Here is a 113,886-nt window from a genome sequence, read left to right as displayed (position 1 = left end):
ACTCTTTTGAGTGGCTAAATTCAAAGACTGACTATGCCAAGTCAGTGAAGTTATGAAACAGAACTTCCATTAGTTGCTGGTGGGAATGCAAAATGTTAAAACTCACTTTGGAAAACACCGGTAATTTCTATAAAACTAAACGTGCATTTATCATGTGACACAGCCATCTCATTTGTAGGTATATCCTTAAGAGGAATAAAGATGTGTGTCCACAGAAATATTTGTACTTGAATGTTCACAGCAACAGCAGCTTTATTGATAAAAGTCAATACTGTAACTAGGAACAAAATTTTTAAAATTCTACAAATGTGCACCCATGGGTGCATGGGTAATTGTATTCATTTGCTAGAGCTATCGACAAATTACCTAAGACTGGGTGGCTTAAACAACAGACATTTATTTTCTCATGCTTCTGGAGGCTGGAAGTCCCAGATGAAGATGCTGGCAGGGTTGCTTTCCCCTCAGCCTCTTTCCTCTGTTTGCAGATGGCGGTCCTCTTGCCGCCTCTTCACTTGGTCATCCCTCTGTGCACATGTGCCCCTAGTGTCTGTGTGCGTCCTAATTGCTTCTTGTAAGGCACCCATTAGATTGGGTTAGTGCCCATCCTAATAGCCTCCTTTTAACTTAATTACCTCTTCAAATGCCCTATTTCCCAGTACACTCACTTTCTGACTGGGGCCGGGGTCTCTGTGTGCTACCTTGTACCAAAGAGCTCTCAGGTTTGGAAAGAATAACACTGCTTTGAACCAAGCAGTGTTTCCTGAGAGTGGATTCTCTGACTCTCGTGGACCCCAGGGCTCAGCTACCAGAGTGGGCTTCAACGTGTGAATTTCGGGGGAACACAACTCAGCCCTGTGATGAGAAATACAACCATTTTGAGTTGCTGCCAAGGCATTTTATGGTATGACAACTGGACAACTCTGCTCACACCGAGTCTGGACACTGAGATAAGGATCTAAGCTCAGGACACCCACCTCAGTTCCCCTTTGCTTATCCCAGGCACTGTTTAAAATGACCACTCAGAGTTGAGCCTGAGAAAAGTCAGTGACCTCCACCCCACCACCTTATGAGTAACAGGTGCCTGCCACCCTGCTCTCTGTCTCCTGCTCGCTTGTGACCTGGGATAGAGGCCTGCCCTTCCCCTGGCTCATTACATCCGCGTTCTGGGATCTGTAATTAATAAACCAGGCTCTGTGACGAGTAGCAGTCACCCTCCTCCTGAGGTGGTTGACTGTTGTTGTTTGAGAAAAGTGTTGGCAAAATTGAAATACTTTCCTTCAGTTGTGTCTTTGCTGTGCCCCGTGGGGCTTCTTGGTACCCATTGGTGTGGTGATGGTGCCTTCCTGGGATGGGGCTAAACTGCACCAAGTGAAAAACAGAGATTCATGGCAAATGGGATCGCTCTTCTTGCTCTGCCCTTGGGCCCTGAATGTCTCCTGCCCATGGATGGTCTGTGGAAGGCAGAAGTATGGTCTTCAGCCCAACCTGGCTTTCCCACCCTCTATCTCCTGGTGTCCACAGGGCTGGGATCCCTGATGCAGCAGACAGTCGCCTGCCTCCTGTGTCTCAAGCAGCTCTCCCCACGGCGGGGAGGCTGTCCTGCTGCAAGCTGTGCACCCCTTGGCCCTCTGTGGGGCCACCGGAGTGCTCCATGTTCTCCCCTAGGTGCCTGAGACTGAGCAGTGGTGTAATTCCAGTTCCCAGAGCCCCCATTCAGCCAGTGCTGTGGTGTCTGAGGTAAAGGAACATGCGTTCTCTTGTGGGGGACCACCTCCTAGTCCCACTGTGTGCCAGGGGTGCTGACTGGTGGGTGCACGCTGTTTCCTTTGTCAGGCTGCTCGTGGGCATGAGGAAGCCGAGTGGGCCAAGCCAGGGACACACAGGTAAAATCATTGGCATGCTGTTTGGTAGGCATAAACAGTTTAATTTTGATTATTTGATGAAAATGTGAACTTGTATACAAATAACATGCTGAAACTGAGGATGAAGGAGTTAAAATTTCCTTGGATTAGGATGAATCTGTGCCTTATATCCACAAGGTTAGGTCAGCATCTTGGTGGAGTGAGCTCTTCCCTTAGACTCTCCCCACTAGGATACAATGAAAAGGACATTCATAAACCAACAGAGGACATTCGTACAACACAAAAGACGTCTGAAGAGCCACATAGCCATACGTCTGAAGGTGGAGGTGCTGGACACCCTGGAGGAAGTGGAAGGAGGTAAGGAGATCTCCTTTCCCTCCCCCAAGAGCAGTGACCCAGGGTGCAGGATGTGGGTGGCTCTGAGAGGAGAGGGGGGAGCAGTGGCCCTCTGCAGAATTACCTTTGTTCTCCAAGTTCCCTTACAGTCCATGGAAAAGCCCTGCACAGAGGTGGCTAAGCTATTGCGGTGGTGTCTTCATCAAGCCAGCACCCCAGGAGAGCAGAAAGCAAGCTCAGAGCAAGAAGCCCCTGAGGTCCTGCAGGAGAAAGAAAGTGCCCCTGCCCTCTGCCTGGCGCTCCAGCTCAGCCGGTTAGGCAGAGCACCCAGGCATATGTTATAAAAGCAGCAGCTGTGAGACAGTGAGCCAGGGTCATGCTGGGCTCAGAATACACAGCTCTTGACCCCCACCCAGTGGCAGCAGGTGGAAGCTGCGACCAAATACTATCATGCAGAGGCACAAATCCACACCATCAGAAAATATGAAAAAATACTTTAATAGTCCAGACCAGAAGGAAAATGACAAGCACCCAGAACTCAATCCTGAAGTCACAGGAATTTATAATCTAAATGACAGAGAATTCAAAATGGCTATCATAAAAAAATCTCAACAAGTTACGAGAAAATCTAAATAGTTCAATGAAATCAGGAAATTCTTTACAAAAGAGATTGGAATTATAAAGAAAAAAAACAATCAGAAATGTTGGAGATGAAAAACACAATAGATGATAAGATAAAGAAACATCTGGACTCTCTGAATAACAGAGCTGATATGATGGAGGAGAGAATTAGCATTCTGAAGGACAGAAATATAGAAATGCTTCAGATGGAGGAGGGGAGAGAACTAAGACTAAAAAGAAATGAAGAAATTCTCTGAGAAATATCCAACTCAATTAGGAAATGCAATATAAGGATTATAGGTATTCAAGAGGGAGAAGAGAAGGAGAATGGAGCAGAAAGCTTGTTCAAAGAAGTAAGAGCTGAGAACTTCCCGAACCTGGGGAAGGAGATGGAAATACAAGTGAAAGAAGTCAATAGAGCTCCTAATTATATCAATGTAAAAAGACTTTCTCCAGGGCATATAGTAGTAAAGTTGACAAAAGTAAATGACAAAGAAAAAATATTAAGGGCAGCAAGGCAGAAGAAAATAACTTACAAAGGAACCCCTATCAGACTTTCCACAGATTTCTCAGCAGAAACCTTACAGGCTAGGAATGCTATATTCCAGATTCTGAAAGACAAAAACTTTCAGCCAAGAATAATATCCAGGGAAATTATCTTTCAGATATGATGGAGAAATAAAAACTTTCCCAGATAAACAAAAGCTAAGGGTGTTCATCGCCACAAGAACCCCCTACAAAAAATGCTCTAGAAGGCCCGCATGCCTGAAAAAAAAAGAAAGGGTTTACAAAGCCTTGAGCAAGGACATAAATAGGTAGACAAAAATCAGAAAATTGCAGCTCTCTATCAGAACAGGTTAGCAAACAATTAAAACATTAAAGGCAAAGGGAAGGAAAACATCAAAAATAAATCTCGTCATTTTAACTACAAACTCAATACAAGGTGGAGTAAGTTGTGACAATAATAACTTAGAAGGGGAAGAGGAAAGGGATGGAATCAGCTTAGACTAAGGACATAAAAGGCTATCAGAAAATGGGCTGTGTCATCTCTGAGATTTTTTATACAAACCTCACAGTAACCACTAAATAAAAAATCAGAACAGAGACACAAATGATAAAGAGAAAACTAAGAAAAGCATCATAGAGAACTACCAAACTGAATTGCTAGTCTGAAAGACAGGAGGAAAAACAAGGGAAAAGAGAAGAACCAGAAAATGAGCAATAAAATGGCAGCATTAACCCCTCATATATCAATAATCACTCTAAATGCAAATAGATTGAACTCTCCAATCAAAAGACACGGAGTGGGAGGTGGATTAAAAAACAAGACCCAGCAATACACTGCTTACAGGAAACCCACCTCACCTCTAAAGACAAACACAGGCTCAAAGTGAAGGGATGGAAGATGATACTCCAAAAAGCAAATGGCAAGCAAAAGAAAACAGGTATTGCAATACTTATATCACACAAAGTAGACCTGGATACAAAACAGGCAAAGAGAGACAAAGAGGGGCATTATATAATGATCAAAGGGACACTCCACCAAGAAGATATAACACTTACATATGCACCTAACACAGGAGCACGAACGTACATAAAGCAACTACTAACAAACCTAAAAGGAGATATTAAAAACAACACAATAATACTGGGGGAACCTACCCCACTTATATCAATGGATAGATCATCCAGACAGAAAGTCAACAAGGAAATAGTGGATTTATACAAGGTTAACGCCGGAAACAAAATAACCAAAGTTTCTGAGCTCGCCTTGCAGATCAGCAGGAGGACCACTGATAAGAGAGGACCTTGCTGACAGCCCCGCCTGACTAAACATCTTGCAGCACGACTGAGAAGTGAAAATGACTGATTGTAAACTTCAGATGTCAAAGACTAAAAATCCACCGCACCCAACACATAGAACAGACAATCACACCTGTGCGAAAGACCCAGAATTTCAGTCCCCATGGCCTCATGCTCCCCCTCCCCCACCTAAAACCCCAAATAAAACCCTTGCTTGTAGCTTTTCCGGAGTTTGGGATTATAGCGTGAGCTGCCCATTCTCCTAGCTCAGCACCTTGCAAAAAATTCCTACTGTCTTCCACTACAGCCGGTGTCAGAGATTGGCTGGCTGCTCGACAAGTGACAGAACTCACTTCAGGTTGCTCTCAACGCTCGTGCTCCGTAAGCCAGACGAGCCCGCGAGGCAAGCAGGGGAGCCAGAGGCAGTGCAGGCTCCCGGCGACCGAGCGCTCAGGTCAGCGTGCTGCACCGCAGAGCCCACAGCCCTGGCTCTGAACTTTTGCGGCCAAAGGGGACGGTGGGCAGGCTGGCAAGTAGGCCTTTTCTAGCATATCTTGCCCGTACCTTGGAGGCCCGAATTCTCCACCCACCGTCCCCTTTACGGAGTCATTGACATGACTCCCACTGGGGGTGAGCAGTTTCTCTCCTTTGCCCGAGGGTCGGGCAGCCTCGGTGGGGCTGATCGCTGCCCCTTGCCCACCTCCTCTGAGTCCGGGGAGGGTCCTGCGGGACCGGCGTTTGGCGCGCGTTGCAGTGCACTCAGATCCCTCCCGCCTCCGCCCGGAGCAGCTGTTGCCCGCTCCCGTGCGAGCCTTAGCCGGCAGCGCGCGGACACCGGTCTGGGCGCCTGGCTTGGGGGAGTTCCTGAGACGTGATCCTGGAGGGTCTGACGAACAGATGGATGGAAAGTGGGCCCCGCCCGAGGTGTGGGGGGAGGTCCCGGGAGGGGCGGCCTGGGAGGCTCAAGCGTGCTGAGAGCGCCGGCGTTCCAGGCGTCAGGGGACCGCCCCCGCGTTAGTGGCGGCGACGGCCCGTAGGTTCATCCTCGGGGCTCCACCGCGTTCAGACGCGTTCTTCCACTTTTCGTCGTGCGCCAGCGCCGGTCGTTCCGTGTGCGCTCCCTTCCCGTCACCGCCCGTTCGGGCCCCGCCCGAACACTGACCGTGCGCCCCGCCTGGGAACAGCGCCGTCCTCGCCGCTCAGGTGGCCCTGGCCACCACAGGCAAAGAGCTCTCGGACCCGATGGGCCCCGCGCGGCGGGCGAGCTCGCGGATGCGGGCGTGTGCGCGTGAGAACGTTCTGGGCGTGGGCTGTGACCGCAGTGGTGCAGGACCCAGCCCGTGAGGTGCGGGGGTCACCGAGGCCGATCAGCGTCCTGGGCGCCGTGGCGCCGCTCTTGCGCTGGTGAAGATCTCTCCGTGAGACCCCATGTGGGTCCCGGCGACCCACTTGCGTCTCAGGTTTTCTGTGCCCTCTCCGCCCGCCGCCTGGCACCCTCCCGTCCAGCTGTCGAATGGGGCCGCGCCCCGTGCGTGTCGCTTCCTGTGGCCCCTTCTTGTCCGCAAACGCCCAACAGTGACGTTGCTCGTGGAGTGGAACTGTCCCCCGCCACGCTGCACTCGGGCGCACGCGCTCGGGCGCGAGTCAGGTCCTGACCAGCCATCGCGACTGCTGTGGCCGCGCCACCCCCAGGGACGTGTGTTTGTCTGACCAAAGCCGACCTGGCCAGCCTTCCCCAGCTACAGCTTTGGTGACCAGATAACCTCAGGCTGATCGCACGCCCCTCACCCCCCGCCCCGTGTGGCAGCGACGACCTAGTCGAATGTCTACCTCATCAACTCTCAGCGGAAGTCACCGTGCCTACCCAGTGACCACGGGTGATTGGAAATCAGGATTCAATTCTGGAGAGGAAGGCTGAGAACGTTACCACATCCAAGGATGGCAGCGGTATGAAAATTACCCACTCTTGATCTAGAGAGAGAGTCACAAACAATGCAAGCCTGTCGAAGCCCGCCCTCGAAAGGAGTGCGCTTTAGGTCTTTAAACGAGGATCCTTTGGAGAGCAAGTCTGCATCCGGCGGCCGCAGTAACGCAAACTTCAATAACTTTTATACTAAATTGCTGCCGGACCTTCAAGAATGGGTGGGCCGTCCCGCCCATTTCCTCTGGTCGGTGCCTTGGTGCTCTTAGTTGAGTGTCTGGTGGGGGCCTGAGCATTACTGTGAAAATAGTGTTCAAAACACGCCCGCGTCGCCTGGGTACCACAGCTTGGAGTAAGGGAAAGGGGACCGACCACCGTTCTGTCAGGTGGTTTTGGGGACTGAGGACATCATTCAGAGGGACAGCTGAGGGCATTCGAATTGCTGGAGATAAAACTTGGGTGAGCGTGAGATGGACCAGAGCGAAAGCATTTGCCAGGGGTGACTTGTGTCTTCATTAATCAAGAACCAAAGTCAGAGGATGGAAGACGATCAAATACCGTCATAGTTCCGGCCAGAACGGTCTGGACGTGGACAGGGTTGATAGCTCTTTCTCATTGCGTGGGTGGGTGGGGTATGGCCAGTTTTAGTTGGTGAAGCGATTTTGTCTGGTGAATTGTGATAAACGAGACTCCGGCATGCTAACTAGTTAGGTGACTCCCAAGCAGTCTGCATCCCCCAACTTCTTAGGGGGACAGTGGTGGTCAGCCACCTGCGACTGAGCTATAACAGGTCTGAGATGTTCTCAGAGGTGGGGGCTGCGTGTTCGGTACACTGAGTGGCTCAGTGGGTGCCTACTCAATGCCAGCGGTGTAGGAAACCCATTGGTGATGGGAATCGGGGCGTGCAGTTATGCCCTGTGACTGAGGAATTCCCAGTAAGTGAGGGTCATAAGTCCCTGCCCTTTGTCCACACTGCCGTTGCTACTGCGGAGGGAACAGCTTAGTGAGACCGGAGGATGGGCCCATGACCCTCGCGGAGCGCTGAGAAGACAGCAGAACTTCAGAGGGGAGGGAAAAGTCATACAAAGCTTTCCCCTTGGGTGAACCCGCGGGGAAGGGTCATTAGGGAGAGTGACGGCGGCGCCCAGCGAGGACCGCTCCCGGGCGCTCACCCGGCGCAGGCGGGAGAGCAGTGCGGGCCAGCTGCGCAGTCCGGAGGCGGGAACCCGCCGTGACCTCGGCGGTTGGCTGGAGGTGGTGGCGCAGCTGGGGCTCCGTGCTCTCCTCTGCCTGTCACCTGCTACCCGCCTTGGTCCGGTGTCTCTTGTCCAGGCTGGCGTGTCCCAACCTCCTGGGGGGCAGGTCGAGGCTCAGGGGTCCTTGGCGCATCTGCGGCGGCCCCCGCGGAGTCCCCGGGTCAAGCTCACATGGGGCACCCGATGCCCGCCCTGGACGGTTCCCAGGTCGTCGGCTAACCCCCGGATCTCGTCCCGCAAGGCTCTCCCCTCCCTCCCCGCCTCGGGCCCGTTTAACTCTTCACCCCCGTGCCCCCCCGCTTCCCGCCATCGCCCCGCCCTCGGTGCCGAGGGGCCTGGGCTGCGCGTGCCGGGAGGGCCCGCCCGTGGGGTGGCGCGGAAGGCAGCGGGTCTAGGTGGCGGCGGCGCCTGGTAGGCTGGCCCCGTCACTGCTGGCAGCGCCAAGGTTTGTGTCCTTCGGACGGGTTGGCGTTCAGACTATGCCTGTGTGGCCCTTCTAGCCGGTGGCCCCGTGCAGGTACCTGGCATGACACAGTGCAGAGGTTTAAAGACCTTTGGGGGTTGCCCATTCGCCTTGGGTCGGGGCGGTTGGGCCCGCGGAGAATCTGGAGGCCTGACCCTTCTCCCCATCCTCTGTCACCCCAGGCCATGCGCCACGGCCCCCATGGCCGTCGGGAGGGCGTTACCCAGCGGTGCCAGACGCCCCGTCGACAAACGTTCGTGGCTTGGTTTCTCTCTTCCTGGAAGGCCACAGGCATCATCCCCCCCCCCCCCCCCACACACACACACACACTCCGCCCCCCGCCCTGGGGACGTGCTGTGCCAGGGAGCTCCCCCTCTGGGGGGACCCGCCAATAAACGCAAACGACTCAGCGGTGCGTTCCTTGGCTGGTTCATCGATGAAGACTGCAAATAGCTACGAGAATCAGTGTGAGTTGCAGGACACACGGGTCATGGACACTTCGCACTTTCGGGCCCGGGTTCATCCCGGGGCTACGTCTGTCTGAGTGCTGCTGGACGATCGATGGCCCCCCTGGGTGTGCTGCCCCCCTGCGGCGAGGGCCGGGGTTCCCTCGCTGGGCCCCGTCCTCCCACCACGGCAGGTGGCAGGCGGCCATCCTGGAGGGGGACTGGCTGCTGGGCCCTCCGGCTTATAAACGCAAACCCGTGTCTCCGCCCCAGCCCAAGCCCCCACCCCTCCCGGACGCCTGCTCCACGGAAGCGGACTTGTAGGAGAGAAGTTACTAACTTTGGTCGGTAGTCTGGTCCCGGGAGTCAGGAGACTTACGGAAAGGTTAGGAGTAAGATGCCAAGTAGCCAGTACATATTCTGAGCACACGTAGTATAACCAAGGAATGTTTTTCTACAGGCCTGGAGCCAGGTCTTGGAAAAGTAGTCACCAAGGAAGATAGCGCCCCGTCTCCCGGCCCTAGGGAGTTTAACTTAGGCGCCCGGGTCTACATACACAGGGTACCTAGCTACCTATGTGTCAGATAGGAGAAATTATTTCTTTGGATAAAGGCAAATAGCTACCACAGAGGACCACTCAAATTGCCAGGCACGTTTAGGATAAACTGTAACAAACGGTGCTGTCAAGTCCTCTCACTTGCAGTTATCATTTATTTTGAGAACTTGTATGTAACGGGCTGTATCTGCTTGGCTATATAAAAAGGTGAGATTCCTATTTTTACAGTCTCTTTACTGGATTGTCTGTGATGTGCATCAGATTCTAGTTTTGTGCTAAATTCAATAATAAAGCTGTTTTTTTCCTCTTCTGTGGAGACTTTCTGGTTTGGCAGTGTTTGTTAATTTCCCCAACAGTCAGCAGGTTAACCCTTATCAGATCCAATAAGCGAAATCTAGAATGTGGCAAATCCTAACAGGTAAACGACCTAGTAATTTTAACAAATTATAATAAAAACGAATAGTCATACCTATAGGTTACAGGCTTATTAGACACACCTACTGCAAGTTTATAAGGATACATTTTGCATGCTGACTGCAATGAATATACCTTAAAAACACATTTAAGACAGTTGCATTAAACCTGTGGCAGCTTGGTTAATGTCCTCAGATGTCTACGTCCTCATCCCTGGACTTCGTGAATGTTCTTATATGGCAAGAGAACCTTGCAATGAGATTAAGGATTTTGAGACGAGGTTAGCTTCCATTATCTATGTTTACTGCCCCACAATGTAATCTCAAGTGTCCTTACAAAGAGGCAGGTAGAGGGGGACACAACTACATCAAACTAAGTCAATCTGAGGACTGAAACAAGATGCTGGTTTTGAAGATGGGGCAGCAGTCATGAGGCGAGGGATGCAGCTCTGGACTGGGGAAAAGGCAAGGACAAGGCCTCAACTCTCGAGCCTCTGAAAGACTGTGCCTCTACTGCCACCCTGACATTCTTGTGAGTGACTTTGGATTCCTGACTTCCAGAACAATAAGGGAATAAAATGTGTTCTAAACCACCAAGTTTGTGACAATTTGTCACAGCAGCTATAGAAAATGAATACAACAGATTATTTTGTGTTGATCGATGAAGTTTATGAAAAAGTGCTCACATTCTTAAAACGTATTCTGACTTAAGAATTTAGTGACATCTGGGGAGTCTATGTAAAAAAGCTCAGTAATGTGGGTGGGCAATAGATGAAAGACGACCAACCAAGAAATGAGCAATAATGATGAACAATTGGAGATAGGTTCCATGGGCTTCGAGCACAGGCTTTTCGGTTTTTGTATCTCTTTGAAAATGTCCATTACAAAAGAAAGAATATTTCTAGGATTTAGCACCTTATTTTATAGATTAAAAGGGGATGGATTACAAATCGCATGAAGAAAACTTCTGGTTTCAGAAGTGTAAGTGTGTCTCAAAACTTGTCAAACTGTACTTTAAGTGCCGTTTAAGTCAATTATAGTTGAACAAAGCTTTTTAAAAAGGTAACTATGTTCTGAAATCCCCAAGACTACCCTCAGGTTCATTGAGTCACCAGGAAGACTCACAGAACTTAGGAAAGCTGTTCTTTTATAGCAATGGTGGCAGTTCATTATAGTGAAGGGACACAAATATAGAAATCAAATCAGCAAAGAAAGCACATAGAGACCAGGCGCCAGCTTCCGGTTGTCTCCTCCCAGTGCAGTTACCTAGACAGCGCTTAAGTCTCCCAGCAATGATGTGTGACAACACACACAAAGTACCGCTAACGAGGGAAATGCAGCCAAGCCTCAGTGTCCAGGTTTTTTGAGTGTCTGTCACGTAAACAAGGAGCACCTGTGTGTCTGACCTTCGTTTTCCCTCTGAAGAAGGTAGAGACTAAGTCACATCATTAAGCATAAACTGTCTGGCATGGGCCAAGGCCCCAGAAGTAAACAAAGACACTTATCAGGCAGAATGTTTCAAGGGCTTAAAGGTTGTCTCCCAGGGGCCAGGCAAATGCTCAACCTTTCTTTGGAGAGGTTAGACATGTGCAGAGGTTAGACATGTCAAGTCTGCTGACTTAATCTTTTACTGCACAGTAATGCTCAAAACTTGTCTCTTCCTAAGTATTTTACTCTTATCTGTCTTCTCCAGTTTATTTATGGCTATCTACCTGCATGATGGAAAGAGAATACAACGGCGCGCTGCTCCACATCTCTTCCCAAATCCACGTTCGGCGACCTCAGGTTCGCAGCTTGAAATTGGCCACAGCTGGAGCATTTACAGGAGGGAAATTGGCAAACACTACAAACAAGGGTTGATTAGTTGTCTTACTAAATCATCTTATTAACTGTCTAGACTAAACTTTAAAGTGTATGTAGCCATTACATTGTAACTAGCACAAATAATTGAGGGAATACTCTTCTGGTATTCAAAAACGTTTATTCCACTCAGCAAAGTCACTGAAGAATGAAGTTTCAACATATTTTTTCCGTTGTCTTCATTATCAATAAAAAGGAAAGTATCAGTCAACACTCATTACAAAAAAAGTCAGCAAATAGTCTGGATATTTTATCAAGGAATATACAGGTGGCAAAAGTAAACATTAAAAACGTTCAACATCATGAATCATTAGGGAAATGCAGTTACAGGAGATACCACTACACATTCTCTAAATAGCTAATATTAAAAAGACCGAGCATACCAAGCACTGGTGAGGCTATGGGGGAACTGAGACTTTCCTCTAGTGTTGGTAGAATGTCAAAGGGTACAACCATTTTAGAAAGTTTGGCCTATTTCTTTAAAAAGCTAAACATTCATCTACCTTTTGACTCGGGCATTACACTCCTAGGTTTTAAAACAAAAAATATGAAGCCACATATTCATATAAGGAATTGTATGTATGTATTCATGGTAAGCCTTTTTGTGAAAGCCAAACTGGAAACGGATCCAAAAACCCCATTTGTCCATTACTAGATGAATGGATAAACAAATAGTGGTATATCCAATCAGAATATTTTTCAAGAATAAAAAAATTCACATTTGCAACTTGGATGATTCTCAAAATAATTATGCACCATAACAGAATGAGCAAAACACATTAAGATTCCAATTATTCTAACTGTATAAGTAAATCAATGGTTTCCTCAGAGTGCAGGGAGAGAGTGGTCACAAGATAAACATGGGAGTGATGGACACATTCACTGACGATTATGATGATAGTTTCATGCGTTTATATATGTTAAGACCTACCAAGCTGTACACTTTAAATATGTTCAGTTTACTGCATGCCAATTTATAAATCAATAAAGTTTGAACAGAAATGATTTCACATAAAAATCTGAAACTCCTCATTTTTGGAGAAGTAGAAATTTGGCAGCCCTAAGTGTTACTCCACACTCTCCCTCCACCTCATGGGAGGGGAGTTCTGCTGCAGTATCAACAAAGACTGGCAAGCAATGAAAGATGTTTCTACTTAAGTTACCCAGGAACTCTGTCTGGGTCATAAAAATCACATACCTGGACTACAGAATTTCCACTCAGTCCTTTTTATTTTTAACTTTGCAGCAATGGCCTTGAGATGAACAATTTGGAGATGCAATGGGAATCCTAAAAGTCTTTTTACATTTATTTGGTCTGGCAGCAATTGTGGCCATAGGATAGAAATAGCCCTGTAGCTCCTGAGAATTTCTGCAAAAAGTTTATCCTCAACAGCCATAAGGAACATTTGTAGCTGCAACTTTGGAACAGGCACATCTCCTCTAGTCTGCTAGTCTCTCTCACTCCCTATTGACTCACCCAGTGTTTCTATACCAAATGCAGTTCCCACCTGATGCCTGGAATCTAAGAATCAGTGACACCACCCTGCCAAATTCTGGACAATATGGCACATGGCTCTTTTGCAGGCCCTAGAGAGCAACTGTTCAACAGTGCTGGGGACATTATGTGACATCCCACATGAAAAAGAGAATCAATTTACACTGCTCAAAAAAGTCCTAGTAGTTCACATTACTGCCCTCTCAGGACCCACAAAAAATTCTGACATCTGGGTCACATGGATGCCTTAGACAACAATGCAAATTAGGCCAAAACTGGAGTGAAAATCATTCTCTGCCATAATACTATCCCCAGTGGGGCATACAGTTTGGAACACCCACAAAATCTGCTCACCTCTTCATCCTGGTAGAGTCCAATTCTGTTCTCCACCAGTGAATGGAAACTCCAAGAAAGTTGGCTTAAACAAAGCCTTTATTACTGCACAAACCAGAGCAAACTGAGGCAGATAGTCCCCAGACAGGGTGACTTGGAGACCAATAAAATTATGAGCATCACATGAACCCAAACCTTCATAAGCCACCAGCAGAACCCAAATTAGGTCTTCAAAGCTTGTTAGGTCCATGTCCTAGCCAGTTGGAAGAGAATGACGACACCCAAGGGCTCATGTTATTCATGCTTTCCTCCAGGGGATGGGAGAGCGGAGCTCTACCTATCCTGATCACACTGAGGTGACTGACACACAAAGTGTGAATCTGCCACTTGGGAGAGGTAAGATGGCTTCTATCACAGAAACGGCAGCGACATAAATCTGGCAAGGATCCTGGGGAGGTTAGAAAGGGCAACATGGCTCCTTAAAAGCTTCCTACAAACTTGGCAGTCACAGGCCATCTCCACACTATGGCTGTTCAGATGTATCGCATTCAACTTTCAGTTGATGGCTCCCTCATAAAGGCTCTCCAGCATGTTGTATTAAAATAGGGAGACAGCTCATTCCCTGCCATCCCCATCTCATTCTAAGGCCTATTCTCCAGTGTGAACTTTCTGGTGTCGAATGAGGTTAGACCTTCGGCTGAAGACTTTCCCACATTCGCTGCACTCATAAGGTCTATCTGGGTTGTGAAGTTTCTGGTGCTCAATCAGAGCAGACCTTTGACTGAAGACTTTTCCACGTTTGCTGCGCTCATGAGGTCTTTCTCTGGTGTGACTTTTTCGGTGCTGAGTAAGTTGGGTGCTTTGGCTAAAGAATTCTCCACATTCTCTGCACTCATATGGTCTATCTCCAGTGTGAACTCTCCGGTGTTGAGTGAGGCCAAAGCTTTGGCTAAAAAGTTTCCCACATTCAATGCACTTATAAGGCCTTGCTCCAGTGTGAACTCTCTGGTGCTTAATGAGAGTAGAGCTTTGGCTGAAAAGTTTCCCACATTCACTACACTCATATGGCCTCTCGCCAGTGTGAATTCTCTGATGTTTAATGAGACTGGGACTTTGGTTAAAGAATTTCCCACATTCACTGCATTCATAAGGCCTTGTTCCTGTGTGAACCCTCCGGTGTTTAATTAGATTGGAGTTGGAGGTAAAGAATTTTCCACATTCACTGCATTTATAAGGCCGTGACCCAGTGTGAAGTCTCTGATGTTCACTAAGGCTGGAACTTTGGCTAAAGAACTTTCCACATTCACTGCATTCATAAGGCCTTTCTCCAGTGTGAATTCGCTGGTGCCGAACAAGAGTAGGTTTGTTGCTGAAGGCTTTCCCACATTCGCTGCACTCATAAGGCCTTTCTCCAGTATGAACTCTCCGGTGCTGAACAAGTATGTGTTTGTAGCTAAAGGTTTTCCCACATTCACTACACTCATAAGGCCTTTCTCCAGTGTGGATTCTCAGGTGCTGAGCAAGTCTGTATTTGCGGCAGAAGGCTTTCCCACATTCACTGCACTTATAGTGCCTCTGCCCAATGTGAAAGGCCTCTGCACACTCAGTGTCCTTTTGTGGCTTCCCCTGGCTATGAACAACCTGGTGCTGGAGAAGGTTCAAGTTATCAGGGAAGTCCTTCCCAGCCTCCCAGTATATGAGGGGCTTCTTTGACACATGGACGACACAGCTCTTCATACAAGAGGCCCTGACCATGTTCCTCCTGAAGAGTTTCTCTCCACCGAGCCAGTTTCTGTGCCGGTGAAATTTCCCACATGCCCCACACAGTTTCTGCTCAGGGTTTGTTCCCAGGTCCTCAGCTGGATGCAAATCACCGTTCAAGTCCAGGTGACACATCTCCAAGGGAAAGGACCTTTGGGTGGATAGATCTGCCTTTGGAATATTTGTTTGTGACACTTCTATAGAAACACGCTGCTCAGAAGGTACCTCCTCATCCTCCGCTCCATGCCAACAACCTTAAAGCAGAGAAATGCTGCTGAACTTCGTGGAGATTGTGGCAGGAGGAGGCAGCCCCATCACAAATGTATATTTGACATAACGAGGAATAAATCCATGGGACTGTTTTCAGGACAAGGGAGCTGAGGGCAGGTTGAGGAAAGGGCTGCTGTGCAGTACTGGGCCTCTACACAACACAGAACAGGGAGGACTCACCAGGCAAAAGACACAAGGATGGGAGGTAGCGCAGGGAGGAGAGAGACTCTTCTGGGAATGGTTTTCACCAGGGCCTTGACTGCTGGTGACATATGTGTGCTATGTGGAAAGGTATGTCCAGGCCCAGGAAAATCTGTCACTGAGTTGCTGGTGTTCAACGACTATTTTAAGGATACGTATAGACCCTATGACACATTAAGTGTAGGCCAATATTGGAGAACACAGCAGAGGAAGCAGTGGAGAGGACTAATGAGTGGTGGAAAGCAGAGAGGTGAGGGATAATCCTGGGTCACTCCCAAGAGTAGAAATGACAAGCGGGCAAACTGTCAAGAATGGGGAAGAAAGACAGAAATGAGGGATATAGCCAGTGGCCTCAGCACAGGACATGTTCCTGAAGTGACCTGAACCTAGCCGTAATAACACACCCTCCCCCTGATGCCAACCACCAAGGCCAGGCCCACTCTGAGGCCCTCTTGCTGTGCCTGGAGTCATGCCCACTCTGTCACTGACCCAGGGTTCTCCTCCCAGCTCCAGCAGGACAACAACATGGGACCTAGAAGATGCAAGTCCTAAGGGAAAGATAGGACACGAGTGGTCAGCACCAGCCCAAGGCAATCAACCCCATAATAACCTCAGGAATGAAAAACAATATCACACAAGGAATATCTGAGGAGGGTCTTGCAGAAAGAGCTGGGTGGTGACACAAAGAGTGACCATGTTGGGTCCCTGTAACTCCTGGTACAGTCAGGCCTAGGAAATGGCAGCTAGAAGGGGCAGAACCTGGAGCACAGAGGTGTCTTCCTAGCAGGGAGTGGCCAAGACAAATGGGATCCACTGGACAAACTCCAAGTCTCTTTACCCACAAAAGCTGCAGGACAGCTGGTGCTGGAGCTACTTGTGAAAGGAGGGCACACAACAAAAAGGAGAAAGGCAGAGACCAGCCCAGGACACTGACATAAGGGTCAGGGCCTTACCCAGTGATGCAACAAGTGCGAAGACCTCCAGCATCACATCACGGTACAGACGTCTCTGAGCCTCATCAAGAAGCCTCCATTCCTCCTGGGAAAAGTACACAGCCACATCCTCAAAGGTCACAGAGCCCTGTGAAGGTAGGGACAGTTGTGTCCATAAGCAGCCTCTCTCTCCAGGACTGCATAACTACCCCTAACCCCAACCCACATTTACTCCCTACTCATCATCTTCCCTAGCTCCCCAACTTAGAGGGCAGTAGTACCCAGTATCTCCCCATGCTCCCTTGATCACTGGTTCCAACCATCAGCAACAAGAGGCAGGTAGGCAGATAGATGCCATCTAAGCTCTCAACCTGGTATGCAGGGCCCCATTCCTCTTGCAGGACCATAGCCTATGAGTCCCCAGGATCATGCCTCCCAGACACAACCAAACTTGGGCCTATCCTTCTTAAACTCCTAGTACCAATGTCCTAGGGCAATTAATTCACACTCCTTCCCCACATGCACATCACTCATTGGAACACATCTCCACCACTACCACCACCTGGCCTACAAAACTGGCATTTCTCTGGCCTCCTCACATACCCTTCTGCACACGGCATCCAGAAAGTGCTTGGCACATCCAAAAGGACCCCATTATAGCCTAAACCTCCAATGGCAGTCTCCAGTCCTGCTTGGAAGGCTTATCCACCTGGCCTTGCTCCTGGCTTCAACCTTAGTCACCCAGAACCACATGCAGATCAAAATACTCCTGGTCACAGTCCACTTCTATATCACACATTATATCTCTTCACCTACATCTCAATCTTTGTCCTGTAACATATTCAAAACCCATACTCACTGATACACTCTAGGTAAGCTAATCTGACATTGTGACAGAAACTCCCCAAGTCGCACAAGACCCACCACAAAAACCTGGTGAGCGCATAGAAGGGTGAATAAGCACCAGCCTGACTTCACTACCACCTCACCTCCATTACTGCTTTGCCTCTGCATCCATCTCATGCTCATTCCCCCACAAAAACCTGGCCACCTGCTGGACTTTCCCCTCCCATACCTTCCCACTGATAACCACTACTCTTCCTTGTCCACCACCCTCACTAGTTGCCCAAGCAAGAGACTGTCTACAGCCCCCAGCCTCTCCTCCTTTGTCCCCTAATGGCAATGCCACCAGGACCTGAACATGCCCCTTCCTATTATCAGACCCAGTGTTCCACCCTGGTCCACACACTAGATGCCACACTTTGGATGTCTCCATCCTGAAGCTCTCCCTAGCACTCCAGACCCTCATGTCCAGCAGTCCACTCGTCACCTATACTTGGGAGTCTCTGGAACATCTCAGACTCAACATGGCCAAAACCTAATTCCTAATATTCTCATTAAAAAGCACTCCTACCACTGACTTTCCCATCTCAGCTGATGGCACCTCCATCCTTTCAGATGCTAAGGGAAAAAACCTTGTAGTTACCTGTGACTCCTCCTCCACTTCTCTGTCACTCTCCACATTCAAAAATCTGGTCAGCCCTACTTTAAAAACAAATCTAGAAGCCAAATATTTCTTCCACCTCCACATTTACCACTCTAGTCCAGCCACAACTAATACTCATCTGGATGACTGATGACTGCAGTAGCCTCCTGGATGGTCTCCCTCTCCCCCAGTCTGTTCTGTACTCTGCAGCCAGGAGTAGCCTGTTAACACCCGAGTCGGATGACTTTTCTCCTCTGCTCCAAAAATTCCAGGGCTGCCATCATTCTCAGAACAGAAACTCAACTTCTCAGGCTACCATTCCAAGCCTGACTCCACCATCTCAGTCTCACCAAGCATTTGTACGTACTAATCCCTGTACCTAAGACAATCTTTCACACCTCACTCCAATGGTTGCCAAAAATGGGAATCTCCCCATTTAACCTCTGGCTTGGACCAAGGAACCTGGGCTGAAGGTTTCTCTAGGTTCTCCAGACACCAGAGGAGAGGCGGGAAGAGTGGCAGCAAGAGTTCTAGGACACCTGCACTCACCAGTGCAGGGTCCATAAGTGCTTCTGCTGAAAGCGGAACCTGTGGCAAGAGCAGGGCAACGTTACTTTAATCCCATCAGGTATGCAGACAAAAAAGAAAATCCATGAGTGAAACATTTAATATTTTAGGTGAAGAAAAACGCTGAAAGGAAAAACAAACCATATTAAAAGAAGTTTCAGAGTTATGGAGTTGTACCATAAAGTCATGTGGGTATTTCAAAGAAAGGCTTTCCAGAAGAGGGAAAAACAAGTGCAAAGTCCTGCAAGGTCATGTTTGGTATGTTTGAGTAGCATCTATGAACTTGTGTAGCTGGAGTGCATCAGGCCAGAAGGATAAGGCATGGTGTTGGGGAGGAAATGGTTGTAGAAGGTCATATAACACTATCATAGTCTTAGGCCACATGTATCAAAATTCTCTTCCTGTAGCTTGTTGGTCAGGCATGTGACTCCTTTTCATACTTGCTTTTCAAATTTTACTGTGGTTTTTTAAATAAACTATTGCTTTGTAAAAAATTTTGAATAATTTATGAAAATCTTCAACATTCCAGCTTACTTAATTCATAAGTTAAATCATAAATTTGACCTAAATTCTGACAGATTTGAAATTATTATAACACATTAAATGACAGAATTCAAGAATATGTACTTTCTATACTTATTCATACTTTCTGATGTTCGAATTTTTCCATAAATGTTATTTATACTCTTTTCTGTTTGTTTTGCTACTGTGAATGCTATTTCATACCTTTAATTTTCTATATGTTTTGCTCTCCTGTGGTAGAGAAGTGAACCACCATATACCAACCACACATTCAAAATAAATCTCCAATAAAGGGGTTGTTGCTGGAATCACAGTAAAGATACTTGGCTTCTAGCAGTTTGGGGTAACCAGACTTCATTTCTGTTTCACCTTAAAGAAACAAGCTAGGACCTAACTTCTGTTACAACCTCATTACATAAAAATGGAAATATCTTCTTTAGTTCTAAACATCCTGTTAGGGTTCTGAGGCATTATTACTTTTTATTCTTACAATGCTTATTTTACCAAAATATTTTAATCACCTTCTCTGGCAATACTACCAGAGGAAAGTGATTTAACAGTAAAATAAATGTTACTAGATGAGGATAACCACTTAAAAAAAAAACCTTTGGGGGCCATGCTGCTCATCAAGCCATGCTGTGGTGGTGCTCCATATACTAAGTAGAGGAAGACCGGCACAAATGTTAGCTCAGGGACAATCTTCCTCAAGCAAAAAGAGGAAGATTGGCAACAGATGTTAGCTCAGGGACAATCTTCCTTAGCAAAAAAAGAATGAGAGACAAACAAATAAATTTGTCAAACTGGAGTCAGAAAACCCCTATCATCTGCAAAGATAAAACTCAGACTTTTCAAAATAAAAAGTGCAGGATTAGAGACAACACATTGAAAGTGCTAAAAGACTTAGACTAAAGTAAAAACCTGGGGCTGACCCCATGGTCAAGTAGGTAAGTTCATGCACTCTGCTTCAGCAGCCTGGGGTTCACCAGTTCAGATCATGGGCGTGGACCTGGCACCACTCATCAGGCCATGCTGTGGAGGTGTCCCACACAGAAGAACTAGAAGGACCTACAACTAGATATACAACTACATACTAGGGAGCTTTGGGGAGGGAAAAAAAAAAAAAAAAAACAGAAGTCTGTCAATGGATGTTAGCTCAGGGCCAATCTCCTCACTGAATAAAGAAAAAAAAAAGCAAGTCTTGGTAAATGCTTTAAAAATTTTTTAAAGTTAATGACAAAAAAAAATCAACTCAGAGTACAAAGCTCTTGTGTGTACACAAGAATTCCAGATGGCAAACAACACTTTTTTGAAAATGCAAATTTAATCTTAATGGTAATCAAAAAAATGCAAATTACAACAAAACTGATCAGATTGACAAAACTCAGTAAGGCTAACATCGCCAACTGTAGAATTTAGTAAATATCGTGAACTACTAGTGGGTGCACAGATTGGTAAGATTTTGGAAAACAGTTTGGCATTATAAAGTAAATTTACACCTTTGACTACCTGTGGGGAAAAAATTTCTATCTTTAATATACATGGTCAACAAATGTGTGCTTCTATAAACGAGAAGGCACAGCAGCGACGGCTGCAGCAGCAATGTTTATACATGCGGAAAATACAGGGAAAAACATAAAGGCCTTCATCAGGAGAATAAAGACATTTTATTCCTGTATTCATACAATAGAATACTGCGCAAAAAGTAACTGCATGGACGTGGAAAACATGGGTAAGATCACGATGCACTGTGTAAGTGAAGTAAAACACACCACACTCTGCACCACAAGACTCCGTTCAAGGTTTAAAGAGGCGAAACTACGTGCGTCGAGCATCCCCCACACAGGCGGCGAAAGCACCACGCACAGCGAGGCTCACCTGCGACACCGGCGACGCCGGCGCCGCGGCCCCGCCCGCCCGCCCGCGGGGTCACACGCTCCTCCAGCTCTCAGCCCGGCCGTCGGGGCCGCGCGCTCAGACTCCAGGCTCCGAAGACCAAACGACTAGGGCCAATACAGACAACGTTAAGAGGCGCTCACAGGAGCGAAAGCACGAAACCGTAACCGCCGACGCAGCACAGGAAGCGCGGGCCGGAGGGCGCGGCAGTCACCGGAGCCCGCGCGGCCGCCACCGCCGGCGTCCCTGGGGAGCGCGGCCCGGAGACGCGGGCGAGAGGGCGGGGGCCCAGGCGCCGCCGCTCCCAGCCGGGCCCCGCGACCGGGTCAGCCCGGGGCCGCGCCGCGCCGCGCCGAGCCTGACGCGCCTCCGAGCAGGCAACACGGCGCTCTCCCGGCCCGTGACCCCAGGCAGTCCAGCAACCAGAAGCCTCCGACCGGCGCACAAAAACGAGGTTACAAGACGTCGCCCAAGGACGACACCAGAAGGCCCGCCCAGACGCCCTCCTCTCGCACGGAAACGCCTCTCTCCTGAGCCCTCGGGGGCCCAGGGCTGCCGGCACCCGGCGCAGTGCCTTCCGGGTAATGTAGTTCGCGCAGCGCCGGTGGCGCCGGCAGCCGGGGCGCTCTGAATCTTACGTTACCGTCCCTCCCGCCCGCGCCGCTGTGGGTGTGGGAAGGGCTGTCTGGAGGCTATGAGGACCAGGCGGGGTTTCACTCTTCTTGAAGGGAACGCACCCACATTTCTGGGGACTGCAGTCTGCGGTGATCACGGAAATGCACAGAAACATATTTCAGATGTTCCCCAAAGCTACAAAACGAAATGGGGACACGATAGCATGTTGTTATGCAAACATAAAGTGCATCCCCCCATAGCTGGTGATGAGGACCAAGGCTGTCCCAGGGAGAGAAGCCCAAGGCGTCCTGGCCTATATACCGATCTATCACCCTCCTCCAGGAAGTACATGATGTCCTGACCTGATTTGACCCAATTCATATCCAAGGTTATGCTGTTGGATATGAACCAGGTTCGTTTTTGCCTGTCGCCCAGAAAGGCAAACACTGAAATGATGAGATTTGCAGCAGAGAGTGAGTTTACTCACAGCCACATGAGGAAATGAGAGCATGCGCCTCAAATTCGCTTCCCCGAAAATAGAGACTCAGGGATATTGGGTTGTCCTGTAACTTTGGATAGAAATCATGTCAGATCACATCAGGACGTCCTATGCTTCCCGGAGGATGATATAGATCAGTATGTAGGGTAGGACACCTTGGACTTCTCTCCCTGGGGCAGGGGCAGCCTTGATCCTCATCACTTGTAAAAAGGAAAAAACCTTTAGTTCCCAGCTACTTAATCATCAATAGCTAACTCTGCCAGTTTCAATACAACCACCAATAACCAGACCCCACCTGCACTGATACCATTTCAACGATTTTTTTATATGATCTTTCCTTTGTCTAGTAAGGAAATAACTCACACACCTATGCCTTATAAATTTAGCCCTACCCTCAACACATTGCAGCTCTTCACTGCCCATGGATCCTGTCCTCATGCTATTCTCTGAATAAAAGAGCACTACTGCCAGACCTTGAGAGTCCAAGAAATCTTTCTTTCAACTCCTTGGCTTGCCGAGCCCACATCAGCTGGGATCTAATAAATGTAGTCTTATTACTCATCAAATACATGTAGATTGAAGCTATAGGATAAACTGTATGAGTTTCACTGTGTCAGGTCAGGGTGAAGAGAGCAAAGACTCCAGACAAGGCCATGCTGGGCAAGGCCGAGGAGGGCTGTGGGGCAGTCCTAAGCAGGTGGGCAATGAATGAGCTATGTCTCTGATTTCCTCAGAAAAAATGTAAAGCCAGTGACTGTCTGACTCAGGGACCAACACATTTTTTTTTTTACTCCCTATCCTGGCATGTATTTGATTCTTTTTTAAATGCCAAGACCTATCTGAAAAGAGTGACTTACCACATGCCATTTTCCGCCGGGACAGAAACTCTGTGGTCACAGTCAGAGCATATTTTTGGAAATGGGGTATCTGAACCCTGAGATAAATGATTGGATTACATGATCTCCTTTCCCTGCTGGGAAATGTGAAAATGAATAAAGGGAAACCTCATTTAAAATGGAGTAGGGAACCCCTGAAGGGGGAGCTCTCATGCACTACCACTCTCTGCTGAGATTGCACCAGAAAGCAGCTTACCTTGCATCCCCAAACAGGAAAAAGCTTACTTTAATGAAGATAGGAAGATTTTTCTCCTTGCCCAGCAACAGCCCAGCCAATGAGAAACCACCACACTCAGCCAATGAGACACTGTCACCACCCTGGACCCTCCCTGTCTTCCAATGGATTTTTGTTGGAAACAGCCTCTCCTAACTTCCTCCTTTCCTCTCTAAAAGCAAGCCCCTCTCCTTTGTTCTCCAGACTTGCCTATGGTTCACCATAGTTTGCATGACCTGAATTGCAATTCCTCTACTATTCCTGAATATACTCTTTTTCCTGGTAGAATAACTGGATATTTTGTTTTTACATTTGACAGGAGTAAATATAATTTCACCTGCAGTTGCAGTGATAATGCATGGGGAGTTGAGATAATCTCAGAAAAATATTTGAAATGTTGAAATTACTGAAATCAATGATTATTTAGTTATTCAAGGTTGGTGACCAAAATAGCACTTCACCATGTGAACAAGGTTAGATCTCACTGAAGTTTGAAGGAACGCTGAAGTCTGAGAAGTCAGGGAATGGAGGTGAGCACATGTTTACATGGACACTTGGCTCGCATGAGGTTATGGCTTTCTAAACTGTGCTTATTTATTTAAATCACTTTTTAGTACACTGAGCAATACCAGCTTGAAGGGAGATGTAAAGAGAGTAGATAGCTTTGCCAGAATGCTGAAAACGAACAGGGCATCTGTGGTATCATATTTATTCCCTCCTTACAAATACTCATTAAGTACCTACTGCATTCCAGGTATTATTGTGGCTGCATGGGACATATCAGGATCCAAAGAGTCAAAGACCCCTACCCTCATCAGGTCATCATTCTAGTCAAAGGAGATGGACAGTAAATATTAATGACAACATAGTCAATTAGTAATATTTTTACATATTATGAGTAAAAGTATTTTGTTTTGAATATTTTTACTCATAAACTAAAAGAATACTTTTACTCCTAAAAAAGAGAAAGTGAAGGGTGCTAATAAATGGGGAATTATATTTTTGCAACTAAAAAAATGTCTTCAATAGATTATTAACAGAAGACCTCATTAGTAAGAAGGCATTTGAACAAAATTTGAAGGAGTGAAGGTCTGATCCTTGTGGATATCTTGGGGAATTAGTTCCAGGCAAAGAAAGTCAGAACAAAGACACTAAATTCAGATCATGTTTGTTCCCTTCCAGTAAAGTATGCTTGACCAGGTGAGTGAGGGAGAGAGGAGAAGGAGATGAGCTAGAGGATGTGCTAGGCCAGACACTCAGGCGGGCGGCCATTTTGAAGAGCTCTCATTTTGCTTTAAGTGAGCTGGGGAGCTGTGACAAGGCTTTGAACAGAACGGAACCTGTCTATGTTGTTAATGAATTATTGTGACTGTCGTGCTGAGAACTGTTAGAAGCTGGGAAACCATTTAGAAGACTATTACCAAAATCTAGGTGAGTGGGATGGTGGCTCCGATTGGCGTCAGACTCTTTTTACATTATGTGTATTTTACCACAATAAAAAAATGATTAGCAATAAAAAAGTGCTGTAAGAAATTTTACAACACACAGATACATTGAAGCACTGTTAGGAAAAGTATTCAAACAGAGTAAAACCTAAGGGCCGGCCCCGTGGCTGAGCGGTTAAGTTTGTGTGCTCCGCTTTGACAGCCCAGAGTTTCACTGTTTCAGATCCCGGGGGCAGACATGGCACCACTCATCAGGCCACGCTGAGGCGGTGTCCCACATGCCACAACTAGAAGGACCCACAACTAAAATATACAACTACGTACTGGGGGGACATGGGGAGAAAAAGCAGGAAAAAAAAAGAAAGAAAGAAGATTAGCAACAGTTGTTAGCTCAGGTGCCAATCTTAAAAAAAAAAGAGTAAAATCTAAAAGATGCGTTAGTAGAAGCTTGTGCAGGAGGCAGATGGTTCATAAATTTTTATCGATAACCACCTCACGCATAACTGAACTTTGAGTTCCTTAGCTTACTCCACTTTCCTACTTTCAACTCTTTCGCACAGGGTAGTTGTCAGAACTTAAAAGCACCATTCCTGTTTATAGACAATAAAGTTCTAACACACGACACAGAGCCTCACTTACACTTGGAAAATTTTTGACTATGACAGAATAGCCAAAGGGAGAGCAATAAATTTCCCCAATCCGATATGACATAATTTATAGCTTTCTGTAATTTTTCAGGGGGACACAAACCCTTTCTGATAGGTTCTATCTCCTTTGGAGTTAATCTATTTGCTTCAGTAGAACCCACTAACAAGTTCCTGCCCGTACAGCTATGGTTGGAGGGAAACAGCCCAAGGAGGCTACAGGAATCCATAAAACCTCGGGATTAGTTGCTCTGGCAGTGACAATGACTACAGGACATACACAAGCCTGTAGGAGTTCTGTACATCTTCAGGCCACACAGTTACTGGGACATTTATGGATGCTCCTTTGGAAGGGGCTCATCCACTCTGCTTTGCCACAGTGTCCCCCACTTCCAGTATTCCAACCAGTTTCAGTACCAAATACGGTTCCCATCCTGGGCCTTATTAAGTCTTACATCCACGGACCTATAACTACATGATTTCTGACTTCAGGACACATGGCTCCCAGGTAGGTCAGGGGAGGGAGATATCCCCCAGCAAGGCCAGGAATATGCGACACTCTTATGAGTAGAAACGACCCAACTCACTCTGGGGCTAAACACTTGTCAAGGCAACTGTTCCATCCTCAAACTGACTGCAGATCTACAAATAATCATTGCTTCGGGGCACAAAATCTGGGAGAGAAGTCCTATAAACTCTCCCAGGAGACCTCATGCAGCAATGCAAATTGAGCCAAATCTGAACCGAGAGCTGTTCTTTATCCTCCTATCTCCTCTAAAACACAAAGAGAAGGCCCAACAAAACCCCTTCACCCTTTTATTCTGGCAGTCTAATTCTGTTCTCACCCGCAGCATACAGTGAATAGAAGCCCAACAGTAAGTGCAGCTTAAACAAGAAGACTTTCATTATCACAAAAGCCAGCGAGGTGAGCCGGGAGTTCCTGCACTGGTTGACCTGGCGGCTGGAAAAATCCACTATAAACATCACGAGACAATAATGCTTCTTAAGAGAAACCTCTGTCAGTTGCCAGCCCAAGCCAGCTGAAGCCCTCTTGTTCAAAGCTGGGTGACGTCCACACCCAAACCAGTCATGGGGGAGGGAATGAGGCCTTGCCAAAGGGCTCAAATGACTGGTGAATACTCCAGATAAAGTGAGGGGGCACAGCCATCTGCCCTTCCTGACCATTTTATAGACTAAGGTGACACACAGTGTGGCTCCCCTGTGGAGGATAGCTTCTATAATGCCACTGGCAGTGACAGAACTCTGTCAAGGGCCCCACGCAGGTCTGAAAGTGCAAAGCAGTTCACGAAAGCTTCCCACATACCTAGTCTTACTGTGAATCTCCCTAGGGTGGATGTTTGGATAAATGAGGTGTAGTTTCTGGCTGATATCCCCCTCCTAGAAGCTAATCTCCAGAGCTTTGCTTATTTGTCGACAAGGGGACATTGTCCACATTCCTAAGGTCTATCTCCAGTGTGAACTTCCTGGTGCTGAATGAGGACAGGCTAATGGCTGGACTTTCCATCATTCACTGCACTATAGTACCCTTCCCAGTGTGTAGATGTTTTATAAGATTTAAAGGTTCTTTTGATGGTGGTCACAACACAATGCCACTTGAATAGGTGAAAGGCTAGACTCTTTGTAGCTTACACCTAGGAACAGGAGGTCAGGCAGGACCCAACAGGAGGTTGTAGTGAGGGAGAGGGTAATAGCAAGCTGGAGGTGCAGGGGGCAGCTTATGTATGGAAAGCTCAGTTTCCCTAGGGTCCCTGTGGATTGAATAATTCAAATAATTTCTCAGGCACCAGGGCATAGGGGCTGTCTCTAGTTTTCTGGTCCCTGGTCCTGGGGTTGTTAGGACCAGTATGTAGTGGCCCTGAGTGTGAGAGTCCTATAAGGGAGGTGTTTGGGGATGTGGAGTTAATCGGCTACTCCAAAAGGGGAAAGTGACTGGCCTCTTGCCAGGGCTTCAAAACTGAGTTAAGACAGTATTTTTTTTAAAACTACATATCAAAATACTGTGATACTGGCATGACACACACATACTCCAACAGAACAGAATTCAGAGCACAGAAATAAACTCTCACATTTATGGTCAAATGATTTTTGACATGGCTGTAAAGGAGTTCAATAGGGAGAGGACAGTCATTTGAATAAATGACACAGGGAAAACTGGATATCCACATGCAAAAGGAGAAGGTGGACAGCAACTTACACATTATACAAAAATAGACTCAAAATGGGTCGAAGACCTAAACATAAGATCTAAAACTATATAACTCAGAAGAAAACTGGGAGAAATCTTCCTGAAATTGGACTTGGCAATGATTTCCTGGATATAGACCAAACACAAGTAAAAACTGACAAATTGGACTATATCAAGATGAAAAACTTCTGTGCAAAGAAAACAATCAAATGAAAGTGAAAATGCAACATATGGAAAGGGAGAGAATATTTGCAAATCTGATGGGTGTTTATATCCAGAACATATAAGAACTCATACAACTCAAAAATTAAAAAACAAATAACCCAATTAAAAAATGGACTTGAGGGGTCAGCCTGGTGGTGCAGCAATTAAGTTCGCACATTCCACTTTGGCGGCCTGGGGTTTGCCGGTTCAGATCCCGGGTGTGGACATGGCATCGCTCATCAAGCCACACTGTGGCAGGTGTCCCACATATAAAGTAGAGGAAGATGGGCACGGATGTTAGCTCAGGGCCAGTCTTCCTCAGCATAAAGAGGAGGATTGGCAGCAGATGTTAGCTCAGGGCTGATCTTCCTCAAAAAAAAGGAAAAAAAAAAAGGACTTGAGGGCCAGGCCCAGTGGCCTAGTGGTTAAGTTCACTGTGCTCCACTTTGGTGGCCCAGGTTCGGTTCTCAGTTGCAGACCTACACCAGTCTGTCAGCAGCCCTGCTGTGCAGGTGGCCCACATACTAAAAAATAGAGGAAGACTGGCATGGATGTTAGCTCAGGGTGAATCTTCTTCAGCTAAAAACCCCACAAAGGCTTGAACAGATATTTCTCCAAAATGCATATAAAAATGGACAAAAAAACACATGAAAAGATGCTCAATACCACTAATCACTAGAGAAATGAAAATCAAAACCACAATGAGATACACCCCTAGAATAGCTACTATCAAAAAACCAAAGTGTTAGCAAGGATAAAGAAAAAACGGAAACCTCATGCACAGCTGGTGGAATGTATAATGGTGCCACCATTATGGAAGACAGTGCCTCAAAAAATTAAAAATGGCAGGGCTGGCTCAGAGGCACAGCAGTTAAGTTTGTGTGCTCCACTTCGGCGGTGTTGTGTTCACTGGTTAGCATGCCAGGCGTGAACCTATGCATTGCTTATCAAGCCATGCTGTGGCAGGCATCCCACACATAGAGTAGAGGAAGATGGGAACAGATGTTAGCTCAGGGCCAATCTTCCTCAGCAAAAAGAGGAGGATTGGTGGCAAATGTTAGCTCAGGGCTAATCTTCCTCAAAAGAAAAAAGTTACACATGGCAATACATATGATCCAGCAATTCCACATTTTGGGATATACACAAAAAGAATCGAGAGCAAGCTGTCAAAGAAATACTCGTACACTCATGCCCATAGTAGCACTAAACACAATAGCCAAAAGGTAGAAGCAACCCAAGTGTTCACGGGCAGATGAATGGATAAAGAAAAAGTGGCACAAACATACAAGGAAATATGATTCAGCCTTAAAATGGAAGGAAATTCAGACACAAGCTACAACACGGATAAACCTTGAGGATGTTAGCAATATGAAATAAGGCAGTCACAAAAAGATGAAAACTTTGATTCTTCTGTGAGGGACCTAGAGGAGTCAAATTTATGAAGACACAAAATAGAATGGTGGTTGCAAGGGTTAGGGGGAGAATGTTAAGGAAGTTTTACAAGATGAAGAGAATTATGGCTATCCACTGCACAACGAGAACGGACTTAATATTAGTGAACCGTACACTGAAAACGTTAAGAGGGTACATTTTGTGATGTGTATTTTACCACAATTTTTTTAAAAAAACCAAACCTGTATTACAGTAGTTTCCAGTGCTAAGTTAGAACAGATTTTTGGCTGAAATGTTTCTCCATTTGCCAGGTACTCACAAGTTCTTTCCCTGGTGCTGAATGAGGTAGGAGTTTCGGCTAAAGACCCCCACATTCCCTGCACTCACTCCTAAGGCCTTAGCCAGTGTGAACGCTCCGATGTCGAAGTCAGGAGCTGTACTTAAGGGATTTCAAACATTCTCTGCACTCATGATACCCTTACCCAGCATGAATTCTCTAAAGTTTAATGAGGCTGGATTGTACCGAAATAATTCTCCACGTTAGCTGCACTCATAAGGCTTTCCTCCAGTGTGGGTTTTCTGGTGACCACGGGGTGAGACTTTCTAACAAAGGCCTTGCCACATTTGCTCAACTCAAAGCCCTGGCCTAGTGTAAATTCTCTGGTGTTCAACAAGGAAAGATATTTGTATAAAGAATTCCCCCATTCATGGTGCTCACAAAGCCTGTCTTTGGTGTGGATTTTCTGGTGATGAACCAGGTGAGACTTTTTTTTAAAAAAAGGCCTTCCCACATTTATTGTACCATAAAGACTTCTTCCAATATGAACTCATGTCTAATGAGTGTGGAGCTGTAGCTAAAGATTTTCCCATCTTCACTGCAATCATAATTGCTCTTTTCCAGTGAAATTTCTCTGAAGATGAATGAGGTTGGAGTTGTACCTAATTAATTCCCCACATGTACTGTCCTCACCTTTCTCCACTGTGAATTCTCTCATGTCTAATGAGGTTGGATTGGTGCCTAATGGACTTGCCACATTTGCCACACTCCTCAGGCTTTTCCCCAGTGTGGATTTTGTGATGCTGAGGGAGGTGGGATTTTCTGATGAAGGCCTTTTCACATTCCTTGCACTCATACAGCCTTTCTCCAGTGTGGATTCTCCGGTGCTCACCAAGTTTATGTTTGAGAATAAATGCTTTCCTACATTCACTACACACATAAGGCAGTGACCCACATTACAGGGATTAAGCAAAAACGTCATGCCACACCAAAGATCGACAAAGCTGTGAGAACTACAGAGCGGTAGCTGAAACTAGTGCTGATGCCTTAAATTTGGATCACATCTCTCAGTCAAGCTGGATCTAATCAAAAGGGGGGAATTATTAAAGAGAAAATCACAGGTCCAAAATGGTATTACCGTGCTAAAGCCCATGATACCAAACTTAGATTTAATACCTAACCTAATTGCAATTTTGACCTTCCTCAGATGTAAAATCTTAATCAGCCAGTCTGGAATTTTCTGGTGAGTTCCAATGAGGTAATCCGTCCAGTGGGCCCCCTCTATACCCGCAGAGGAAAAAGAGGTAATCTGCATGATAAAACCTATACTGTCATCACTGTCGTGGTGTGTGTCCCGTCCCATGTCCCCCGAACACACACACAAAAAGATGTCCTGGCCAAAAATAACCCCTTATTTTCTTTTGCTAATAATTTCTTTGTCCCAACCTCCTTCCTATAAAAACCTCCCACTTCATGTAATTCCTCAGCGTGTCTCTCAGTTTGCTATCTGAGATGCTGCCCAATTCATGAATCATTGAATAACTCCAATTAGATTTTCAAATTCACTCAGTTGATTTTTTTAACAAACCTTACACTTAAATATGGTTAAGATTGTAAAATTTGTTACATATATTTTACTACAACTAAAAAAAACCCTGCATAACAGTACTTCCCAGGGCTAAATCAGAGCAGAGTTTTCTTTGAAAAAAAGTTTGCACTTCTCTTTGGTGTGAACTTCTTGGTGCCTAATGAGATGCGAGTTTTGGCTAAAGCCTCTCCCACAGCTGATGCACTCATAAGGCTTTTCCCCAGTGTGAATTTGCCAATGTTTACTGAGGCTGGAGTAGTATCTAAAGCCTTTCCCACATTCACTGCACTCGTAAGGCTTTTCTCCAGTATGAACTCTCTGATGAATAATGAGTGTGGACCTGTCCATAAAGAATTTTCCACATTCACTACATTCATAAGTTTTTCCTCTGGTGTGAACATTCTGGTGCCAAATGAGGTGGGAGTTTTGGCTAAAGAGTTTCCCACATTCGTTGCACTCATAAGGCCTTTCTCCAGTATGATTTTTCCGATGTCTAATGTGATTTGAGTTGTACCTAGAGAGTTTCCCACATTCATTGCACTCATAAGGCCTTTCTCCAGTATGAGCTTTCTGATGTCTTTCAAGTGTGGAGCTATACCTAAAGGATTGTCCACATTTGCTGCACTCAAAACACCTTCCCCTGGTGTGAACTCTCTGATGAATAATAAGTGTGGAGCTGTCCATAAAACGTTTCCCACATACACTGCACTCACATGACCTTTCTCCAGTGTGAACTCTCTGATATCTTTTGAGTGTGAAGCTGTACCTAAAGAATTTCCCACATTCGCTGTATTTATATGGCTTTTCCCCAGTGTGAATTCTTTGATGTTTACTAAGGCTGGAGTTGTATCTAAAGACTTTCCCACATTCACTGCATTCATAAGGCTTGCCCCCAGTGTGAACTCTCTGATGAATAATGAGCGTGGACCTGTTCATAAAGAATTTTCCACATTCACTACATTCATAAGTTCTTTCTCTGGTGTGAACCTTTTGGTGCTGAATGAGGTGGGAGTTTTGGCTAAAGAGTCTACCTCATATGCTGCACTCATAAGGCCTTTCTCCAATGTGAGTTTTCTGATGTCTCTCAAGCGTGGGGCTGTACCTAAAGAATTTCGCACATTCGCTGCATTTACATGGATTTTCTCCAGTATGAACTCTCTGATCAATAATGAGTGTGGAGCTGTCATTAATGCCTTTTCCACACTGGTTGCACTCATAAGGCACTGGCCTAGTGTGAATTCTCTGGTTTTCAATAAGGCCAGACATTTGTGTAAAGAATCCTCCACGTTCAAGGTGCTCATAAAGCCTTATTTTATTGTGGCTTTTCTGGTGATGAAGCAGGTGGAACCTTATAATAAAGGTCTTCCCACATTTGCTGTAGGCATAAGGCCTTTCTCCAGTGTGGATTTTCTGGTGTTCAATAAGTATATGTTTGTGGCTAAAGGCTTTCCCACATTTGCCACACTTGTAACCATTTTGTCCATGTTCAAAGGTCTCCCTGCCCTCAGTATCCTTGTGTGGCTTCCTCTCACTGTGAGGGAGCGGGGGCTGGAGAAGGCCTGTGCCGGCTGGAAAGTCCTTCCCACCTTCACTGCACGTGAAGGTCTTCTCTGTCAAGTGAACGCTGCAGTTCTTTACAAATGAAGGCCTCCTCTCATCCCCTCTGGGCAGTTTCCTTCTACTCTGCTCCATTTGGTACTGGGAAAGATTTGCCACATATGTGTACATCTCTTGCTTGGGGTGTGTTCCATTGTGCTCAGCCAGGCACAAAATATCTTTCAAGAGTGTGCCACACATCTCACAAGAATGGGCATTCTGGATGGATGGACCTGGCTTTGGAGTCCTGACCTGTGACACTCCTACAGAAACACCTTGCTCTGAAGGTGCCTCTTCATCCTGAGCGCTCCATGCCAACAATATGTAAACAGAGAAATGCCAGTGAAGGTAGCCCCATCAGAAATGTGTCAATATACCCACAAACAGGTCCACAGGATTGCTGACAGATAGGGGACCAGAGGCAGTGAGAGGAAGGCCTGCTGTGTGGAGCTGGGCCTGGGAAGCTGATGACAGGAGACCCCTGACGATGGGGAAGGACACAAGGAAAGGATACAGTGTGGGGAGGAGAGGCAGGGTCTCACTCCTCTGCAAATATCTTTCAACAAGGCCTGCTGGTGGTGACTGGTGAGTACTGAGTAGAAAATTATGTTCAGACACAGGAATGTCTGATTGTGACATAGTAGCTGGTGTTCAGGGACTATTTAAGGATATGCACAGATGTTACAACACCTTAAGTGAAGGTCAAATGTTGAGAGCACTGCAAAGGGAGCAGTGGATGGGAATGGGTAAGAGTCTGGGCTGGAAGTCAGAGTAGAAATATCAATGGGAAAGAAAAGGTAGAAATGAGGTGTGGCGAATGTCCCTGGCATCACACAATAATGGACAGGGGACAGATGCCCAGTGTGACTGGAACCCAGCTCTGACATCTCACCTTTTCCTGGCTCCCATCACTAGGACCATTCTTTTCAGCCTCTCTTGACAGTGCAGAAGTAATGTCCACCATGTCAGGCACTCCTTATGGGTCAAGGTAAGCAACTACCTGGGCCTGGAAGAGGCTAGTCCTAGGGGAAAGACAGGGAAAGGGAGTGGCCAACATATGCCCAGAGTGACCCACCCCATGACATCCTACATTCTAAAATTATAAGAACTTCAGAGGAGGATCTATTAAAAAAACAACCCAGTGGTCCCCACAAGCAGTGACCAGGTCAGTTCCTGAAATTACTGGCACAGGCAGGCCCCAAAGTATGTCAACACGAGGGAGGAGGAAGGCCTGGGACACGGAGATTCCAAGTATCGGGACAGAATCACCCAACCAGGGACAGGCAAGACCACTGCGATCAGACAAAACTTCAAGATTTCAGACTCCTGTCTTGCAAGGCCTCAGAGCAGCAGGGAAGAGGCTGCTTGGGGAAGAGCGGGTACAGTGCACATGGTCCAGCCCTGGCACCAACAATACACACGCCGGGAAACCAGCAAAGGAAGTGGTACCCATGGTCTCACTGCAGCAAAGAATGGAGCCCAGCCCAGGACACTGTAGCGGATGTGAGGGCCTCACCTATGGATGACAAAAGTGCAAAGTTCTCCAGCATCACATGACAGTACAGGCGTCTCTGAGCCTCATCAAGGAGGTCCCACTCCTCCTGGGAGAAATATATGGCCACGTCCTCAAAGACCACACGGCCCTGTCAAAATGGGGACAGTTCAGCCCACGAGCAGCTTCTTGTTTTGTGTTTCCTTCAAGTCTGTACTTGTCTATTTGCCATCCATCACTTTCAGGGCCCAACCAACCGCCAAATTTGTTTCTATCTCCCCTGTGATCCAGAGTCCATTGTCCGAACCACCTCCTTAACCAAGTCTCACACACCAAATCAACATTTCCCTCGCCCTAAATCAGCCCAGGGCCAGGCACCAGACAACTAGGGACAGCCCTTAAGCCGGAAGACCTGGCAGAATTATACAAACTGGACAATCTTAAGCTCTTCACCTTACTCTCTTCATCTTTTCCAAGGAAACCCCAATGAAAACTCTGGCCTAGGTTTCCCCTCACTCCTTCTTCTGCCTCCTGACCAAATCTGGTGCTCTCTAACGTGAACCTGTGTGACATGGCATTCACAGTACACTCAGGAAATACTGGTCTCTCTGTTTGTCACTTACTCATTCACGTCCATAAATTAAAATCCTGTGGGTACAATCATTCATACACTTCTCCTCTCTGGATCTTCAGTCCACACATCCATGCTTTCCTTACCCTCACCCCCAACTTCCCAAGGTGGAAGGATTACCAGGTCCTGGTGGCACCAGTGCCCGTCTCTCCTTATTCCCACTGACCACTGTGTCCAGCACACAGTAAAAAACCATAGGGGATGGGCCAGCAAAGCACCACTTAGCTCTGGATTGGCATGCAAAGCCCCACCTCTCCTGCCAGCCAATTTCCCTTGGGTCCCCAGATCTTGCCTCCCAGACAACAAAACTCAGTCTTATCATTCTCCCTTAAACGCCCAGTGCCAGGGCCTGGGGCCAACCATGCACGTACCTCCTCACAGGCACATCACTTGTTGGACTCATCTTTCTCATGACTTTGACTCCTCTAAGGTAGCAAATGCACCAAAATCCCCAGGCCCACACCATAGGCATTTCTTTGGCCTTCCAACAGGCTAGTCTGCACATGGAACCCAGGCAGTGCATGACAAATTCAACCAGCACCCTAATCTGCCCTAGTCTTCCCCAGAAAGCCAAAGTTCCCAGGACCAGAGAGCACCAAGCCTTCGTTTGAAGTTCTCCTCACATAACCCAGCTTCTTGCTTTAACTCAGCCACAAAAAACCTAGGTGAGGACGTCAAGGTTTGTCGCCTCTCCTACTTCTTCACTGAGCACGCTGCTTCATAAGCAGTCTTGACCGTCTTTCTCCACCTGACCCTCATTCAAAGCCCCAGACTAGCAAGACTTCTAGCTGATCCCATTTTCCCCTTAACTAACCTACCAGCCTGAATGAAACAATCCAGGCAAGGGTCACCACAAAACCTTGCTGAGTCCATAGAGGTGTAATAAGCCCTGCTCTGACCTCAATGACATCTCACTTTCTTTGTGGAGACACCACAGCATCCATCTCATGTCTACTGTCTCCCTCTCATAGGCACCCCCACCAACAACCACTCTGGTTCCTCAGCTATGTTTGTGACGCTCACCACCAACATCCAGGTGCCCAACTGAGACACAGATTTCGCACCCTCCTTCCTCTACCTTGTCCCTAATGGCACTACCACCATAATATAAGATGCCCTTCTGAAATCTGATCCACAGCTTCACTGGGGTCCACACACCAACCACTATATTGTGGCTGTCTCCAACTTGGACACTTCCACTGAACTCCAGATCTGTAGGTCCAACTGAACACATGCACTCGGAATCTCTGGAACATCTGCGACACGGTCAAAACCTGACTCCCTCCGAAAATTCCTTCTACTACTGACTTCCCACATCCTAATCAATAAAACATCCATTCTTCCAAACAAGGCCAAAAACCTTGGGGCCGTCCCTGATTCTCCACTTCCATCGCATCTCCCAGCTCCCTCACTCTCTACATCAGAAAATGTGGGCAGCTCTGTGCAAAACACATCCAAAAGCCAACCCCTCCTCTCACCTGCACAGCCACCAATCTTGTCCAGCCACCACCAGCACTCACCTCCTCTGGGGCAGTAACTTCCTCACAGGTCACCCTCACTCTCACTGCACCCCCATAGTCTATGCTCCACTCTGTAGCCAGAAGGGGTTTGTTAACATAGGGATCAGATCACATCATTCCTCTGCTCCAAACCTTCCCTAGCTCGCACTGTCCTCGGATTAGAGGCCCAGAACCTAAGACTGTCATTCTCGGCCTGATCTCTGCGTGCCCCAACCTCCTGCCCCACTACAGCACTCCCTAGTTCATCAGATGTAACAGGAATTTGCAGTTTCCTAAACATCCTAATTAAGTCTCACCTGCAAGTATTTGAACACTCTGCGTCCTGTGCACAGGATGCATGTCACATCTTCCCTCGTCAGTTGTCAGAAATGGAACTGATTCCTATAACTCAGGACTCAGTTTAGGACCCTGGGCTTTGTGGGACCACAGAGTCTTCAGAACCAAGAGAGGGAGAAGAATAGGTGAAAAGTCTCAGAACATCACCATTCCCTAGACTGGGGTGCCTAAACCATCGTAACTGGGGTGGGTGAGAGCCTGGGATACCCTCTACTCATCTGTGCAGGGCCCATAACCATTTCTGCTACCACCATAGGACCCTGTGGGAAGAGGGAGACATGAGAAATCGGCAACCATGGAAGGATCCTACAAGCTTGGCTGTGCCACCACCCCTGCCTTGCGCTGGAGCAAAGTGATCTCAGCCTGATGGTCAAAACGGAGCTCCTCAGACCTCACCGCTGCCTCTTACTACCTGTGTGACTCTGGAGAAGAACTGAACCTCCCTGAGCCTCTGTGCCCTCATGTGTAAAATGGGAACAAGAATAGTTTCAACTCATGGGGCCAACAGTGATATCAAACATAAGTAAATCACACTATGTATCAGCTGTTACTGTCCACAGAATCAACGATTTTGTGTATGTTTTCAGTACAAATGAAGTGGTAGGGTTTTGAAAATTTGGGTGTGTATTTTTCCCACTTTTTAAGGTCTTAAGAGGATGTGATACACAAAACTTTACATTGTAAGCAAATACAAGTAAATAAATTTCAATTATGAAGTGTCTGGATAAATATAACTAATTCAATATGTTCATTTCTAATTGTCTGCCTATGCGTACATATTTAGAGAGATGTTGGTTCAACAGTGTTTAAATCAATGACTGTTTCATATATGCTTAAGTTAATGAGTCACAGGGAGGCAGTGAGCAGGCAGGTCGGCTACTATCCTTTCAGCAACCAGCCCACCTGCATCATAATCCTCTGAAGGGAGCTTGCAGGTAGCCCTTGACGGCACAGTGGATCGATCATCCGTCTTGCTCTGAGGGCTGGAGGTAAGACAGCAGTGTCCTGATCTGGGACCCAGCTGTTCCACTAACCTGGTTGACCTTTGCTTTGTTCCAGAGGGAGTAGTCTTGAGGGTCTGTTTAGTCTATGGGGGGAGAATCTACACTAATTCACACCTCAATCTCCAACCCAGGTCAGCTCCTTATCCCATCTGGACCTCCCTTTCTACAAACACAGGCCAGAATTCATCCTACACCAGGACTGCTCCTCTCTGAAGGAGTATCAGGGATGCATATGCACCTGTGCACTGCCCTCTAGTCTCAGGCCTCCCCTACCTCACCACAGAGCCCATCTGAAACAACCTGAAGATTCTCCCTTTCTTCAGTCTTTAGGCTGTGACCTGATCCAGGCCACACTTTCTACCCTTTTGAAAGCTCCAGACCAGCCACCTCCTCCTGACTCCAGACTTTTATATCCATCTACCCATGTGATGTCTCCATCTTCCGACATCTCCATCTTGAAACATCTCAGAATCACCAAGTCCAGGGGCCCACCAGGTGGCTGAGTGGTTAAGTTCACTCTGCTTTGGCGGCCCAGGGTTTTGCTGGTTAGGATCCTGGCCACAGACCTAGCACCGCTCATCAAGCCATGCTGAGGCGGCGTCCCACATAGCAGAGGCAGAAAGACCTACATCTAGAATATACAACTATGTACTGGGGGGCTTTGGGGAGAAGGAGGAAAAAAAGACGACGACAACAACGACGAAGAAGATTGGCAACTGAGCTAACCATCTGTTGCCAATCTTAAAAAAAAAATCACCAAGTCCAAATACAACTCATAATCTTCTCCCTGAATCCCATTCACTACGCTAATGTCCTCATCTCCATTCCTTAAATGTTCAGGTAAAAAAACTTGGGATGGTCTTTCACTCTCTACTTTTGCTCACAGTCATATTTGACGCAGCAAGAAATTCTGTCAACTCTATCTTTATGATCTATCCAAAATCTTATCACATCTCTCCTCTACTGCCACCACTCTGGTCCAGCCCCTACCATAATTCTCTGGGAGTCTGTTGCCGTGTCCACCTCACTGGTCTCCCTGCCTCCATTTCCCATTCACTTTTTAACAACTGTAAACTTCAAATCTGGATCTACCTCTAAATTAAGTTCCTGGACCCAATCCCAATGTGTGCACGGGAGGAGCTGCCAACATACCACCAAGCAATTCTGAGACACCAGCAAAGTGTGCAAGAATTCAACTCACTTCTGACACTGTCTACTGGAGATAGCACCCGATTCCACAGGTTAAGGGTTCAGTCCTACAAGACTGTCCTCTCCCCGACTTCAGGCGCCGGTCACAAGCCCAAGCGGTTACTTGTGCTTCTGACCCACAGCCTAAGGGTGGAGGTTCCAACGACGCCCTTCTTAGCAACCCAATTCAGACGCCAGTCGCAAGCCCAGGTTGTTACCTATACTTTCGACCAACCGGCTAAATATCAACAGTTCTCAAGATCCCCTCCTCAGGTTCGATTAATCTGCCAGAGCCGCTCAAGAACTCAGAGAAACATTCCACCTACTAGAGTACCGGTTTATTATAAAAGAACTGAACTCAAGAAACAGCTAGATGAAGAGATGTGTAGGGCAAAGTCGGGCACAAGGCGTGGAGCTTCCACGCGCTCTCCAGGCTGCCACTCTCCCCAACCTTCCACCCGTTCACCAACAGGGAAGCTCTCCGAAGCCTGTCCTTTGGGTTTTTATGCAAGCCTGCCACCACTGATTCAACCACCGGCCCCTCTTCCCAAATCAGGAAGTGAGGTGGGGGCAACAGAAAGTTCCAACCTTCTAATCACCGGACTTTCCAAAAGGCATTTTTTCTTTATCATTCTATCATGTGTCGGGACTCACAGGCGCCTCTGCGCAGCCGGGAGAACGTCTCTTCTCGAACTTTCCCGCTCCCGTCTCCTTGGTCCTGACTCACAGATTCACGGGCCTGGGACCCGAAAACAGACCAAAGTGCCACCGAACTGCCACCACACAGAGGGCGCCGCCGGAAATACCGCCCCCACCTGCGCGTCAGCTCGTAATCGGCTCCATGCTAAGCTTTCATTGGCTCAGCTCGCCGCCATCGCTTGCCGCGGAGCCTTCTGGGTAATGTAGTTCCCTCCTGCTGCCCACTGCATCTGGGAGCGAAGGTCCTTCCTGGCTTTGTGGATTAAGCCCCAGGGACAATGTGAGAGGCGCTGGGAAATGCAGTTCTCAGAGTCCTAGGATGCTGCGGGGCTTCGCTGGCTGTTAAAGGGGACGTACCTAGATTTCCCTGGAGTGCAGTCTAGGTCAAGTGCCAGAAATAAAGATCTGTTTTCACAGACTGAAGCACGGGAAATTCCCAAAGGCTACACAACTGAATGAACGCACCATACCATAATGACACTTGGCGTCCACTCATAGCTGTCAGCTATCTCATTGCTTGTCAAATACATGTAGACTGAAGTTTTGGAGCCTTTTTTATGACCTTCAGTATGCTTGGTCAGGCACAAGAAAGAAAAGCCCCCAGACAGGGCATGTGGGGGAGTTGGAAGAGGACTATCTTTCCTGCCTGGATAGTCGATGATTGTGTTCCAGTCCAGTAAGCAACACTTTTATTGAGATAATATTTATTACACCATATCTGAGATATTTTCCAAAGTAAATGGAATACAGACAGTAACTACAAAGAATTTTATAAACAAATACTGTAAAACAAGGAACTGTTAAGGGAGAGGCAAACTACCAGGGAAGTATGATTAAGAAAGAGGTATGAAACATAGTTATAATTTCTCTCAGATACACAACAAATAATTTTTATAATCAGTATGTCCCATGCAATATTTTTCTATCTCCGTGTGCATATGCATAGGGAATAAAAAATAATTCAAATTTTACTGGGCCAGATATTATTTACTAAATCTCACAAGGCTACTTTTCAACATTTTTATATCTAATAACCCACTCACGTAATTTCTGCTACTCATCCTCTCAATGGTAAGTTCTGCTTGTTGGGAGGCCTTTGTTCTTATTTTATTTTATTTTTTTAAAGGTTGGCACCTAAGCTAACAACTGTTGCCAATCTTTTTTTTTTTTTTTCCTCCTTCTTCTCCCCAAAGCCTCCCAGTACATAGTTGTACATTCTAGTTGTGAGTGTCTCTGGTTGCGCTCTGTGGGACGCCACCTCACTGTGGCCTGATGAGTGGTGCCATGTCCACGCTGAGGATCCAAACTGGCGAAACCCGGGGCCACCAAAGGGAGCACGCGAACTTAACCACTCAGCCATGGAGCCAGCCGGGAGGCCTTTGTTCTTAAGGGAGAAAGCTTCTACCAGAAGAAAAATATTATTAAACCTGAAATGGAACATGAGACAGCTATGGTCGACTTGGCTCCTCGTGCCACTTAGGAAAAAAGAGAAATTCTCTGCTGCCTCGGGTGATTCTGATTACTCTTTATTACCAAGAGGAAGTTAAGTTGCTGCTCATGGTGGGAAGCCTGGAGCACTAGGTCTGGAATTGGGGGATTCTCTGGGGAACATGTTAGTAAGCTCATGTCCAAAAATAAACCTGCAGCAACACAATGAAGGCAGGACCCCTTGGAGTGTGAGACCCCCCTGATTTTGAATTTTTGGTTCACCCACCAGATTAAAAAAACAAAAACAAAAAACCTCTGCCAAGCTGAAAGTCGGGCAGAGGCAAAGGGGTAGGATGGGTTATGGAAAATGAATGGAAACTAAACTAATGTTCAACATGTGACCTTAAGAAAACAAGAAATCTCACTACTGTGGATATTTTCTTCCTTGTTTAGGTGTGAGAGACTGACGATACAAATAGACAATGGCCACACGAAATTTAAACTAGAACTCTCACAATCTGCACCAACTTACCCAAATAGCCAACACAATATCTACAGTAACAAGTTTGAGAATTCAGGTTGCTATCTCCAGCAACCACACCAGGAAGCCAAACAATAACCTACGTGACAGTTGGCACAAAACATCCAGGACTTGATTAATAACTGACAGCTTCCCTAATTTTGCCCACATTTCCAATTTAAGGCCAACTGGAGAAAGACAAATATGCACCACTAACCAATCACTTAGGATTCCCACTTCTACCTAACCCCACTGAGCTTCCACATGACGACAGCCTCCAATCAGGGCACACCAGATACCATGACTTTTATCCACTATAAAGCTCTTCCACTTCTCTGCCCACCTTTGAGTCTTATCCAAATGCATGTGATGGTGCCTGACTCCCTTGCTGTAGAGCAAGCTCTGAAGAAATAGGCTTTGCTCATTCTCATTTGAGTATTCTCTTATTTCCGCAGTTATCTACATTTGAAATCCAGTAATGCCACTATTGATCATGTTTCTCATTATGAAGTTTCCATGGACAAACGAATGATATGTTGGATGTGACCACCACAATGTATCATACTTATCAGAGAGCTCCCACTGAGCTGTGATCTTCACTGTTCCTCACTTGTGGACCCCAGATTTCATCCAGGCGCGCTGCCCTCAGGGGTCTCGTGTGCCTTTCTGCTCACAGCTTGCTACGATGTGGTGAGTCATCACCAGGTCTGAACGCTGCTCTATTTACCAACAAAAGTTCCTTGGCTATTTGTTCTCAATTTGATCCCTGGTTTGTTTGTTTGTGGCTCCCATTAGCTTCACATACTGGTTGAAATCAGGTCATTCCTTTCCATTGCTTTTTTGCTGTCTTTTGAAGAACAGTTTTATGCCATGTTGTTTGTCATAAGGAAGAGAATGAGAGGGTAGAACACAGGCATGAGCCCTAGAGACTGTTGTTTACGCCAGCCTCGCAGTCTGTGGGGTCACTACCAGCAAAACTGCAGGAGGTTCCCCTCCCTCCCTTCCTTCCTCTTCTTTTCTCTCTCTCTTTTTTTCTCCATTTTTTGTCCTGAGAACTCAGCACTGATCCCAAGAGAGCATTCTCTAAGGTTTATCACCTGCCAGGGGGCACAGATTGTTGGGTCTGAGTTTGGAGGTGGCCACCCATTAGATTTGGGGGCCCAGGCCAAAGGTACACAAGTATTACCTTTCTACTGACCATTGCCAGCTTTCGTGAGGTCGTCTAAGTCTAAATCCTCTCCTCTTCCAGGTAAAACTCCTGAATCTTATATGCTCTCTCATTACTATCATAATTCTTGTGCCTATATTTCTAAATGGCATAACTACACCAAGAATGATTTGGGCCTCAGTGGCCACTCTGAGGAACATTTCGGTTGAAAAAAAAAAAGTTGGGGCTGGCCCAGTGGCATAAGGGTTAAGTTTGCACACTCCACTTTGGTGGCCTGGGGTTCACGAGTTCAGATCCTGGGCATGGACCTACACACTGCTCATCAAGCCATGCTGTGGCGGCATCCCACATAGAAGAACTAGAAGGACTTACAACTAAGATATACAACCATGTACTGGGGTTTTGGAGAGAAAAAAAGAGGAAGATTGGCAACAGATGTTAGCTCAGGGCCAATCTTCCTCACCAAAAAGCATACCTTGAAAAAAAAAAGTTAATTTCAGAGACATAAAGCTGTGAGAAGAAATATTTCTCAGGTCCAGTGGGCAGCAATTTTTTTTATTGGTGTAACTTCTCAAGTATTGAAGTTCTGAATCAAAAATTGTTTCAGTAAAAGTTTCCTTAGGCAAAGCTAACGAGCAATTAGACAAATGTAAGCCAGAACTAGACTCATTTTCCTGGTAAATCCTCCCTTTCCTTGTCCTCCAGTTGCCTCTTATGTCCAGCTCTCTCTTCCCCCTTATTCTTCTGATCTCTCCCCTTCTGCACCTCCTCCTTCCTCTTCCCTTCATACAGAACCCCTACTTTTTCCAACAAATTTCCTAAAATGCCAATTAATTCCAAAGATCCATGCATCTCATGAGCCAGGAATGCAGGTGTAGTGGAGGAAAAGAAGTCTTTTGTTCACTCTGTTCTCAGGTTCTTGGCTTGGGGCCCTGTACTGATGAAAGACAAATTACCAGGAAAAAAACCCACAGACATCTATGAACATAATCATCGCAAATACACTCAGGAGCACTCAGTGGTTAGATCATGGGCTTATATCACATCTTAACAAACAAGCAATAAATTTTCAGAGAAGTGACAAGACAATGGAAAGGACTTTGAGTTTCTAGGATGGCAAATTGTGGAAAGGTAAATATACAGGAGAACTACTGGAACATAAGGGCTAGTTAGTAAGTTTGTTATGTAGATTCCTCTGGAGTTGTCTCTGGGCTAATAAGGGTCTCGAGTTGTCAGCAGATTAACTTCTGTCTTTCCTGTAGAGATGGGGGATGCCTTTACATGTTTTTTTTTTCTGCTTTTAGGCAAACAGAGGAAGGACAGAGAACTTTTCTTGTATCTTCTTCTCTTCAACTACCTTCAGCTCAAAATAATTCTTATATCAAAGTGGCATATTTTAAGATGATGTATTCTGCTACACTGGCAACTGTAGAATTTAAACCTTGGACCTAGGCTGAATTAACAGGTATAACTAAAAATTTTCCTAAACCCAAATAAATCCAGGAAATATTTATAGAGGAATTCACAGTTTTTTAGGGTGCATATGACCCAGAGTTACATGACTTACAGAACTTATATACATGTTGGTGGGAACCTCAGTTGCTAGATCCTGAATGGCAAAAGCTGACTATACTGATCTGGGAAGGTTACTATGGGATCCCTCTTTCCAAAATAGTCCTGAGGTTCAAAAAAGGCCAGAAAATTAATTAAAGTCTCCTAAAAGCTATACCTGAAAGATTTCCAATAAAAATAAATTGAACCAGGGTAGCTACTATCAAAAAATAGAAAACAAGAAGTGTTGGTGATGGGGCTGGCCCCGTGGCCGAGTGGTTAAGTTCGCGCGCTCCGCTGCAAGCGGCCCAGTGTTTCGTTGGTTCGAATCCTGGGCGTGGACATGGCACTGCTCGTCAGACCACGCTGAGGCAGCGTCCCACATGCCACAACTAGAAGGACCCACAATGAAGAATATACAACTATGTACTGGGGGGCTTGGGGAGAAAAAGGAAAAAATAAAAAAAATCTTTAAAAAAATTAAAAAAAAAGAAGTGTTGGTGAGGATGTGGAAAAATTGGAGCCTTGTGCATGTTGGCAGGTGTGTAAAATGGTGCAGCTATTACTGAAAAGAGTAGGTTCCTGAGAAATTTTAAAATAGAGTTACATATGATGCAGCAGTTCCACTTCTGGGTATATACCCGTCTCTCCCAAAATTGAAAGCAGGTTAAAAATTGAAGAGGTAGTTCTATACTCATATTCAAAGCAACATTATTCACAATAGCCAAAATGTGGAGGCAACTCAAGTGTCCACCGATGGATGAGTGGAAAATGAGAAGAAAATATGACATACGTTTACAATGGAATATTACTTAGCCTCAACAAGAAAGAAAATTCTTATATACGCTACGACATGGATGAACCTTGAAAACATTATGGCAAGTGAAGTAAGCTTGTCCCAAAAGACAAAAGCTGTATGATTCCATGTAGATGAGGTCCCTAGAATAGTCAAATCTATAGAGACAGAAAGTAGAATAGAATGGTGGTTTCCAAGGACTGAGGGAGGGCCAAATGGGACTTGTTGTTTAATAGGTATAGAGTTTCTGTTTTGCAAGATGAAAACAATTCAGGAGATAGGCTGCACGACAGATCGCTAAACTCTGCCACTTTTGCTCAACCTCTTCTTCAGAAGAAACCCACCAAGTACGTCGTAGGTACTTCAAATAACCCACAGATTCTCCCCATCTCCAAGCCCTCAACCAAAACACTAGGGCTTTGGACTGAACAACATTCCTCCCTGATCTGTGGTAGCAGCCATGCAAAGGAAACAGGAAGAGATGTGTCAAAGGACAAACTGCCAAACAACCTATGAGTAAAAGAAGAAATTACAAGGGAAAAGTTTAAAACATAAATTTTGAACCAGATGAAAATAGAAGTGCTACATATCAAACTTGATAAGACCGAGGGAAAATACGGCTTTAAACAGCTGTATTACAAAAGAAGAAAGATAACCTAGACTTCCAGGTTAAAAAAACAGAAAAATGAAACCAAATAACCCCAAAGCAAGGAGAAGAAAGGAAACAAGATTAGAATAAGATCATTGAAATAGAAAACGAAAAACACTATAAAAACTGGTGGAACAAAAAGTTGGTTCTTTCAAAACATCAATGAAATTAGTAAAACTTTGGGTAGGCTGACAACTAAAATAAGGAAGAAGTCAAGTTAAGGAAATCAGGAATGAAGGGAAGACACGACTACTGATGCTACAGAACTTAAAAGTATTATAAGGGAATATTATGAACAATCTTTATCCCTTGAAATTAGACAACTTAGTTCAAATGCACAAATTCCCAGTAAGACACAAATTATCAAAATGACCAAGTATGTTAGCTGTAGGTTTTATGTGGATACTGTTTATCAAGTTGAGGACCTTCCCCTCTATTTCTAGTTGACTGAGTTTTTACAATTAATGGGTTTTAGATTTTGTCAGATGCTTTTCCCACATCTATTGATATGATCATGTAATATTTCTTCCTTAGCCTGTTGATATGATGAATGACATTGATTTCTGAATGTTGAACCAGCCTTGCACACCTGGGATAAATCCCACTTGGTCATTCTTTTCATACATTGTTGGATTCGATATGCTAATATTTTGTTGACGATTTTTGCATCTATGTCCTGGAGAGATATTGGTCTGTAGTTTTCTCTTTTTGTAATGTCTTTAACTGGTTTTGGTATTAGGGTAATGCTGGCCTCACAGAATGAGTTAGGAAGTATTCCCTCTGTTTCTATCTTCTGAAAGAAACTGTAGAGAATTGACACTTCTGTTGTTATGTAATGCACCTCCTGATTCCGATAACTTTCCTCCCTCTGAAGCCTGCCCTAAGATTAATATAGCTACTCCTGCTTTCTTTTGATGTGTTAGCATGAGATATTTTTCTCCATCTGTTTACTTTTAATTCTACATATGTCTTTATATTTAAAGTGAGCTTCTTGTAGACGACATACAGCTGAGTCTTGTGTTTTGATCCACTCTGACAATCTGTCTTCTGATTGGTGCATTTAGACATTGAAAAAGTGATTGATAGAGTTGGATTAATATCTACCATATTGGTTACTGTTTTCTATTTGTTGCCCTGGTTTTTCCTGTTTTTGTCTTCCACCCTTTCTGCCTTTTCTGGATGTAATTCCTATCTTTGCTCCTCTAGAGGTAAAGTGTTTTCTTCCTCTGACTTGTTTCAGGATTTTTTCTTCATCTTCATCTGTAGTTTAAAAACGATATGGCTAAGTGTAGTTTCTTCTTTTAACATTTTTCCTGGCTAGTGTTCTCTGAGCTGGCCCCCTAGTTAGTGTTTTTGATCTGTCACATTTATTTTTGTTTTTTTCTTAGAATTTCCATCTCTGCTTACATTACATATCTGTTCTTACATGCTGTCTACTTTATCCGTCAGAGCCCATATCATCTGAGTCACAGTTGTTTTAAATTCCTGGTCTTATAATTCCTACATTCTTGCCATATCTGAGTCTGGTTCTGATGCTTGCTCTGTCTCTTCAAATTCTGTTTTTAGCTTTTTAGTATGTGCTGTAATTTTTTCTTAATAGTCTTGTAAAAAGAACCGTTGAAAATAGGCCCTTAATAAGGTGGTAGTACGTCGTGGGAAGAAGGGAAGCATTCTCTATAGTATCATGATTAGGTCTCAATCTTTTAGTGAGCCTTTGTCTCTGGACTGTGAATTTCATGCATTCTTCCCAGTTCCACTACCTCCACCTAGGTGGCACAAGATGGCTAGAGTGGGCTAGAGTTGGTATTTCTCTTCCCCCAGGTCTTTTAGACTCTGATAAAGCCCCAGTTGATTAGGCTCTGGTTAATTAGTTTCTTCTGAGAGCAGACCTTGTTAAGAACAGAATGTTCTGATGTATTTCAAAATGGTTCCTTTCTCCCTCTCCTTGCACACAAAAGTATTTTTCTCTTATATTCTCTGTGAGAAAAGTGTGGGGCACCTAATGACTGGGTCCTCCTGGAGTTTTCATCTCAGACACATCCACAATGAGCTTCCGGCAATTCATCACCTACAGTTTAGGTTTTCCGACCTCAGCACTAGGGTTCTTGGGGAGGATTCAGCTGCTGGGTTTCTATCACCCTGGAATAGAAAATGGAATTTCCTCTGTCTGCTCATACTTTGTTCATTTCTAGGGTCTTTGACTTCTTATTCCTTAATATGAATCTAAAACTTCTATGTCTCACATTATTGAAAACTAGGCACATTTCGATGTTTTAAATATTTCCTCTCCCTCAGATCTCTAAATTTTGACTGTCATGAGCTTTATAAAACAAAGTTTTAAATTTAGACACAAATTTGGATATAATTATCTTAATCCATTTTTTTCCACTAAATATTTTGTGCACGTTGGGATTAAATAATACAACCAGGGGAGAGCAGAATAGGGGATTGTTTCCTAGGTGTCACTCCAAAGCTTGTTCTCTTCCTATTTCCTATTCTATAATGCCTGTTGACGTTTCTAAATTTCAATTTTCTCAAATGAGCCACCTGGTTTGAGAGTTACAATGATAAAAAGATGACCTCAATCAAGAAGAAATTCTACCAGCAGACTGCCTTGGACTTGAACTGTAACTCTTCCTTACGTCTCCAGCCTGCTGGCATACCCTGCAGGTTTTGGATTTGGCAGGCTGTCATAATCACAGCAACTAATTCCTTAAAAAACCTCTCTCTCTCTCCATACACACACACACCCTGATGGTTCTGTTTCTTTAGAGAAGCTAATACACAACAGAAATGAACAGTTAAAAATAGTAAGATGGTAAATTTTATGTATATTTTACCACAATAAAAAAAAGATTAATTGGGGCTGGCCTGGTGGCGTAGAGGTTAAGTTTGCGTACTCTGCTTCAGCAGCCCAGGATTCGCGGGCTTGGGTCCTGGGTGCGGACCTATGCAGTGCTCATCAAGCCATGCTGTGGTCACATCCCACATACAAAAAAACAGAGGAAGATGGGCACAGATGTTAGCTCAGGGCCAATCTTCCTCACCAAAAAAGAAAAAAGAAAAAGATTGATGATTTAAAAAATGCCGTAAGAACTTTCATGACACAAAGACATAGCTTAAAGACACTACTAGAAAAAAAGTGAAATAAGAGAAAAATCTAGAAAGATGCTTCTGTGGAAGCTTGTGTACAAGGCAAATGGTTCAAAATTCTTTATTGATAATGAATTCAAATGAAACTCAACTTAAACTTAAGTTACTCACTTTAAACTTCACTTTCCCACTTTAAACAACTTTTTCTCAAAGTAACTGTCAGAAAGTAAAAGCACCTTTGTTGTTTATAAACAATGCAGTTCTAATACATAACACAGAGTCTTGCTTATTCTTACTCGATGCCATGCTTTTGCACACACAACATGGGTAATACTAAATATATAAATGTGCATTTGTGAAAACAGCCATTCAAGAGTAACTGTGGGGAGCCAGCCCTGATGGCCCAGTGGTTAAAGTTCAGCATGCTCTGCTTTGGTGGCCCAGGTTCAGAACCACACCACTTGTCTGTCAGTAGCCATGCTGTGGCAGTCGCTCACATAAAAGAACTAGGACTTACAACTAGAATATAGAAGTGTGTACTGGGGCTTTGGGGAGGGGAAAAAAAAAAGAGACAGGAATATTGGCAACAGATGTTAGCTCAGAGAAAATCTTTCCCAGCAAAAAAAAAAAAAAAAAGTAACTCTAGGATTCTATTTAAACAAAATTCTAGAAAATGCAAACAACAGTATCTACCTGGGGAGGGCAAGTTGGGTAAGGCTGGGAGAGAGAATACAAAGGGGCCAATGTAAACCATAGAGGCAATGGATATGTTGTGCATACATACATGAAAATATATTTTACACTTTTAACAAATGAAGTTTAACGTATGTTAATACAATAAAGCTGTAAAGAAATAAAGATTCCATATAAAATCTGGATCTCCTCTTTTTCTAGAAATATTGTAACATCTGGCAAAGCTGTACTGACTCCATCAGCACCTTCCCCCATGTCTTAGGTGAGTCAACTCTGATTCCTTCTCAAAACAGAAGGAAAAGCTGAAAACTGCTTCCACATGGGGATATTATGCTAAGTGAAATAAGCCAGTCACAAAAAGAAAAATACTGTATGATTCCACATATATGAAGTATCCAGAGTAGTCACATTGACAGAGACAGAGTGTAAAACATGGTTGTCAGGAGTTGTAGGGAGGGGGTAGGAGGAGCTCTTATTTAATGGGTATAGAGTTTCAATTCTGCAAGATAAAAAGAATTCTACAGATTAGTTGCACAAATATGTGTATTTTTTAACACTACTATTCTGTACAATTAAAATGGTAGAGGGCAAACTTTCTTACATGTATTTTACCACAATTAAAAATGCAAAATAGAAAACTGTATTACAGTAGCTCCCAGGTATAAATTAGAGCAGACATTTGTCTGAAGTCTTTACCCCTTTGCAATACTCTTCCTGATGTGAACTTTTTGGTGCTGAATGATGTGGAAGTTTTGGCTGAACATATGCCCATATTTGCTGCACTCATAAGGTCTTTCTCCATTGTGAAATCCCTGATGTGTAATGGGGCTGGAGTTGCACCTAAAGACTTTTCCACATTCACTGCACTCAGGCCTTCCTCCAGTGTGGACGCCTGAGGTCTAAGGAGTGGGGAGCTGTGCCAAAACTATTTCCCACATTCACTGTACTCCTAAGTTCCTACTCCAATGTGAACTCATAAGGCACTTCTCCAGTGAAATGAGTTTAGAGTGGTACCTAAAGGATTTACTATATTCTCTGCACTCATAAGATCTTTAGCAGTGTGAATTCTTTGCGTAACGAAGTTGGAGTTGTATCTAAAGAATTCCCCCCATTCACAATGCCATGAGCCTGTCTTCATTGTGAATTTTCTGGTGATGAACAAGGTGGGACTTTCTAATGAAGGCCTTCTGACACTTGCTACATTCATAAGGCCTTTCTCCAGTATGGATTTTCTGATGCTCAACAAGTATATGTCTGTGGCTAAAGGCTTTCCCACATTCGCTGCACTCATAAGGCCTCTCTCCAGTGTGATTTCTCCAATGTTTAATGAGATTGGAGTTGTACCGAAAGAATTTCCCACATTCACTGCATTCATAAGGCCTTTCTCCAGTGTGAACTCTCTGATGTCTAATGAGTCTGCAGTGGTACCTAAAGGCTTTCCCACATTCGCTGCATTCATAAGACCTTTCTCCAGTGTGATTTCTCCAATGTTTAATGAGCTTGGACTTGTATATAAAGAATTCCCCACATAAGCTGCACTTATAAGGCCTTTCTACAGTGTGAACTCTTTGATGTCTAATGAGTGTAGAGGTGTACCTGAAGAACTTCCCACATTCACTACACTCATAAGGCCTTTCTCCAGTGTGAACTCTCTGATGTTTAATGAGTGTGGAATTGTACCTAAATAATTTCCCACATTCATGGCACTCATAAGGCCTTTCTCCAGTGTGAACTCTCTGATGTCTAATGAATGTGGAGCTGTACCTAAAAAATTTCCCACATTCTCTGCACTCATAAGGCCTTTCTCCAGTGTGAACTCTCTCATGTCTTATCAGTCTGTAGTTGTACCTAAAGAATTTTCCACATTCTCTGCACTCATAAGACCTGTCTCCATTGTGAATTCTCTGATGTTTCATGAAGTTGGCATTGTACTTAAAGAATTCCCCACATTTGCTGCACTCGTAAGGGCTTAATCTAGTGTGAACTCTCTGGTGACTCATGAGTGTGGAGCTGTATCTAAAGAATTTCCCACATTCACTGCACTTAAAAGGTCTTTCTCCAGTGTGGATTTTCTGGTGTCGAACAAGATGGGACTTTCTAAGGAAGGCCATCCCACATTTGTTGCATTCATAAGGCCTTAATCCAATGTGGATTTTCTCATGGTTAACAAGTATTTGTTTTTGGCTGAAAGCTTTCCCACATTGAGTGCACTTATAATCATTTTGTCCACTTTCAAAGGTCTCCCTGCACTCAGTGTCCCTGTGTGGCTTCCCCCAACTGTGAGGGTTCAGGTGTAGAAGAAAGCCTGTGTCAGCTTCGAAGTTCTTCTCACCTTCACTGCATGTCAAGGTCCTCTCTGTCATGTGAACATTGCTCTTCATCACAAATGAAGCCCTCCCCTCATCCCTTCTGGAAAGTTTGTCTCCAGACTGCTCCTTTTGGTGCTGGTAAAGATTTGCCCCACAAACGTATAGCCCTTGATCAGGGTACATTTCATTGTGCTCAGCCAGGTGCAAAATGTCTTTCCAGAGTGGGCGACACATCTCACAGGGCCGGGCCTTCTGGAAGGATGGACCTGGCTTTGGAGTGCTGACCTGTGACACTCCCACGGAAACACCTTGCTCTGAAGGTGCCTCCTCATCCTGGGCTCCATGCCAACTACCTGTAAGCAGATAAATGCTGGTGAAGTGCACGTTGACTTTGGTTGGAGGAGGCAGCCCCTCAGAAATGTTTGTCAGACACACCCATGAATATGTCCATGGGATTGCTGAGAGGCAATGGGAACTAGAGGCAGTGAGAGGAAGGCCTGCTGTGCAGAGCTGGGCCTGGGAAGCTCCCATAATGGGATAGATCTAATGATAGGTAAGGACTCAAAGAAGAGGTACTGTCTTACTCCATTTGGGATGCTGTAACAAAATACCACAGACTAGGAGGCTTATAAACAACAGAAATTTATTTCTCACAGTTCTGGAGGCTGGAATTCTGAGATCACGGTGCCAGCACAGTTGGGTGAGGGCCTCTTTCAGGTTACAGATTTCTCATTGTGTCCTCACATAGTGGAAGGCCTAGGGAGCTCTGTGGAGTCTCTTTTATAAGGGCACTAATCTCACTCACGAGGGTCCTGCCCTCATGACTAATCACCCCCCAAAAGGCCTCATCTCCTAATACCATCATCTTGGGGCAACACAAACACTCAGACCACTGGAGGTACTATGCAGGGAGGAGAGGCAAGGTCTCCAAGTCACTCCTCTGCAAATAGCTTTCAACAGGGTCACAGCTGCTAGTAACTGGTGAGCACTGTGTAGAAGGTTCCTAGAAATAACTGACTACACCAGAAATGCTGCAGTTCAAGGACTATTTAAGGATATGTGCAGACCTAATGACACAAAGTATAGGTCAAATGTTGGAGAGCCCTGAAAAGGGAGCAATGAAACGAAATGGGTGAGAGGTGAAGTCCACATAGGTGTGGTTGGAGTGTGGCAGAAAAAGGTTTAGAACTCAGAGTAGAAATGAAAATGGGGAAGAAAAGGTAGAAATGAGGTGTGGCCACTGGTCCTGGCATCAAACAACGGTGGACAAAGGGCAGGTTCCCAGCTCCATCGCACTAGGGCCATGTACTTTTGAGTGTCTCCTGCCACTGATGTTGTAATGTCCACCCTATCAAGCACCCAGTGTCCTCCTCTCCATTGCTCAAGGTGAGCAATGATGTGGCACCTGACAAAGGCCAGCACAGGACATCTGACATTCTAAAATTACAAGAACTTCACAGGAGAGACTGTAGAAGAGTGGGTACAGTGCAGAAAGCCCAGCTCCGGCACCAAAAAACCACATGCCAGGAAACCAGGAAAAGAAATAATATTCATGGTCTCATTGTAGGAAGGACAAAGCTGCACCTGGAAAAAGGGAAGAACAGAGCCCAACCCAGGACGCTAGGGTGGGTGCAAGGGCCTTACCTACGGAGGACAAAAGTGCAAAGTTCTCCATCATCACAGCATGGTACAAGAGTCTCTGGGCTTCATCAAGGAGGCCCCACTCATCCTGGGAGAAATATATGGCCACGTCCTCAAAGATCACAGGGCCCTGCCAAAATTGGAACAGTTTGGTTCATGAGCAGCTTCTTGTTTTAACTGTGTCTTTGTGGATTCTGTATTTATCTATTTGCCATCCATTAATTACAAGGCTAAACTAACGGCCAAATTTGCTTACATCCCCCTTGCAACCCAGAACCCATGTTCTGAACCAACTCCTTAACTAACCCTTACATACCAAGTCAATACTTCTCCTACCCTAAATCAGCCCAGGGCCATGTACCAGACAACTAGGGACAACCCCATTACCCCAGGTACACTAGAATTATATAAACTAGCCATCCCTAAGCTTTTCATCCTGCTCTTACTGCATTTCCCTTCAAAGTCCCATAACAGCTCTGCCTTAAGGTTTCCCTTCGCTCATGCTTATGCCTCCTCAGCAAACATGGTGCTTCCCCATGTCGCCCCACGTTACATGGTGTGCCCCCGCTTTTCAGGAAATATAAGTAATAAAGACCTTCTTTCAACATCATTGGCTTCTCCATGTCATCACTCACTCACCTCTATAAACTCAAATCCTATGGAGACAATCATCGATATACTTCTCTATCCAGGATCTTCAGTCTTTCCCTCACACATCCACCCCTGCTCATCCTCCCTGACTTCCCAACGTGAAAGACTTACCACGTCCTGGTGGCACCAGCACCTGTTCTCCCCTCATTATCATTGATCACTGTGGCCAGCACACAGCATAAAACACACGGGGGTAGGGGCAGAGAAGCAATATCTAGGCTGTGGGACTGCCATGCAGGGCTCCCCTTCTCTCCTGCCAGCCAATTTCTCTGGAGTCCCCTAGATCCTGACTCTCAGGCAACCAAACTTGGACTCATCCTTGTCCCTTAACTGCCCAGTGCCAGGGCCTGGGGCCAACCATTTGCCCTCCTTCTCACATGCACATCACTTGTTGGACTGTACTTTTCTCCTGACTTTGAGCCCTCCATAGACAGCCCTACAGACAACCCCAGCCCACACCGTAAGCATTTCCTTCACCTCCTAAGAGGCCATTCTGCCCATGGAATCCAAGCAGAGGATGGCAAATGCACCCAGCACCCAATTCAGCCCCAGTCCTGTCCCTGAACGCCAAAGTCCCCTAGTGCCAGGGCCAGCTTCAGGCCCTGCTTTGAAAGTCTCCCCACCAGGCCCTGTTTCTTGCTTCATCCTTAGCCACTCTTCCTGTGTGAGGACCTCACATACTCTTAACCCTCTCCCACTTCTGCCTGGCACAAGGTGTCTCATAAGCAGTCAGAACCTTCCTCTCTCCTCATCTGCAGCCCAGTTACACTGACGTCCCCACCCCTACTCCTACCCTACCCTATGTCTAGCTCCTAGCTGATCCCATTTTCCCCCTCAACATCCATCTCATGTCCACTGTGGCCTTAGAAGACTTCTCGCTGCTATACTCCACCATCACAAACACGTACAGAAACTCTGCTTCCTCATGTGTCTCTGTGATGCCCACCATCATCATCCAGATGTCCAATCAAGAGACCCAGTACTCTGGTTCTTCATTCCCATTCCTTGTCCTCTAATGGCATCATCACCATAAGCTACAGAATGCTGCCTCCTAAATCTGATCCACAGCTTCAGCCTAGTCCACACACAGGCCACCGTGTTGTAGCTGCCTCCAACATAAATCCACCCCCTGAACTCCAGACCTCTGTGTAAAAGTGCCCCTTGGCATCTCTGGATCATTTGTGACATGGACAAAAACGGTCTCTTCATATTCCTTCTGAAAATTCCTCATAATGCTGACTTTCCCCACTTTAGTGGATCAAGCATCCATCCTTCCTAAAAAGGGCAAAAACCTGGGGTCATGCTTGATTCTTCCTTTTATCCCACCACATCTCCCTCACTCTCCACATCATAAAATATGGGCAGCTCTAGTTCAAAACATATCCAGAAACCAACCACTCCTCTACCTCCACAGCCGCCACTCTTGTGTACCTACCACCAACGTTAACCTGGACTGTTACAGGAAATGCCTCCCAGCTCTCCCTGCCTTCACTCACATCCCTAGTCTACCACACTGCAGCCAGAGGGAGCCTGTTAAAATCTGGGCTGTGGCACCTTCCCCTTCTGCTTCAAATCTTCCCTACCTCCTACCACCTCAGATTAGAGGCCCAGAACTTCAGGCTGATACCTATGCACTCCTACCCACTCCCTGCTCCCACCAGATGTAACAGAGACCTGCAGTTCCTAGAACATTCCAGCTGAGTTTCACCTGCAACCATTTGAACATTCTGAATCCCGTGACCAGGATTCTCTCCCACCTCTTACCCCATCAGTTATCAGAAATGGGAACCACTCCGTATAACCTGGGACTAAATATAGGATCCTGGGCCTGGTGAAGGCACATGGTATGGTCTTCAGACTCAAGAGAGGAAGGAGAGAAGTCCCAGGACACTACCATTTCCTGAGGGTATACATATCGGGGTGCTAAAACCAATGGGTGATAACAGGGTGGGTGACAGGTAGGACATACTCCACTCACCTGTGAAGGGTCCAAAATCATTTCTGCCTCTGCCCTGGGACCCTGTAGGAAGAGGGAGGCCATGAGATAAGGGTAACCATAGTGAGATTCTACAAGCTAAGCCAGGCCACCATCCCTGCCTTGTCCTGGAGCAAAGTGATCTCAGTCTGATGGTCTAAGTTCAGTTCCTCAGAAAAGACTGCAGCCTCTTACCAGCTGGATGGCCCTGAAGAAGGACTGAGCCTCCCTGAGCCGCAAGGAAAAGAAAATGCTTATGAGAATAGGAATGCTTTCAACCTTGTAGGGCTTACATTGGTATCAAATATAAAGAATACACACTATGTATCAGCTACTACTGTCCAAAGGATCAATAGTTTTGAATATACTTTCAGTGCAAATGAAGTGTTATGGTTCTGAAATCCAGGGTCTTTATTTTTACCACTTTTTAAGATTTCAGAGTATATCCTATATAAAACTCTGCATTGTGAGCAAATACTTACATGTAAATCAACGTCAAACCAATTACGAAGTTTTGCATAAACTTAACTTACTGAATAGGTTCATTTCTTTTTTTTTTTTTTTTAAAGATTGGCACCTGAGCTAACAACTGTTGCCAATCTTTTTTTTTTTTTCCCTGCTTTATCTCCCCAAATCTCCCTGGTACATAGTTGTATATCTTAGTTGCAGGTCCTTCTAGTTGTGGCATGTGGGATGCTGCCTCAACGTGGCCTGACGAGTGGTGCCATGTCCGCGCCTGGGATCCGAATCAGTGAAACCCTGGGCTGCCGCAGTGGAGCACACGAACTTAACCACTCAGCCACAGGGCCGGCTCCATGAATAGGTTCATTTCTAATTGCCTACCTGTGTGTACAGAGAGATACTGCTTAATGAGTGTTTACATCAATACCTTTTTCATACATTTTCACAATGAGTTGTAGGGAGGGGCTGAGCAGGCAAGTCAGCTACTAGTCCATTCGGCAACCAGGTTGGCCTGCTAAATAATTCTGAAAAGGGAGCTTGTTGGTAGCACTTGCCTGAAGCAGTGGATCATCCCTCTTGCCCTGAGAAGTAAAAGTAAGGCGGGAGTGTCCTGGTTTAGGACACAGTGGCTCCACCAGCCAGGCTGACCTTTCCTTTGTTCCACAGGGAGTGGTCCTGAGGGTCCGCTGAGCCAAAAAGTGGAGAATCTACACCAGCACACACTACAGGCTCCACTGGGGGAAGCTCCTTACCCCATCAAGGTCTCCCTTTCTACAGACACAGGCCAGAATTCCTCCCATGTCAGGTCTGCTCTTTTCTAGAGGGAGCATGAGGGATGCTAACACGCACTCCGTATGACCTGCTCTCCAACTTTCAGCCCTCCTCTCCCTCACCGCAGAGCTCACCAGAAATAACAATCTCATTCTGATTCCCAGGCCATGCTCTGGTCCCGTCCACTGTCCACTCCTTTGACATCTCCAAACGTGCCCCTTTGTCAGCTTCCAGACATTTACGTTCACCTACACATATGATATCTCCCTTCTTTCGTAACATCTCTATCTTGATACATCTCAGATCAACATGTCCAAAGTCCAGCTCATAAACCTCCCCGTGAAACCTGCTGCTTGCGCTGACTTCCCCATCTTTACACTTTCGGGAATTCAGGCAAAGAAACCTGGAGACGATCCCTCAATCCCTACTTTTGCTCACAGGATACGTGAAGCATCAGGAAAACCTGTAGGCTCCACTGTTGAGATCTAACCAAAATCTCATCACGTCTCCCCTCGACCGCAACCACCCTGGTCCAAGCCGATCACAATTCTCCGAGGTCTGTTGCGGGGACCTCACTGGGCTCCATTCGCATCCTGGTTTTACCCGCTTCAACCTCCAGCTCCAGGCGGGCCTCTCCAGACCGCCGCCCCTCACAGCCTCCAGGGCTTCCGGCTGCTCAGGCCCCCACTGAGGGCGGGACTCCTCCTGACCCCCGCTCCCTGCGGACAGGACGCCCCCGGCGGTCCAAAGGCTGCCGACCCCCGAGCTCCCGCAGCCCCGCCCCCACCACAGCCCAGCGGCTCCCACTGCACCACGCCCGCCCCTCCGCCCGGACCCCGAGGCCGCGCCCCTCCACCCGGGCTCCAGCGCTCGGAGGCGGCATTCGGACCGGGCGAGGCACGGGGAGGCACCACCCACCTCAGGCGACGCCATCGGCGCGGCCTCAGCCACCGACCAGCGGACGGGCGGGACCGGGACCAGGGCCGCCGCGCCCCCACCGGCTCTGTCGGGCCTCACAGCCGCCTCTGCGCAGCGGAGACAACGTCTCCTGTCGCGCTTTTCGGCTCCGTCACCTCGGTACCCACCAGGCGCCTCCGACGCCCTGAAACGACCAAAAACCAAGAACTACCAAGTGCACGAGAAGGAACGCCGGAAGTCCCGCCCTACACGATGCGAACGCACGTAGGCGTCCCTGTCCTAACCTTTCATTGGCTCAGTTGCCGCCGCTCACCGTAGAGGCTTCTGGGTACCGTAGTTTCCTCTACAGACACTTCCGTCGAATCTCAGACCTTAAGTTGCTCCCTACCCTCGGGATAAAAACCAAGTGGCAAGCCCAGGGGTCTTGAGACAGGGAGTTCCAGGCCTCCCCAGAAGGGGCGGGCTTCGCTTGCTCTTAAAGGGAGCGTACCCAGATTTCTTGGAGCTCAGTCTAGACAGTCAACAAAAGGTTAAAGACCTGTTATTTCAGACCCTATCAAGTAAAGCAAGTTACACATCCAAAGGGACCACGCTATTGTAGTGACACTCTGTGACCACTCACAGCCCTCAGCTATCTTATCTCTTTTCAAATACATGTAGATGAAGTCAAGTTAATGAGCTTCTGCGATATGTGGCACAGGAAAGAAAGACTCCAGACACACCCACGGCGGGAAAGATGGAGGAGGGATGGCAGCAGACAGAAACACGGAAAAAGGATGAAGCCGTGCCTCTGGTTCCCAGAAAAACATCTTTCCTGCCCCTGTAGTCGTGATCATGTTTGAACCCAGTGAGCAAAAGATTTCTTCAAATACTATTAGTCCATATATTTTCTTAATCTTTTAAGAATCTGAACCCTATCTGAAAAGAATAGTGACATCACATGCCATCTTCTGCCAGGACAGTGTGTGCTCTTGGGAGCATCTTCTCCCCAAGACAAAGCTGTGAGATCCGATCATCTCATCTCCTTGCGGAGAAGTAACTTATCATGTCACCTAAAACTGAAACAATAGTGTCTTCACAGGGAGTTCAAATTATTGTGAAACCATTTGTGAAATGGAAATTACTGAAAGGAATTAAAAAGGATTATGTAGTTATCCAAAGAAAGCAGAAATACTTCTAGGAAAACATACCTGTGACATAAAAAAGTCAGACCTCAGCGAAGGTTAAACCAGAGATAGTGAAGTCTGAAAAGCCAGAGAATGAAGCTGAGGATGTGGCTGTGCTGAAACCTTGGCCACACTCAGGCTTTTGTCTCCAAAATGTGATTCTTTTTCATACTTGAAAATGTGGCTCGTTAAATGCTTGGTGGGATAGAAACAATATTTTGAAAGACTTGCCAGAAAAATGAAAATGAATAGGGAAGCTGTGCGCTGTCGTTACTGATCTAAGCAATGTTCAAGGAGCACCTTCTGGGTTTCAGGCGCAAAAGCAGGAGTAGTGGACAACCCAGGAAGGGGGTTGCCAGCTGCCTGCATATAAAGGACTGTTCTGTCGTCTTAGATTCTGTATTGGTCTATTTAGCATTCATTTATCACAAGGCCAAACTAAAAGTCAAAGATGTGTACTTCTCCTTCGTGCAAGTCAGCTTGCACAGGCTTGCAAAACTTATTACAAATACCCCAAGGACAAACTCTAACGTGTTCTGGCTTCCTGCCCTAGGGGATGACCACCTGTGTACTCCCTGGCACTTTAGTCACAAAGGCGTAATCCCAGATTCTCCCCTGCCCCTTCCTTCCTCCATGTGACAAGATTTCATGTGGGCCTCCCTGGTGTGCCCTGCCTCTCATTTGCAGGGTGTGAAGAGTTTAGCTAAGTTACTCCATGGTATCGCTGCCTCGGCATCCATTTTGTTTGGCCTAGCAGCCTGCAGGGACTCTAAACCAACACTCACCCCCCTCACAGAAGCACATGCCCCAGACAGCAGCCCGCAGAGTCACAAGCAAATCTAAGTTCCTGACATGACTTTCCAAAGCCCTTGTGATCAAGTCTTCCCTGCCTCCCAGCACCTGTGTGCCCCATGTCCCCCTGGAGCTTACCAAAACTCTGCTCTTTTCGGTATGAATTGGCCAACCTGGACTTATCCCGGGAACCCCAAGGCACTGCACCCACAAACCCTAAGAAAGGCATGTGCCCCAGGTCCTGCCACTCTCTCTCTGCCTGACCCTGCCTTGACCTCCCTGTGTGGCCCCTGGAGGTGTGCCATGTACTTCCTCCACCACCTGTGAGTAATAAACTTCTCCACTTTGACTTCTCTTGTGGTCTTGGTCTGTTGTGGAACTCACCATCTGGCACCCTGTGCTCCACTTCACAAACGTTAATTTAAGAAAGTCATCACACAGCTGTTGAGTGTTGTGTTGAGTAACACAACTTCCCATTCAATGCCCCAGACATCTCCATATTGCCATTCACTCGCCTCTATATGAGGATCTGGGCACAATTCAAGGACATGACCTGTATTTGATGAGTTGGTCCTGCTTCCTCTATTGCCTTTGTCAGGATGCCCTCAACAGCCTGTATTCAGCTTTTTACAATACATCACAAAATAGTCAAGTTAGGGTCTTGATTAAATCCTGGCACCTTCCCTAATTTTGGCCACTTCCCACTTAGGACCAACCAGAAAAAGCCAACTATGTACCCCTAACGAATCACACAGGAGTCCCACTTCTACTTCACATGTCAGCATTTCATAATCAGGGCATAGTGGACATCTTACCTTTTTTCCGTTATAAAGTATTCCCAATCCTCTGCTTGCCTTTGAGTCTCTGCCAAATGCAGGTGATGGTGAATAAATAGGCTTTATTTATAAAGAGTGGAACAAAACTCATTGGAATAGAAAACAGAGTAAATTTATACCAGAAAAAGCGATGAAACAAAAAGTGTTTCTTTTGAATGGTGAATGAAATTGACAACGTTAGGTAGACTGACCAAAAAACAAGAAAAAAGAGAAATTAAGAAAATCAGGAATGAAGGAGAAATCTGACAACTGACTCTACATAAATTAAAAGTATCATAAGGAGGGGCCAGCCCGGTGGCGCAGCGGTTAAGTGTGCACGTTCCACTTCAGCGCCCTGGGGTTCGCTGGCCCAGATCCTGGGTGCGGACATGGCACCGCTTGGCAAGCCATACTGTGGTAGGCGTCCCACATATAAAGTAGAGGAAGATGGGCATGGATGTTACCTCAGGGTCAGTCTTCCTCAGCAAGAAGAGGAGGATTGGCAGCAGATGTTAGCTCAGGGCTGACCTTCCTCAAAAAAAAAAAAAAAAAGTATCATAAGGAAATAGTATGAACAACTTATCTACCCAAATTTAAACGAGTTAGATGAAATGCATAAATTCCTTCAAAGACAGAAATTCTTACAATTGACATGAGGCAGAAAATCTATAGAGAACTATACTAAGTAACAGTCATTGAAAATCTTCCTCACAAGGAAATCCCAAGCTCAGAATGCCTTCAGAAGGGAATTCTATCAAACATTTAAAAGAAGAAATGTCACTAATCTTCACAAATTCTGCAAGAAAATAAAAGAGATGGAACATATCCCAACTCATTCTATGAGATCAGAATTCCTCTGATCTCAAAGTCAGACAGAGACAACACATGAAAACTACAGACTAATTAACTCTTATCTATATCTAATGGGCACAGATGTGAGCTCAGGGCCAGTCGTCCTCAGCAAAAAAGAGGAGGATTGGCAACGGATGTTAGCTCAGGGCCACTCGGCCTTGGGGGGCAGGGGAGAATCCATATACAGAACTTACAGTTTACACAAAACTCCACTCAAAATGAATCACAGACCTAAATGTAAAACACAAAACTATGAAATCCCTAGAAGATAACATAGAAGAAAATCTAGGTGACCTTAGGTTTGCTGGTAAATTTTGAGATACAACATCAAAATAAAAATTTATGAAGGAACTGGATAAGCTGGAGTTGATTAAAACCAAAAATATCTTTTCTGCAAAAGACATTGATAAGATGGTCAACATCATATGTCATTAGGGAATTGAGATAAACAAAAAACCAAGTTAAAAAACAATAAGATGCCACTACTTACCTATTCGAATGGCTAAAATTCAAAACACTGACAACATTAAATGCTGACAAGGATGTGGAGCAACAAGGCAGTTTGACAATTTCTTTCAAAACTAAATATACTCTTGTGATACGATGCAGTAATTGTGCTCCTTGACATGTACCCAATGAGTGGAGAAGTGATATCCACACAATACCACCACACAGATGTACAGCAGCTTTATTCATAGTTGTCAAAACTTGGAAGCAACCAAGAGCTCCTTACATAGAAGAATGGATAAACAAATTCTGGTACATTCATACAAGCAATATTATTCAGTGATAAACAGAAATACACTATTAAATCATGAAAAGACATGGAAGAACCTTAATTGCATATTACTAAATGAAAGAAGCCAGTCAGAAAAGGCTATGTAGCAGATGATTCCAACTATATGACAGTCCAGAAAAGGCAAAACTACAGAGATACTAAAAAGATCACTGGTTACAGAGAGAAAAGGCAACCAACTGAATGGGGAGAAAATATTTGCAAACTATATATCTCATACAGGGTAAATCTCCAAAATATACAAAGAACTCCTACAACTCTATAACAAAAAACTAACAACCTGATTTAAAAATGGGCTAAGGCCTTGCATAGACATTTCTCCAACGAAGACATACAAATGGCCAACAGGTATGGGAAAAAATGCTCATTGTCACTAATCATCAGGGAAGTGCAAATCAGAACCATAATTAGATATCACCTCACACCTATCAGGATGACTATTATCAAAAAAGCAAGAGAAGTCTTGGGAAAGATGTGAGAAACTGGAACCCTTGGACACTGTTAGTGGCAAGGCAAAATGGTGCAGCTGCTACGGAAAACAGTATTGAGCTTCCTCAAAAAACTAAAAGTAGAACTACCATAGGATCCAGTATTCCCACCTCTGCGTATTTATCCAGAAGAACTGAAATCAGGACCTGGAAGAGATACTGGCAGTTCCATGTTCACTACAACACTATTCACAATAGCGACGATAGGAAACAACCTAAATGTCCACCAACAGATGAATGAATGATTAAAATGTGATATTTACATATAGTAGAATATTATTCAGCCTTTAAAAAAGGAAATTTTGCAATATGTGACAACACGGATGCACCCTGAAGATATTATGCTAAGTTAAATAAGCCAGACACAGAAAGACAAGTACTATATGATTCCACTCATATGAGGAATCTAAAATAGTCAAATTCAGAAAATCAACGACTGGATTGGTGATTATCAGGGGCTGAGGGGGAGGGGGAAACAAGGAGTTACTAATCAACGGGCACAAAGTTTCAGTTAAGTAGCATGAATAAGCTCTAGAGACCTGCTTCACATCATTGTACCCACAGGGAATAATAATGTATTGCAAATGTAACATTGGTTAGATCTCATGTTAAGTATTCTTACCAAAAAGACAACAACAAAACCCAGTGGTTGCCAGGGGAGAGGAGAAAGGGGAATGTGGGTAAATGGTGGAGCACAGGGGATTATTAAGGCAGTAAAACTATTTTGTATCATACTGGAATAGTGGCAGTATGACGTTATGCATGTGTCAAAACCCATGGAATGATGAACACAGAGAGTGAACTCTAATGTAATATGTGAAATTTAGTTAATAATCATCATTTGGTTCATCAGTTCTAAGAAATGTGTCACACTAAAACAAGATGCCGTATCGGGAAACTTCCAGTGTGAGGATGGTGGTTGTGAAGGGGAATATGGGAACTCTGCACTTTCTGCTGAATTTCTCTGTAAACTCAAACATCTTCAAAATATAAAGCTTGATTTTAAGAATGTTAATCATTCGCCAACTCTATAACCCTGCCATTCTGTTCCCAGGTATTTAACAATGGAAAATAAAACAGACATGATCACTGCAGCCCTAGACCCTCCTGTGAGGTACACATGATTGCTTCCACATCACCTCACACCTGCTTCCCAACGTTTAGTACTTTGAAGGACTTACAGTAATATCCTTACATTTAATTTGCTTTCCTTTAATACTAATGAGTTCCAGCATCCATTCATAGTCTTGATAGCCATCTGCCTTTCCTCTATTGGTGATGATACAATCATACTTTAGTTCATCTGCAGGGCCTTTCACAACATATTCCGAAATAAGAATCTAAATCTTGTTGGTCTAATACTGAGCAGATGTAGACGTATAAACATCTTCTCTCAAGCCTGCAACTCTATCTAAATTCTGACTGTCATGAGTTTTATGGAACAGAAAGCATTAAATTTAGACAATTAATCAATTTTTCATCTAATATGTTACGATATGGAATTAAAAAATACTACCAGAGATTAAAATCTGAGATTGGTTCCCAGATATCTATCTCTTTCTATCTCCTGTATCATACTCCCTGTTGAATTTTCTCAAATCAGTCAACAGGTTGAGTATTTCATGGGATGGTCTTGTGAAAGCCCCTAACTCAAGACATGTCACATGATAGGTAGTCAGTAAAAATCAAATTTTCTCCTGTTTCTTCTGTATCATATTATCTGCCCTTACATTATTTCCTCGTTTTATTCTACCCCCTCATCTTTTAACTCCTGCTGTTTTTTTCATTCTCCTATCCTCTTCTGTAAAGTAAATTGAAAAGAAAAACACTAAAGATCCCATTACCAATGGCAATGATTTCTTGGATATGACAGCAAAAGCATATACAACAAAAGCAAACGTAGATAAATTGGACTACACCAAAAGAAAAAACTTCTGTACATTAAATGACAAAATTAAAGTGAGTTAAAAGGCAACCCAAAGAGTGAGAAAATATTTGCAAATCATGTGTCTGATAAGGGTATAATATCAGACTATACAAGGACGACTAAAGGTGAATAACAAAACAAATAATTCAACTTAAAAATAGGCAAAGGTTCTGAATAGGCATTTCTCCAAAGGTGATACACAAATGGCCAAGAAGCACATAGAAAGATGCTCAACACTACCAACCGTAAGGAAAATGCAAAACTAAATTTCAGTGAGACACCACCTCATACACAATAGCATAGCTATCAAAAAAACAAAAAGCTCTGGCAAGGATTTGGAGAAACTGGAACCCTGTGCACTGTTGGTGGGAATATAAAATGGTACAGCCACTATGGAAAACAGTTCCTCAAAAAAACTAAAAATTGAATTACCATATGAACCAGCAATTTCATTTCTGGGGATATACTTATAACGAACTGAAAGTAGGGTTTCAAAGATATCGCTACACTCATGCTCCTAGTATTATGCACAATAGCCAAATAGTGGAAGCAAACTCCTAAGGCCTTTTCCAGTGAGAAGTCTCCAATGCGGAGGAGCGTAGAGCTGCATCTCAAGAACTTTCCTCAATGGCTAACCTCCTAGGGACGCTCTCCAGTGTGAACTCTAATGTATACCAAGGTTAGAGCTGTCCCTAAAAAAGCGTCCACATTTGCAGCACCCATAAGGCCTTTCTCCAGCAAAACTCTCCTACCTTTAATAGACTGGCATTGCACCTGAGGAATTTCCCACATTCGCTCCACTAATGAGGCCTGTCTCCAGTGTAGATTTTCTAGTACTTAACAAGTTTCTGTTTGAGGACAAAAGTTTTCCCACATTTCACTACACACATAAGGCCTTTCTCCAGTGTGAATTTTCTGATGTTTATTGACGCTGGAGTTAGAGCTATAGGATTTCCCACATTCATTGCACTCATAAGTTGAACAAGTTGAAGCTTTCTAAGAATGACCTTTCCAAGTGCACTGCAGTGATAAAGCCTTTCTCCAGAGTGGATTTGCTGATGCTCAAGAAGCATACATTTTATGAAGGCCTTCCCACATTCACTGCACTTATAAGGCTTTTCTCCACTCTGCCGCTTAATGAGACTGGAGCTGCATGTAAAGAGGTTCCTGCATTTACTGCACTCATAAAGCCTTTCTCCAGTGTGACTTCTCTGATGTGTAACGAGGTTAGAGATGTACCTAAAGACTGTCCCACATTCTCTACGCTCATAAGGTCTTTCTCCAGCATGAATTCTCTAATGATTAATGACATCAAAATAGTCTGTGAGACTTTCCCACATTTGCTGGAATCATAAGACCATTCTTGACTGTGTATTGTCTGATGCTGATGGAGTATGGACTTTGTAGTGAAGGCCTTCCCACATTCATTGCAGGCATAAGGCCTTGCTCCAGTGCAAACCCTCTTATGATTAATGAGACTGGAGCCGCAGGTAAAGACTTTCCCACATTTTCTCCACTCATAAGGCCGTTCTTGAGTGTGTATTGTCTGATGTTGAAGGAGCTGGAGTCTTATAATGTGGGCCTTCCCACATTCATTACAGTCATAAGGCCTTTCTCCACTGTGAACTCCCTGAGACTGGGGTTGAGCCTAAATAATTTCCCACAATGGCTGCACTTAAAACCCTTTCCCATACTGTGATTTCTCTGAAGTTTAATGAGGTCCTAGTCATGCCTAAAAAAATGTCCCATTTTCGCTGCACTCATAAGGTCCATTTCCAGTGTGGACTTTTTGGTGCTCCACAAGTATATGTCTGCGGCTGAAGGCTGTTCCACACTGAGTGCACCTGTAACCATTTTGTCCACTTTCAAAGGCCTCCTCACACTCGGTGTCCCTGTGTGGCTCCCCTCACTGTGAGGGGCTGGGTGCTAGAGAAGAACTGTGCCAGCTGGGAAGCCTTTCCCACCTTCAGTGCATGTCAAGGTCTGCTCTGTCATGTGAACTCCATGGTTTGTGACAAAGGAAGGGCTCCCATTATCCTTTATGGAATGTTTAACTCTAGTCTACTTCTTTGGATGCTGGTGCAGGCTTGTCCCATAAGTGTACAGCCCTTGATCAGAGGATGTTCCATCATGCTTAGCCAGGTGCAAAACCTCTTTCAAGAGTGGGCCACAAGTATCACATGGTGGGCCTTCTGGGTGGCTGGACCCAGATTTGAGGTGCTGACCTGTGACACTCACATGGAAACAGCTTGCTCAAAAGGTGCCTCTTCATCCCCGGCTCCATGCCAACTACCTGTAAGCAGAGAGATGCTGGTGAAGTGCATGCTGACTCTGGTGGCAGGCGGCAGCCCCACTAATGAGTGTCAGTCACATCCATGAATAAGTCCATGGAACTGGTGAATGACAAGGGCTAAAGCCAGTGAGAGGAAGGCTTTCTGTGCAGAGCCAGGCCTGGGAAGCTCACATGATGGGAAGGACACAAGGAAAGGGTACAATGAAGGGAGGAGAGGCAAGGTCCTTAACTCACTCTTCTGCAAATGGCTTTCAACAAGGCCAAGGCTGCTGGTGACTGGTAAGCACTGAGTAGAAGGTGTGTCCAGATCCAGAAATGTCTGTGAACCAAGAGCTGGTGCTCACGGACTATTTAGGGATATGTACAGACCTCTCAACACCTTCAGTGTAGGTCAAATGTTGGAGAGCCCTGCAAAGGAAGCCGTGGAAGAGAACGGCTGAGAGGTGGAGGTCAGAGTTGTGTGTCTGTTGGGGGAGTCAGGGCCTGAAGCTAGGGTAGAAATGATGATGAGGAAGAAAAAGTAGAAGTAAGATGTGGCCAATGATCCTGCATCACACAATGGTGGGCTCAGGAAAGGTTCCCAGCATGATGTGAACTCAGCTCTGAGTTCTTTCCTAGCTCCAATGCACCAGCCCAGGACGTTTTGAACTTCTCCTGCCATTGTTCTCCTGCAAGTGCACCACCCTATCAGGCACCAGGGAGTGGCCAATACGCACCCAGAGTGACCCACCGCATGACATCCCACATTCTAAAATTACAAGGTCAAAGGAAGGTGTTTAAAAAAACAACCCAGTAGTCCCCAGAAGTAGTGACCATGTTGGTGTCTGAAATTACTGGTCCCAACAGGCTGGCCCCAAGAAAGACTAAGAGGGAGGGAGAAGGCCTGGGAGACAGAGGTTCCAAGCATCGGGACAGAATCACTGGATCAGAGACAAGCTGGTGACATCTCTCAGACAAACTTCAAGATTTTTGACTCCTGAGCCCTGTCTTGCAAGCTCTTCAGCGCAGCAGGGATGGGGGGCGCGGGGAGAGCAGGTACAATGCACACAGTCCAGCCCTGGCACCAATAACACATATGCCAGGAAACCAGGAAACGTAGTGGTACCCGTGGTCTCATGGTGAGAAGGACAGAACTGTCCCAGGAAAAGGAGAAGAATGGAACCCAGCCCAGCAACCAGGGTGAGTGTGAGGGCCTTACCTACAGAGGACAAATGTGCAACAATCTCCAACATCACATGACGGTACAAGCATCCCTGAGGCTCATAAAGGAGGTCCCACTCCTCCTGGGAGAAATAAATGGCCACGTCCTCAAAGACCACACAGCCCTGTCAAAATTGGAACAGTTCAGTCCATGAGCAGCTTCTTGTTCTGTGTTTTCTTGAATTTCTATTTATCTAATTGCCATCCATGAACTACAGAGCCAAGTGCCAAGTCCTGAGGGCCTTCCACTCACTCGCCTCCTCATGTACACATCACACTTTGAACTGTACCACTCCCATGAACCCAGTCCCTTCATTGTTGCAACACTTTCTGGCCACCTGGGACCATACCACAGACATTTCCATGGCCCCTGAACAGGCAACACTGCACATGGAAACTAGGCAATGCACGGCAAATGCAACCAGCATTATTATGCCCCAGGACACCCTTGGCACCTGGAGCAGCCTCTAGCCCTGACTTGAAGGTCTCCCCCCCTGCTCCTGCTTGTAGCTTTAACACAGTCACTCAAACCTCTAGGAGGACCTCATGACCCTTGGCTCTCTCCCACTTCTGCACTGGACATGTTGCCCCATAAGCAGTCAGAACCTTCCTCACTCCACCTGAACATCACTCTAAGACCAATTGCACTGACTCCCAATCACTGTCCGCACCACAGGCCTAGCAAACTCCTAGCTCATCCCATTTCCCCTCAAATTCATCTACTAGCCTGAATTAATCCAGGCCCCACCAAGAATTACCACAAAACTCTGGTGAGTGATTAGAAGGATGATAAGACCCACACTGACATTACTGCCATCTTTACTGCTGCAATAAGATGCCTCAGCATCCACCTTATGACCCACCTCATGACCTCTTGGAGGCCTTGCTTACTCCTCCATCCTCCCTGTCACAGGCACACCACCTGATGACCACTGCACTTCTTCATCTGTCTTTGTGATGTCCACCACCACCACCACGACTGTCGTGCCCAACTTAGAGACCTAGTCCTTGGTCTACTTCAACCAAGGTTCTACTTCAACCATCTCATTGTTGAAACAAGGCAAAAAAAAAACTGGAGCCTCCTTGACTTCCCCCATTCCATCCCACCTCCCAGGCTCACTTACTTGTCACAATATAAAATGTGGTCAGTTATAGTTTTAAAACAGATTCAAAGGCCAAACTCTCGTCCCACCTCCACAGCCACCAATCTTGTCTAGCCCCCACCAACACTCACCTGCACTGTGGTAGGAGCTTCCTCCCAGATCTCCCTGCCTACACCCTCACCCCTACTTCTCTCCTCCACTTGAGCCAGAGACAGCCTACTCAAACTGGACGAGATCACATCACTCCTCTGCTATAAACATTCCCTCACTCGCATCGCCCAGCACATTAGAGGTCCAGAACCTGAGGCTGTCATTCCAGGCCTGATCCCTGGGCCACCCCACCACCCAATGCCAGCTCCATATTCCCAGAAGATACAACAGAGACTTGTAACTTCCTGAACATTCCAGCTCAGTCTCACCTGCAAATACTTGAACAGCTTGGATCCTGTGCCCAGGACTCCCCGTCAAATGTTATCCCAACAGTTGTCAGAAAAGGAAACAGCACCGTACAACCTGAGAGTGAGGTCAGGACCTCTGGCCTGGTGAAATCACATTGTCCTCTCACCCAACAGTGGAAGGATAGGCGAAGAGTCTCAGAACATCAGCGTTCCCTATATGGTGATGTCAAAAACACTGGAGTGATAGTGAGGTGAGCAAAGGCCTGGGACACCCTCTACTCACCTGTGCAGGGTCCATAAACATTTCTGCCACCGACATGGGACCCATAGGAAGAGGGAGGCCATGAGAAATGGGCAACCATAGTAGGATCCTACAGGCTGAGCTGCACCACCTCCTATGCCTGCCCTGGTACAAAGTGATCTCAGGCGGATGGATGGTCTAAGCTTAGCTCCTCAGACCTCACTGCTGCTTCTTACCAGCTGTGTGACTTTGAACAAGGACTGCACCTCCCTGAGCCTCAGTGCCCTCATCTGTAAAATCGGGATAAGAATGGTTTCTACCTTACAGGGTTGATACTGATACCAAGCCTGCATGACAGACACTACAGATCAGCAATTACTGTCCACAGGATTAACAGTTTTGTTTATTATTTCAGTGCAAATGAAGTAATAGGATTTAGAAACTTGGGTATTTTTCCCACTTTTTGATGTTTAAAAAGATGTGATATATATATAAAGCCTTCCAGTGTAAGGAAATACCTAGAAGTAAATTTAAGTCCCTACCAATCATTAAGTGTTTGAATAAGTTTAACTTAATAAATATTTCATCTCTAATTGTCTACCAGTTGTACATACTCAGAGAAATACTGCTTAGCCGGTACTTAATAACAGTTTCACATGCTTTTAACCTATCCAGTTGTAAGGAGGAGCTGAGCACGCAAGTCAAGCTACTAGTCCTTTCAGCAACCGGCCTACCTGCACCACAGTCCTCTGAGGGAGCCTGCAGAGGCCTTGACTGGACTGCGGACCACCATCTTGCTCTGAAGCCTGGAGGTGAGGCTGCAGTGCCCTCGTCTGGGACCCAGCTGCTCCACCAGCCTGGCTGACCTTTCCCTTTGTGCACAGGGAGCGGCCTGAGGGTTTGCTCAGCCTACAGCCTGGAGAATCGAAACCACCTCACACCTCAGTCTCCATCTCAGGCCAATTCCTCACCCATGTAGACCTTTCTTTCTAGAGACACAGGCCAGAACCCTCCAAGGAAGGCTGTCTCATTTCCGGACGAAGCATCAGGGATGCCCACCTCCCGGTCCCTCGTCCCCCAAGTCTCAGCCCTCCCCTGCCTCAACACAGGGCCCATCTGAAACCACCACCTTCAGACACTCCCTCCTCCATCGGATCCCCAGAACACGCCCTGGTCCAGTCCACACCCTCCACCCTTGCACACCTGCAGCCCAGCCCTCTGCCTGCTCTCCGAACCTTTATGGCCACCTACCCAAGCGACGTCTTCACCTTCTCACAACTCCATCCCAAGACCTATCAGAATCACCGCATCCAGAAGGAACCCGTCATCTTCTCTGTGAAGCCCGTTCCCTGCACTCACTTCCCCATCTCTGTTCTTTTCAAGGTTCAGGCAAAAAGAAACTGGGGATGCTTCTCTCCCTACTTTTGCTCACCGCCACACTGCACGCAGCAGAGAATGCTGTGACCCTAAAAGTCGGTCCCAAATCCCATCACATCCCTGCTCTACGCCACGGCTGTGGGCCAGCGCCTCCGTCACCCGCCGGACTCCACTGCCCTGTCCTGCACCCCGTCTGGCCCCCTTAAGCGCCTCTCTGGGCACGTCCCGCCGCTTCTCCTGCGTCACAACTCCCCGCTGCGGGCGGGACTCCTCCTCGCCCCCGCTCCCTGCGGACAAGACGGCCCCCGGCGCCCCCGAGACTGCTGACCCCGGAGCCCCCGCAGCCTCGGCCCGGCCGGCCCTGACGGAGCCCCGTCCGCACCTCAGCCCAGCGGCTCCCACGGCACCGCGCCCGCCCCTCCACCTGGACCCCGAGGCCGCGCCCCTCCACCCGGGCTCCAGCGCTCGGAGGCGGGAGTCGGGCAGGGGAAGGCCCGGGGACGCACCACCCACTCCAGGCGACGCCAGCGGCGCGGCCTCCGCCACCGACCGGCGGACCGGCGGGGCCGGGAGCAGGGCCGCCGCGTCCCCATCGGCTCTGTCGGGCCTCACAGCCGCCTCTGCGCTGCGGGGACAACGTCCCTTCTCGAACTTTCCCATCCCTAAGATCCCAACCCAGGGTTCCGGAGTCCCAGAACGGCTAAAAAGACCCGAAAGCACCTATGCCACCCGACAGCACTACGGCACAGCCGGGAGTGCAGGGCGGACGGGCCGCGCACGCACAGAGCCGGCTGTAGGCGGAGTCCGCGTTGTTGCTGTTGGTCCTCACCGCGCGCTGCCGACCCTTCCGGGGGATGCGGTCCCCACGCCGTTTCCCGCGCTGTCTCAGAAGGTAGCGGGTTCGTGACTCTGGGCACAAAGGCCAAGAGCCACCGTGTCGGGCCCTGGGAAATGGAGTTGCGGGGCTCCTACCTGGTAGGGGCTGCTCCGAGTCTTAAAGGAGTCGTTCCAGATATCCTTGGGGTGCAGTCTAGGACGTCACGGAAATATTTACAGACTTATTCTTACAAATTCTATGAATGGGAGTCTATTTCCAAAGGGTACTCATCCAAAGGGGCACCCAAACCATGTCCGTCGGCGGCCACTCATCCTGGTCAGTTATCTTCTTGTTTGTCAAATACAGGTAGACTGAAGATTTGGAGTCATTTTTATACTCGTCAGTAGCTTCGGTTGGGGACAATAAGAGAAGACTCCAGATATGGCTATGACAGGGAAGGTGGAGGAGAGATGTCAGGAGGCACTGAAATAGGTAGAAATCGTGACGCTGTGCCTCCTTCCTGCTGAAAACGTCTTTCGTTCCTCTTAATCAGTGATAGTGTTCTCAGCTGGCAAACAATATTGTTATTCAGATATTACAGTATATCTGATCTATTTCTCTCTTAAGAATCCGAAAGCTTTCTGAAAAGAACGACTTATCACATGACTTTCCTGCCACGACAGTGTGTCCTATTGTAATAGTGGGACCAAATGTGCAAAAGGGGCATCTGATGCCTGAGATACAGATTTGGGAATCCATAATCTCATCTCCTTGTTGGGAAGTGATATATCATTGCCCCTGTAATCTCTGCAACAGTATCAGCACAGGGAATGGAGATTATGTCTGGAAAACACTTCCAAGATGGAAAGTACTAAACTTATTAATAATTAGTTTTCAAAGATACTAGGTAGAAATAGAGAAAAATATCTGATGGGTAAAAAAAAATGTTAAGATCTCAGTGAAGAGTAAGCGAGAGGCAGTGAAGTTCGAGAAGTCAGAGAATGAAACTGAATGAAAAGCCTGATTTTTGGCCAAAGTCCAAGGATGTGAACTAGTATCAACCAATTATTAGAGATCATTTCGTATTAGTATACATGCCCTGAAAGTGAACCCATCAACAAGGCCTCACCCCAGCAATTAAGCTTCTCAGAGTTGGCAAATGTTTTCTAGTCCCAAGTTTCAAAGATTCAGCCAGTTAGTGATCAAGCCAGGGAACAGCCAATCATCAAGTGTCTCTCTTCAGTGACTGGCTTCTGATAGTCAACAGGTCAACAGTAGTGACCAAACAAACACACCTGAAACTCCCGTCGTCTTTAAAACCCCAGCTTCAGAAAGTTAACCTATCCCTGAATGTCAGACTTCCCAAAAGCTCACATAAGAGCAGCACCTGCTTTGAGGAAACTGCTGACAACTATGGCTCTCCCTTCAGGCAAAAAGAGAGTTCACCGTTTTTGCATCAGATTTCAAGTTCAACTGACTGTTAGTTCACAATTTGCAATGCTTTCCCTGGCCAATTCTGTTTATGATTAGTTAGGAGTTCAGACTTGTGAATAACATAAACTGACTCAGACGTAAGCTTGTAAAATGCAAAGGTTTTGATTCTTGTGGAGGTTGATGTTAGCCACTTTTCATGTTTACTGAATAGCAAAGTACCAAAATGCATGTATAAACTTGTGATGAGTTGTCTGAAAAGTCGGCATTATTAGATGAGGAAAAACTCCTTTTAAAGGTCTTTGTGTCGTATGCAATTGTTCACTCAACATTGAAAATGATGGCTAATCAGATATAAACCAGCATATACCGAGTTGAACATAAGAAATGTATGATTTCCTCAACTAATAGCAAAGAAAATGATTAAAATAATATTTTTGAGAGAAATTTGATGAAGATAAAATATAACCATAACAGAAATTCTAATAGCCTTCCACACTGTATATCATCCTTACTCCTCCAGCTCAAAATGCTACTGTTGAGCGTGTCTCATTAAGAAATGGTCACTGGGGGGCTGGCCCAGTGATGTGGTGAAGTTCGTGCACTCCACTTTGGGAGCCCAGGGTTTGCAGGTTTGGATCCTGGGCATGGACCTACACCTGGCTCATCAAGACATGCTTGTGGCAGCATCCCACATACAAACCAGAGGAGAACTGGCACAGAGTTAGCTCAGGGCCAATCTTCCTCACAGAAAAATAATAATAAAATAGATAACTTCTAAACATTGCTTTAAAAAAAATGTTCAGTGGACAAAGGAACAAAATGGATGTGACTACTGCAGAAGCTATGTTACAATGTAAATGGAATGTAAACCATAACTGCAAGGAGTTTGGTAAGCAAATTCTGCAAAACAAGGAACTTTCAAGGAGAGGCAAACTATTAGAGAAATATAACTAAAGAAAGCATTTAAATACTTAAAATTCATTTCAGATAAACAAGTAATCTTTGTAAATATATCCTATGCAATATTTTTCTTTTGATCTTAGTGTACATACGGATAAGGAATTAGAAATAATCAAATTTAACTTTGCCAAATATTACTTACTAAATCTTATCATCCTATTCTTCCTCATCATTATACCTACTAACCCACTCAAATAATTTTTGCTCCTCATTCTCTGAACTGTAAGTACTGCTGGTTGGGAGGCCTTTGTTCTCAAAGGATGGAAAGCCTCCTCCAGGATATTATTAACAGTGAACTTGAACAAAAGACATCTATTTGGTTGTTTGGGGCTCTTTGTGCTACTTAGGCAAAACCAGATTGCTCTTTGGAAAAATATTCAGGTCCTTTGCCCATTTTTCAATTGGACTTTGTTACTTTTGCTATTAAGTTTTATGAGTTCCTTATATACTTTGGATATTAACCCCTCTTAAGATATATGGTTTGCAAATATTTTCTATCATTCTGTAGGTTGCCGTTTCATTTTGTTGTTTCCTTTGCTGTGCGGGAACTTGTTAGTTTGATGTAGTCCCATTTGTTTCTTTTTGCTTTTGTTGCTTGTGCTTTTGGTGTCAATTCCAAAAAATCATTTCCAAGACTAATGTCATGGAGTCTTCCCCTCGTTTTCTTCGAGTTATACTGTTTCAGGTCTTAGTTTAAGTCTTTAATCCATTTTTGGGTTCATTTCTATATGGTGCAAGATATGGGTCCAATTCCATTCTTTTGCATGTAGGTATCATTTTCCTAACATCATTTATTAAAGGGACTATCCTTTCCCCACTGTATATTCTTGGTGTGACTGTTAAAAATTTACTTGACTTTATATATGGGGGTATTTCTGGCTCTCTCTTCTGTTCCATTGGTCTATGTGTCTGTTTTTATGCCAGTACCAGACTGGGTTTCGTTACTGTAGCTTTGTAATATAGTTTGAAGTCAGGAAGTTTGATGCCTTCAGCTTTGTTCTCCTTACTCAAGATTTAGCTACTCAGGGTCTTTTGTTGTTCCATACAAATTTAGGACTGTTTTTTCTATTTCTGTGAAAAAACGTCATTGGAAAAATTGATAGGGATTGCACTCGTGTAGATCGCTTTGGGTAGAATGGACATTTTAACTACTAATTCTTTCAATCAATGAACATGGGATAGCGTTCCATTTGTGTCTTTGGTTTCTTTCACCAAGGTTTTATACTTTCTACTGCCAGATCTCTCACCTCCTTGGTTAAATTTATTCAAAAGTATTTTATTCTTTTTGTTGCTGTTGTGTGATTTTTTTGGTTAATGTCTTGTTCAGATAATTTGTTGTTAGTGTATAGAAACACAAAACTAATTTATGTTGATTTTGTATTCTGAACCTTTACAAAATTCGTTTATTAGTTTTAAGGTTTTTTGGTAGTGCCTTTAAAGTTTTCTCTATATAAGATCATGTCAACTGCAAACAGACATCTTTATTTCTTCCTTTCCAATTTGGATGCCTTTTAGTTCTTTTGCTTGCCTAATTGCTCTAAGACTTCCAGTACTATGTTAAATAAAAGTGGAGAGAGTGGGCATCATTGTCTTGTTCCTGATCTTAGAGGAAAGGGTTTCAGCTTTTCACCATTGAGTATGCATTCAACGGTGCATTTGTCATATATGCCTTTTATTATGTTCAGGTATATTCCTTCTATACTTAATTTGTTAAGGATTTTTATCATGAAAGGATGTTGAATTTTGCCAAATGCTTTTTCTGCATCTATTGTAATGAGCACATGATTTTTATCCCTCATTTTGTTAATGTAGAGTATCACATTTATTGTTTTGCATATGTTGAGCAACCCTTGCATCCCAGGGATAAATCCAATTTAATCATAGTATATAATCCTTTTAAGATGCTGTTAAATTTAGTTTGCTACCATTTTGTTGAGGATTTTTGTGTCTATGTTCATCAGTCTCCAAATGTTTAAAGGTAAGAGAGACTTCCGGAAGAAGAATGGGAGTGAGCCGTGAGTTTTGATCAAAAACAGTGAATGCAAGTCTAGAATAATATCCTTAAAGAATGAAGTAACAATAATCTTTTAATTCAAGATCTTTTTTCTATGCAATATATTATTTAAAAGAGAAATTAACACTCATAGTCAAAATGCCCAAAATGAAGACATTATGCTAAGTGGAATAAGCAAGTCACAAAAGGACAAATATTATATGATTACTCTTATATGGGGTTCCTAGATTAGCCAAATTCAGAGAAAGTAGAATCATCGTTTCCAAGGGTCGGGAGGAGTGGAGATGGGGAGATAGTGTTCAATGGGTACAAAAAGAGGTTCAGTTGGAGGGGCTGGCCCCGTGGCCGAGTGGTTGGGTTTGCGCGCTCCGCTGCAGGCGGCCCAGTGTTTCGTTGGTTCGAATCCTGGGTGCGGACATGGCACTGCTCATCAGGCCACGCTGAGGCAGCGTCCCACATGCCACAACTAGAAGGACCCACAACGAAGAATGTACAACTATGTACCGGGGGGCTTTGGGGAGAAAAAGGAAAAAATAAAATCTTTAATTAAAAAAAAAAAAAAAGGTTCAGTTGGAGATGAAAAAGTTCTGGAAATGGATGGTGGTGATGACTGTACAACATCAATGGACTAAACACCACATACAATGGTTAATTTTGTGTTTCTACCTGGCTAGGCTATGGCACCCACATATTTGGTTAGACATTACTCTGGATGTTTCTTTCAGGGTTTTTTTAAGATGAGATTAACATATAAAATCAGCAGACTTCAAGTAAAGCAGATTACCTCCATTATGTGGGTAGGCCTCATCCAATCATTTGAGGGCATTAATAGAAAAGAGGTGATCTACATAAGCAAGAAGGAATTTTTTGCTAGCTTCCTTTGGACTTTCACTGCAATTCTTCCCTGAGTCTCCAGCCTGCCAGGTTACCCTGAAGATTTTGGACTTGCCAAGCCAACACAATCATGTTATCCAATACTTTAAAATAAATAAATCTCTCTATATACGTATGTATAGACACACACACACCAGTTTGGTTCTGTTTCTCTGGATAATTCTGACTAATTACAACAGAACTGAACACTTAACAAGAGATTAAAATAGTACATTTTATATTATGTATATCACTATAAAAAATGATAAACTATTTTAAAAGTTTTAAGAATTTTTATGACCCAAAGGTGTAACATGAAGACACTAAAAAAAGTATTCAAATATGAAGAGAAAATTCTAGAATGATGCTTTGGTGGATATTTGTGTAGAAGGCAGATAGTTCATAAAGTTTTATGGACAATCTCTTCATATGTAACTTAAATTTGAGTGACTTGTCTTATACTTCACTTCCTCACTTTAAAGAACTCTTATGCTCAGAGTTATTGTCCACACTTAAAAGCTCTTTTAGCATTTATACACGATGCAGCTCTAATACATGATGCAGTCTTGCTTATTCTTGGAAAACTAAAACTTGTCTGTTGATGCTGTATTTTTTATTAGAATAGCCAAAGGGAGTGTCCCAATCAAATTCCCCAAATTCCATGAGATAATTTACAGTTTTGTGTAATTATTCACAGCAACACAAATCCTACCTGATAGATTCTATTTCACTTGGACATAAAATAATCTCTGTTTGCTGCCGTAGAACCCATTAACAGGTAAGGTCAGGGGAAATTACACATGAAGACAGGGAAGTGTCAAGAAGAAGAAGAGCAAAGCCAGTGAGAGCTCATCATTCCAATGAGAGGGATATGACTGCCAAGGAGGGGGGCAGGTGCATAAGTATATTAATTGCTCTGTTTTGTGCTTTAACATAAATCCCTTAAAATTTAGTTTAGTCTTACTAAAATACATTCTCATACAAGATTACACATTGGTAAGTAGCTAGACAGGAACTGCACTGAAAAGGGCTCAAGGGATACAGTGTGCAACTGCCTCATGGGGACTCTGGTTTGCTATTTTGCAAAGATTTATGTTTAAGAAAGATGTCAACTTCTTTCCTAGTTGTAAATCCTGGAAGAAATTAGTCAATGAAATGAAAAGGACTACAGAATAGAACATATACATGGAAACAAGGAATATATAGAGAATATGTGCAATTTTATAAAAATGGGACAGTAGTCCTCAAAATGTGGTCGCTCCACAGTAGCAACATCATCAACTGGGAACTTGTTAGAAATATGAATTTTCTGCTCTACCTCTGACTCAATCAGAGCCGTTGGGGGGTACAGCCCAGCAATCTGTGCCTTTCATCAAATTCTGATGGAAGTTAAAGTTTGAGAAGCACAACAAAAGAAAACCAAGAATAATGTGAGGGCACTAGACATAAGAAAAATATTTAAGCTTAATATTTTGGTGCTGACATTTTGGTGGATCTTGAAAATTCTGAATTACCATATGATCCTTATCTCCCAGCAATTCCATTCCTTTGTATATACCAAAAGAAATAAATGCAGGGACTCAAACCAAAGTTCAGAGCAGCATTTCTGACAATAGGCAAAAGGTGGAAACAATTCACATATCCATCAACAGATGAATGCAAAATTAAAATGCTGCACACATACAATGGAATGTTGTTCAGTCTTTAAAAGGAAGGAAAGTCTCACACATATTACAACAGGAATGAACCTTGCAAACATGCATAAATGAGCCAGACACGAAAGGACATTGTATGATTTTGCTTCTATGATGCACCTAGAATAAGAAAATTCACAGAAAGTATAATACAGATTACAAAGGCTGGAGATGGGGTGAGGAATGAGGATTATTTACGGGGTACAGAGTTTCTGCTTGGCATGATGAACAAGTTCTGGAAATGGATAGTGGTGAGGCTCGTACAACATTGTGAATATTTTAAAAAGATGCCAAGTTTTTTCCTAGTTGTAAATCCTAGTTATAATCCTAGCTGTGAATGTACTCAAGGCCACTGAATTGTACACTGGAAAATGGTTAAAAGGGTAAATTTTATGTTATATATATTTTATCACAATAGTAAAAAAAAAAAAAAAAACTATCAAGGTTACTAAAAACAAGGAAACTGTCACAACCAGGAGGAGCCAAAGGAGACATGAGGGCTAAATGTAATGTGGTCTCCTAGAAGGAAGCCCGGAACAGAAACTGGATTTAGGTAAAAACTAAGGAAATGTGAATCAAGCACAGACTTTTGTTATTAATAATTGATCAATACTCATTAATTGCAAGAAATTTACTATACTGATGTAACATGTTAACAGTAGGGAAAACTGGGTGTGGGATATATGGACACTCCCTGTATTATCTTAGCAGTTTTTCTCTAAATCTAAAACAATCTAAAATTAACTGCTCAAATAATTAGGTAATAAAAAAAGTTAATGAATTTGGACAGTTTGCCAAAAAAAAATTACAGATAACAAATAAGCATGTAAAAAGATACTCAATATTGTTAGTCATTAGAGAAATGCAGATTAAAACCACAAAACCATGACACAGTTATTTAAATTGCTAACCAAAAAAAAAAGACTGGTGGGGCCAGCCCCAGGGCCTAGTGGTTAAGTTCAGCATGCTCCACTTTGGCAGCCCAGGTTCAGTTCCCAGGCGCAGACCTATACCACTCATTGGCAGCCATGCTGTGGCAGCAACCCACATACAAAACAGAGAAAGACGGGCAAAGATGTTAGCTCAAGGTGAATCTTCCTCAAACAAAAAGAGGAAGATTGGCAACAGATGTTAACTCAGGGCCAATCTTCCTCAGTGAAAAAACAAAAAAGACTGGCTATACCTATCACTGGCAAAGATGTGTTCCAAATGGAATTCTGATACACTGCTGGTGGGAGTATAAAATGGTATATTCACAGTGGAAATCAGTTTGGCCAATCCTTAAAAAGTTAAACATTCATCTATGAGCAACATTCCACTCCCAGGTATTTACTTATTTATGAACAGTCACCTAAGTTCTACTTGTAATATGTCAAAAGTGGAAACGATCTAAATGTCCAGTAATAGATGAATGAACACATTGTGGCAATGTACACTCAATGGAATACCACTCAGCAATAAAAAGGAATGAACACAATACAGACAAGTCTCAAAATAGCCATGTTAAGAGTATACTGTAGGAATCCATTTATCTAAAACTAGGATGGAATAGAATGAAAACCAGCCATGCAAGAGTATACTGTAGGATTCCAAGTATACAAAAATCAAGAAAATGCAAACTAGCATATAGTGACATAAATAAAATCAATAGATACCTGGGGATGGAAAGTTGGGAAGGGAGGGGCGGAGAGATCAGAAAAGAGCACAAGGGAACTACTGGGCCAATGGATATGTTCATTATCACGACTTTGGTCATGGTTTCCATGTGCATACATGTATCACAGTATATTATCATCTATACTTTAAATATGTGCAGTTCAATGTATGTCAATCTCTCAATAAAGTTACTTTATAAATACATTCTGTATAAAATTTGGATCTCTCATTCTTCTTGGAATATCAAAAGACTTGCAAAGCTGGACTGACTCCATTATCACACTCTTGCCATGTCTTAGGTGGATCAACTCTGATTCCAGGCAGCAAACTCTGGAAAGCCAGGAAGCTCATGTCCATCTTGCACCAGGAAGGATGGCTAGATTAGAAAAGACCCATCACTAGACTCTAAGATCTCCCTTCCTCAGTCTTGAAGTTCCTGCCTGTGCAGCTATGGTTTAAAGTAAATAACCCAGGGAGGCTACAGGAATCCATAAAACCTTTGGTTTAGTTGCTCTGGCAATGACCTTGGCTACTGGAAATACACAAGTCTATAGTTCTGGAGAATTTCTCTGCACTCTCATCACACATAGCCAGTTACTGACACCTTCAATGGAAGCTGCTTTAGAAGGGGCTCATCAACTCCACTTTACTTCAGTCTCTCCCACTTCCTATTAATCCAATCACTATTTCTGTACAGAATATGGTTACCTCCTGACCCCTGTATGTCTTACAGTTAAGGACATTTTTTTTCTTTCTGACTTTTCTCCCCAAATCCCCCCAGTACATAGTTGTATATTTTAGTTTTGGGTCCTTCCAGTTGTGGCACATGGGACGCTGCCTCAACATGGCCTCATAAGCAGTGCCATGTCCGTGCCCAGAATCCAAAACAGCGAAACCCTGGGCCGCCATAGTGGAGCACACGAACTTAACCACACAGCGACGGGGCTGGCCCCAGTCAAGGACATTCTTGACTTCAGGACACAGGGCTCCTAGGCAGGTCATGGGAGATAGTGATCCCCCAACTATGCTGAGAACTATGGGACATCCCCTGTGTACAAGGGACCCAATTCATGCTGCTGCCAAATGTCCTGAAGATGAGTAAGCCAACTGCCCCATCCTCAACCCGACTCTGGGAAACAAATAATCTTCATATCCCAAGCAAGGAAATTGGTGTAGAAGTCCTTCAGACTTTCCCAGGAGGACCTGTGCAGCAGTGCAAACTGGGCCAAACATGGACTGACGACAGCTATTCTTTATCCTCTTGCTATTCCCTCCTGAAAGCAAATACAGAGGAGAGGTCCCCACAAAAAACATTCACCTTTTCATTCTGGCAGAGCCTAATGCTGATCTCAATCCACAGCACACAGTGAATAAAACCCCCATGAGTAAATGTAGCTTAATCAATAAGAACTTTATGATCACAAAAACCAGCAGTGTGAGGTGGGGAGTCCCAGGTTGGGTGACTTTGAGGCTGGAAAAATCTACCCAAGCATCACAAGATAACCAAATATACTCACGAAGAAGGGAAATCTCCGTATGCTGCCTGCAGAAGCTGGCGGGAGTCCTCTTGTCCAAAGCTGGGTAATGTCCACACCCAAACCAGGCAGCAGGGAGGGACTGAGGCTCCCCAAAAGTCAAATGACTGGTGAACCCTTCAGGTGAAGGGAGAGAGCAGAGCTTTCTGCCTCCTGAGAGCACTTTAAGGTGATACATACACACTGTGGCACCCGGCCATGTGGTAGAGGAGGGAAGGCTTCTGTAATAGACACCAGCAGCGACTTAATTCTAGCAAGGACTACAGGCAGGTCGGAAAGTGCAAGGTATATTATGAAAGCTTCCAATATACTTGGTACTTAACAGAATCTCCCCAGGATGTTTGGATGTATGAGGTTTAATTTCTGGCTGATAACTCCTTCACGAAGACTAATCTCCAGAGCTTTTACTATGATGTTATTATGTAGAACAACGAAAGAGCACATAGCCTGCACTCCTAAGGTCTTTCTCTAGTTTGAAATTACTAGTGCTGTTTGAGGTTAGGCTAAAGGCTGAATAATCCTCAACATTTTCTGCTCATTTGCTCAACATACTACTATTCTGGGTGTGTGGCTGTTTTATTTTTATTTACTTATTTATTTTGCTGAAGAAGATTCACCTTAAGCTAACATCTGTGTTAATTGTCCTCTATTTTGTCTGTGGGTTGCTACCACAGTATGGCCCCTGATAAGTGGTATAGTTCTGCGCCTGGGAACCAAACCTGGGCCACCGAAGGGGAGTGCACCAAACTTAACCACTAGGCCACGGGGCAGGCGCATGTGGATGGCTGCTTTAGCAGATTTAAAGGTTCTTGATGGCAGTACACAACACAAAGACACTTGGATAGATAAAAGGCAGAATTCTGTTACTTAGGGTTTGGAATGAGAAGGGCATTGGGCAGGACTGTATGGCAGGTTGCAGAGGGGGTCATGGTAAGCAACCTGGGGCTGTAGGGGGCACCCTCTGTACTGTAAGTGGCCTGGAGCTAGCTAGGTTCCCCAGGCTCTCTGTGGATTGTCTAATTTGAATAATTTCAGGGGCTCTGGGCCATAGGGGCTGCCCCTAGTTACCCAATATCTGGCTCTGGGCCATAAGGGATGATGTATAGAGGGTGAGTGCCTGATAAGGACAGTGACTGGGGGCATGGACTTAATCAGCTGCTCCAAAAGAGAAAATGACCAGCATCAAGCCAGGGACTCAAAACTCAGTCAAGGGGCCAGCCCTGCAGCCTAGTGGTTAAGTTGGGCACACTCCACTTTGGTGGCCCAGGTTCAGTTCCCAGGTGCAAACTTACACCACTTGATGGTGGCCATGCTGTGGTGATGACCCACATACAAAACAGAGGAAGACTGGCAGAGATGTTAGCTCAGGGTGAATATTCCTCAGCAAAAAAAACCCCCAAAAAACAAAACACAACTGAGTCAAGACAGTACTTTCATAAAATTATACATCAAAACCATGTAGTGCTGGCATAAAGACAAACACTGATCAGTGAAACAGAACAGAGAGCCCAGAAATGAAAGCCAGCATATTCAGTCAAATAACTGACAACAGTGCCAAGACAATTCAATGGGGGTAAAACAGTCTTTTCAACAAATGGTGTAGGTGAAAGTGGATATCCACATTGAAAGGAATGAAGTTGGACCCTTACCTTACACCAAACAAAAACAAACCCAAAGTGGATAATGTACACCCATAAAATTCTTAGACGAAAACAGGGCAAAGGCTTCATGACACTGGATTTTGAAATAATTTCTTGGCCATGACACCAAAAGCACAGGAAACAAAAGCAAAAATAGATAATTGGACTATATCAAAATTACAAACTTCTGTGCATCAAAGGACACAATTTAGAGTGAAAAGGCAACCTCCTGAATGGAAGAAAACATCTGCATATCATACTTGACAATCAGTTAGTATCTAGATTACATAAAGAACTGCTACAAGTCAATAAGAAAATAACCAGATTTAAAAAAAATGGACAAATGTAGACATTTTTACAAAGAATACACACAAATGGCTGAATCTATGATCATTAGTCATTAGAGAAATGTGAAATAAAACCACAGTGAGATCCTACCTCACACTCATAAGGATAAGGATAGCTGAGATTTCAAACAACACAGAAAATAAAGTGATGTTGATGAGGATGTGGAGATACTAGAATTCTTGTGGACCTTTGATGAAAATATAAAATTGTGCAGCCGAGATAGAAAACAGTTCCTCAAAATATTAAAAATGGAATTACCATGTGACTCAGCCATTCCACTTCTGGCTACATACCCAAAAGAATTGAAAACAGGGTCTTGAGGAGATATCTGTGCACTCATTCTCATGGCATTCTTCACAACAGCCAAAATGTGGAAGCAGGGGAAGTGTCTAGCAGTGGATGAATGGATAAAGAAAATGTGGTATAAATATACAATGCAGTATTATTCAGCTTTAAAAAGGAAGGAATACTGAAACATGCTACATGATAGGTGAAATTTGAGGTTATGGTAATTGAAGTAAGCTACTCACAAAAAGACAAACACTGTATGCTGCTTCTTACATGAGGAAGCTAGAGCAGTCCAATTCACAGAGACAGAAAACAGAATGGAGCTTGCCAGGGGCTGGAGGAAGAGAAGAGGAGTCATTGTTTAACGGGTACAGAGTTTCACTTTTACAAGATGAAGAGTTCTGGATATTTGTTGCACAACAATGTGAGTGTACTTAACAGTACTATACACTAAAAAAATACTTAAAATGGCAAAGTTTATGTATGTGTATTTTACAATGAAAACAAATCCAAAAGTACATAGCAGTACTACACAGTGCCAATCAGAGCAGACCTTTGGCTGAAGTCTTTTCCTCATTTGCTGCACTCATAAGTTCTTTCTCTGGTATGAACTTTTTGAAGCCAAACAAGTGAGAGTTTTGGCTAAAGACGCTCCCACATTCATTGCATTCATAAGGCATTTCTCCAGTGTTGCAAATTCAACAAGGTTTAATGAGGCTGGAGTCGTATGTAAAGACATTCCCATACTCACAGTTCTCACAGGGACTCACATCAATGAGAACTCTAGGTGTGCAAGGAGTCTGGATTCATAGCACAAAAACTTCCCACATTAGATGCACTAATAAGGCCTTTCTCTAGTGTGATTTGTCCCATGTCTAATGAGTCTGGAGTTCCAACTAAAGAATTTCCCATATCACTGCACTCATCAGGCCTTGCTCTAGTGTGAATTCTCTGGTGTCTAATGAGTGTGAAGCGGTACCTAAAGAATTTCCCACATTTGCTGCACTCATAAGGCCTTTCTCCAGTGTGAACTCTCTGATGAATAATGAGTGAGGAGCTGTCCATAAAGAATTTCCCACATTCCTTGCACTCATAAGCCCTTTCTCCAGTGTGGATTTTCTGATGCTCAACAAGTTTATGTTTGCGTCTGAAAGCTTTCCCACATTCCTTGCACTCATAAGGCCTTTCTCCAGTGTGGATTTTCTGGTGCTCAACAACTTTGTCTTTGCGGCTAAAAGCTTTCCCACATTCTCTGCACTCATAGGGTTTTTCGCCACTATGGATTTTCTGATGCTCGACAAGTTTATGTTTGCGGGTAAAAGCCTTCCCACATTCACTGCACTTGTAAGGCCTTTCTCCAGTGTGAACTCTCTGATGTCGAGTGAGTGTGGAGTGGTTCCTAAAGAATTTTCCACATTCACTGCAACCATACGGTCTTTCTCCAGTGTGGATTTTCTGGTGACCAGTGAGTTGGGACAGTCTAAGGAAGGCCTTCCCACATTGGCTGCACTCAAAAGGCCTTCTTGGCCTGGTGTGAATTCTCTGGTGGTCACTGAGGCCACATATTTGTTTAAAGAATACTTCACATTCTGGGTGCTCATAAAGCCTGGCTTCAGTGTGGACTTTCTGCTCCTGATCAAGGTGGGACTTTCTAAGGAAGACCATCCTGCATTCTCTGTACTCATAAAGCTTCTCTCCACTGTGGATTTTCTCATGGTCAAGAAGTATCTGTTTATTGCTGAAGGCTTTCCCACACTGAGTAAACTTGTAATAATTTTGTCTATTTTCAAAGGCATCTCCACCTAGAGTATCCCTGTGTGGCTTCCCCCAACTGTGAGGGGCTGGGGGATGCAGAAGGACTGTGCCAGCTGGGAAGCCCTTCCCACCTTCGAGGCACGTCAAGGTCCTCTCTGTCATGTGAACATTACTTTTCTTCACAAATAAAGGCCCCCCGTTGTCCCTTCTAGAAAGTTTCTTGCTAATCTGTTGCCTTTGGTGCTGGTACAACTTTGCATCACAAGTGTACAGTCTTTGTTCAGGGTGTGTTCCATTGTGCTCAGCCAGGCACAAAATGTCTTTCAAGAGTGAGCCACATCTTTCACAGGGCTGGACCTTCTGGATGGACAGACTTGGCTTTGGAGTCCTGACCTGTGACACTTCCACAGAAACACCTTGCTCTGAAGTTGCCTCCTCATTCTGGGCTCCATGCCAACAACCTGTAAGCAGATAAATGCTGGTGAAGTGCACATTGACCTTGGTGGAAGGAGGCACCCCCACCAGAAATGTGTCAGACACACCCACAAATAAGTCCATGGGATTGCTGAGAGGTAATGGGAACTAGAGCCAGTGAGAGGAAGGCCTGCTCTGTGGAGCTGGGCCTGGGAAGCTCACATGATGGGAAGGACACAAGGAAAGGGGTACAGTGCAGGGAGGAGAGGCAGGGTTTCCAACTCACTCCTCTGCAAATGGCTTTCAACAAGGTCATGGCTGCTGGTAACTGGTGAGCACTGAATAGGAGATGTGTCCAGACCCAGAAATCACTGATTGCAACACAGTAGCTGATGTCCAAGGACTATTTATTTAAAGATATCGGCAGACCTCACAACACCTTAAGTGTAGGTCACATGTCAAGAGCACCACAAAGGGAGCAGTGGAAGGGAAAGGATGAGAGGTGGAGGCCACAAAAGTTGAGGAGCTGGGGACCCAGGGACTGGAAGATTAGAAATGGCAATGAGAAAGAAAAGATAGACATGAGGTATGACCACTGTCCCTGGCATCATGCAATGGTCGGCACAGGCCTGGTTCCCAGTGTGACTGGAACCCAGCTCTGACGACACACACTTTCCCAGCTTCTAGGGCTATTTCCTGCTGCCACTGATGGGGTAATGTCCACCTGTCAGGCACCCAGGCCCCTCTCCCTTCTTCAAGGTGAGCACCTACATAGGACCTGGAAGAGGCCAACCTAGGTGAAATGCAGGGCAAGGGAGTGGCCAGTATGCCCCCAGAGCAATCCAACACACAACAGCCCACAATCTAAAATCAAAAGAACTTGAGAGGAGAGTCTTGCAGAACCAGTGGTCTCTACAAGTAGTGACCACATTGGTGGCTGAAATTTTTAGCACCAGCACACCCCAAGAGATGTCAGGAAGAAGGGGGAAGGCCTTGGGTTCCATCAATCTGAACAGAGTCACCCAAGCAGGAACAGGCCAGATTTGAGGGATCACTCAGACAAACTTCAAGATTTCTCACTCCTGAGCCCTGTCTTGGAAGGCCTCAGAGCAACAGGGAAGGGTCTGCTTGGGAAGAGCAAGTCCAGTGCACACAGTCCAGCCCTGACACCAACAACACATATGCCAGCAAACCAGGAAAGGAAGTGGTACCCATGGTCTCATTGCAGGAAAGAACAGGACCCAGTCCAGGACACTGGGGTGGGTATGAGGGCCTTACCTAGTGATGATAAAAGTGCAAAGTTCTCCAGCATCACATGACGGTACAGGCTTCTCTGAACCTCATCAAGAAGGCCCCACTCCTCCTGGGAGAAATGTATGGCCACGTCTGTAAAAACCACAAGTCCCTGCCCACATGAGGACAGTTCAATCAATGTGCAGCTTCTCTCTCCAGGATCTTTAGTCTTTCTCCCCACAATTCCATCCCCTCCTCACGCTCTACCCCAACTTCCCAGTGTGGAAGAGATGCCAGGTCTGGTGGCACCGGTGTCTGCTCTCTCCTCATTTCCACTGACCACTGTGTCCAGAACACAGTAAACATGGAGGAGAGCACAGAAAAGTAGAATCTAAACTCTGGGCCTGGAATGAGGGCTCTACCCCTCTTTTTACCAGTATATATCCTCAGGTCCCCCAGAACTTGCCTCCCAGACAAGGAAACTTGAACTCATCTTTCTCCCTTAGGCATCCAGTGCCAGGGCCTGCAGCTAAACATTAACATTCCTCCTCACCTGCACATCATTCTTACACTAAACCTCTCTACATATTTGGGTCCTCCACTTTCGCAACTCGGTTACCGAGACCCGATGGCCCATGCTAAAGGCATTTCTTTCTTTTTTCTTTTTAAAGATTGGCACCTTTGTTAGCATCTGTTACCAATCTTCTTTTTTTTCCCCCTTCTTCTTCTCCCCAAAGCTCACCAGTACATAGTTGTATATTCTAGTTGTAGGTCCTTCTGGTTGTGCTATGTGGGATGTCACCTCAACATGGCCTGATGAGCAGTGCCATGGCCACACCCAGGATCCAAACCAGCGAAACCCCAGGCCGCTGAACTGGAGCACACGAACTTAACCACTTGGCCACGGGGCCAGCCCCTAAAGGCATTTCTGTGGCCTCGCAACATGCCACTGTGCACACGGAATACAGGCAGTATTTTGCAAATGGAATCAGCATTCTATTTTGCCCCATCCTGCCCCAGAATGCCCATGTTCCTTATCACAAGAGAGCTCCAGGGTCCCTTTGTGGTTCTCCCCACCTGGCCCTGTCCCCTGTGTCACACTCAGCCCCCCAAACCTAACATGAAGGCCTTATGGACTCCTGGCCCTCCACCCCTTCTTCACTGCACATGCTGTCCTATAAGCAGTCATGAACATTCTCTCTTTACCTGACCCTCACTAAAAGCACAGCTACGCCTAACTCCCCATCCCCAACCCAGACCTAGCAATGCTCCTCGCTGATCCTTTCACACCTCAACTAATCTACCAGCCTGAATGAAATAATCCAAGCTTGACCAAGAGTCACCACAATACATTTCTAAGTCCCAAGACGCCCTGACATGTGGCCTCCTTCATGGAGATGCTTCAACATCTATCTCCTATCTTCAACCACCCTTGAAAGCCTTCCAGACTCCTCTACCCTTATCCCTCATAGGCACACCCCACCACAGCCACTCTGTTTCCTCACCTGTCTTTGTGATGTCCACCAACAACTACCATCCAGGATCCCAACAAGAGATACAAATCAAATCTTAGCCTCCTCCTTCCCCTGCCTGCCATAACCTAACAACATCCCTTCTGAAAACTGATGCACAGCAACACTTTGTTCCACACACTGGCTACTATATTGTGGCTATCGGCAACCTAAATACATCCCCTGGACTCCAGACCTGTGTGTCCAACTGCCGACTGGGCACCTCCACTCGGAGTCTCTGGAACATCTATGACAAAACCTGACTCTTCCTATTCCCTCTGAAAACCCCTCCTATTGCTGACTTCCCCATCTCAACTGAGAGGACATCCATCCTTCCAGAGAAAGCCAAAAACCTTGAGGCCATCCCTGACTCCCCCTTCCATCTCATCTCCCAGCTCCCTCACTCTCCTCGTCCCTAAAGGGGGGCAGCTCTGTTCAGAACATATCCAGAAGGTAACCACTTCTCTACCTCCATAGCCACCACACTTGTCCAGCCACCACCAATGCTCACCCACACCGCCACAGTAACTTCCTCCCAGGTCACTCTGCCTCCACTTTGGCTCCCAGAGAATCTCCTCCATTCTGCAGCTAAACATAGCCTGTTAAAATCCAGGTCAAATCACCTGGCTCCTCTGCTCCAAACCTTCCCTAGCTCCTACTTCCCTCAGATTAGAGGCCCAGAAACTCAGGTTGTAGTTTTAGACCTGACAACTGTGCACCCCTATCCTCCAAACACTCCCCCCGCTCCCGTGTATTCCCACCAGATATCAGACTTTCAGTTCCCTCAACAATCCAGCTATCTCACCTGCAATCATTTGAAAATTCTGGATGCTGTGGACCCTTCCACAGTTTACCCCAATGGCTGTCAGAAATGGGAACTACTCCATAGAATCCAGGACTGAGTTCAAGACCCTGGGCCTTGGAGAGACCACAGGGACTTCAGACCCAAGGGAGGGAGAAGGAATAGGTGAATAATCACAGGACAGCATCACCCTTTATATGGGAGTGGCAAAACCATCGGGGTGATAATTGGGGTGGATGAAGGTCTGACACATCTTCCATTCACCTCTACAGGGTCCATAGGCATTTTTGCAAATGTCATGGGAACCTGCAGGAAGAGGGAGGCCAGGAGAAATGGGTAACCATGGTAATATTCTATAGCCTAAGCTGGACCACCATCCCTGCCTTGCTCTGGAGCAAAATGATCTCAGCCTGATGGTGTAAGCTCAGTTTCTTTGACCTCAGTGCCACTACTATCAGTTGTGTGACTTTGCATAAGGACTGAACCTCCCTGAGCCTCAATTCCTTTACTGCAAAATGGGGATAACAATGATTCCCACCATATAGGGCTGATAATAGTATTAAACATAAACAGTACACACTACCCGTCAGCTGTAACTCTCTAAAGGATTAACAATTTTGTATGTTTTCAGTGCAAATGAAGGGAGAGGGTTTTGAAAATCTGGGTTGGCATAACTTCTACTTTTGAAGGTTTTCAGAAAATGGATATATAACATCCACTGTTAGAAAATATTACAGAGAAATTAACATTTCAATCAATTTTTATAAAGTGTTGGCAGATTTAATTTATTGAAGATGTTCATTTCTAACTGCCTACCTATGCGTAAACATTTAGAAGGATGTTGCTTACGCTGTTTTGATCAATAAGTGTTTCATACACTATGAACTTAAGGAGTTGTAGGGAGACTCTGAGCAGGCAGTTCAGCTACACTTTTGTTCAGCAAACAAGCCTGTCTGCTACACAGTCCTCTGGAAGGCACTTGCAGCAGCCCCTTGAGAGTAGTACTACTTCATTCCTCTTGCCCTGAGGTGTGGAGGTGAGACAGCAGTGCCCTTGTCTGAAATCTGTCTGCTCCACAAACCTGACCGTTTTTTGTCCCACAGGGATTGTCCCAGAAGATCAGTTGACCTGCAGGGCTGAGTCTACACCACCTTACACTTCTATCTCCATCCAGGCCACCAACTTATCACATCCAGGCATCCTGTTCCACAGACACAGGCCAGAATACCTCCTGTGCCAGATATGCTCCTTTATAGAGGGAGCATCAGGAATGCTGAAACCCCTATGCCCGACACTCAAAGTCTCAACCCTCCTGACACTAACTAGAGGACCCATGAGAAATAACAACCTTAAGACACTCTCCTTAATCTAATTCCAGGTCATTACCCGGGCCACTCCGAACACTCGACCACGTTGAAAGCTCCATCCCAGGGCCCTTCCAGGGCCTCCACACCTTTACGTCCACAAACTCATGTGATGTCTCCATCTTAGGGCATCTCCATCTTGACACATCTTAGGATCACACGTCCAAAATCCAACTCATGATCTTCCCGGGGAAACGTGCTGCTTGCGCTGACTTCCCCATCTTTACACTTTCGGAAATTCAGGCAAAGAAACCTGGAGACGATCCTTCAATCCCTACTTTTGCTCACAGGATACGTGAAGCATCAGGACAACCTATAGGCTCCACTGTTGAGATCTAACCAAAATCTCATCACGTCTCCCCTCGACCGCAACCACCCTGATCCAAGCCGATCATAAATCTCCGCAGTCTGTTGCGGGGACCTCACTGGGCTCCATTCGCATCCTAGTTTTACCCGCTTCAACCTCCAGCTCCAGGCGGGCCTCTCCAGACCGCCGCCCCTCACAGCCTCCAGGGCTTCCGGCTGCTCAGGCCCCCACTGAGGGCGGGACTCCTCCTGACCCCCGCTCCCTGCGGAGAGGACGCCCCCGGCGGTCCAAAGGCTGCCGACCCCCGAGCTCCCGCAGCCCCGCCCCCACCACAGCCCAGCGGCTCCCACTGCACCACGCCCGCCCCTCCGCCCGGACCCCGAGGCCGCGCCCCTCCACCCGGGCTCCAGCGCTCGGAGGCGGCATTCGGACCGGGTGAGGCACGGGGAGGCACCACCCACCTCAGGCGACGCCATCGGCGCGGCCTCAGCCACCGACCAGCGGACGGGCGGAACCGGGACCACGGCCGCCGCGTCCCCACCGGCTCCGTCGGGCCTCACAGCCACCTCTGCGCAGCGGAGACAACGTCTCCTGTCGCGCTTTTCGGCTCCGTCACCTCGGTGCCCACAAAGCGCCTGCGACGCCCTGAACCGGCCAAAAACCCGAGCGCTACCAAGTGCACGAGAAGGAACGCCGGAAGTCCCGCCCTACAGGATGGGAACGCACGTAGGCATCCCACTCCTAACCTTTCACTGGCTCAGTTGCCGCCGCTCACCGTAGAGGCTTCTGGGTATTGTAGTTTCCACTACAGGCACCTCGCTCGAATCTTAGACCTTAAGTTGCTCCCTACCCTCGGGATAAAGACAAAGTGGCAAGCCCAGGGGTCTTGGGACAGGGAGCTCCAGGCTTCCAAAAATGGAGCGGGATTTCGCTTGCTCTTAAAGAGAAAGTACCCAGATTTCTTGGAGAGCAGTCCAGCAAGTCAACGAAAGGTTAGAAACTACTTTCAGAGCCTATGAAGTACAGCAAGTTACACATTCAAAGGGACCACCCTATTGTAGTGACACTGTGACCACTCACAGCCCTCAGCTATCTTGTCTCCTTTCAAGTACACGTAGACTGAAGTCAAGTTAATGAGCTTCTGCGATATGTGGCGCAGAAAAGACTCCAGACACAGCCACGGCGGGAAAGATGGAGGAGGGATGGCAGCAGGCACAGAATCACGGATGAAGCTGTGACTCCAGTTTCCAGAAAAACATCTTTGTGTCCCTGTAGCCGTGACCGTGTTTGAAACCAGTGACCAACACATTTCTTCAAATAATATTTATTACTCCATATGAGATAATTTTCAATCTTTCAAGAATCTGAAACCTATCTGAAAAGAATAGTGACTTATCACACACCATCTTCTGCCAGGACAGTGTGTGCTCTTGGGAGCATGTTGTCCCCAAGACAAAGGTGTGGGATCACATTTTCTCGGTCAAGTTTTAGCAAGAGACAGTTAAATCTGAAAAGCCAGAGAATGAAGCTGAGGATGTGGCTGTGCTGAAACCTTGGCCACACTCAGGCTTTTGTCTCCAAAATGTGATTCTTTTTCATACTTGAAAATGTGGCTCGTTAAATGCTTGGTGGGATAGAAACAATATTTTGAAAGACTTGCCAGAAAAATGAAAATGAATAGGGAAGCTGTGCGCTGTCGTTACTGATCTAAGCAATGTTCAAGGAGCACCTTCTGGGTTTCAGGCGCAAAAGCAGGAGTAGTGGACAACCCAGGAAGGGGGTTGCCAGCTGCCTGCATATAAAGGACTGTTCTGTCGTCTTAGATTCTGTATTGGTCTATTTAGCATTCATTTATCACAAGGCCAAACTAAAAGTCAAAGATGTGTACTTCTCCTTCGTGCAAGTCAGCTTGCACAGGCTTGCAAAACTTATTACAAATACCCCAAGGACAAACTCTAACGTGTTCTGGCTTCCTGCCCTAGGGGATGACCACCTGTGTACTCCCTGGCACTTTAGTCACAAAGGCGTAATCCCAGATTCTCCCCTGCCCCTTCCTTCCTCCATGTGACAAGATTTCATGTGGGCCTCCCTGGTGTGCCCTGCCTCTCATTTGCAGGGTGTGAAGAGTTTAGCTAAGTTACTCCATGGTATCGCTGCCTCGGCATCCATTTTGTTTGGCCTAGCAGCCTGCAGGGACTCTAAACCAACACTCACCCCCCTCACAGAAGCACATGCCCCAGACAGCAGCCCGCAGAGTCACAAGCAAATCTAAGTTCCTGACATGACTTTCCAAAGCCCTTGTGATCAAGTCTTCCCTGCCTCCCAGCACCTGTGTGCCCCATGTCCCCCTGGAGCTTACCAAAACTCTGCTCTTTTCGGTATGAATTGACCAACCTGGACTTATCCCGGGAACCCCAAGGCACTGCACCCACAAACCCTAAGAAAGGCATGTGCCCCAGGTCCTGCCACTCTCTCTCTGCCTGACCCTGCCTTGACCTCCCTGTGTGGCCCCTGGAGGTGTGCCATGTACTTCCTCCACCACCTGTGAGTAATAAACTTCTCCACTTTGACTTCTCTTGTGGTCTTGGTCTGTTGTGGAACTCACCATCTGGCACCCTGTGCTCCACTTCACAATTGTTAATTTAAGAAAGTCATAAAGGGGCCAGCCCCGGGGTCAAGTGGTTAAGTTCGCACACTCCACTTCACGGCCCAGGGTTTCGCCAGTTTGGATCCTGTGCGTGGACATGGCACCGCTCATCAAGCCATGCTGAAGCAGCATCCCACATGCCACAACTAGAAGGACCCACAACTAGGGTATACAACTGTGTACTGGGGGGATTTGGGGAGAAAAAGCAGGGAAAAAAATAGTCATAACACAGGGATGTGTTGAGTAACACAACTTCCCGTTCAATGTCCCAGACATCTCCATATTGCCATTCACTCACCTCTATATGAAGATCTGGGCACAATTCAAGGACATGACCTGTATTTAATGAGTTGGTCCTCCTTCCTATATTGCCTTTGTCAGGATGCCCTCCACAGCCTGCATTCAGCTTTTTACAATACATCATAAAATAGTTGACAGGTAGGGACTTAATTAATTCCTAGCATCTTCCCTAATTTTGGCCACTTCCCACTTAGGACCAACCAGAAAAAGCCAACTATGTACTCCTAATGAATCACACAGGAGGCCCACTTCTACTTAGCCCCACTGCTGCTTCACATGCCAGCATTTCATAATCAGGGCATAGTGGACATCTTACCTTTCTTCCATTATAAAGTATTCCCAATCCTCTGCTTGCCTTTGAGTCTCTGCCAAATGCAGGTGATGGTGAATAAATAGGCTTTATTTATAAAGAGTGGAACAAAACTCATTGAAATAGAAAACAGAAAATCTATACCATAAAAAGCGATGAAACAAAAAGTGTTTCTTTTGAACAATCAATGAAATTAATGGTAGGTAGACCGACCAAAAAATAAGAAAAAAGAGAAATTAAGAAAATCAAGAATGAAGAGGACATCTGACTACTGACCCTACAAAAATTAAAAATATTAGAAGGCGGGATGGCCAAGTAGAATAGTGGTTAAGTTCACATGCTCCACTTTGGCAGCCCGGGGTTCACTGGTTTGGATCCCAGGTGCAGACCTATACACCACTCATCAAGCTATGCTGTGGTGGCACAGCACATACAAAACAGAGGAAGATTGGCACAGATGTTACCTCAGTGACAATCTTTGTCAAGCAAAAAGAGAAAGATCGGCAACAGATGTTAGCTCAGGGCCAATATTCCTCACCAAAAAAAAAAAAGTATTATGCGGAAATAGTATGAACAACTTATCTACCCAAATTTAAATGAGTTAGATGAAATGTACAAATTCCTTCAAAGGCAGAAATTCTTACAATTGACATAAGAGGGAGAAAATCTACAGAGAACTATACTAAGTAATAGTTATTGAAAATCTTACCACAAGGAAATCCCAAGTCCAAATGTCTTCAGAAGGAAATTCTATCAGATATTTACAAGAAATGTCACTAATCTTCACAAATTCTGCCAGAAAATAAAAGAGAAGGAACATATCTAAACTCATTCTATGAGGTCAGAATTCCTCTGATCTCAAAGTGAGACAGAGACAACACATGAAAACTACAGAGCGATTAACCCTTATCTACATAGATATAACATGTATAAAAAATTACCATAAAACCAATTCTGCGACATACATAAAGGATAATACAGCGTGAGCAAGTGGGATTTGTCTAACCGGGAATGCAAGATTGATTATCATTTGAACATCAATCAATGGAATATATCATATGAGGGAATAAAAGACCAAAACAAAGAAACAAAAGAACTCCACCCCTTGAACATCTCAACAGATGCAAAAACAATTCGGGGAGCCCAGAAATAGATCCACGCAAATACTGTCCACTTATCTTTGACAAAGGAACAAAGGCAGTTGAATGGAGATAGTCCATTCAACAAATGGTGCTAGAATTGAATGGCCCTATCTAAACAAAATGAATCCACACACAGAACTTACACTTTCCACAAAAACGCACTCAAAATGGATCACAGACCTAAATGTAAAACACAAAACTATAAAACTCCTAGAAGACAACATAGGAGAAAGCCTAGATGACATTATGTTTGGTGGTAAATTTTGAGATACAACACCAAAATCACAATTTATGAAGGAAAACTGGCTAAGTTAGAATTGATTAAAATAAAAAATATCTTTTCTGCAAAAGACACTGTTAAGAGAATATGAAAACATGGTCAACATCATATGTCATTAGGCAATCGAGGTAAACAACCAACCAAAATTTAAAAACCAACGAGATACCACTACCCACCCACTGGAAAGGCTAAAATTAAAAATGCTGACAACATTAAATGCTAGCAAGGATGTGGAGCAACAAGAACTCTCATTCATTGCTTGTGGGAAATCACAACAGTATAGCATCCCTGGAAGGCAGTTTGAAAGTCTCTCACAAACCTAAATATACTCTTGCCACGGAATGCAGCAATCATGCTCCTTGACACGTACCCAATGAGTGGAGAAGTGATGTTCACACAATATCGCCACATGAACGTTCAGGAGCTTTATTCACAGTTGTCAAAATTTGGAAGCAACCAAGATGTCCTCACATAGAAGAATGGACAAACAAATTTTGGTACCTTCATACAAGCAATATTATTCAGTGATAAACAGAAATGTGCTATCAAATCATGAAAAGACATGGAGGAACTTTAACTGCATATTACTAAATGAAAGAAGCCAATCAGAAAAGGCTGTTGTGGACGATTCCAACTATATGACAGTCCAGAAAAGGCAAAACTACAGAGATACTAAAAAGATCACTGGTTACAGAAAGAAAAGACAACCAACTGAATGGGGAGAAAATATTTGCAAACTGTACATCTCATACAGGGTAAATCTCCAAAATACACAAAGAACTCCTACAACTCTATAACAAAAAACTAACAACCTGATTTAAAAATGGGCTAAGGCCTTGCATAGTCATTTCTTCAAAGAAGACATACGACCGTCCAACAGGTATGGGAAAAAATGCTCATTGTCACTAATCATCAGAAAAATGCAAATCAGAACCATAATTAGATATCACCTCACACCTATCAGGATGACTATTATCAAAAAAGCAAGAGAAGTCTTGGGAAAGATGTGAGAAACTGTAACCATTGAATACTGTTGGTGGCAAAGCAAAATGGTGCAGCTGCTACGGAAAACAGTATAGAGTTTCCTCAAAAAACTAAAAATGGAACTACCCTAGGATGAAGTATTCCCATCTCTGCGTATTTATCCAGAAGAACTGAAATCAGGACCTGGAAGAGATATTAGCAGTTCCATGCAATATTGAAGATGAGAAAACAACCTAAATGCCCATCAACAGATGAATGGATGATGAAAATGTGACACACACAATAAAATATTATTCAGCCTTTAAGAAAGAAGGAAATTTTGCAATATGTGACAACATGGATGCACCTTGAAGATACTGTGCTAAATAACCCAGACACAGAAAAACAAGCACTGCATGATTCCACTTATGTGAGGAATCTAAAATAGTCATTCATAAAATCGAAGACTGGAATGGTGGTTACCAGGGACTGGGGGGAGGAGGAAATGAGTTATTAATAAACAGGCACAAAGTTTCAGTTAAGAAACATGAAGAGCCTCTAGAGACCTGCTGTACATCATTGTACCCATAGGCAATAACAATGCATTGTGCAAACCTAACATTGGTTTGATTTCATATTGTGTTCCTACCAAAAAAAAAAAAAAACCCAGTGGTTGCCAGGGGAGAGGACAGAGGAGACAGTGTGTAAACAGGTGGAGCACAGAGGATTATTAAGGCAGTAAAACTATTCCATATGATACCAGAATAGTAGCAATATGGCATTATACATTTGTCAAAACCCATAGAATGATGAACACAGAGAGTGAACCCTATGTAATCCGTGCACTTTAGGTAATAATCATCATCATTTGGCTCATCAGTTGTAAGAAATGTCTCACACTAAAACAAGATGCCGTATCGGCAAACTTCTACTGTGAGGATGGTGGTTGTGAAGGGGAATATGGGAACTCTATACTTTCTGCCGAATTTCTCTGTAAACTTAAACCTGCTCAAAAAATAAAGTTTAATTTTAAAAATGTTAATTATTCACCAACTCTATGAACCTGCCATTCTGTTCCCAGGTATTTAACAAAGAAAAATAAAACATACATCATCACTGCAGTCCTAGACCCTCCTGTGAGGTACACATGATTGCTTCCACATCACATCACACCTGCTTCCCAAAGTTTAGTAATTAGAAGGACTTGGCATAATACGCTTACATTTAACTTGTTTTTCTTTAATACCAATGAGTCTGAACATAAGTTCATAGCCTTGATAGCCATGTGGTTTTCCTCTACAGGTGATGATATGCTCATACTTTGGTTCATTTGCAGGGCCTCTGACAACATATTCTGAAATAAGAATCTACATCTTGTCTAATACTGAGCAAATATAGATATTTTAAATGTTTTCTCTCAATCCTGCAACTCTATCTAAATTGTCATGAGTTTTATGGAAAAGAAAGCATTAAATTTAGATATACTATCAATTATTCACCCAATATATGTTGCACTATGGAATTAAAAACTACTACCAGAGATTAAAATCTGAGATTGGTTCCCAGATCTCTAACACTATTCTCTTTCCATTTCCTATATCATACTCCCTATTGACTTTCCTCAAATGAGCCAACTGGTTTGAGAATTTCATGAGATGTTGCTTGTGAGAGCCCCCAACACAACACATGTCACATAACATGTAGTCATAAAAATCAAATATTCTCCTCTGTTCCTTCTGTATCATATTATCTGCCCTTACTTTATTTCCTTTTTCTTCTATCTCCTCATCTTTCAATTCCTGTTTTTTTTCATTCTTCCATCCTTTCCTCTAAAGAAAAAACAAAAAGAAAAACTAAACACACCATTCCCAATGGCAATGATTTCTTGAATATGACACCAAAAGTACATACAACAAAAGCAAAAACAGATAAATTGGACTATATCAAAAGAAAAATCTTTTGTACATTAAAGGATAAAACCAACAGAGTGAAAGTCAACACACAGAGTGAGAAAATATTTGCAAATCATGGATCTAAGGGGACAACATAAACAAGGACTCCTAAAGGTAAGCAACAAAACAATTTAACTTAAAAATAGGCAACAGATTTGAACAGGCATTTCTCCAAAACTGATACAGAAATGGGAAACAAGAACATAGAAAGATGCTCAACATCACCAACTATGAGGAAAATGCAAATCTAAACCACAATGAGACATCACCACACACACATTAGGATAGCTAGTATCAAAAAAACAAAACTAAGAAGTTTTGGCAAGGATGTGGAGAAAGTGAATCCCTGTGCACTGCTGGTGGGAATATAAAATAGTACAGCTACTATGGAAAACAGTTGCACAAAAATACTAAAAATTCAATTACCACATGAACCAGCAATTCCATTTCTGGGGATGTACTTTTAAAGAACTGAAAGCAGAGTCTCAAAGAGATATTGCTACACTCATATTCGTAGTATTATGCACAATAGCCAAACAGTGGAAGCAAACTCAGTTCTTTTCCATTGTGAAGTCTCCAATGCTTACAAGCGTGGAGCTGCATCTCAAGAACTTTCCACAAGTTAAACTACCAAGGCGTTTCTCCAGGGTGACCTCTCTGATGTATACTGAGGTTTGAGCTGTCCCTAAAAAATTGTTCACACTTGCGGCACCCATAAGGCCTTACTCCAGCAAAACTCCTATCTTTAATGAGACTGGCATTGCCACATTCACTGCACCCATAAGGCTTTTATTTACTGTGGATTTTCTGGTGCTCAACAAGTTTATACTTGAGAATGAAAGCTTTCCCACATTCACAACACACATAAGGCCTTTCTCCAGCGTGAATTTTCCGATGTTTACTGAGACTGGAGTTAAAGCTATAGGATTTCCCACATTCACTGCACTCATAAGGCCTTTCTCCGGTGTGCATTCTCTGGTGATACACAAGTTGAAGCTTTCTAAGAAAGGCCTTTCCACATACACTGCAGTGATAAGGCCTTTCTCCAGAGTGGATTTTCTCATGCTCAAGAAGCATACATTTGAAGAAGAAGGCCTTCCCACATTCACTGCACTTATAAGGCTTTTCTCCACTGTGAACTCTCCGATGTTTAATCAGGTAGTAGTTGCATGTAAAGAATATCCCACATTCCCGACACTCGTAAGACTTTTCTGCAGTGTGGGTTTTCTGATGCCTAACAAGTGTAATATTGCTGTGGAAGGCTTTACCACATTCACTGCACTCATAAGGCCGTTCTCCAGTGTGGACTGTCTGATGCTGAAGGAGCTGGAACTTTCTAATGAAGGTCTTCCCACATTCAGTGCATGCATAAGGCTTTTCTCCAGTATGAATTCTGCAATGTGTAACGAGATTGGATTTGTATGTAAAGACTTTGCCACATTCACTGCATCCATAATATCTTTCCCCAGTGTGAATTCTCTGATGGTTAATGAGACTGCAGTTGTCTGTAAAGACTTTTCCACATTCACTGCACTCGTAAGGCATTTCTCCAGTGTGAATTCTCCGATGTTTAATCAGATTGGAGTTGTATTTAAAGACTTTGCCACATTCACTGCACTCATGCCTTTCTCGAGTGTGAATTCTCTGATGTTTAACAAGACTGGAATTGCATGTAAAGACTTTCCCACATTCTCTGCACTCACAAGGCCTTTCTTGAATGTGAATTCTCTGATGTTTAATGAGACTGGAGTTGCATGTAAAGATTTTTCCGCAGTCTCTGCACTCATAAGACCTTCGCCTGGTGTGAATTCTCTGATGTTTAATGAGACTGGAGTTCTCTGTAAAGACTTTCCCACACTCACTACAATCATTAGGCTTATCTCCAGTGTGAATTCTCTGATGTTTAATGAGATTGGAGTTGTATGTAAAGCCTCTTCCGCATTCTCTGCACTCATAAGACCTTTCTCTAGAGTGAATTCTCCGATGATTAATGAGATTGGACTTGTCTGTAAAAACTTTCTTGCATTCTCTGCACTGATGAGGCGTTTTTCCAGTATGAATTATCTGATGTTTAATGAGACTGGAGTTGTATATAAAGACTTTACCACATTCTCTGCACTCAAAAGGCCTTTCTCCAGTGTGAATTATCTGATGTTTAAGGAGACTGGAGTTGTAGATAAAGACTCTCCCACAATCTCTGCACTCATAACGCTTTTCTCTACTGTGAATTATCTGATGTTTAAGGAGACTGGAGTTGTATGTAAAGACTTTCCCGCATTCTCTGCACTCATAAGGCTTTTCTCTACTGTGAATTACCTGATGCTTATTGAGATTGGAGTTGTATGTAAAGACTTTCCCGCATTCTCTGCACTCATAAGGGCGTTCTCTAGTATGAACTGTCCGGTGCCTAATGAGACTGGAATTGCATATAAATACTTTCCCGCATTCACTGCACTCATAAGGCCTTTCTCCAGCATGAATTATCTGATGTTTAATGAGACTGGAGTTGTATATAAAGACTTTCCCACATTCTGGGCACTTAGAAGGCCTTTCCCTAGAGTGAATTCTCTGATGTTTAATGAGTTTGTAGTTGTACCTAAATAATTTCCCACACTGGCTACACTTAAAACCCTTTTCTTTAGTGTGATTTTTCTGCTGTTTACTGAGGTCAGAGTTGTGCCTAAACAATGTTCTACTTTTGCTGCACTCATAAGGTCCATCTGCAGTGTGGACTTTCTGGTGCTTCACAAGTATTTGTTTACGGCTAAAGGCTTTCCCACACTGAGTGCACTTGTAATCATTTTGTCCACTTTCAAAGGGCTCCTCGCGCTCAGTGTCCCTGGGTGGCTTCCCCTCACTGTGAGGGGCTGGGAGCTGGAGAAGGACTGGGCTGGTTGGGAAGCATTTCCCACCTTCAGTGCATGCCAATGTCCTCTCTGTCATGTGAACTCCATTGTCCATGACAAGGGAAATGTTCCTGCTGTCCTTTATGGAAAGTTTATCTCCGGTCTGCTGCTTTGGATGCTGGTGCAGGCTTGTCCCATAAGTGTACTGCCCTTGATCAGGGTGTATCCCATCATGCTCAGCCAGATGCAAAATCTCTTTCAAGAGTGAGCTGCACCTATGACACGGCTGGGTCTTCTGGGTGGATGAACCTGGCTCTGGAGCGCTGACTTGTGACATTCCCACAGAAAAACCTTGCTCAAAAGGTGCCTCTTGATCCTGGGCTCCATGCCAACAACCTGTAAGCAGAGAGATGCTGGTAAACTGCATGTTGACTTTGGTGGCAAGAGGCAACCCCACTAATGAGTGTAAGTCACATCCACAATTAAGTCCATGGGACTGGTGAATGACAACAAGGGCAACAGCCAGTGAGAGGAAGGCTTTCTGTGAAGAGCTGGGCCTGAGAAGCTCACATAACAGGAAGGACACAAGAAAGGGGTAAGGTGCAGGGAGGAGAGGCAGGGTCCCTAGCTCACTCTTCTGCAAGTGGCTTTCAACAAGGCCATGGCTGCTGGTGACTGATGAGCATGGAGCAGATGTGTCCAGATCCAGAAACGTCCGACTGTGACAGTACCTGGTGCTCAAAGACTATTTAGGGATATGTACAGACCTCTCAACACCTTCAGCATAGGTCAAATGTTGGAGAGCCCTGCAAAGGGAGCCGTGGAAGAGAACGGGTGAGAGTGGAGGTCAGAAAGCTGTGTGTCTGTTGGGGGAAAGACAGGACCCAAAGTCAAGAGTATAAATGATGATGGGAAAGAAAACATACAAGTAAGATGTGGACATGATTCGTGGGATCGTGGAATGGTGGGCTCAGGAAGGGCTCCCAGCACGATGTGAACTCAGCTCTCACCTCACAACCTTCCCCAGTTCCCATGCACCAGCCCAGGTTCTTTTAAACTTCTCCTGGCATTGTTCTCTTGCCAAGTGCACCACTGTGTCAGGCACCAGGGAGTGGCCAATGTGCATCCAGAGTGAGCCACCCCATGACATTCCAGATTCTAAAGTTACAAGAACTTCAAAGACGAGTCTTCAAAAAAACAATGCCACGTTCCCCAAAACTAGTGACCACGTTGGTGCCTGGAATTACTGGCACAAGCAGGCCCCAAGAAATGTCAGCAAGAGGGAGGGGAAAGGTCTGGGACACAGAGGTTCCAAGACAGAGTCACCCAACAAGGGACAAGCTGTGGGATCTCTCAGACAAACTTCAAGATTTTTGATTACTGAGCCATGTCTTGCAAGCTCTTCAGAGTAGCAAGGATAGGGGACTTGGGGAGAGTGGAAACAGTGCACCCAATTGAGCCCTGGCACCAGTAACACACTTGCCAACAAACCAGGAAAGGCAGTCGTACCCACGGTCTCATGGTGGGAAGGACTGAGCTGCCCAGGGAAAAGGAGAAGAATAGAGCCCAGCACAGGACACTAGGGTGAGTGTTAGTGCCTTACCTATGGATGAGAAATGTGTAACAATCTCCAGCATCACATGATGGTACAGGCATCTCTGAGGCTCATCAAGGAGGTCCCACTCCTCCTGGGAGAAATAAATGGCCACATCCTCAAAGACCACACAGCCCTGTCAAAATTGGGACAGTTCAGTCCATGAGCAGCTTCCTGTTCTGCGTTTTCTTCAATTTCTATTCATCTAATTGCTATCCATGAACTACAGAGCCATGTGCCACGTCCACAGGGCCCTCCATTCATTCTCCTCCTCATGTACGCATCACACTTTGGACTGTACCCCTGTCTCCAGCGCCTCCACAGTTGCAATGTTTTCAGGCCACCTGGTACCACATCACAGACATTTCCATGGCCTCTGAACATGCAACACTGCACATGGAAGCTAGGTAGCACACGTCGAGTGAAACCAGCATCCTATTCTGCCCCAGGATGCCCACGTCCCATAGCACCTGGGGCAGCCTCTAGCCCTGACTTGATGGTCTCCCCACCTGGTCCTGCTTGTACTTTAACATAGTCACACAAACCTACAGGAGGACCTCATGATCCTCAGCCCTCTCCCACTTCTGCACTGGACATGTTGCCCCATAAGCAGTCAGAACCTTCCTCTCTCTACCTGAACATCAGTCTAAGCGCAGCTGTACTGACTCCCAAGCACCATCCTCAACACAGGCCTAGCAAACTCCTAGCTCATCCCATTTCCCCTCAAATTCATCTACCAGCCTGAATTAAACCATCCAGACCCCATCAAGAATTACCACAAAACACTGGTCACTCATTAGAGGGGTAATGAGACCCACACTGACCTTACTGCCAACTTTAATCCTGCAATGATGCCTCAGCATCCATCTAGTGACCCTTCTCTTCTTGGAAGCCTTTCATTTTTTTATATATAATGAGTTAATTGTTCACAACACTGAAATTGCAGCTGTACATTACTACTCGTCCATCACCATATAAGTGCTCCCCTTCACCCTCTGTGCCCAACACCTACGCCCTCTGCCCCCAGTACCCATTGATCTGCTCTCTTTGTCCATGTGTTTATCTTCCCCATATGAGTGAAATCATCTGGTGTTTGTCTTTCCCTTTCTGGCTTATTTTGCTTAGGATAATACCCTCCAGGTCCATCCATGTGGTTGCGAGTGGGACAATTTTCTCTTTATTTATGGGTAAGCAGCATTCCATTCTTTATCCAATTATCAGTCTATGGGCACATGGGTTGCTTCTGCGTCTTGGCTATTGTGAAGAATACTGCAATGAACATCAGGGTAAATCTCTTTCAAGTGTTGATTTCAAGTACTTTGGATAGATACCCAGTAGTGGGATGGCTGGGTCATGTGATATTTCTATTTTTAGTTTTTTGAGAAATCTCCATACTGTTTGCCATAGTGGCTGCAACAGTTTGCATTCCCACCAGCAATGGATGAGGGTCTCTTTCTTCTACAACCGCTCCAAGATTTGTTATTTTTTGTCTTGGTGATTATAGCCATTTTAATGTGTGTAAGGTGATATCTAAATCTAGTTTTGATTTGCATTTCCCTGATGATTAGTGATGTTGAGCATCTTTTCATGTGCCTATTGGCCATCTGTACATCTTCTTTGCAGAAATGTTTGTTCATACCCTCTGCTAATCTTTTCATCGGGTTGTTTTTTGGTTGCTCAGTTGTGTGAGTTCTTTATATATTATGGAGATTAACCCCTTGTTGGATATATGATTTGCAAATATTTTCTCCCAATTGGTGGGTTGTCTTTCTGTTTGGATCCTGGTTTCCTCTGCCTTGCAGAAGCTCTTTAGTCTGATGAAATCCCACTTGTTTATTTTTTCTTTTATTTCCCTTGCGGAAAACTTTCTTACTCCCCCACCCTCCCTCTCACACATACCTCACCTCACAACCACTGCACTTCCTCATCTGTATTTCTGACGCCCACCACCACCATCCTGGTGCCCAACTGAGCGATCCAGTCCTTGGCCCTTTCCTTCACCTTCTTTGCTCCCCAATGGCATCACCACCATAACCTGAACAGGCCCACTCACAGATCTGACCCGCAGTTTCATTCCAGTTCACAGTGGATACTATGTCATGGCTGTTTCCAACCTGAACACCTCTGCTGAACACCAGACCTGCGTGTCCAACTGCCAAAGGGACACGTCCACTTAAGAGTCTCTGGAACATCTGGGATGTGGCCAAAATATAACTCTTCATTTTCCTCCTAAAAATTCGTCCTACTGCTCATTTCAACCATCTCATTGATGGAACAGGCATCCTTACAAACAAGGCCAAAAATCTTGGAGCCTCACTGACTCCCCTGCCCTCTTCCATCCCACCTCCCAGGCTTCCTGGCTCACTACATCATAAACTGTGGTTCTAGGTTCAAAACAAATCCAAAGGCCAAACTCTCATCCCACCTCCACAGCCACCAATCTTGTGAAGCTCCCACCAACACTCACCTGCACTGGGGTAGGAGCTTCCTCCCAGATCTCCCTGCCTACACCCTCACCCCTACTTCTCTCCTCCACTTGAGCCAGAGACAGCCTACTCAAATTGGATCAGATCACATCACTCCTCTGCTCCAAACCTTCCCTCATTCCCATCGCCCTGCACATTAGAGGTCCAGAAGCTGAGGCTGTCATTCCAGGCCTGATCCCTGGGCCACCACCACCCAATGCCAGCTCCATATTCCCAGAAGATACAACAGAGACTTGCAGCTTCCTGAACATTCCAGCTCAGTCTCACCTGTAAACATTGAACAGTTTGGATCCTGTGCCCAGGACTCCCCGTCAAATGTTATCCCAACAGTTGTCAGAAAGGGAAACAGCACCGTACAACCTGAGAGTGAGGTCAGGACCTCTGGCCTGGAGAAATCACATTGCCCTCTCACCCAACAGTGGAAGGATAGGCGAAGAGTCTCAGAACATCAGCGTTCCCTATATGGTGATGTCAAAAACACTGGAGTGATAGTGAGGTGAGCAAAGGCCTCTACTCACCTGTGCAGGGTCCATAAACATTTCTGCCACCGACATGGGACCCCATAGGAGGGAGGCCATGAGAAATGGGCAACCATAGTAGGATCCTACAGGCTGAGCTGCACCACCTCCTATGCCTGTCCTGGTACAAAGTGATCTCAGGCAGATGGATGGTCTAACCTTAGCTCTTCAGACCTCAATGCTGCTTCTTACCAGCTGTGTGACTTTGAACAAGGACTGAATCTCCCTTAGCCTCAGTGCCCTCATCTGTAAAATCAGGATAAGAATGGTTTCTACCTTATAGGGTTGATACTGATCCAAGCCTGCATGACAGACACTACAGATCAGCAATTACTGTCCACAGGATTAACAGTTTTGTTTATTATTTCAGTGCAATTGAAGTAACAGGATTTAGAAACTTGGGTATTTTTCCCACTTTTTGATGTTTAAAAAGATGTGATATATATATAAAGCCTTCCAGTGTAAGGAAATACCTAGAAGTAAATTTAAGTCCCTACCAATCATTAAGTGTTTGAATAAGTTTAACTTAATAAATATGTTCATCTCTAATTGTCTACCAATTGTACATACTCAGAGAAATACTGCTTAGCCGGTACTTAATAACAGTTTCACATGCTTTTAACTTATCCAGTTGTAAGGAGGAGCTGAGCACGCAAGTCAAGCTACTAGTCCTTTCAGCAACCGGCCTACCTGCACCACAGTCCTCTGAGGGAGCCTGCAGAGGCCTTGACTGGACTGCGGACCACCATCTTGCTCTGAAGCCTGGAGGAGGTGAGGCTGCAGTGCCCTCGTCTGGGACCCAGCTGCTCCACCAGCCTGGCTGACCTTTCCCTTTGTGCACAGGGAGCGGCCTGAGGGTTTGCTCAGCCTACAGCCTGGAGAATCGAAACCACCTCACACCTCAGTCTCCATCTCAGGCCAATTCCTTACCCATGTAGACCTTTCTTTCTAGAGACACAGGCCAGAACCCTCCAAGGAAGGCTGTCTCATTTCCGGACGAAGCATCAGGGATGCCCACCTCCCGGTCCCTCGTCCCCCAAGTCTCAGCCCTCCCCTGCCTCAACACGGGGCCCATCTGAAACCACCACCTTCAGACACTCCCTCCTCCATCAGACACTCCTCCTCCCAGAACACACCCTGGTCCAGTCCACACCCTCCACCCTTGCACATCTGCAGCCCAGCCTTCTGCCTGCTCTCCGAACCTTTATGGCCACCTACCCAAGCGACGTCTCCACCTTCTCACAACTCCATCCCAAGACCTCTCAGAATCACCGCATCCAGAAGGAACCCGTCATCTTCTCTGTGAAGCCCGCTCCCTGCACTCACTTCCCCATCTCTGTTCTTTTCAAGGTTCAGGCAAAAAGAAACTGGGGATGCTTCTCTCCCTACTTTTGCTCACCGCTACACTATACGCAGCAGAGAATGCTGTGACCCTAAAAGTCGGTCCCAAATCCCATCACATCCCTGCTCTACGCCACGGCTCTGGGCCAGTGCCTCCCTCACCCCCTGGACTCCACTGCCCTGTCCTCCACCCCATCTGGCCCCTTTAAGCGCCTCTCTCGGCCTGCCCTGCAGCTTCTCCTGAGTCACAACCCCCCCGCCCCCCCCCCGCCCGCCACTGCGGGGCGGGACTCCTCCTCCCCCCGGCTCTGTGGGAGGCATTCCCCCACTCTAGTTACCGTTAAAATGTTACAGAGGTTTTCTCCTAAAAGCAATAAATAATAAATAACTGATGAGTAGAAGGGCCGAGGGGTGCAGGGATGCCCCTTGGTGAAGAACGGCCGGTCAACACCCCTAATATTTTCTGAATTCTATGTGTAGGGGAGGAAGACATTTCCTCTTCCCAAATGGGGGTTCGTCTGGCCAGAGAACAAATTAAATTCACATGAGACAGAATAGCAAGAGAAAATTAAACAAAGCTTTAGGAGGAACCGTGGCTCGGGGCTTTTCTTCCCGAAGGAAGAAAGGGCACTGAAGAAGTGGGGTGCACAGAGTGGTTGTATACCCCCAAACAGGGTGTTTCATATGTGATTGAAATGTCCCTCCCACAATAGTCACAAGATTGCCCTGTCAGCACAGTGCTTGATGGACACAGCAGGTAGTGGTCTGCTGTCTCAGAGGGCGTAGCAGGAGGCAAGTCGATTGTCTGGAGCTGGGTGGTCACAGGTGAGCACAGCAATCAGTTCCTAGCCTAAGGAAAGATGCTTAATCTTTAAGAAATGCCAAAGTTGGGAGGGGGAGGGAAGTCAGTTACAGGAGGTTACCAGACAAGCACAATAAAATGCAGATTTTAAGTCCTTGCCTTTGGCATTGATTAAGAGTTTTTAGAGAGAAGGTCATCTCCTTTCTTCTTCCTGGTACAGAGAGGGAGGCACCTTTTACAGAGAGAGATTTACCTTACAAATGTAAAGGTGTCCTAACAAAGGGCAAGTTCCATTCCTCCTTCCCTGTCCCAGTTTATCAAAAGCAATCAGCCTCAAATAATCCTGATGCCAAAGAGACATATCTTGGGGTGGCCAATTTCAGATCCCTACATATGCATGCTTTCTATCAAGGTTATGTCTATACTTATTTCTGTTTTTTATTCTTGAAGATATACAGTTTAGCTTAGCTTTTCAGCCCTTTACTTTACTAACAAAATAATATTTTCTCCGGCAGTGTGCTTAAGGGACTGTTAGCTCTACAATCTAAAAGACAAAGGAATGCTTTCACCCCCTAAAGGGTGCGAAAATGTAAAGATGTTTAACTGCCCGCTGAGAATGCAGATAGCCCTGGGGATAAGATACCCTGGAGTCGCCTTTTGTTCCCATTAATCATCTACACTAATGGCGTAAATGATTGAGGGAGGCAGGGATGGCTCCCCCAGGATGTAAGCAGACGGAATGCTGTCCTGTCCGGAGGCCTGGACCTTCTCTCTTTGGTTTAACTTTACCATGAATTACAACAGATATCTAGGTACCTATCTCTTTTAGCTTAGAGACAACAAACAATAGTTAATTGCGGAGAAGACGACCATTAACCTTATGCTCTATAGAAGAGAATGCTAATAAATATTCTTGTGCTCTTTTTTTACTTCCTTATCTCTCTGAGAATACTTGTAGAGCTATTTCTGTACTAATCCTGAAAAATATAAAAACGACACTTGTGCACAGTAAAGTTGGACTTGCTAACACCAACCCAAGTCTCACGTCCTGTTTATTTTCCCCTCATTTCGCCGACGCCATCTCTCCCGCAGGAACCTAGACTCTGCCGAGGCTGGAGCCCAGCACGGCTCCCTGTGGACAAGGCCCCCACCCCCACCCCCCGCGCACCGCCGCAGGCTGCCGACGCCGGAGCCCCCCGCAGCCTCGGCCCGGCCGGCCCTGACGGAGCCCCGTCCACACTTCAGCCCAGCGGCTCCCACGGCACCGCGCCCGCCCCTCCACCTGGGCTCCAGCGCTCGGAGGCGGGAGTCGGGCCGGGGGAGGCCCGGAGACGCGCCACCCACCTCAGGCGACGCCATCAGCGCGGCCTCCGCCACCAACCAGCGGACGGGCGGGGCCGGGAGCAGGGCCGCCGCGTCCCCACCGGTTCTATCGGGCCTCACAGCCGCCTCCGCATAGCGGGGACAAGGTCTCCTCTCCTACTTTCCATTCCCTTTGGCCCCGAGTCAGGACTCACGACTCCATTACCGGATGAACAAACCCGGTAAAACACAAATGGCCGACACGACACGGAAGCGCCGGAAGTCCCGCCCCCACGGGCTGCGGACGCCTGGAATCGTCCCTCTGCCAAGCTGTCATTGGTTACCACAGTCGACGCTGCACGCCGCACAACTTTCTGGGTAATGTTGTTTCCACGACGGTAGCCGAGCTGTCTCAGAATGTGGGTGGTTCCTCATTTCTTGGATAAAGGGCATTTGGCGACGAGAGGGGCCGTGGGGATGTTGTTCCAGGGCTCCAACCTGGGAGGGAAAGCGCTTGGGGTCAAAGGAGTCATTCCAGATTTCCTTGCGGTGCAGTCTAGGACTTCAGAGAAATGTTTACACACCTGTTTGTTTGCTTGTTTTTTTTGAGAGGTGAGTTTTACTTGACCCAAAGTGAGGATTATAATCTGGGAAGGCTTTTCCCAGAAAGAAAGCGTTTTTGAGATTCATGGTACAAATGGTAGGCAATGAGAAATGAAGATATTCATTAAGTTAAACTTAGGGAAACACGATGATTGGTAGGAACTTTACTGTACATTTGAATTGGAGTTGGAGTCCAGAGGGGAAGCCCTCATGCACTACCACTGGAAGTCAATTACAGGAAGAATTGTCAATTACAGACCTCAACAGGAAGAAATATACATTGCATCCCAGACAGAAATTGACTACCCCAGCAACTCAGCCAATTAGAAACCATCACCGCCTGAACTCGTTTTTCTCTGACGGACTTTTGTTCAAAACAACCACTCCCAATTTCCTTCTTTTTCCCTATAAAATAACGTTCCTCTCTTTTCATTGTTGGACTTGCCTATGGCTTTTCCTATAACTTGCTTGTCCCAAATTGCAGTTCTTTACTGTTCATGAATAAAAACCATTTTGCTGGTAAAATAACTGGCAGTTTTATTTTTTTAGGCTAATGGAAGACTAAGAATAAAGCGCTTATTTTTCGTATTCAGGAAAGAAAAAGAGTGTTCTTTCGCCAAATTCTAGTCATGAACAGAAACCGAAGTTTACTGGAGATAACTTTGGATGACGTCTCATAGTCAACCAGTCAAAAACAGTCTCACCCCAGTAAGAGCGTCTGAAAATTAGCAAATCACTGACAGTCCCAAACTTCTAAAATTCAGCCAGACAGTTTTTCGGCCCTAGTCCTAAAAGGTAGCCAATTAGTGACAACCCCAGGCTCGCGGGCAACAGCCAATCAGCAAGTGCCTCACTTCAATATCCCGGGTTCTGAAAGTCAACGAGTGGGCAGTGGCAACCACAGTGACACGCCTGAAAGTCCCTCAGTCCTTAAACACGCCAATTTCTGAAAGCCCACCAATTCTGGATTACCAGACTTCCCAAAAGCTTAAATGAGAGCAGCTCTGGCTTTCTTTGAGGAGACTGCCTGACAACTAGAACTCTCCCTTGCAGACAAACAGGAAGTTCACTTTTTTCTTTTTTGTATCAGATACCAAGTTCAATTCATTGTTAGTTCACAAGTTTGCACAGCTTTCAATGGGTCAACTTCTATTTACACTTAGTTATGAGTTTGGACTTGTGAGTAGTATGTGAACTGACATAGACGTGAGATTGAATAGGCAACTTTTCTATTCTTACTGAAGTTTCTATTATCTATTTTTTGTGTATACTGAATACAAAAATGCCAAAAATAAGTGTAAATTTTGTGATGAATTTCCTTAAGAGTGGTTATTTACTAAATGTGGTAAAAATCCTCTTCAAGGTCTTTGTGTGGTATGCAATTGTTCATTCGATATTGAAAGTGATGGACACATATAAATCAACATTACTAACAGTTAAGCACGAGAGATGTATGATTTCCTCAACTAGTATCAAAGCAAGTAAAAAATAATTGTTTAAGAGAAATTCAGAATAAGAAGGTAAAATAATAATAGAAGTTTTAAGGAATTCCCACACTGTATATCATCATTCCTCCTGCTCACGCTACTGTTGAGCATGTGTCCCATTCATCAATATTCAGTGGACTAAAGAACAAGATAAATGGGATGTGTCCACTGTAGAAGCTGTGTTACAATCTAGTATAGTTATCATGGAAGTCCCACTGACATATGGTCTGCACTTCCTGTCACCACAGACCCCAGCCTTCCACCAGGTAGGGCACCCACAGATGTCCCTTGTGTCTTGCTGCTCAGGGCAAGTCAAGTCCTCAAAGAAATGGCCAGATGGGAGGATCCTCTACAGGATTTCAGGTGGCCTTATAACAAGGCTTTTGAAAAGACAAATAAAATTGCTGCCAATTTAATGGAAACTATAGCTCACATGTGTCCCACTCAGATAAATTGGAAAGCAATTCAGAGAGGCACACATACAAAAAAGGGTGAATTAGGGGCTGGCCCAGTGACGTAGTGGTTAAGTTCACACACTCTGCTTCTGTGGCCTGGGGTTCTCAGGTTCAGATCCCAGGTGCAGACCCAAATACTGCATCAAGCTGTGCTGTGGCAGCATCTCACATATAAAATAGATGAAGATTGGCAGGGATGTTAGCTCAGAGACAATCTTTGTCAAGCAAGAAGAGGAAGATTGGCAACAGTTAGCTCAGGGCCAATCTTCCTCACACGCACACAAAAGGATGAATCAGTCCTTGAATTTTGTGATCACTTTGAGAAAATATTCTCCCAGAATTCAGGAATACTTAAATTTCTTGTAGAAACTAGTAGATTATTTAAATCTATGTTTCTGGATGGACAAGCCGATCCAGTTTCCATCCTGGTCAAGAAGCATGACCCTGAGTGAGCTGCCAGGAGTTCCAATGCTCTGGCAGCTACAGCAAATCACCTAGCCAAGACTTTACAGAAGGACAAAGAAAATCGAGCCACCAGGCTCTTGGCACACCAGGAAGAAGCAGCCCAATTGATAGCCTTGCAATTGTCTCAGCAGAGCCAGGTCCCTAGTCCCCCTTCAGATAAGACTTGTTACTTTTGCAAAACGTCAGGACACTTCAAAAAGGATTGTTTAAAATACAAAAAAAAATGGCTTCA

The 113,886-nt window shown here is 45.2% G+C and overlaps 4 protein-coding genes, 1 long non-coding RNA gene and 1 other non-coding gene across 16 annotated transcripts; all 6 read right to left on the bottom strand.

Moving 5' to 3' along the window:
• Positions 1 to 11,641: 11,641 nt before the first annotated feature.
• Positions 11,642 to 53,395, bottom strand: LOC100060311 (zinc finger protein 548). Of its 6 annotated transcripts, none has more exons than XM_070223484.1 (4): positions 53,295 to 53,395; positions 18,565 to 18,603; positions 16,551 to 16,677; positions 11,642 to 15,380 (listed from the first exon to the last, which is right to left on the bottom strand). In XM_070223484.1, exons 2-4 carry the CDS (start codon positions 18,577 to 18,579, stop codon positions 14,014 to 14,016), a joined length of 1,509 nt encoding a protein of 502 aa, XP_070079585.1. In that variant the 5' UTR covers positions 18,580 to 18,603; positions 53,295 to 53,395; the 3' UTR covers positions 11,642 to 14,013. The 6 variants fall into 6 exon arrangements, with proteins under 6 accessions (XP_070079585.1, XP_070079584.1, XP_070079589.1 ...); XM_070223483.1 differs by lacking the exon at positions 53,295 to 53,395 and adding an exon at positions 39,399 to 39,556; XM_070223488.1 differs by lacking the exon at positions 53,295 to 53,395 and adding an exon at positions 20,980 to 21,179 and having other exon boundaries at positions 18,395 to 18,603.
• LOC106781752 (zinc finger protein 17-like) lies at positions 29,393 to 32,896 on the bottom strand. Its single transcript, XM_023649429.2, is given in 1 exon segment — positions 29,393 to 32,896. A coding segment is annotated over 1 exon segment (1,707 nt). The 5' UTR covers positions 32,775 to 32,896; the 3' UTR covers positions 29,393 to 31,067.
• On the bottom strand, positions 48,745 to 71,711 carry LOC100060248 (zinc finger protein 548). 5 transcript variants are annotated; one of them, XM_070223477.1, is made up of 8 exons: positions 71,391 to 71,711; positions 68,396 to 68,522; positions 67,143 to 67,197; positions 60,842 to 61,369; positions 58,069 to 58,252; positions 55,921 to 55,962; positions 53,295 to 53,421; positions 48,745 to 52,003 (listed from the first exon to the last, which is right to left on the bottom strand). In XM_070223477.1, the coding sequence occupies exons 5-8, from the start codon at positions 58,081 to 58,083 to the stop codon at positions 50,454 to 50,456; spliced, it is 1,734 nt and encodes a 577-aa protein (XP_070079578.1). In that variant the 5' UTR covers positions 58,084 to 58,252; positions 60,842 to 61,369; positions 67,143 to 67,197; positions 68,396 to 68,522; positions 71,391 to 71,711; the 3' UTR covers positions 48,745 to 50,453. The 5 variants fall into 5 exon arrangements, with proteins under 5 accessions (XP_070079578.1, XP_023506354.1, XP_023506353.1 ...); XM_023650586.2 differs by lacking the exons at positions 60,842 to 61,369; positions 67,143 to 67,197; positions 68,396 to 68,522; positions 71,391 to 71,711 and adding an exon at positions 58,353 to 58,579; XM_023650585.2 differs by lacking the exons at positions 60,842 to 61,369; positions 67,143 to 67,197; positions 68,396 to 68,522; positions 71,391 to 71,711 and having other exon boundaries at positions 58,069 to 58,317.
• A 12,215-nt stretch (positions 71,712 to 83,926) lies between these two features.
• Positions 83,927 to 85,129, bottom strand: LOC138915779 (uncharacterized). Its single transcript, XR_011422052.1, has 2 exons — positions 85,018 to 85,129; positions 83,927 to 84,876 (listed from the first exon to the last, which is right to left on the bottom strand). It is a non-coding gene; the product is annotated as an uncharacterized lncRNA (long non-coding RNA).
• Positions 85,130 to 85,465: 336 nt separating this feature from the next.
• LOC100060116 (zinc finger protein 547) lies at positions 85,466 to 92,835 on the bottom strand. The gene is made up of 3 exons (XR_011422051.1): positions 92,623 to 92,835; positions 88,223 to 88,349; positions 85,466 to 86,991 (listed from the first exon to the last, which is right to left on the bottom strand). It is a non-coding gene; the product is annotated as a zinc finger protein 547 (transcript).
• A 6,833-nt stretch (positions 92,836 to 99,668) lies between these two features.
• Positions 99,669 to 110,939, bottom strand: LOC100060085 (zinc finger protein 17-like). 2 transcript variants are annotated; one of them, XM_023650583.2, is made up of 3 exons: positions 110,687 to 110,939; positions 104,205 to 104,331; positions 99,669 to 102,997 (listed from the first exon to the last, which is right to left on the bottom strand). In XM_023650583.2, exons 1-3 carry the CDS (start codon positions 110,699 to 110,701, stop codon positions 100,545 to 100,547), a joined length of 2,595 nt encoding a protein of 864 aa, XP_023506351.1. In that variant the 5' UTR covers positions 110,702 to 110,939; the 3' UTR covers positions 99,669 to 100,544. The 2 variants fall into 2 exon arrangements, with proteins under 2 accessions (XP_023506351.1, XP_023506352.1); XM_023650584.2 differs by lacking the exon at positions 104,205 to 104,331 and having other exon boundaries at positions 110,687 to 110,931.
• Between the last annotated feature and the right edge of the window lie 2,947 nt (positions 110,940 to 113,886).

The sequence above is a fragment of the Equus caballus genome, chromosome 10, assembly GCF_041296265.1.
Source record: "Equus caballus isolate H_3958 breed thoroughbred chromosome 10, TB-T2T, whole genome shotgun sequence".
In the NCBI taxonomy this organism is placed as follows: Eukaryota; Metazoa; Chordata; class Mammalia; order Perissodactyla; family Equidae; genus Equus; species Equus caballus.
The sequence above is the reverse complement of the archived record's forward strand: the minus strand, read 5'-3'. Positions and strand labels throughout refer to the sequence as shown.

Bases quoted from the DNA above. Each gene is read 5' to 3' on its own strand.
- LOC100060311 (XM_070223484.1), bottom strand. The intron at 15,381-16,550 runs GTAAGGCCCTGA...CTCTGCTTTAAG, and splicing joins CGCACTTGTTGCATCACTGG to GTTGTTGGCATGGAGCGGAG.
- LOC100060248 (XM_070223478.1), bottom strand. From the start codon at position 55,983: ATGGCCTCCCTCTTCCTACAGGGTCCCAGGGCAGAGGCAGAAATGATT. The intron at 53,422-55,920 runs GTGAGTGGAGTA...CAATTTTGGCAG, and splicing joins TGATTTTGGACCCTTCACAG to GGCCCTGTGATCTTTGAGGA. The intron at 50,208-50,457 runs GTGAATGGGGGG...GGAAGGCCTGAG, and splicing joins GAAGACAGGCTCATGGCATT to TGCAGTGAATGTGGAAAAGT.
- LOC100060085 (XM_023650583.2), bottom strand. The intron at 102,998-104,204 runs GTAAGGCACTAA...CTCTGCTTACAG, and splicing joins TACACATTTCTCATCCATAG to GTTGTTGGCATGGAGCCCAG.